Here is a 144,179-nt window from a genome sequence, read left to right on the forward strand (position 1 = left end):
AAAACATCTTTATTAATAATTTGTAGTTTGTTTCCATGTTATAATTTCTTCGGTGTTGGAAGAAACCATTCTTGGGCCTCTGTTAATCATCCCCTTGGTGCAGGCCTTTGCCCCAACTCAACCACTGCATGACATCTCTTTACCACTGCTTCTCTGTTGTCAGCCTGCTTGACTAAAAAAAAACTTGGAAGAGGGTTGACTTTCTCCAGATACCATTTTAAAAGAAACCTAATGCCAATGTCTCCAGTTAACACTCATCATGAACTCTACTCCTTTAATACATATTCAGTCATCCTTGTCTGCTAATGCCTTGTCTTCAACCTTGTGTTTGCAGTCTTAACAAGCAGTTCAATGTGGAGCTATTTCTAGGCATCACAAAACACTTATTTCCATTTCTATAAAATATCTAACTCCAGCTTTGCCTTAACTTATCCACATGGAAATGCTGCCATATATCATGTCACCTCAAGGCTTGATCATTTTAACGCTTTTTTAGTTGTCAACCTTTCCTCCACAATCAATGAACTTCAACAAATAGATAGAATTTTCCTGTTTTCAGCATGCGTTTTCTTGTGAAAGTTTCATTGTCTCTTTGTTGGCTACATAGAACAGTTGATCTTCCGTAATTACACCGGCACCACTCCCCACCTCTTCACCGCTACATTGATGACTGCATTGGCGCCACCTCGTGATCCCGCGAGGAGGTTGAGCTTCACCAACACATTCCACCCTGACCTTAAATTTACCTGGACCATCTCTGACACCTCCCTCCCCTTCTTGGACCTCTCCATCTCCATTAATGACGACCGACTTGACACTGACGTTTTTTACAAACCCACCGACTCCCACAGCTACCTGGATTATACCTCTTCCCATCCTACCTCTTGCAAAAATGCCATCCCGTATTCCCAATTCCTCCACCTCCGCCGTATCTGCTCCCAGGAGGACTAGTTCCACCACAGAACACACCAGATGGCCTCCTTCTTTAGAGACCACAATTTTCCTTCCCACGTGGTTAAACATGCCCTCCAATGCATCTCGTCCACATCCCGCACCTCCACCCTCAGACCCCACCCCTCCAACCGGAACAAGGACAGAACGCCCCTGGTGCTCACCTTCCACCTACCAACCTTCGCATAAACCAAATCATCCGCCGACATTTCCGCCACTTCCAAAAAGACCCCACCACCAGGGATATATTTCCCTCCCCACCCCTCTCCGCAAAGACCGTTCCCTCCGTGTCTACCTGGTCAGGTCCACGCCCCCCCTACAACCCACCCTCCCATCCTGGTATTTTCCCCTGCCACCGCAGGAACTGCAAAACCTGCGCCCACACCTGCTCCCTCACCTCCAGCTAAGGCCCTAAAGGAGTCTTCCACATCCATCAAGGTTTTACCTGCACATCCACTAATATCATTTATTGTATCCGTTGCTCCCGATGCAGTCTCCTCTACATTGGGGAGACTGGACGCCTCCTAGCAGAGCGCTTTAGGGAACATCTCTGGGACACCCGCACCAATCAACCACACCGCCCTGTGGCCCAACATTTCAACTCCCCCTCCCACTCTGCTGAGGACATGGAGGTCCTGGGCCTCCTTCACCGCCACTCCCTCACCACCCGACGCCTGGAGGAAGAACGCCTCATCTTCCGCCTAAGAACACTTCAACCCCAGGGCATCAATGTGGACTTCAACAGTTTCCTCATTCCCCTTCCCCCACCTCACCCTAGTTCCAAACTTCCAGCTCAGCATTGTCCCCATGACTTGTCCTACCTGCCTATCTTCTTTTCCACCTATCCACTCCACCCTCCTCCCTGACCAATCACCTTCATCCCCTCCCCCACTCACCTATTGTACTCTATGCTACTTTCTCCCCACCCCCACCCCCACCCTCCTCTAGCTTATATCTCCACGCTTCAGGCTCTCTGCCTTGATTCCTGATGAAGGGCTTTTGCCTGAAACGTCGATTTTACTGCTCCTCGGATGCTGCCTGAACTGCTGTGCTCTTCCAGCACCACTAATCCAGAATCTGGTTTCCAGCATCTGCAGTCATTGTTTTTACCTTCCTTCATTGTGCCCAGTCCACCATAGTTAGGAGAAGCTTTTCTCATGCTGTCTCGTGTTCTTCACCTCCTTAATTATAGAATGGACTTGGGTGCCGTTTTGAAGCATTGCACAGGTGGAGAAGTGCATATATGCATTCCTGTTACTGGTACCAAAGTTAATGGCCAGCTACACACTATCCAGATACAACAAATCAAGAATGATCATGGCCTTTATGTTCAGGACATGATCCAGATAAACAGAAAGCTTGCAGTCAGGGATCGAGAGGGCTTGGTCGAAGAAAGGAGACCAGTCCATTTTACAGCAGATCACCACTGGACTTATGCTCCCACAGCAAGCCATCCTTGGTACAAATTGCAGCTTGGGTCAGTGCTCTGTCTTGAGTGAAATGCTATACCTAGCAGTGCCAGAAGAATGTCAATGATCTTCTAAACTCAGCAACGTTAAGTGTTGCTGTCTTCTCTCTCTTACTTCACTCACAGTGTCCTCATTTATTTTAACTTTGCCATCACACACAAATCTCACCCAGGGTCATGGACTACAATCTTCAGTATTGCAAAGATCATGTACTCTTAATAGCCCTCACCCAACTCTTCCTTCCAAACTACTAATTCTGCCTACTATCTGTGACACTCCCACTGGAGATACCTCCCCAACTTTCTTGCCTGTGCTTCATCACTAACTGCTCTTCCAATATATTCAGTATTTTCCTTTGCCATTGAAGCAAAAGTCACCCTTGCAGCACACCAAATGACTTACCTGGAAATGGTTGCACTCAATCTGCAAGGCTGACCAATGGCCCAATCCCCAGACTATGAAGATATGAATCCAAGGACTCACACAAGCCTTTGACTGACTGTGGCAGTAATCCCTGACTAACTGCAGACCTCCTTCTCCATCAAAAGGACTATAACAGTTTAACTTTTACCATTGACCATTTACTTGAAGCATTTGCAGTGTGTTTCACATGTTAATTATTGGCATGTGCCATAGCTTGTTGTGATCTCAGCTGATGTTATTAGCAGACAAGTCAGAACCCAGACTGAAACCTGGCTTGTGAGCATATTTTGTTTTTGTTTCATTTAATTAGGTGTGGTCTTTCACTGAAGCATGAGCATGCAAAGTTGAAGATTTGGTTTAACAATAAAATGAAAGTTTATTACACAAAAGTAAATGAAAGAAAAGGACAGATCAAACGATTAGCATATAACACAAGTTAAACATTTTCAAAATTCACAGTAAAAATACAATCTAATCTATCCCAACAGCATTACTTTACAGTACTAAAGGCCAAAAAGTACTTGCTTCACGAGCACAACTATAAATTTAATGTATTTGTTTCTTTCACTCCTGGTCTGAAAAGTTTGATAGCCACTTTCTTGTTTAGTCCCAGAACTGAGCTTAAATATTCTCAGCTTCAAATAACACATTCCAGGTTCTAACCAAATACCTCTATTCTAGACTTTTCACACCAAAGCTCTTAAGATGAGTTAACTCTTTTCCGAACTTGTCTGAACTAATTCTTCTCTAGGAGAAACTATTTCTTGCATTTAGTTTTCCTAAACTATCAGGAAAAACATAGTTCCTGATCCTTCCGAACTGAAAGCAAACTAATGCTCCTCATTAATAAAACACAATGTGCTGGAGAAACTCTGTGGAAATCAGATAATGGTTCTAGTCTGATATGACACTCCTGTAGGTATTTTGAAGATTTGTAGTCAGGCTCAAAACTTTATCTTACTACTGTTAAAATGTCATTATCATAGTCATGTGCTCTCCCACTTGATTATTCAATGCTCCCCATCATCTATTTGATCCCTGTTAGCCATAAGAACTATGGCTAATTCCTTCTTGAAAACATTCAATGTTTTAATCTCAACTGTTTTCTGTGGCAGATAATTCCACAGGCTCAGCAATCTCCGGGTGAAGAAATTTCTCTTCATCTCAGTCCTGAATCTCTCACTCCATATCCTTAAATTCTGAACACTGGTTCCGGACTCCCTTTTTATTGAGAATGCCCCTTCCTGTGCTTCACCCTCATTCTCCAAACTCCAGTAAATATAACCATAATGATCCAATCTCTCTACATACATCTTTCGTGACATCCCAGGAATCCATCTGATACACCTTTATTGTACTCTCTCCATTGGTAGAACATCCTCCGATAAGGAGACCAAAACTACACACAATGCTCCATGTGTGGTCTAACTGAGGCCCTGTACAATTGGATAAGACATCCATATTCCTGTACTCAAATCCTCTCATATCAAAGACAAATGTACCATTTGGCTTCTTAACTGCCTGCTGCACCTGCATGCTTAATTTCAGCGACTGGGATATAAGGACACCCAGGTTTTGTTGCAGTTCCTCCATTCTGATAGCATGCACATGTTTGTTGTAGTTGGACTGCAAGCTATAATAGAGAAGGAATATGTCACTTAACATCTGGTAGTGAGAGCATTATTTGTTAGCCTGCTTCTTACTAGTTGCCATTTCACTCCAGTGGGCAGGCCTATTAGGTATAAAGTGAGTTCTCGGGGTTGTGGAACATATCATGTTCAAAGTGACCTCCACGAGTACTGTCTATACTAGTGGGCTGTGGATGCACTGCAGAATATGAAAAACATGTTGTCCTTCTGCAAAAAGTAATATGGTGTAGAAAGGTAAAAAATTTCAAACAAATGCAGTATCCAAATCTAATTTGGTGACAGTATTCATTTGAATTAAAATGTTCATGGAAGCGAACTTGAAACAATGAAATTCCAGCCAAACTACCGAATCAAGAACAAGTTGTCCTTAAATATCTGCATATTTTGTTTGCTTTCTGGAGGAAAGAATGGGTAGCACAAGATATATGGAATGTCAATGTCATTCCATGTACAGAAATAAAGTCCCTGGAATGTTTGCAACAACCATAAGAAAAGTTCTTTCCACAGGGAAGGCAATTAAAAAATGGCTTCAACATTTATCCAGAGAGTTAATGTGATTTCCAAGCTGCTTGCTCAACAATTAATATTGCCTTTACACTCAGATGGCAGCAGGAGCTGGAGAAACCTGTTTCCTTGGTCTTTGTGGATCTTACAAAAATGATTGATCAGGTCAGCACATGCATCTTTCCAAATGTTGGAGACACTTAATTTTTCTCCATCTAATTTGTTTCCCTCATGATTTTTTTGTTAGGAAACAATGTTTAGAATTACAAATCTAAGTCAAATAAATGGGGTTAAATAGACTTCAATCATGATCAAACTGAATGATGAAACAAGTCTGAAATACTGAATCCAAAAGAGAAAATGCCGCAAAATCTCAGCAGGTCTGGCAGCATCTGTAAGGAGAGAAAAGAGCTGATGTTTCGAGTCTAACTGACCCTTTGACAAAGCTGAAATACTGAATAGTCAACACCTGTCTCTGTGTTTATCTGACAGCTTTGAAATTTCTAATGTTGGCAAAATATATGTTAGCACCAACACGAATTGGAATATTTTTCCTTTGCATTTTCTATGTGCTTTCTCTTTTAGTGCCCAAATGCAATGCTGCATACAAGACCCACTCAGAAAACTTTAATAATGCATGTCTAAGAGCAGAATGTAAAATCAAAATTCTGTCGATAAGAAAGATTATTGCTACCCAACAGTTGGTCACTCACAGTTTAAATGGCCCAGGAATGACTTTGCATTACCTGCCTTGAAGTTTGACTAAGCATCAGTCTAAAGACGGTAATGACCTACACAAGAAATAAAAGTAGAAAATTCTGGAACTCACAAAATGTAATCAAGCTCCATTATTAATTTGTTTTATCTCTCCACAGATTCTGCCCAATCTACAGAATATTTTAAGCATTTTTTTTGCGAAAGGTGACAAAGATGGTGGGGAAAGGTTGTTTTTCGGACTGGAGACGTGTGACCAGCGGTGTGTCGCAAGGCTCGGTGCTGGGTCAACTGCGTTTTGTCATTTATATAAATGATTTGAATATGAATATAGGAGGTATGGTTAGTAAGTTTGTAGATGACATCAAAATTGGTAGTGTAGTGGACAGCGTTATCATGGAGTAAACAGAACTTTGATCAGATGGGCCTGATGGACTGAGGAGTGGCAGATGGAATTTAATTCAGATAAATTTAAGGTGTTGTATTTTGGTAAGGCACATCAGGGTAGGACTTATACACTTAACGGTAGGGTCTTGAGGAGTGTTGTTGAACAAAGAGACTTTGGGGTGCAGGTTCATAGTTCCTTGAAATTGGAATTGCAGTTAGACAGGGCAGTGGAGGCAGTATTTGGTATGCTTGTTTTTAATGGCCTGTGCATTGAACGTAGGAGTTGGGAAGTCATGTTTGGCTGCATAAGACATTGGTTAGTCCACTTTAGGAATACTGTGTTCAATTCTTGTCTTCCTGTGATAGAAAAGATGGTGTAATACTTGAAAAGGTTCATAAAAGATTTACAAGGATATAACCGGATTGGAGGGTTTGAGGCTGAGGTATTTTTCCCTAAAGTGTCAGAGGCTCTGAGGTGACCTTATAGAGGTTTCTAAAATCATGAGGGGCATGGATAGGGTGAATATCCAAGGTTTTCTCCCTGGGGTGGGGGAGTCCAAAACTAGAGGGCATATGTTTAAGGTGAGAGGGGAAAGTTATAAAAGGGACCTAAGCAGCAATTTTTTCACACAGAGTGTGGTCTTGTACAGAATGAGCTGCCAGAGGAAGTGGTGAAGCCTAGTACAATTACAACATTTAAAAGGAATCCAGATGGGTACATGAATAGGAAGGCTTCAGGTGGATATGGGCAAAATGCTGGCAAATGGGACTAAATTAATTTAGGATATCAGCAAGGATGGTCTATTTCTATGCTGTACAACTCTATAACTCTATCTGCAGTATTTTGCAGTTGTATCAAAAGGAATAGAGAACAACATCAGTTATCCGAATTTCGATTATACGAATTTTGGATTACCTCAACAAGATCTCAAGGTCCCGATACGTGGGTAAACTGTGTTATCCAAACATTTGATTATCCGAACAAAATACTTCCCGCCCGTGTCGTTCGGATAATCGAGGTTTCCCTGTATAGGTATTTCTGTTGCATAGTTTCTAGTTTCTAACATCTATTATCTCTCATTAACAGAAGTGGCGAAGTTATCTCTCCATCACAAACACAGAAACATGTCATATAAGAGCAAGAGTAGGCCATTCAGCCTTTGGAGACTGCTCCACCATTCAATATGATCATGGCTGATCATTTACACAGTGCCCTGTTCCCATTTTCCCCCCATATCCTTTGAACTCGTGTCCTAAGAACTGTATCTCCATCCTTCTTGAAATCTTCAATGTTTTGGCATAAACATTTTCAGTTTCAGAAAATTCCACAGGCTTACGGCTTTTTTGGAGAAAAAAATTCTCCTCATCTCTGTCCGAAAAGGCCAACCCCATATCCTTAAACTGTGACCAAACTCTTGCATGAAAAGAAAATAGCCATATTTCACTGATTGATCAAACTTCTGTGGAAATACAGGAAATTAACATTGAACACTAAAGTACAGATCTTTGGAATATACATTCTGAGATTCCTGTTATAAGATGACAAGATGTGACCACCTGCAACAGATAGATGAAGAGAGAAGACTAACTTTATGAATTTTATCTACATCAGCTATCTCCATCATATTCTAAATATCAAATAGGAAGTTAGAAAGTTCCTGATTCCAGGACAAAAGAAGCTAAACTGCCAAGTTTAATAACTTTTCTAAAGGCATTGCTCCATTGGTTTGATTACCCTGAGTGAATTTAGAAGATATGGATATTACAAATGATTTCCTGTATTTGAACTTTTAGAAGCCTGAAGCCCACTGGGTTGACATGGGTTTAAAAGTAACTAAAGATTAGTGGTGCAAGCTGGAAAAATATGGTAAAAATCAGACATTAATGGAGGATAATGTTACCTCAAATGAAAACCTACGCTTATATATTGTCCTTTTCATACTAGTACCTCAACTCTGTGAGAGCCAGTAATGTACTATTGTAAATAAAGGAATTAAAGTAACCAATTTTGCAAACAGTAAACTTCTAAACTCACAGAAACAGCAATTAGATAATGACCAGATCATGTATTCTTTTCTGATACTGATTGAGGATAAATGTTGATCCGGTCCACCATGGATAAACTCCCGATTCTCCTTCAAAATAAATATGTTATGTTCTTTACACCTACCCAAGCAGGCAAATTGGACTAGAACTTCACATCTTCACAACTTACCATCACATCTCAAAGACTGCATTTTTGATAGTGACAGTGTTGACTTCTGTCGTATCAGCCTTGATTTTTGTATTTAATCCTCCAAATGAGATTGAAGCCTGAAACTTTTGACAAGCATGCTATCAGCTGACAGCAAGAGGGAAGAAAAAATGGACCGGATAAAAGAGTCCATTGGACCTCATGAGTTAATACAGATCATGATAAACCTTTATGATTTATGCCTGCAGAATCACTGGCAAGGCTCAGAATTTGTCCCCTTCAGCTGTTTCAAGCAAGTAAAGTAATGGAAATGCTTAGGTGGCTGGACACCTCGTCCTCTGTGGTGAAGGACAGTTGCCCCATGAGGTTCTCAAACTCCTTCAAGCCAGGCCCCAAGCTCCTGTACAGTACAGTGCTCGGACGAAGCGCAGACACACACCACAACGTAAGGCAACAGTTTTGTCCTACAGACGGACACGCACGGCTGGTGATCATGCGGAGAGCAAGTGCGCCGGAATGGGTGGAGGGGCGTGACAGTGGTGCGCGTCCCTGGCTTTCATTGGATGCAAAGGGGAAGGGCAGCCAGGGCACGGGGCGGGGTCGTAGCCAGTGTTGCGGATCGATAATAATAGTCGGGGCATCCCTCCCCTCCCGTCCAGTGGAGAGCGTCCGGCTGAGTGCGATGAGGGGAGTGGGTCGGTAGCTACACAGACAGGCATCAGCGCGTGCAGCACCGGACCGGAGCAGGGACAGAGGCGCGAGCAGCTGCGGTTGGAGGGAGGAAGGGAGAGGCGCGAGCGGGTGGGCAGGCAGGGGCATGAGCTGCTCCCAGGGAGACCGCCACTCGGGCCCTCGCTCGCGGTAATAATGATTCACCATGAATCAGAGAGACCCCTTGGTACATCTGTTTGCTGGCGGGTAAGCTAACGGCCGGGCACGGTCTCTCTCTCTCTCTATTTCTCACATTTACCGAGCGGCGTGTTCGATTTTATTTCTGTACTGAGCCTCTTCTTCCCTCCCTAAACCAACCGCGTTATTTATTTATTTATTTATTTATGTTCCTGTAACTAAAACGTGCGGCCTCACTTTATAAATGTTTTTATTTGCATCGTGGAAGTGGGCGTGTTGCCAACTGCTTCAGTTCGAACCATTTTTTTATATGCGGACATTGCTTTTTTTTCTTGGTTTAAAATTGTCTATGGTTTTTTCCCTGTTTTATATTAAATTAGGGGTTGGTGGTGTTTGGTGATCTAGCAGGGGCTGGGGGGAAATGCAGCTCTGAGAGAGAGAGTAGGCCTCGCCAGTCCCCGGCTCTCTCTTGCCTGCTCTCCCGCCCTAGAAGCACTCAGCCCTGGCTGCCGGAGGCTGGCTGACTGGTGGTGAGCTGTGGACTGAGTAACACTCCCCTGACCCACACCATCATTGGCAAGAGAATAAATAAGCCAGTAGCTTCAATTTTTATAAAATGAGATCGGTTTAATCTCTCCCCTTCCTCTCTATCTTTAAATGTACTTTCACAGTGACAGAAAACCACAGATTTAGGTGAATCTTGGGCTTTCTTTCCTTAAGCCAATTTGCCGCCTCACCTCAGGAGTTGAAAGGGATGGGGGAAGAGGCTTCTAAATTTTAAAGCTTTGTGAGACAAAAATTATACTCTAAGTTTGTAGCAGTAGTTTCTAAATTGCCAATGAAGAGAGTGAAACTTGCAGATTCTGTGTAACTGCAGATTGTCCTGTTTCTGATTTCAGATGTTTCAAGCAAACCTCCTTGTGTGAATGGTTAGAATAGTTTTTACGTTAACCTAGCTCAACTAAGATAGCTTTGAGGCCATGCTGTACATAGTATTCTATATTTTTTTTCCAGTTCCCCATGTGCCTGCACCTAGCTCATCTTATTCATGACACCCACCTCCTGCTCTCTCAAAATCTATTCCAAACAAACTGCTAATCACTCAACTTCTGCTTCTGGTTCCCAAGTTAGCTGATATTGTAAATAGTTCTCTTCTGATACTATCCCTGTTTTAAACCTACTGTCATCAATATTTATTTTTCTAATGTCCTCAATGTCCTTGAAGCTAGGACATTAGTTTGCGATCTCCCTTCCCTTTCAATTCCTTGAACATGTTACCTCCCAAATCCTTGCCATCTATCTTAATTCATAATTGCATCCCCTCAACTATGGTTCTGCCCCATTACAGTACCAAAATAGTTCTTAGCAAAGACTGATCTAACGTCCTGTGTGACTGTGACAAATCTAAACTATTCCTCCTAGTCCTTCTCAACCTGTCTGTAGTCGTTGACACAGTTGAACACCCTCGCTTCCTCCAGTACCTCTCCGTTGTCATCCAGCTGGGTACGACTGTGCTCTTTCCACTCTTATCTGCCTAATTTTTGCTGCATATCATATACGATGGTTTCTCTTCCTGTTATTACTCCTTAACTTATGACTCAAGAATTAGTGCCCGAAGACTGGAGGATAGTAAATGTTGTCCCCTTGTTCAAAAAGGGGACGAGAGACAATCCTGGTAATTATAGACCAGTAAGCCTTATTTTGGTTGTGGGAAAGTGTTGGAATAGGTTGAGAGGATTTGTAATCACCTAGAAAAATTAGGGATAGTCAGTATGATTTTGTGAAGGGTAGGTTGTGGCCCTCAAACCTTGAGTTCTTCGAAAAGGTGACCAAACAGGTGGATGAGGGTAAAGTGGTTGATGTGGTGTAGAGAGATTTCAGTACACTGGTGCGGCAACACTTGGATTGTTGTGTATAGTTCTGGACATCGTATTATAGGAAGGATGTGGGACCTTTGGAAAGGGTTCAGAGGAGATTTACTAGGATGCTCCCTGGTATGGAGGGAAGGTCTTAGGAGGAAAGGCTAAGGGACCTGAGGCTGTTTACATTATAGAGAAGAACGTTTGAAAGATGATTTAATTGAGACATGTAAGATAATCAGAGGGTTAGATAGGGTGGACAGTGAGTTTTCTTTCCTCTGATATTGATGGCTAGCGTGAAGGGACATAGCTTTAAATTGAGGGGTGATAGATATAGGACAGATGTCAGAGGTGGTTTCTTTACTCAGAGTAGTAGGGGCATGGAACACACTGCCTGCAACAGTAGTAGACTCACCAACTTTAAGGGCATTTAAACGGTCACTGGATAGGCATATGGTCGAGAATGGAATAGTGTAGGTTAGATGAGCTTCAGATTAGTTTCCCAGGTTGGTGCAAAATTGTGGGTCAAAGGGCCTGTACTGCGCTGAAATGTTCTGATTATTCTTTGTCCCTGTTTATTTCTCACTTGCATGCTGCTCCTTAGTGACTGAAAGCACCCATTTGCTTTCACATGTATATTAACAACACTCAGCTCTGTCTCACCACTTTTCTCTTGACTCTTGTTAAATTATCAGAATCTTCATCTATATCCTGTACTGGATGAGAGGAGGTCAGCTAGTTCAGTTGACTGGGCGATCAGTTGGCAATGCAGAGTATTGCAAACAGTGTGGATTCAGTTCTTACTCTGGCTGAGATTACCATCGAGGACTATCCTCGACTTCTCCCTTTGCCTGAGGTATGCTGACCTTCAAGTTAAGCCACCAATTATCTTTCTGTAATGAGAGCAACCCTATGGTCTGGTAGGACTATGACAAACTTATCTTACTGGCTGATCCAACTGCCAAATCCCCCTTGGTCCCCTCCCCTCCAAATAAATATTGGAAGACTTTGTTTTTTCGTTGCCACTCTGAATTTCATTCCCCAGCTACTGGTTGTATCCCTCTTCCTTGGTGACTGTCTCAGACCAAACCAGACTTTGTTTGTTTGTTTAGAGTGTGTTGCTGGAAAAGCACAGCAGGTCAGGCAGCATCAGAGGAGCAGAACTACAAATCCTCTGCTTTCCCACATTTCTTCCTCCATAAGTCAATAAAATGTTCTAAAATATCTAGTTATTGACATATTAAACAAAATGTCTTTCACTTCTATTATCCTTAAAAGTTTAACTAAGCGTATTGTTGAGAAAGAGATTGAATAGACAGGGATCAGCTTTACTGCTGCTGAGGTGGCATTGCAACAGGTCTTCTAACTGGCTTGGGGCCCTGTGCAATCCCATGGTCTTAATTCCACCTCTGAACGCAGAAAATTAGAACTAAATTTTGAGTAATAAAACTGCAACAACATATTTACATTGCACAATATTTGGAAGTATATCCAAGGCATTCATCGGAATGGCAAAATACAATATGACACTATGCAGCATAAGATCAGTTGATCAAAAGCTTGGTCAAAGAGGTACAGTTTAAAGGAGTGTCTTAAATCAGCAAAGCAAGGTGGAAACAGGCTGAAAGAAATTTCAAAGCTCTGAGATAAGACAGCTGAAGGCATGGCCAGCAATGATAAAGTGATTAAAACCAAGCAAGTTCAAGAGGGCAGAATTAGCAACTATCTTAAGAGTGCTACATACGAGTGGAAATTAGAGAGATAGGAAAAGGTAAGGCCATGTGGAGATTTGAAAATAAGAACGAGAATTTTAAACCTAAGACATTGCATGTCTGGGAGTCAGTATAAATCAGTAAGCTTCGGAGTGTGATAGGTGAACAGGGTTGAGAGAAAGTTAGAGCTGAAAAATGTGTTGCTGGAAAAGCGCAGCAGGTCAGGCAGCATCCAAGGAGCAGGAAAATCGATGTTTCGGGCATAAGCCCTTCTTCAGGAATGAGGAAGGTGTGCCAAGCAGGCTAAGATATAAGGTAGGGAGGAGGGACTTGGGGGGAGGGGTGTTGGGAATGCAATAAGTGGAAGGTGGTTAAGGTTGAGGGTGATAGTCCGGAGAGGGGGTGGGGGCGGAGAGGTCGGCAAGAAGATGGCAGGTCAAGAAGGCGGTGCTGACTCCGAGGATTGGGACTGCGATAAGGTAGGGGGAGGGGAAATGAGGAAGCTGGAGAAATCTGCATTCATCCCTTGTGGTTGGAGGGTGCTCTTCCTCCAGGCGTCGTGTTGCCATGGTCTGGCGATGGAGACGGCCAAGGACCAGCATGTAGTTGTGGAAGATGGGCTGTTCCACATATCTGACGAAGAGGCAGGCATAGCTGGGGCCCATGCGGGTGCCCATGGCTCCTCCTTTGGTTTGGAGGAAGTGGGAGGATTGGAAAGAGAAGTTGTTCAGAGAAAGTTAGGACTAGTCAGCAGCGCTTTGGATAACTTCAACTTCACAGAAAGTTTAAGTGGAAGACCAGCAAGAAATACATTGAAATAGCCAAGTTTTTAGGTAACAAAGCAATGGATTGAAGATTTGGCAACAAGATAGAGACACAAGACAAAACTGGTTGACATTAGAGGAATGAAAATAGGCCTCCTTAGTGATTAGTACTGTATTAAAATATGGTTGGCAGTTCATGGTAGTCATATAAAACACCAGACTATAAGCAAAAACAGTCTGGGAGAAAGTGTGGACTTCAGATGCTGGAGACCAGAGTCAAGAGTATGTTGCTGGAAAAGCACAGCAGGTCAGGTGGCATCCAAGGAGCAGGAGAGTTGATGTTTTGGGCATGAACCCTTCATCAGGAATGCTGGCTATGTTCGAGGCTCTAAATGGCTTTCTCATTCCTAAGGCTAAGGGAAGGCGAGAAGAAGAAATTCAGTACTTAGAAACTGTGAACAATTCACTACTTGGGCAATATACAAAATTTCACTCAAACTGCATCACACATCAGTTGTTCTATGTCATTGTATAGACTAGTGTTTGAAAAGTGTCATTAACTTTTGTGGTCATTCTGCATTGGTGTTTTATTATACATTGCCAGCGTTGCTCTTCAAGATTTCATGTATTTGCTGATACAGCAATGAAAATAATTAGTAAAATATAGGTTCCCCTAACATTTACAAGCAAATGTTACTTCGTGAATGATCTACAGTTGAGAGAAACTGAAAACAGTACACATGCATTCTATCATTTTAAAGAAGTCAGTGAGGGAGAAAAGAACTATTTACTGTCTGATTCTAACTTGTAGCATGACATTCGTGACATTCTAGATAAAGTACCCTTTTTTTTCCAAAAACTTATGAAGTTGTGTTGTAAAGGTACCAACCATATTTAAGTGTAAATGGTGTGTTAATTATTTTTCCTTCATGCTTGCGTAACCATCTTTGCGATAAGATTATCTTTACTTCCCACTTGAATTGGCATTGTACATTGTCACAGTGCTTTGTAATGATGCTGAATGAAAGGTCATCTTTCTGTTTAGGAGAAATGCACGATCAAGGAACATTAATTATTTATTACAGGTGCAAAATAAGGAAAAGTGGGTAGCCAACCGATTCTTATCAGCAAGCGTTGGTGGAGGACAAAAAAATGTTTCGAGTATATGTCTATGTACAAGATTTGGTCACAGTGTGATCTTGTGTAATTAGAGTCATAGCGATGTACAACATTTAAACAGACCCTTCAGTCCAACTCATCCATGTCGACTGGATATCCTAAATTAATCTCTTCCTATTTGCCAGCATTTAGCCCATATCCCTATAAACCCTTCCTATTTATGTATCTATCCAGATGTCTTTTAAATGTTATAATTGTACTAGCCTCCACCACTTCCACTGGCAGCTCATTCTGGTTGACTTAGTTCCATTTTTTATTCCTGCTTGCTTTCCCCAAGCAAAATTAATTCCCACAAACAGTTGATTCAGCTGGAGCACTCTGCAAGTATGCTTTAATTCTGTTCCTCATAATTAATATCTTGTAATGTTAACGTTCCTTCTTGACCTTTGATAGTCTGAGCACCTATTGTTGAACTATAGTTCAAGAAAACTCATAAGAATAGATGTTAAAAATTAAATGGATTGCAGCTGGGAGGGAGAGTTACTATTTGCTTTCTGTGCTGAAAGTATGAAGTGGGCATCTGCATTACTTCAATGAGCAAAATGGTGAGAAAATGTATGATATCATCTGACAGGATTCCTGCTGGAGAGGAGCTTTTGTAAGGTTGCTGTCATATTTTAAGCAATTAGTGAATTCAATTTTTGGATTGATATGAAAGTTACCTTGTATATGAGGATGATATGGTATTCTGTTTCCAAAGGTCTGCATTCTATTTGAACTTGAAATTGTTACCAATTTATTATGTCTTCGATTGTCTGCCAGTCTCCTGTTCACCTGATGCAATTAGTTGGCATATTAACAACCTTCAAACGTCAAGTATTCAATTTTACGTGATTGATTTCAGCCTAATTTTTTGCCGCATTCAGCAATAAGTCATGCACCACTACCACTCACTCGCTTGTGGAAACCCAAAGCTGCTTGTTGCATGGCAAAATAGACTGAATCAGTAGGTTATTTTAAGTCTTTGATCTTTAATGAAACAATTTGACAAGATGTCTTTTTGATGTATGAGTATACTACGATTTTAATTTACAATTATCCTAAGTATTTTCTGTTGTTGCACTTACCTTTTAAAATATGAGGCGTGTATCCAAAAATAATTTCAGAATTTTTGGAAGAAATTATTTTTCACTTGTGTTCTTTTGTAGTTGTGTGCCAATTTGTTTCTTGGTCTCTCCATACATTCTGACTCCTACTTTTCTCTCTCTGGGTTTTTTTTTAGATCTAAAAATATCCTTAACTGGGGGACTGTCAGAAGGCTACCTAGCCACTTGGAAATTTTGGAATGGCATGGTCCATGCTTGACTTGCATCCTAACTAGTGAATATCCAGAAGGGGTTACTGAATAGTGTTGAAAAGTGGGAACTCTGACCAGCTGCGCTCTTATTTTTCTTCTGAGTTGTACTGAGGCTACTTCTGTTTTTTTGTCTTTAGATTAATTACATTACAGCGTGGAAACAGGCCCTTCAGCCCAACAAGTCCACACCGACCCGCCGAAGCGCAACCCACCCATACCCCTACATTTACCCCTTACCTAACACTACGGGCAATTTAGCATGGCCAATTCACCTGACCTGCACATCTTTTTGGACTGTGGGAGGAAACCGGAGCACCCAGAGGAAACCCACGCAGACATTGGGTGAACGTGCAAACTCCACACAGTCGGTCGCCTGAGGTGGGAATTGAACCCGGGTCTCAGGCACTGTGAGGCAGCAGTGCTAACCACTGTGCCACCGTGCTGTCTTAATCTTGATTGAAATCAGTTTACTTAACAGCCTGCCCTTCAACCCTGAGACATTGCTGACCTAGATTGCTGTGATGCTTGTTTAAAATATTGACTGAGATGCTGTCATGGTACGATTAGAATTAGTGTGTGTGTTGGCCCACTCCATGGAGGTGTTAACTAGTTGCAATAGCAGAGTTTTATTTTGTCTTCCACCCCACCTGCCTATGGTATATCTGAGGCAAATTACAACACCCTTTCAACAAAGCTACTGAGCTCCTTGAATACTTGATGCCAAACCTGGGCTGTCTGATCTGATATTTGTGGTTCAGACTCTGGGTGTGTAGTGTATTTACTCCCTGAGCCCTCTGTCCTGTTTCCAGCAACACGATTTCTTTTCTGAAGTTAATACAGTTAGAATCAGTGCTTCCTGAGGTGAACAATATTGGTAGAAAAAGCATGCTTGCATTGTGATCCAACCTGTAAAACCTAAACCTTTGGAGCAGGAGTAAGCTATTTAGCCCTTTGAGGTTGTCTTGCAATTCTGTTAGATTAGATCCATATTGATCAATGTTCTATGTCTCTTGACACTGACCAAACAAAAATTCACCACTCTGTTTTGAAAGCTTCAACTGGCCTCTAATCAATGGCCTTTTCAGTTTTTCCAGATTTATGCCATCTGTTGTGGAAGAAGAACTTTCCAGTTTTGAAAAAGGGTGGCACAGTAGTTCGGTGGTTAGCACTGCTGCCTCTGTGCCAGGGACCCGGGTTCAATTCCTACCTTGGGCAACTGTCAGTGCAGTGTTTGCACGTTCTCCCTGTGTCTGCATGGGTTTCCTCCGGGTGTTCCAATTTCCTCCCACAATCCAGAGATGTGCAGGTTAGGTGAATTGGCCATGCTAGATTGCCCATAGTGTTTGGTACATTAGTCAGGGGTAAATGGAGGGGAATGGGTCTGGGTGGATTGTTCTTTGGAGGGTCAGTGTGGACTCATTGGGCCAAAGGGTTTGTTTCCATATTGTAGGGAATCAAATCTAATTTAAAATCTTATTTTGACATTTCCTTTCTCCAACAATATTCACATCAAACTCAATTGTATTGTCTTTACTATAAATAAGTAAATCTCTGCTTCAGATAATTCTCATTACAACTTAAACTCCTGTTCTCAGAATCAATAGAAAATTTACAGCAACTATACTGACCATGCTGTTTCTGGTACATGCTTCTTTCTCTATCTGGCTCTTCTGTGTTCTTGTCACTACACCACAACTGTTCAGAGACTCCCATTGGAGTCTGGCACTTTTTTATGGTTTCCTAGTTCTACGAGTAGCGTTTCAACTGTCTTTTATCAAGTTAAAAAAACACACAACACCAGGTTGTAGTCCAGCAGGCTTATTTGGAAGCACTAGCTTTGGTTGTCAACCACCTGATGAAGCAGCAGTGCTTCCAAATAAACCTGTTGGACTATAACCTGGTGTTTGTGTTTTTTAACTTTGTACACTGGCTCCTCCACATCAAGTCTTTTATCTACTTTTCTGTATCTGATTTTCCTGCCCTTGCTTAATACTCAAAGTTCTAGCATGTGTTCATTTTCAGTTTCAGGTAATAGTTATAAAACTTATAAAACTGACCCTTCAGTCCCGCTTCGTCCGTGCTGATGGAGCTTCCCAAACTAAACTAATCCCACTTGCCTGCATTTTGGCCCATATTCCTCTAAACCTTTACTATCCATGGTTAAAAATCACACAACACCAGGTTATAGTCCAACAGGTTTAATTGGAAGCACGCTAGCTTTCGGAGCGACGCTCCTTCATCATGTTTACTATCCATGGACTTGTCAAAGTGTCTTTCTAAATGTTGTAACTGCATCTACATCTACCACTTCCTTTAGCAGTTCTTTCCACTTGTGAACCACTGTGGAAAAAGTTGTCCCTCAGGTCCCTTTTTAAATCTATGTCCTCTTGTTTTGAACACTTCCACCCTAGGGGAAAAAACCTTTTGCTATTCACCTTATCTGTGCCCCTCATGATTTTATGAACATTGATAATATCACCCCACAACCTCCTATGGTCCAGTGAAAAAAATCCCAGCTTATTCATCCTCTCCTTTGTTTTATCTCAAACTCTCCAGTCCCAGCAACATTCTGATAAGTCTTTCTGAACCCTCTATAATTTAATAATATTTTTAATAGCAGGATGATCAGAACTGTACACGCTCCAGTAGTGGCCTAACTAGTGTCTGGTACAATGTCAAAATGACATCCTAGCTGCTATACTCAATGGTTTGAGCAATGAGGAGAAGTGTGGTGAATGCCTCCTAACCACTCAGTCCACTTATGGCACAACTTTCAAAGGACTATGTTTCTGAACCCCCAGGGTCTCTCTCTCAGTTCGACCACACTCTGCCGGGCCCTACTATTCATTGTAAAAGTCCTTACCAAAATGTAATACCTAACATTTATCCAGATTAAACGCCACTCTTCTGCCCCAATTAATCAAGATTCCTTTGTAATCTTAGAACTTTCTTCACTGTGGACTATACCACTAATTTTGGTGTCACTGACAAATGAACCAGGCCTCCTAAATTCTCATCAAATCACTTTTATTTAGAACATTACAGCGCAGTACAGGCCCTTTGGCCTTCAATGTTGCACCGACCTGTGGAATTGATCTTGAAGCCTATCTAACCTACACTATTCCGCTCTCATAATATGCATGTCCAATTACCATTTAAATGTCCTTAAAGTTGGTGGGTCTACTACTGTTGCAGGGAGCATGTTCCACGCCCCTACTACTGAATAAAGATATAAATGACAAACAACAGTGGACACAGCTTCAATCCCTATGGAAAGCTGCTGGTCACAGCCTTCTATCACCACACTCTGTATCCTTCCATCAAGCCAATATATATGCATTTGGCAAACTCACCCTGAATACCATGTGATCTAACTTTACTAATCAGTCTACCAAGTGGAATCTTTGACCGTTTTATGACGCCACAGTGGTGTCCCTGCCTGTAGATCAGGAGGCTCTGGTTGAAGTCCCACCTATTCCAGAGGTATGTAATAGCTGTGGTTCTGTTCGCCGGGCTGGAAGTTTTTGTTGCAAACGTTTCGTCCCCTGGCTAGCGACATCATCAGTGCTTGGGAGCCTCCTGCGAAGCGCTTCTTTGATGTTTCCTCCGGTGTTTATCGTGGTCTGTCCCTGCCGCTTCCTGTTGTCAGTTTCAGCTACCATTGTAGTGGTTGGTATATTGGGTCCAGGTCGATGTGTTTGTTGATGGAGTTTGTGGATGAAGCCCATGCCTCTAGAAATTCCCTGGCTGTTCTCTGTCTGGCTTGCCCTATGATAGTAGTGTTGTCCCAGTCGAATTCATGTTGCTTGTTGTCTGCGTGTGTGGCTACTAAGGATAGCTGGTCGTGTCGTTTCGTGGCTAGTTGATGTTCATGTATGCGGATTGTTAGCTGTCTTCCTGTTTGTCCTATATAGTGTTTTGTGCAGTCCATGCATGGTATTTTGTACACTACATTTGTTTTGCTCATGTTGGGTATCGGGTCCTTTCGTATGTAGTGTACGAAATACCATGCATGGACTGCACAAAACACTATATAGGACAAACAGGAAGACAGCTAACAATCCGCATACATGAACATCAACTAGCCACGAAACGACACGACCAGCTATCCTTAGTAGCCACACACGTAGACAACAAGCAACATGAATTCGACTGGGACAACACTACTATCATAGGGCAAGCCAGACAGAGAACGGCCAGGGAATTCCTCGAGGCATGGCATTCATCCACAGATTCAATCAATAAGCACATCGACCTGGACCCAATATACCGACCACTGCAACGGACAGCTGGAACTGACAACCGGAAGCGGCAGATTCAAACCACCTACAAATGCCGGAGGAAAGATCACAGAAGTGCTTCACAGGAGGCTCCCAAGCACTGATGATGTCGCCTAGCCAGGGGACGAAACGTTTGCAACAAAACTTCCAGCTCGGCGAACAGAACCACAGCAACGAGCACCCGAGCTACAAATCTTCGCACAAACTTTGAGGTATGTAATAGGTTGAGAAAAATAGTTTAACTACAAAAGAAACCATGCAGAACCCTATCAAAAAAGTTTTTGTCGACAATATCTACTATTCTGTCCCCATCGAGCTTTTTTGTTACATCCTATAGTTACTGGTCTATAGTTCCCAGGCTTCTCCTTACAGCCTTTCTTAAATAAAGGCACAACATTAGGCATCCTCCAGTCTTCTGGCATCTCACCCATGACTGTAGATGATAAATCCCTCTGCTAGAGGCACTGTGATTACTTCCCACAGTGCCCTAGGATACACTTGATCAGGTCCTAAAGATTTTCCCATCCTTATTTTTTCCGGCCTCCAACACCACTGGATGTTTTCAAGACATAAATATTTATTTCACTTGAGTTCCCCAGTCTCCATGTCTTTCTCTCTAGCAAAAAATGACATGAAATATGTTTAGTATCTCTACATTTCCTGTGATTGTACCCATACCTGACCTCATTGATCCTTTAAGGAGCCCGATTGTGTCTCTAGTTGCTGTTTTGCTGTTAACATACTTGTACCATTGCTTTGGGAGATATGGTTAAGGATAATCCAATGTTATCTTCTATCCCCTTTGTGCTCTCCTGATTTTCCTCTGAAGAATGCTCCTATATCCCTTATACTTTTGTGATTCTCTTGAGCCTTTACCTATATATGTGCAGCCTCCTTATTTTTGACCAGAGCCTCAATATCTTTATTCATCCATTGTTCTTGTACTCTTACAAGCCGACCTTCACTCTCACAGGAACATAATGTCTCTGAAGTCTTGTTTTCTCACTTGTGAAAGTCAGTCATCCTTTTACCTGTGAATCAACTACTCCAATCAACTTTTGAAAGTTCATGTACTGTACTGTCAAAATTTGCCTTACTCCATTAAAACTTTGACCTTTTATGTAAGGTCTATCCTTTTCCATAACTTTTAAAATTAATAGAATTAACACTTCAGTCACTTGTGCTGCCTTATTTTCCCAAGAGGAGGTCAGGTTTTGTTCCTTCTCTAGAAGATATATCAACATTTTGAGAAAGAAAGTCTTCTTGAACACATTTAATAAATTTTTCACAGTCCAAGCCCTTAACACAATATCGGTGCCAGTCTATGTTTGTCGGTGCCAGTCTATGTTTGAAAAGTTTAAATCCCCTCTGATTAGAATCCTATTATTCTGAGATATATCTGAAATCTCCTATATATTTGCTCATTAGTTTCCTACTGGCTATTCGGGGGTAGGGTGGGAACGTTGGCGGGGGAGGGGGAACTTGTAGTATTCAGGTCATTTTGCTATAACACGTGCTTTGTAAACGAGAATTCGCTATAAACACGATTGATGAATTGAGGACACTTTCTCGTGCAAACTTTTAAAACGTGGCTGTAATGCCAAGTCATCGCCAACACTTTAAGCGCTATTTCTAAAGCATAATTTTTCCATAACAATGGGTTGCAAGAGAACCATCACATTATAGAAGAACTACCTGTATTCCCATAATGGTGGTCAACCCCTTCTTATTTCTGAGTTCCACCCAAATAGCTTCACTGGATAATCCCTCAGAAATATCCCCTCAAATTACAGCAGTGACGTTTTCCAAACCAAATGTAGCACTTTCCCCTCCCCTCTTGTCTCCTTTTTTATCCTTCCTACAGCATTTAAATCCCAGAACATTAAAATGCCAGTCTAGTCCCTCCCTCAGCCATGTTTCTATAATATAAAAGATGTCCCAGACCTTTGTTCTCGTATATGCCCTGAGTTCATCTGTAAGACACCTTTTATTGAAATAAATGCAGGCTAATTCTTCAGTGTTAGCGCACTCTTGCTAGCCTTTTCTAAATAATTTGCTGTCTTTTAACTTCTGAACCATCCTCATCTGTCTTTGTATTCTCACCACTACTTAGGATCCACCCCCACCTCACACCACTGTCCCCAAGTGTCAAGGTGCCCAAATAGAATTAGCAAATCTCCCCTCCAGTTCAGGTGAAACATGCCCCTTTTGGAAAAGGTATTTCTGCCCCGATTGCTGGGACTCTTGCTGAGATATTTGTATCATTGTCACATGTGTGGTGCCGGAAGACTGGAGGTTGGCTCACATGGTGCCACTGTTTAAGAAAGGTGGTAACGACAGGCCAGGTAACTATAGACCAATGAGCCTGATGTCGGTGGTGGACAAGTTGTTGAAGGGAATCCTGAGGGACAGGATGTACATGTAGTTGGAAAGGCAAGGACTGATTAGGGATAGTCAACGTGGCTTTGTGCGCAGGAAATCATGTCTCTCAAACTTGATAGAGTTTTTTGAAGAAGTAACAAAGAGGATTGATGAGGGCAGAGCTGTAGATGTGATCTATATGGACTTCAGAAAGGTGTTCGACAAGGTTCCCCATTGGAGACTGAATAGCAAGGTTAGACCTCATGGAATACAGGGAGAACTAGCCATTTGGATACAGAATTGGATCAAAGAAAGAAGACAGGTGGTGGTGGAGGATTATTGATTAATTTTACAGTATCTCTGATCATTTACTTTTGTCACATGCCAATTAGACAGCCCTGAAACTTTAGATTAAATTAAACTTGAATAGTCTGTTTGAAATGTTTAAAAAATTTTGCACATTTTGGTCGAGGAAAAATATAAATTGAATTAGTCATGGATGCATAGCACGGAAACAGACCCTTTGGTCCAACTCGTCCATGCCGACCAAGTATTGCAACCCAATCTAGTCCCACCTACCTGACCCATATCCCTCCAAACTCTTCCTATTCATATACCCATCCAGGTGCCTTTTTAAATGTTGAAACATTACTAGACTTCACCACTTCCTCTGGCAGCTCATTTCATATACTTACCACCCTCTCTGTGAAAACGTTGTCCCTTACATCTCTCATATCTTTCCCCTCTCACCCTAAACCTATGCCCTCTAGTTCTGGTCACCCCCCCCCCCCCCCCCCCCCAACCCAGGGAATAGACTTTGTCTATTTATCCTATCCATGCCCCTCATAATTTTATAAACCTCCTATAAGGTCACCCCTCAGCCTCCAATGCTCCAGGGTAAACGGCCCTAGCCGATTCAACCTCCTCCTATAGCTCAAATCCTCCAACCCTGACAACATCCTTGTAAATCTTTTCTGAACCCTTTCAAGTTTCACAACATCTTTCCGATAGGAAGGAGACCAGAATTGCACGCAATATTCCAACAGTGACCGAACCAATGTCCTGTACAGCCGTAACATGACCTCCCAACTCCTGTACTCAGTACTCTGACCAATAAAAGCATATCAAACGCCTTCCTCACTATCCTATCTACCTGTGACTCCACTTTCGAGGAGCTATGAACCTGCACTCCAAGGTGTTTGTTCAGCAGCACTCCCTAGGACTTTATCATTAAGTGTATGAATCCTGCTAAGATTTGTTTTCCCAAAATGCAGCGCCTCACATTTATTTAAATTAAACTCCATCTGCCACTTCTCAGCCAATTGGCCAATCTGGTCAAGATACTGTTGTAATCTGAGGTAACCTCCTTCGCTGTCCACTACACCTCCAATTCTGGTGTCATTTGCAAACTTACTATACCTATTATGCTCACATCCAAATCATTCATATAAATGATGAAAAGTAGTTGACCCAGTACCGATCCTTGTGGCACTCCACTGGTCAATCCACTTGCCAGTCTGAAAAACAACCCTCCACCAACACCCTCTGTCTTCTACCTTTGAGCCAGTTCTGTATCCAAATGGCGAGTACTCCCTGTATTCCGAGATCTAACTTTGCTCCCCAGTCTCCCATGGAGAATCTTGTCGAACGCCTTACTGAAGTCCATATAGATCACATCTACCGCTCTGCCCTCATCAATCCTCTTTGTTACTTCACAAAACTCAGTCAAGTTTGAGACATGATTTCCCACTCACAAAGCCATGTTGACTATCCCTAATCAGTCCTTGCCTTTCCAAATGCATGTACATCCTGTCCCTCGGGATTCCCTCCAACAACTTGTCCACCACCGACATCAGGCTCATTTGTCTTTGTTCCCTGGCTTGTCCTCACCACCCTTCTTAAACAGTGACACCACTTAGCCAACATCCAGTCATCCGGCACCTCACATGTGACTATCGATGATACAAATATCTCAGCAAGAGGCCCAGCCATCACTTCCCTAGCTTCCCACAGAATTCTAGGGTACACCTGATCAGGTCCTGGGGATTTATCCACTTTTGTGCATTTCAAGACATCCAGCACATCCTCTGTAATCTGGACACCTTTTATTCAAGAGGTCACCATCTATTTCCCTACATTCTATATCTTCCATGTCCTTTTCCACAGTAAGTACTGATGCAAAACACTGGTTCAGTATCTGCCCCATCTCCTGCAGCTCCATACACAGGCTGTCTTGCTGATCTTTGAGGGGCCCTGTGCTCTCTGTAGTTACCATTTTGTCCTTAATGTGTTTGTAAAAACCCTTTGAATTCTCCTTAACTCTGTTTGCCAAAGTTATCTCATGTCATCTCTTTGCCCTCCTGATTTCCCTCTTAAGTATACTCCTACTACCTTTATACTCTTCTAACGATTCACTCGATCTATCCTATCTGTACCTGACATCTGCTTCCTTTTTCTTAACCAGATCCTCAATTTCCTTAGCCATTCAGCATTCCCTATACCTACCAGACTTTCCTTTCACCCTTACAGGAATATACTGCCTCTGGACTCTCGTTATCTCTTTTCTGAAGGCTTCCCATTTTTCAGCTGTCCCTTTACCTGCAAAAATCTGTGCCAATCAAGCTTTTGAAAGTTCTTGCCTAGTACCGTCAAAATTAGCCTTCCTCCAAGTTAAACTTCAACTTTTCGATCTGGTCTATCCTTTTCCATCACTATTTTGAAACTATTAGAATTATGGTCGCTGGCCCCAAAGTGCTCCCACACTGACATCTCAGTCACCTGCCCTGCCTTATTTCCCAAGAGTAGGTCAAGCTTTGCACCTTCTCTTGTAAGTACATTGACATATTGAATCAGAAAGTTTTCTTGTACACACTTATCAAAGTCTTCTCCATCTAAACCCTTAACACTATGGCAGTCCCAGTCTATAGAGTCATAGAGATGTGCAAGCATGGAAACAGACCCTTCGGTCCAACCTGTCCATGCCGACCAGATATCCCAACCCAATCTAGTCCCACCTGACCCATATCCCTCCAAACCCTTCCTATTCATATACCCATCCAAATGCCTCTTAAATGTTGCAATTGTACCAGCCTCCACCACATCCTCTGGCAGCTCATTCCATATAAGTACCACCCTCTGTGTGAAAAAGCTGCCCCTTGGGTCTCCTTTATATCTTTCCCCTCTCGCCCTAAATCTATGCCCTCTAGTTCTGGACTCCCCGACCCCAGGGAAAAGATTTTGTCTATTTATCCTATCCATGCCCCTCATAATTTTGTAAACCTCTATAAGGTCACCCCTCAGCCCCAGCCTGTTCAGCCTCTCACTGTAGCTCAGATCCTCGATCCCTGGCAACATCCTTGTAAATCTTTTCTGAATTCTTTCAAGTTTCACAACATCTTTCCGATAGGAAGGAGACCAGAATTGCACGCAATATTCCAACAGTGGCCTAACCAATGTCCTGTACAGCCGCAACATCTCCTAACTCCGTACTCTGACCAATTAAGGAAAGCATACCAAACGCCGCCTTCACTATCCTATCTACTTGCAACTCCACTTTCAAGGAGCTATGAACCTGCACTCCAAGGTCTCTTTGTTCAGCAACACTCCCTCGGACCTTACCATTAAGTGTATAAGTCCTGCTAAGATTTGCTTTCCCAAAATGCAGCACCTTGCATTTAACTGAATTAAACTCCATCTACCACTTCTCAGCCCACTGGCCCATCTGGTCCACATCCTGTTGTAATCTGAGGTAACCCTCTTCACTGTCCACTACACCTGTAATTTTGGTGTCATCTCCAAACTTACTAACTGTATCTCTTATGCTCGCATCCAAATCATTTATGTAAATGACAAAAATGTTTGGAAAGTTTAAAATCCCCAACCATAACCACCCTATTTTTCTTACAGATAGCTGAGATCTCCTTACAAATTTGTTTCTCAATTTCCCTCTATTAGGGGGTCTATAATACAATCCCAACAAGGTGATTATCCCTTTCTCATATCTGTTCAACCCAAATAATTTTCCTAGATGTATTTCTGGGAATATCCTCCCTCAGTACAGCTATAATGCTATCCCTTATCAAAAATGCCAGTCTCCCTCCTCTCGTCTCCCTTTCTGTCCTAGCATCTGTGTCCTGGAACATTTAAGCTGCCAGTCCTGTCCATCCCTGAGCCACGTTTCTGTAATTGCTATGATATCCCAGTCCCATGTTCCTAACCATGCTCTGAGTTAATCTGCCTTCCCTGTTGGGCCTCTTGCATTGAAATAAATGCAGTTTAATTAATCAGTCCTACCTTTTTCTCTACTTTGTCCCTGCCTGCCCTGACTTTTTGTTTGTTTTTTTTGACTCGCCTTTGTTCTCACCTATACCAGTCTCGGATTGAAATTTTTCCTCACTATTTCCTTGCCGGTATATTAGTCCCCTTCCAATTTAGGTGCAAACTGTCCTTCTTGTACAAGTCACCTCTATCCTTAAATATGAATCCTTCTCCCATACACCAGCTCCTCAGCCATGCATTCATCTGCTCTATCCCCCTATTCCTGCCCTCACTAGCTCATAGCACCGGGAGTAATCTAGATATTACCACTCTCAGGGGCCTCCTTTTTAAATTCCTGCCTAACTCTCTGTAATCTCTCTCCAGAATCTCAACCTTTTTTCTTACTATATCGTTGGTTCCAATATGTACAATGACCTCCTGCTAGACCCTCTCCACCTTGAGAACACTCTGCATCCTCTCTGAGACATCCTTGATCTTGGCACCAGGGAAGAAACACACCATGCTGGCCACAGAAACATCTGTCTGTACCTTGGACTAGAGTGCCCCCTAACACAATCGATCGCTTGGAACCCGATGTACCTCTCATTTCATTAGCGCCAGTCTCAATACCAGAAACTTGGCTGTGCGTGCTATATTCCTCTGAGAATCCATCGCCCCTTACATTTTCCAAAGCAGCATACTTGTTTGAAATGGGGATAGCCACAGAAGACTCCTGCACTACCTGCTTTCCTCTCTTACCTTTCCTGAAGTTAACCCATCTATGTGACAGTATTTGAGACTTTCCTCACCTTCCTATAACTGCCATCCATCACATCCCCTTGCTCTTGTAAATTCCTAATTAGCTCTCCAACCAATCCATTCGATCTGATATGATTCGCAACCAATGGCATTTATTGCAGATATAATCCTCAGTAACTCGTAAACTCTCCCTAAACTCCCACATCGGACAAGAGCATATCATTCTCGTAAAGGCCATTTTTGCTTCTTTCAATCCAAAGACCTGTACAAAACACTGCTCCTGGTTAAATTAATACTTATGGCTTATATTTTAAGTTTAATCAAGAGACATACCTCAATAAAACATAATCAAGAAAAAACCCACTACTCACTACTGCAGACTTATTTTAAGGTCGTGCTTAAAATCCACTTGCTTCTGTGCTGTGACCTTTCCCAAACAGGTTCCTCCAAGATCAGTTGTGAATTTTATTGTTTTTTAAATTTTCCCAGACGCACTCCAATGTCCAGCAATACATGAATTCAACAGCAAAGGCTGTCAGTTAGCAATGTGGGACTCTGTCCTCACCACGTGCATCCTTTCTCTGTTCTTCTGCCTTTTTTCCAAAAGTTCCAAAACAATGCAACATCATATAAAACAGTTATTGCTGCTCCTGGAATTTGAGGAAATCACCTTCAGCACCTAAAACACCTCAAGTAAAGGAGCAGCTGTTAGAGCTACAGATGTTTCTTGTCCTCCATCTTGGATTACTCAGAATCCTCAATCATTTCAATTTGCATTCAGAAAAGATTGAAATCATAAAGTTTCAGCCAGTTCGCCCATAGAACCTGCTTGTCAATAAGTCAGATCATGATTGAATTGATTATGCTCCAAACTGCACTTGCTTACCTGTCGTCTCCTATTCACCCCTCTACCCTTAACTGCATTCATCAACCAAAATAATTGGTTGATGAATGGTGTAAGAAAACTGCCAAGGCTAACAACCCTCTGAGGAAAGAAATTCCTCCATCTCCATTTGTGTTTAGATGGTCACCCCTTCGCTTTTAAACTGTGCTCCAGAGTTCCAGATTTTCCCACAAAAGGAAACATGCTCTCTGCATCAATCCAAACAAGTTCATTCATCCATCATGTTGTGTTTGATCTATCATTCTTAACTTGAATGAAAGTTAGGAAAGCTTGCTCAACCTTTCCTAACAATACGATCCCTTCACCTTGTAAACCTTCTCGGGACTTGCACTCCAGTGCAAGTATATCCTTTAAGGAGACCAAAGCTGTATATGATATCCAGGTTATGGTTTCACCAATGTCGTGTTTAACTTTTTGTGATTCATGTACCAGTACCTGCATTCTACAGACCCTCTTCATGTATACACTATACATTTTTATTCTTCCTGCCAAATTTCCCATTTTCCTCATTATTATCCATGTACCTTTTTTTTTGCCACCTCTGTCGTCTTATTACTATGCCTTTGGAAACTCACTATCCTTCTCGCAAATTGTTTTCTTATGTGTCTTCAGGCCTCCAGTACCAGGATTTATCAGATGTCTTTTGGAAATTCAAATAGTGCCTAGAGTTCCTGTTTTTATCCACCCTGATTGTTACTTCCTCAAAGAGCATTCAAATACAATTTTCCTTTCACAAAACCTGTTCATTGTATTATGATTTTCTATATGTTCTGCTACTAACTCAATTATTCTCACATTTTCCTATTAAGCATCTGTTCATGAAAATAAACATTGAAACAATAAAGGAAAATAAATAAGTACCAGAACGGATCAAGATTTGTAGGGCTGAGACAAAAAGGTGAGAAAGTGACCCAGAGACCCAGCATTGGCTTGATGGACCAAGTGGTCTCATGTGCTATAACTCTTCTGTGATGCTTTAGTTATTAATTTCTGGCCACAAGGCCTCACCCTGACTGCAGTGTTGTTTTAGGCACTGCAAATTCCATTGTTTCATCCATAACCTCCCTTCCCTCAGCATGTCAGAGGTAGGAATGTTCAATGATGAGTATGTTAAGTATCATTTGTGAGGACTCAATTTTTAAAGTAGGTGGTGTCTGTATGCCTTGAGACACAAACAAAATTCAGACTTGGGCTGACTAATGGCAAGTAAGTTTCATATAATACAAGTAGTAATGATCATCTCCAGCAGGAAGGAATCTAACCATCTTCCTTTGAAATCCTACAGTTTTAGTATTGCTGAATTGCCTACCATCACGTTCTGGAGTCTACCATTGACCAGAAATTGAACTGGACAAGCCATGTTTGCAAGTTAGCAAGGTTAGATCTTGTGGAATGCAAGGAGAACTAGCTATTTGGATACAGGAGAAAGTGAGGTCTGCAGATGCTGGAGATCAAAGTTGAAACTTTATTGCTGGAACAGCACAGCAGGTCAGGCAGCATCCAGGGAACAGGAGATTCGACGTTTCGGGCACAGGCCCTTCTTCAGGAATCCTGAAGAAGGGCCTGTGCCCGAAACGTCGAATCTCCTGTTCCCTGGATGCTGCCTGACCTGCTGTGCTGTTCCAGCAATAAAGTTTCAACTATTTGGATACAGAACTGGCTCAAAGGTAAAAGACAGAGGGTGGTGCTATAGAGTTGTTTTTCGGACTGGAGGCCTGTGACCAGTGGAATCCCACAAGGATCAGTGCTGAGTCCACTACTTTTCTTCATTTATATGAATGATTTGGATGTGAGAAGAGGAATAGTTAGTAAGTTTGCAGATGACATCAAAATTGGAGGCGTAGGGGACAGTGAAGCAGGTTAGCTCAAATTACAACAGGATCTTAATCAGATGGGCCAGTGGGCTGAGAAATGGCAGATGGAGTTTAATTTAGATAAATGCAAGGTGCTGCATTTTGGGAAAGCAAATCTTCGCAGGACTTCTGCGCTTAATGGTTAGGTCCGAGGGAATGTTGCTGAACAAAGAGACCTTGGAGTGCAGGTTCATAGCTCCTTGGAAGTGGAGTCGCAGGTCGATAGGGTAGTGAAGAAGGCATTTGATATGCTTTCTTTTATTAGTCAGGGTATTGAGTACAGGAGTTGGGAGGTCATGGTGCAGCTATACAGGACATTGGTTAGGCTACTGTTGGAATATTGCATGCAGTTCTGGTCTCCTTCCTATCGGAAAGATGTTGTGAAACTTGAAAGGGTTCAGAAAAGATTTACAAGGATGTTGCCAGGGTTGGAAGATTTGAGCTATAGGGAGAGGTTGAATAGGCTAGGGCTGTTTCCCTGGAGTGTCGGAGGCTGAGTGATGACCTTATGGAGGTTTGTAAAATTGAGGGACATGGATAGGATAAATAGATAAAGTCTTTTCCCTGGGGTGGGTGAGTCCAGTACTAGAGGGCATAGGTTTAGGGTGAAAGGGGAAAGATATAAGAGACCTAAGGGGCAACCTTTTCAACCTGTGTGGAATAAGCTGCCAGAGGAAGTGGTGAAGTCTAGTACAGTTTCTACATTTTAAAAGGCATCTGAATGGATATATGAATAGGAAGGGTTTGGCAGGATATGGGCCAGGTGCTGGCAGGTGGGACTACATTGGGTTGGGCTATCTGGTCGGCATGGATGGGTTGGACTGAAAGGGTCTATTTCCATGCTGTATGTCTCTATGACTCTGACAGATTTTGGATTAGCTGTCCTCTGATTTCCTATCGTCCCCATATGAATGATGTCACATTTGTAGCTTTCCAATCTGAAATTCTTTCCAGAATTTTGGTATTTAGCCAATGCATCCCCTACTTCTGTGGCTGTTCCTTTTTAAGATGTGTACTGAGACCATCCGGTCCAGGTTTAGTTTTGTTATTTTTCTCTCCAGTAGATTTTGATTTTTTTTAAAATGTCCACTTTTTTTGTTTGCTTTTGATAATCTTGGATATTTTTGCCTTTTCAATTAGAAGGATACTTGTTCGAAACTGTTTTGCCTTTTTTCATTCTCATTGTTTCCCGCTCTTTAAAGTGACCAAAACATACTGTTAGTACAATTTTTGGTTTTATATACTTGTTGAAACCTTTGCTAGTTTTGCTGATTTTTTTCCTTGTCGTCCAATTTTTCTCTTTGATCATTATTTTCTTGATTTCTAAGATATTCCCAATATACTAGCTTACTAACAAATTTTGCAAGTTTGTCCCTCTTTCCTCGCCAAATTTAATGCTATCCTTGGATTACCTTCTTAGCCATAAATGATGCATTCTTAGCCATTTTTGTCAATGCAATATTTTTACAAATAGTGATGTTATCTCTTTAAATGTCTACTAGTCCTTTTTCTACCATGCTTTAAACCTACTATTACAGTAAATTTTAATCAAGTCTCTCATTTTACTCTCTTATTTCTTCATTTAAACTTTTAAGACATTAGCTTATTTGGGATCAAATTTCTCAGCCTCAAACTGAATGTACTCTTCACCATATTATGCTCACTCTTACCTTTTTTAATGTTAAGTAAGTTTAATAATGTTTCATTGCACATGGTCGGATCTGAAATGGCACAGAATTCATCCCTTGGGCTACCTTTTCCAATTTGATTAATTTTAACTCAGGATAAAAATCTTATCTCCACATACCATTAATACATTGTTATTTCTGAATCTAGGTCCTTCCTCATTACTGTGTACTGATCCTCCTTTAATTAATAGAAATGCCCCATCTTTTTTTTGCTTTCCTCGTGACTTTCTAAAATATCAAATACCCTAGAATATTCAATTCCCAGCTGTGGTTATATTGGAACCATCTCTGTTACAGCAATTCATTTTTCTATTTGTCTACTAAGCTGTCCATCTTTTGATTAAATGTTGTGTGTATGTTGGTAAAGAATATATAAATGTCTTTTGTGTTTAAATCACTTGATGTGTCCATTTGCAGGTGCACTCTTATGTTTGGAAGTTTTTTTCCTACGTGCCATGCTCCAATTATCACTTCCTGCATTACCCTCCTGCTGTACAGCTTATTCCTTTGCCTTTTTTTAATTTGTCAAATCTGCCCTAGCATGAACTCTCCCTACAATTTAGTTCTAAAGCTCTCTTCAAACATGATCAGCATTTAGGGCATCTAATTTATGTTTACTTGAAATGTGTTGTTAAGCTTTATAAATTTATTAATGCACAGTTTTTGAATGGGGAAATTATATCTGTTTAGTACTCTGCATAGTTTACCACATTTTTTAAAGTTTTAGCATGCGAGGATTAAAATGACAAAATTGTGCATGTCTCCAACTATCATTTGCACCTGACCACACAGTTGTGAAATTGACTGACTTAAGCCAATTATTTTTCCATTGAACTTTCACCAGTGACGTCTGACTTCAAACTTGTTCAGGCTCGTGAGCAGGCAATTTGCTCTGACTTTTTTTTTGGGACCTACGTAAAATAACATTGAGCAATCTGTCCACCTCCTAGTGGACTTAGCAACAGTTACTGTTTTGTGGACTTAACCTGAATCAGGTTACAGCATGAAAGATATGGGAAGTGACAAACTATCATTCTACAGGTCATTCTGCTATAATAAGTGTTTCATTAATGCAAATTTGCTGTAATGTAATTGACGAATTAGGGGCACTGTTTCTAAAGTGCAAATGTTTACAATGTGTTCGTTGTAATGCAGCTACATTGCCAACACAAAATGCTGATTCTAAAGCATGATTTTTATATAATGTGGGGTTGCACAAAAATGTAATCATTGCTTTATAGAAGAAATACTTGTATTGTTTTTGGGACAGAGTAACATGAGCTAGATCTTAACCATATGATAACCTGAACCCACAATGAGGCGTATTAATGTTCTTTTTTATGTAGTGTTCCATTTCCTAGCTTAACATTATCAAAGCATAGTTTTAGTTAGAGACCAGAATAATTGACTTTATTGCTTGATATTGCATATGATGTGGAGGTGTCAGTGTTGGACTGAGGTCAGCATAGTTAGAAATTACACAGGTTTTGAGTCATTAATATGTAGGAATTGATAAAATATCATGTGGATTGACTGTCTACAGATTGTGCGCTGTTTGAATATGTGTATTTGCAGATACATTCTATTTTGTTCATAAAGTGCACAATCTGTGAGCAGTCAGTCCATGTGACATTTTATCAATTCCTACTTTGGAAATAGAACTAGTCTGACTCCAGATTGGGATACAGACAGACTCTAACCTCACACCTTTTAATGCATTGTCTGAGCTGGGATGTAACTTTTTTAGTAAAACCTTAAGTTATTTCGGTAATGTGACTTGAAAGAAATTCTGGTGTTTACATATAAATGAATCAACCTGCAACCCATTTTAAAAGGTGAAAGAGTTAACCGGAATCTAGGTTTGTCCAATGTATGGCATCAGTTGACGCTATGATCTTTTGCTATCAATTGTCCTCTGATCCTGCTCCACTAGCTATCTGATAAAGGAGCAGTGCTGTGAAAGCTTGTACTTCCAAATAAACCTGTTGGACTATAACTTGGTATGGTGTGATTTTTAACTTTCCATTGCATATACATTGGTGCAAAATGGTTTTTTTTTCTGTCTGCATTGCAATAATCAAGATAATGTCTTTTTTTGAGTAGCACACGTAAGTTTTTATTTGTCTGTGGCTCTAAGGTATCTGATCTGCATGAATTATAATGTTGGAGGATGGGTGCAGTGTGATACGATGAGAAAGAAGGAAGAAAGGTTCAATTGCACATTCATTTAGGTGTACAATCATGATGCTATAAATACTCTGAAATGAATGGACAATGACAGTAAGATAACTTAATTGTTGACCTCTAACTCGCTATTCAAATTTGAATGGCGAGTTACCACAGCCAGTTTTCATCCTCTTAATTTCCTCTTAACAGCAGACTTTCCTTTAAAATTTTATTTCAAATCAAATGCCTATTTTTAACCTATTAAGTATACACTAATGGCTGCACATGTACATGTAAGTGTATTCCTATTATGTCTAACTGTAAAGAGCCCCATTGTTTGAACATGTCTTGTGAAGAACAGGAGCTGTTTTATTCAACATTTTTAGACAGCATATGCAGAAATTGTGAAAGGTCAGTTTATCATTATAACTGGCAATAACAATTCTAGCTTTGTTTTTTTTTTGATTTCCATTTATTACTCCTCTTCAGAAAATAATAAGGTAAAGCTTCAAACATGTTGGAAGATCTCCACTACTTAGTCAGCTGCTCTTTATATGGGAACTGCAGTGAGTGCTGGTTACTTGTGCCATGAATTAGATCCTAGTAGCATCTAATTCTTTTTATCACATCACCCACAAACATTAACTTTATGCCAGAGGCCCCAAGATAGACAAACAAAAACATCATTTGCTGTCTAAAGAGGGGAGGGGGTACTGAAGCCAACTACAGTGTACCTCCAACTATTCTTGTTATGAGTAGCAAGAATTCAGTCTGAAAGCTTTAAGGGGCAGTAATGTATCAGGCATTCTGACAATCTATTTTCTGAATTCACTTTTTTTTTAAGAAAAGGTCTTGTTGAAATACTTATTTCACTTTGCCAATTAATGAAAATGTTAAGAACATGGGACAATTGCTAATCATCATCTTCATTTGTCCCCATTTCATTTGTCCTCCACCACTTCCTCTGGTAGTACATGCAGGCACCACCCTTTGTGTGAAAAAGTTGCTCTTTAGGTCCCTTTTTAAATCTTTCCTCTCACCCTGAACTTGTGCCCACTAGTCCTGGACTCCCCCTATCCTAGGGAAAAGACCTTCTCTATTTACCCTATTCATGCCCCCTCATGATTTTATAAACCTCTATCAAATCACCCCTCAGCCTCTGCTCCAGGTAAAACATCCCGAGCCTATTCAACCTCTCCCAATAGCATAAACCCACCAACCCTGGCAGCATCCTTGTAAGTCTTTTTCTGAACCCTTGCAAGTGTTACAACATCCTTCTGACAGGAGGGAAACCAGAGTTGCACACAGTACTCCAAAGGTGGCCTAACCAATGCCCTACACAGCCGCAACATGATCTCCCAACTCCAATACTTGATGATCTGAGCAATAAAGGAAAGCATACCAAACGTCGTCTTCACTAAAGGAGACCAAAAGAGAGTGTGCTGGAAAATCTCAGCAGGTCAAGCAGCATCTGCAAGGAGAGGAAAAAGAAAACTGACGTTTCTAGTCTAACTGATCCTTTGGCAAGTCGTCTTCACTATCCTATCTACCTGCAACTCCACTTTCAAGGAGCAATGATCCTGCACTCCAAGGTCTCTTTGTTTAGCAACACTCCCCAGGACCTTACCATTAAATGTATAAGTCCTGCTGAGATTTGCTTTCCCAAAATGCAGCACCTCGCATTTAACTAAATTAAATTCCCTCTACCACTTCTTGGCCCATCTGACCAAGATCCTGTTGTAATCTGAGGTCACATTCACTGTCCACTACACCTCCAATTTTGGTGTAATCTGCAAACTTAGTATACCTCCTATGTTTACATCCATATCATGCATTTCAATGATGAAAAACAGTAGACCCAGAGACAATCCTTGTGGCTGGTCACAGGCCTTCAGTCTGAAAAGCAGTCCTCCATCACCACCCTGTCTTCTACCTTTGAGATTTGTTCTGTATCAAAATGACTAGGTCTCCCTGTATTCCATGTGATCTAACCTTGCTAACCAGTCTGCCACGAGGAACCTTGTCGAGTCCTTGAAGTCCAAATTGATAGCATCCACTACTCTGCCCTCATCAGTCCTCTTTTGTAACTTCAAAAAACTCAATGAAATTTTTGAGACAACGTGCACAAAGCCATGTTGACTATCCCTCCTTTCCAAATACATATAAATCCTGTTCCTCAGGATTCCTTCCAACAATGTGCCATCCACTGATGTCAGACTCATGGGTCTATAGTTCCCTGACTTTTCCTTACCACCTTTGTTAAATAGTGGCACTATGTTAGCCAACCTCCAGTCTTCTGTCACCTCATCTGTGACTATCAGTGATTCTAAATATCTCAGCAAGTGGATCAGCTTCCCACAGAGTTCTAGGGTACACCTGATCAGGTTCTGGGGATTTATCCACCTTTTTGTTTTTAGACATCCAGCACCACCACCTCTTGTATGGACACTTCAACATGTCACCATCTATTTCCCCATGTTCTGTATCTTCCAATTCCTCTCCACAGTAAAGACTGGTGCAAAGACTCGTTCAATATCTCCCCTCCTGCAGTTCCACACATAGGCTGCCTTGCTGATCTTTGAGGTGTCCTGTACTCTCCCTGGTTACCTTTTTTGTCCTTAATGTATTTATAAAATCCCTTTGGCAAATAGGGTGAAAGAGAATCCAATGTTATCTCATGTCCCGTCCCTTTTATGCCTTCCTAATTTTCCTCTTAAGTTTGTTCCAACTGTCTTTATACTCTACTAAGGACTCACTCGATCTCTCCTGTCTATACCTGATGTGTGCTTCCTTCTTTATCTTGACCCAAACCTCAATTTCTCTAGTCGTCCAGCATTCCCTACACCGAGCAACCTTGCCTCTCACCCGAACAGGAACAATCTTTTTGATTTTTTTAATTTGATTGACTTAGGTTTTTGTGGAAGCTTTGATTATTGCATATGTTCTAAATGTTTAAGTATTTCATTTGTAAAATAGTGTATTTTGTCCAATGTAAACCTTCCTGTACAAGAATAAATTGACAGGTGTCCATTTAACTGCAGAAAGATAGTCTCGTCCTCCAGCATTTTGTGCTCTTCAAGGGATTATTTCTTGAATAATTAATTATTTAATAGACACTTTATTTTCTAATTTCTTTATTTCTGCTATTGATTAAATTTGCTGGTTTCCAATTTTGACATGTTTTTATTTTGCAAAAAGGAAACTAGTTTTCCACATAACCATTTTAACCTTGTGAATTACCTTCAGTTTTAATTCTTTGATTTTTGAAGGCATATGAGCTGTACTTGTAATTATTGGTATGGAATTCACTTATCGTCAAATTTTTGTTACAAAATGTTCATTTTTTTAAATTGTGCAATTTGTTTTGTATTTTAGTACATAGTTTTATTACGTCATGGCCATAATTGTTAAATTGTACATTTCATTCTCTAATCTACTTTTGAGGGCTACCAGTGGTGCATCCAGTTGCTTAAACAGAACATGATGAAAGAAAAAGCAATGCTTTTGAACAAGATGTTTATTCAGCACATACGGCGGGGAAAACACTTAGTGTGTAATATTTCATTTGAACTGAACTGCTTTGGCCTTTAAAATTTTCCTATTCACGAGAAATTCTGTTTCTGTTTAGCAAACTTATGGTTTGTTTAGATTTTCAGTTTCTCAAAGCAAATCTTTGTTTTATCTAACAAGATTACACCACCTCCCACCCTGCCCCCTGTGAAAATGCCATCACATATTCCCAATTCCTTCGCCTCTGTCGCATCTCCTCCCAGGAGGACCAATTCCAATACCAAACAACCCAGATGGCCTCTTCCTTCAAAGACTGCAATTTCCCCTCAGACGTGGTTGACGATGCTCTCCACTGCATTTCCTCCACCGCATCTCCTCCACTTCCCGCTCCTTTGCCCTTGAACCCTGCCCCTCCAATCACCACCAGGACAGAACCCCACTGGTCCTCACCAACCACCCCATCAACTCCAGATACATCGTATCATCCACCACTAAGGATATATTTCCCTCCCCTCACCTATCAGCGTTCTGGAAAGACCACTCCCTCCCTCGTCAGGTCCGCTCCACCCCCAGCACCTTCCCCTGCAACCGCAAGAAATGCAAAACTTGCGCCCACACCTCCCCCCTCACTTCCCTCCAAGGCCCCAAGGGATCCTTCCATATCCGTCACAAATTCACCTGCATCTCCACACACATCATTTACTGCACCCGATGTAGCCTCCTCTACATTGGGGAGACAGGCCGCCTACTTGAGGAATGTTTCAGAGAACACCTCTGGGACACCCGCACCAACCAACCCAACCGCCCCATGGCTGAACACTTTAACTCCCTTTCCCACTCCGCCAAGGACATGCAGGTCCTTGGCCTCCTCCATCGCCAGACTATGGCAACACGACGCCTGGAGGAGGAGCACCTCATCTTCCACTTAGGAACCCTCCAACCACAAGGGATGAATGCAGATTTCTCCAGCTTCCTCATTTTCTCCCCCACCCACCCTTATCTCAGTCCCAACCCTCGGACTCAGCACCGCCTTCTTGACCTGCAATCTTCTTCCCGACCTCTCCGCCCGCACCCCCTCTCCGGCCTTTCACACTCACCTTAACCTCCTTCCACCTATTGCATTCCCAACGCCCCTCTCCCAAGTCCCTCCTCCCTACCATTTATCTTAGCCTGCTTGGCACACCCTCCTCATTCCTGAAGAAGAGCTTTTTATGCCCAAAACATGATTCTCCTGCTCCTTGGATGCTGCCTGACCTGCTACACTTTTCCAGCTACACACATTTTTCAGCTTTATGTAACAAGTGTTCTGACCAGAGTCAAGTAAAACTGCAATTTTCCAATTGGTGCAACATATTAAAATGTGAGGAAACTATGACCTCTCTCGCATTTAGACTGAGATTTGCTTTAGATTTTGCTTTTTAATTCATAGTGCCTCCTAGATCAGGACTGTTACCAACTTAAGAATTTTACTATACTTTAGAACATATATTGTCTTCACTAAGAAATTGTTGATCTTAAGCGTTATCTTAATTTATTCCATGCTGTGTCTCTGTCATCAGTGCTTCAAATGAAGTCTGTTTTAAGAGCACATGCAAAACAATTCACTGTTTGGAAAGTTCAGTATTTTAATGCACATCTTTGGATGAACGATACAGTATGAATCACTGGGTTGGAGGTGCTCTATTTAGCCTACCACACTAAAAGGATCCAGAGTTAATTTTGTTACTCTCTGAGGCAACACTTTGCTCAAAATGTCCTTTTGACTGGTCTTTGGCTAAGAAGATATATTATTTTATTAGTAATTCATGGTTTTATTAGTGCAGTGCATTACACTATATCAGAACATGATCACAGAAGTTAAACTTCAGAACTTTAACTGTTCATAGATTGAAAGAAGCAGCAATAACTGTCAAGATAAACATGTACAGGAATTGGAAAGCAATTAGCCATGTCAGGAAGGAGGAGTTGAAGCTACATGAATAAAACTGTTTTAACAATGGCTTGATAAATGTCTGCCTTATGTCACAAGGACAACTAATTGCCTTGCAGAAAAAATTAAGGAGTTAATCACTGGAAAGCTGTTTTGTCAAACATTCAGTCAATGCTGAATTTAACAAGGAAGCTATTTCTGAAAAGGCAAGCTGCAGATTTCCAGTATTTTGGATGAAAGAATCCACAGGATCATCAATAATGTCACACCACAAACTTGAAGGATGGAAAATTTGTGCAACAGTTCAGCTCTCGGATTCTTCAGGAGCAGAATACCGGAGAACAATGCTGCATATAGTTCAAACCCTGGACCGAGGAAAGAGACTTGGTTGGTGTTGAAGTCGATTATGGGATAATGGCCACCTGAGTTGTGAAACTTAAGTTGCTAACTTGAAGGGGTCTTATTTTGGTTGCTCCATGCAATCAAGTTTAAATAATTGTTTCAGTATTGGATTATTTGTGAAGTTTGCTAATAAGTAGAGTTAAATGGAGCTTGTGGTACTTTACACACAACAATAATTGCCTTTCCTGGGTTGGCTTCAACAAGTGACTTTAAGTTGCTGTGAAATTGAACCTACCAGCCTTGTATTTTCAAATCCAACCTGACCCTGGTTTGAGGGTAGCAGCCCCATATGACGGTCAGGGTTCAAGTGCATGGATGAGGATAGAGGCAATTGAAATAATACCTTTTTTCAGGTTCAGTTTGAATCCTTAATTTTTGTATTATTGAATGTGGTATTGAAACTTTGCTTTGAAATTATGGCAGGCAATCAACCTGAGTAGGTCAAATGGGTTGCTTCCTCACTGTAGGGAACCTGTGATGATGAGGATCTCCCATTAAGTCTACACTGACACTCTGAAGAGCATCCGAACCAGACCTACCCTGACCCTGTATTTCCCATGGGAAATACCTCTAGTCTTCACATCCCTGGACATTGTGGGCAATTTAGCATTGCCAATCCACCTAACCTGCACATACTTCGATTGTGGGAGGAAGCTGCAGCATGTGGCAGAAACCCATGCAGACAAAGGGAGAATGTACAAACTCCCAGAGTTTCAAGGGTGGAATCAAACTGTCCCTGGCATTGTGAAGGAGCAGTGCTAGCAACTGAGCCACTGTGCAGCCCTTAATTGAGGAATATTTGAATAAGAAGTTGCCAAATGAGATTGACAAGAATGAAGGGCTTGGCTTATGAAGAGCAGTTTGAGGACTCTGGCCTGTACTTTATGGAGTTTAGAAGGATGGGAGAGGAGAGAAAAGAAATTTCATTGTAACTTGCAGAATACTGAGAGGCCTTGGTTGAATGGATGTGGGGAAGAGGCCTTCACTAGTAGGAGTGACGAGGACCCAAGGGCTCGGGCTCAGACTCAGAATGAAGGGGCAAGCCTTTGGAAATGAGATGATGGAGGAATTTATTCAGCTGGAGTGGTGAGTCCGTGGAATTCCTTGCTGCAGAAGTTATGCAGAGGCCAAATTGTTCTCTATATTTAAGGCAGACAGATGTGAAGAAGGCAAACGTAAGGACTGCAGATGCTGGAAATCTGAGTCTAGATTAGTGGTGTTGGAAAAGCACAGGTCAGGCAGCATCTAAGGAGCAGGAGGTCTTTTGCCTGAAACACTGATTTTCCTGCTCCTCTGATGCTGCCTGACCAGCTGTGCTTTTCCAGCACCACTCTAATCTAGGTATAAAGAAGGGTCTAAACAATGACTGCAGATGCTGGAAACCAGATTCTGGATTAGTGGTGCTGGAAGAGCACAGCAGTTCAGGCAGCATCCGAGGACAGGCAAAATCCAAGGACAGGCAACATCGACGTTTCGGGCAAAAGCCCTTCATCAGGAATAACTTGATGAAGGGCTTTTGCCCGAAACGTCGATGTTGCCTGTCCTCGGATTTTGCCTGTCCTCAGATGCTGCCTGAACTGCTGTGCTCTTCCAGCACCACTAATCCAGAATAAAAAAGGGTCTATCAACCCAAAATATTTATTCTGAATTCTTGCCACAGGTGCTGCCAAACCTACTGGACTTTTCCAACAATTTCTAATTTTTGTTTCTGAATTAAAGCACCCACAATTATTTAGCTATTTGTTTGTTTATTAAGGTTCTTGATTAGTAAGGGAGTCGAAGGTTTTGGAGAGAAGACCGGAGAATTGGATTGAGAAACACATGGAGTGGTGATATTAATTTGCTTCTGCTGACCTGCAGGAAATTGGATGCCCTGAGGCTATGGTGGGATGCCTCTGACATACCAGTAGATTGAAAGGAATTTAGATTCCCATCCCTTGCCATTCAGAGCCAATTACATGGCCATCTCTTTATTCAGAGATAATTTACATTTGCATCATGATCCTATTCAAAATCAATAAGGACATTACAGTTGGAATTTTGACTACTCCCTGTAGTTTTTTAAAAAAAAATTCACAACAGACTTGGCCATTAAGGGACGATTTACATTATATTGTTTCTGGAAATTGATGTGGTCACTGCCTTGTGTCTTTAGGTGCATGTGACTGTTGGAGTGACTGGGGGTTGTCTTGTGGACACTACTGACTGTGATGTGAAGATTTTGTATAAAGGAAGAACTGTTTCCTTTGTTCGGAGAGACCTCTTGACACACTGCGAGCATGGCCAAGAGTGTTAAGAGTTTGTCCAGTTTGTACTGTAATTGCTTAATAAAATTTGGTGGTTGTTCACAGAAGTTGGCGTATTGCAGTTGCATCAAGTGTGCAAGAATCTAAAGAAAAAACTTAGCAAACTTAATGGCTTAATTCTGTTCCTATTTCTTAAGATCTGTGGTTCCATTTCCTCAGGAATGGTGACCCTCCAGTAGAATGCACCACAGTCATGTCTTTCTAATGAGAGAGCAGCCCTATGATCCTCTGGGAATATGACAACTTCATTTTTATTTTTTTAACCTACACAGCTGACTACTTGTGCCATCCCCAAGTAGTACAGCTGGATTTATGGAACATGTTCCCTTCAGCGCTCTGTTCTGCAGAGAGTGACAATAATTGATGACCAACGCATCTACATGTGAAGTCTAGGACAGGTTAAGAAGGCACAACAACACTTTGCTGAGGCAGCTCAGGAAATTTTGCATGTCCATAATGACCCTCACCAACTTCTACAGAAGCATAATTGAAAGCATGCTGTCTGGGTGCATAACTGGCTGGTATGGCAACTGCTCACTCAGGACAGAAAGAAACTACAGAAGGTGGTGTGCACAGCCCAGATCATCACAGAAGCTAACCTTCCATCCATGGACTCTGTTTACACAGCTCGCTACTGCAAAAAGACTGCCAATATCATCAAAGACCCATTGCACCCCAGTACGGATTGCCTCCAACTTCTTCTGTCAACCTGAACATGCACCAGCAGGTTCAAGAACAGCTTCTTGGCTATTTATTAGACTAATGAATGGACTCCCAAGCCTCAGTTGATCTTGCTAACATTGATCTCACCTATTGCAATTAACCGATATGCCTCTGTCTAAATTTTTTTTTAATGTCTATATCCTTGCTTATTTGATCTGCCTAGTACTGCTGTAAGCAAAGCTTTTCTGTATGCCAATGCATGTGTCAATAAATAAAAATCAATCTATCACTCTCCAATTGTAAGTTTCTTCAATTTGTTACATATTTTACTTAAAAAAGCTCAAAATTTATGTTCAAAGTTAATTCAGAAAAATCCAATTTTGTAAACTACCTTTACAACCCCCACAACGCTTTTTTTAATGTTTGTGCATTGTGCTTAGAATGAGACTACAGATAATGTACAATGTAAAAGTTGTTTTTTGTTTTGCACTACAATTTAATCAAATTAGGCATTGATTGTTCATAATTGTATTAGACTTGAGAAAAACTCAAGTTCAGTGGGAAGATATGCGCAGTTGATTTCCTCATTCTAAATTTTAAATAAGATCAAATACTGTATATCTTAAACTGCAAATGGCATTGGAAATTTTATTAGTTTATATGACACATTTGTCTTCTGTCTTTCTGTGGTCACTGTTCTGTGACCTAGTGCAGATTTATTGTGGTGTTTTTTTTTGAATAAGGGATCTAATGTTGAATAAGTCCCCTTTTTGTCCATGCAAGGAAAACAGGGTTCCATCCTGATAAGATCTACTAACAGTTTGGGTGTATTTCTTATTTTGTAAATGCGTAATTGTACAGTATTTTGTTTCGTACGAATGCCGAATACTGCTGTTGTTGAAAATCTGAAATAAAACCGAAACTAAGGCTCAAAAAAATTTGAAACATTAACTAATCTCTCTCCCCTTGTTGCCAGGTTGAGTTTCTCCAGTTTTTTTTCAATGTACTGTGCTGACTGGCTGTTTTCCAAAATTATCTTTAACCTGTCTGTCTCCTTTTTTTTTTATTTTTGGAATTTTTTGGCTTTGTATGCTCTGCTGTTCATTGTACATTGAGTCACTTCTGGAATCTTGAATTGTGTAATTTGATTTTAAGTAAGAAATACTGTCCTATGTTGCATACACATAAAATGGACTTAATACATATGTCAATGTCCAGACAAATAGATAATTTAAATTTGATCTTTATTATACTGTTAGGGCTATTTATGTATTTATGGTATGCATATGAAACTCAGACCATGATTGTATAATTTTAAATGAATTAGGAAATCATTCATTCGCTGTACTAGCTTTAATTTTAATTCTGTTATTAAGCCTCTGCATGCAAATGAAAATTGGTTATCTTCAGGAAATCATCTGAACAGTATTCATTGTAAAGGATTGAAGCTAGTCAATCAGGCAGTCATCTTGTACTGCATGTAAATTCACAGGTTTTTTTTGCTGCAACCTTTTTTTAACTCTTGGATGCTCAGTTCAAAACTCTCATTTGTTTCTCTGTACCCTGGAATATTATTGTAATAAAACAGTTTGTTTATCAGGGAAATTTTGACACTTGAGGTAGATGGTGTGTGAAATATGTAGTGCTTGTTGACCTCAAATTTTAATCACTGGTCATTCCTCAAACAACATGAAAACTGCTAAAAGATCAGTGTGTAGTGAGAGATCTACTACTTAAATGCTTGGTGGCTAAGACCATAATAATCAAAGTGCATTATTGAGCTACAGTTAGTCTTATTCATTATGGTTCAACATTTTTGTTCCTTTTAAGAGAGCAGTTACTTTTCTTGTGATAAATCATGGAATTTGTTTTCCATGTTACATTTATATGTATGAAAATAGCTTGGACGTGGAAAGTGAACTTAGCCTTGGGTTGTGATTTCTATCTTGCAGGAGGTGACTGTTGCCAACAGACAAATTTACTAAACAAAGCATCGCATTGTTCAGAGATTCACTTGAAATTTTGTCCCATGAAAGTGCTGCCAGATAACTGGACATTCCATAGTTGAAGAAGCTGTACAAGATTGAGTCTTTTTGTGTTTTGTATCAAGACTTTTGCCAATTTGATAACTTTGATTTTGTTTGTGCACTTGATAAATCAAGTGAACTTGAATGTTTTATGGCAAAGTTTTTGGTGACGAAAGGGCGATGATAGTTCCTGGCGACTGAGGTTTGTTCCTGGTCTTGTGCTTCTTGTACTAGTCAAGTAGTTACATAATTGTTATTTAAATTGCTATTAATCAGAGCTTTCTTTTCTGCTAACTTTCTTTGTTTGGCTCTTGAGCTGTTTCCATTGCTCAGATATGGTTAGGATGGGCACTATTGATCTACTAATCATATGACATATGTTATCATTGTAAATTGTGGACAGATGTGCAATAAAAATTATTTGGATTTGGAAAGGAAGTTAATTAACTTTGATCGTTTCCTTCCAAAGTCAGCCATTTTAAATTTTGAACTACTTAAATTTCCATTTTCAGTATCCTTGTGTGTTTCATCCATTGAGCTAGTTGAGAACAAAGCAACATAGTGCTCCTGACTCCTGTAGAGACAAGTTTGCTATGTTACGTAGAATGATCATTTTCAGCATTTTTATATTCTGACTAAATATTTATTTTGAACTCCACCTTTTTTATGTTTTGACAGCTGTGGGGGAACAGTTGGAGCTATTTTAACGTGTCCTTTGGAAGTAGTGAAAACCAGATTGCAGTCGTCATCCGTCACTTTGTATATCCCAGAAGTTCACTTCAGTACAATAAATGGGGCACGTGTGAGTCGTGTGGCTCGGTTCTCACCTGGCCCTCTGCATTGCTTGAAGTAAGTTCTGCATTTTCCAAGTTGGAAGCATTGTTCGTGGGCTCTCTGTTTATGTAATTGTAAAACTAATATTTAAATGTGGTATGTTAAATGTAGTAGTCACATTTGTGCATGCGGAATAGGTGCTTAATTTCTTGGTTTTCCCCATGTTTATCTTTTTTTTTCCAAAAATGTGTTTAACTCTTGTTAGAGGATAACTATACCCTTTTGATATGTGAATCATAACTACTTGAGATCAAGATTTGGTTTGATGGGTAGTGACAGTTTCTAGCTAAAAAAGAAACTGTCACTGAATTTAATTATGTTCTTGAACAAAGTCTAGCAGGAGCCATGGGTGGCGAAGAATCAGGAAAGCTTCTTTCTTTTTTCCCATTGGTAATACTATATTTGGATATAGTCCCCTTTTACCAGTTTATGGAGGAATCCATCTTCTCTTTCTGCTACAAAAATACAATTTATAATTTTAGACTATAGTCGCAAAACTTAAGAACATCTTTCAGGATGGGGTTAGTGATAAATCTGAAATAAATTGAATCACCTGTTTAAGAAATTTAGTTTGCATCTCAAGTGAATGCAATTCAAAACAAGGCTACATTTATTACGCTTAAAAATTAACCTGTGTTTATCTTTCAAGGTTAGAATTGATAGTGGGGGAAAAATAAACTTAATATGTGACCTATCTCTAAATCTGTTAATTGAACATTGTAGTTTGGAGAGAGGGAAGTGATACACATCAAAGTATAAGTTTATTAACATAGGTTACATAATCTGAGTTGTGTTCAAGGTAAAATTATCCCAATATGATTCCTTAGAGTGAGATTTGGAGTGAACCCTTGGTACAAAGGTTCAGTTATTTACTTTATCCATGTTTGCCGATGGAAGCAAGTAGTTATGTTTGGGAACAGACTGAGGCAGATGCAACTTTTTTTTTTTAAACATAGACAAATGCTTACTAAATTGGCAGAGTTCAGAAAGAAATGTCATTTTGCCTGCACATCAAACAAGTAAAATACTAATGTTATGGTTCACTACATGGAACATAGGTGGGCTGTATCTCTTTGAATTTCATCAAAAAAAAACGATTTAGATTTGTTCCAATGAGCAGCTGCAGGAAGAATTCTACAGTAGTCCTCAGTACCATAAGGCAGAACGTAGTTAGCAGGGCTACCTTGGGAGGCAATTTGATATCTACCAGCAACCTCAACAAGGGTCTATGGCATTCTAATGATGAAGATGCACATAGCTAAATAAATTTAAGAACTCCTCTGTAGTATCTTCCTTGGGATAGTTGTAACTGTGAAGTGAATTCCAGAGGACTGTGGGATATCCTTTGGGTTGGTCCCAAGAAAAGCGAATGCATCTTCAAGATTTTAAGATAAAGTAACTCTTGAAAGTAAAAAATAGAATTGTGTTTTTAGCATAAGTCCTTACAAAATAATGTAACAGTAAAAGTCTTTGCTTTATTTAATTTAATTTATCTTTTAAAGTTTTTGTTGTAAAATGGTTCAGTCAGTTGATTACTAGGTGTCCAGACTTCTTCTGTTAACATATAATGTGCTGACCTGATGGAATATACAGTAACCTATTAATCTTAGACCTCTTCTATGCAACAAAGATTTACTAACAAACTAGTTTGTCCCCCACAGGATCCATTTCTCAAGCATCATAGGTGTCTCTTAAGTGCAGTTCTTTAACACTTTATTTCCCCTGTTTCTATCTATCTATCTGTCTGTCGCTCTCTTGCTTACACATGAATGTTGTTTCATTCGAGCTGCGTTTCAAATAATATTTACGTTGTTGTTCCTGGAGCGATCTTCTGTTCTGAAATCTTTATTTGTAATGTTTCAGGTAATTTTGTAAATTTCACTCCACCCTTGTACCCCAGCTCCTGTTTCCTCTGGTGTCTGATTATTGCACTCATGTTTCTATGCCTATATCTATCTGTCTGTTCGTGTTTTATATTCTTTGGAGCCAAAATAAGTGGCCGTACTTAATTTAACCACCTGTCACTTTTCTACAATGACCAATCAACGTGCATTGCTGCTGCATGCAAATTCCAGGCCAATGTTCACCTCTCTGACTGACAAGTTCCCTTTTAGAGAGGAGATTGGCACCTTTTGAGCAGGGCACAAAAGACTTCAACCAAAATATCAGGCAGGAAATACAAATTAGATTTAAATGATGAATAACAAACAAAATAAAGATTGGAATGAGCAGATGGGATTAAGGGAGCGAGGTGGACTGAAAAATTAAATTAAAACCTAGTTCTATTTGTATAGATTTTCATCTGAAGGAATGAGACTTGGCCAGTACAGTTAACCTTTCAGGGTCCAATAAGTAGTAATTGCTGATGAACAATTTATCACAAAGTTTAAAGGGTCACTTGATTCTGCATGTACTGCTTATTGTGTCTCTCTCTCTCATTAAGAAGCTCGTGGGCAAGCACAGCATTTTTGGATCATTTGTAATTGTTTTGATGCTGAATCAGTTGGTGAGGACAGACCCCTGTGGTACTTCTGATATCTCTGAGCTGTTTCTAGACTAATGTGTTGTTGGATACAGGTTCCTGTTCAACTTGCTCATAATTCCACTGAGCTTCAACCTTGCTATTGCAGTAATGTCCAGGCCAAATACGATATTACTTAGGAAAATTTGGGAGACAATACAACTTTCTTGAAATGTAGTACTTGCAAGATTTGTCAAGTGTACACTACTTGTTTCAAGAGATTTGTAAAGGATTGTACTCTGCAGTGTGATTAACTGTTTCTTAGGTTGTACCCTATCAAAATCTGATTTCTGCAATAGTAATGTGCTACCTTATAACTCATCAGTTTTTGTCTTGAATTGTATTGTCGTAGACATAGACTAGGTTCTAGAAAGCTAGTTAACACCCAGTCTCAATATCTGCTAGTTAGCTATTGAAGGATAGAAGGGATTACAGCCAAATCCAATGTTGTCCTTGCTGGAAATCCAAATGTAGTCAAGAATAACTAGATAAGGATCAGTAGTGGAAATATTGGTCTTGTATTAAACGAAGCATAGATGTGAAATGAATCGAACTCTTTTTATCAATTTTTGCCTGGCTTTGGGTACTGCTTTTTGGATTTCCAAATCAGTTGACTGAACTTCCTCAACAAAAAAGAAGTTTGGAATTGAGATGACGAAGAAAATATATGCTTATGGCAAGTATCAAGTGAAAAATACAATTAAGAACCAAGCTGAATATAAAATGTTCAGAAGGAAGTTTAAAAAGCAAATGAATAAAAGCAAAGATGGTTTATGCAAAAAAAATCTGGAATCTAACAAAGGAGAATCTCTAAGTCTTTGATAGGCAAATAGTCATATAGCACAGACTTAGACCCTTCAGTCCCACTAGTTCACGCCAAAAATAATCTCAAACTGAATTTCGTCCCACCTGGCCTGTTTAGCCTGTTCCTGGCTCATATCCCTCCAAATGTTTCTTCATGTATCTATCCAAATGTCTTGTAAACATTGTAACTGTGCCCACATGCACCATTTCCTCAGGAAGTTCATTTGCAGACACAAACCACCCTTCGCATAAAAAAGATTGCCCCTCATCTTTTTTTAAAATCTTTCTCCTCTCTCCTTTTAAAAATGTGCACCCTAATCTTGAAATTCTCCATCCTAGGAAAAGACACCCCTACCAATAACTCTATCTATACCTCGCATTATTTTATAAACTTCTTTCAGATGTACACTCAGTCTCCTATATTCCGGTGAAAAAAGTCCCAGTCTATCCAGCCTTTCTTTATAACTGAAACGTCCATATCTGACAACAGCATAAAAATCTTTTCTGAACCCCCCCCCCACCTAGCTTAATAGTCGTCTTCCTATAACTGAGTGACCAGAACTGGACACACTACTCCAGAAGAGGCCTCACCAATGTCCTGTACAACCTCAACGTCAGTTCCCAACTCCAGTATTCAAACGATTGCCTTCATTGCTCAAGCATGCTAAACATCTTAACCACCCTGACGCAAACTTCAAAGAACTATGTACCTTAACCCTCAGTCACTCTGTTCTACAACACTAACCAAGGCTCTATTATTAATTATTTAAAAGGTAAAAACAATGACTGCAGATGCTGGAAACCAGATTCGAGATTAGAGTGGTACTGGAAAAGCACAGCAGTTCAGGCAGCATCCAAGGAGCAGCAAAATCTATGTTTCAGGCAAAAGCCCTTCATCAGGAATACAGGCAGAGAGCCTGAAGGGTGGAGAGATAAATGAGAGGAGGGTGGGGAAAAAGTAGCATCGAGTACTCAAGGTGAGTGGGTGAGGGGATGAAGGTGATAGGTCGGGGGGGGGGGGGGGGGGGTGAAGTGGATAGGTGGAAAAGAAGATAGGCAGGTAGGACAAGTCATGGGAACAGTGCTGAGCTGGAAGTTTGGAACTGGGGTGAGGTGGGGGAAGGGGAAATGAGGAAACTGTTGAAGTAGTTTGTTTCAGGACATGGTTGAAGAGCTTCAGGGCAGAGGAAATTACTTGAGAGTTGCAGTGGGAGAGGGACTCCCTGAGATTCTTGTAGAGGAGGAAACCCTATCCTTATTTGTTGTACCAAAGTGCAGTACCTTGCATTTATCCACATTGAACTCCATCTGCCATTATTTAGTCCATTGATCCATTTGATCAAGATCTTGATGTAATCTTAGAAAACCTTCTCTACTGTCTACTATGCCACCAATGTTGCTAAAAAACTTAGTAACCATATTTTCTATATTCTGATCCAAATCTGTTCTATAAATGACAAACAAATGAGGACCCAGAACCGAAACCTGTGGAACGTTGACAGGTCTCCAGTCCAAAAAGCAACCTTTCACTACAGGTCTGTCTTCTGCCATTAAGCCAATTATGTATCTAATTGGCAAGCTCCCCCGTGAATCCCATGTGACCTAACTTCAATAATTAATCTACCATGTGAAACCTTTGTTGAAGGTTTTTCTGAAGTCCAAATGAACAAGGTCTATTGCTTTGCCCTCCAATGTTTTTGGTAACTTGCTCAAAAAAACTCAATCCAGTTTGTAAGACACTATTTTTCTCGCATAAAACATGTTGACTATCTCTAATCAAATTTTGCCCCTCTAATGTCCATAAATCCATCTTTTAAAATCCCCTCCAAGATTTTACTGGCAATCAAAATCAAACTTAGGTCTGTAGTTCGTTGGTTTGTCCTTACAACTTTTATTAAATAAAAGGTACAACATTAGCCATGTTCCAGTCATCAGGTACTTCACCTGTAGTAATAGATGCTGCAAATATTTCTTTGTTTGTTTATTTGTTTACAATTTCCTCCTTACTTTCCACCATGTTCTGGGATAAATAAAATCAAGTCCTTTTATATTCTCTAAGTCCTCCCAAAATTCCTCTTCGGCAATATGAACTGTTTTTAAAACCACCAAGTTTATTTCTCTACTTCGTGTTTCCGTCCCTTTCTGAAGGGAAGGCTAAGGCTGATTTCTGAACGGAAAGGAGTTTTACACTTGGAGTTGTGATATTACATGTAAAAATATTCATGTGTGCTTAGCAAGGAAGCCGATCTTGCCCCAGCCCATGGTGACAGAGGTTGAAACTCCACCACTAGAATTGTTCAAAATTGATAAGTAGAAACTATTGATGAACTATTTAGTTGTCAAAGTGGTGAGATGCATGTCGGCATTGTATTGAACAACTTATGTAGAAATTAGACACTGGGCATAATCATTGTCTTCCTTGGACTTGGGATGGTGCCAGAGAACTGGAGATCAGACCCTTGTTCAAATAGAAAGTTTGTCTTGATAAGCCCGGCAGTTCTAGTTAACCAGTTTAACCAATTAATAGTCACGTGGACAAATGAGTGTTTGGGAAGCCAGCATGGATTTCTTAAGCAAAACTCTTATTTAACTAACTCGTTGGAATTCTGTAAAGAGGTAACAGAGGATTGATGAGAGTAAAACTGTCAATGTAGTACACATGGACTTCCAAAAGGTGTTCAGTACAGTGAAGCACAACAGACTTGTGAGAAAATCTATGGGTCATGGAACAGTAATGACAAGGATATACAATTAGCTGAGGACTAGGAGTCCAAGAATAAAACTAATGGATATTTTGAGGCTGCAATAAGATTTGTAGCTGAGATTGCTGGGGATCAGTATTAGGATTGCTGCTTTTCCTAATTTATGTTAATGAGCTGGATCTTTGAATAAGAACCATTTCAAAGATTTTGGAAACTTCAAAACTTGAAGCTTTCTAATCCGAGGATGAGAATTTGGTACTCAAATAAATGGCAGGTGAACCTCCGCGCAGAGTAGTATGAAGTGATCCATTTTAGAACGTGGAGAGACGGTGTAAAATAAAGATCACCACTCATAAAAATGGTGCAGTAGCTGAGAGCCTTGGGTAGTTATGTGCATAAGTTGCTGAGGGTGTTTGGACAGCTGAAAAGAATGGCTAATAGACCTGACAATATCAGAAAGTTAATAGTGGCATAGAGTCTAAAAGCAAAATGTTTTGTGCTGAATGTGTGTTCTTCATTAGCTTGAAGTACTGTGTATGAAGAAACTATTCATAAAATGCTCAAGAACGTGAAGGGGTAGATTTTAGTTATTTGCTATTCAAGAAAATGAGATGTGAGAAAAGGTTTTTCTTCACAAATGAGTGGTTTGTGTCTGTAAAAGCGGTGGAGGCAGTTTCAATCTGAGCTTTAAGTTTCTGTTTTGATTTAAATGTGCATGATTACAGAAAGAGCAAGGAAGATGGCACCTAGTCATTAGAGTTTTGGAGAGCCAGTGCAGTCACAATGGACCAAATAGCAGCTTCTACAAAATCAATTCTATAATTCTCTGCCGTTGCGTCAGAAGCTCAGGGTTCAAGTCCTACTTCAGGATTTGGCCCAGAAAATGTACAAGGCCAAACTTGGGGCACTTCAATTGTGTCAAGTTGAACGGTGATGGCTGAGAGATTCTTTTTCAAATTTGAGTTTTGATGGTGAAATGGAAAGAATATCGTCCCCGCCTCCCCCCGTACTCCTCCATTGGTAAAGTAATGAATGGTTGTTCAATTTTTAAAATGGATCATTTAACAGATTTTCCACGCAGCAGTTCGGTGGACCACAAGAGAATTTGTCATATAGTGGCTGAGACAAGAAAACTTGTCTTTTAAGGGGAAAATATCAATAAATATTTGAAGTAAGAAAAGGGTTTTGGACACTTAATTAATCACACATTGTGGCATCAAAGCCATTGCTGACAGGATCATACAACTAGCTGCCGCCTTTTTCGTAAACTGTTCCAGTTCAAGGCTCATTTTCGCATCAGTCCAAGTTTATACAGTACTTGTCCAATTGAAATTTTGAGACTTTACAATAACCTAGTTTCTGAGCTCCACATCATCTAAAAGATGTATTTTAAATACAAAATCCATAAGTACTAGACATTTTCTTTCGTATACTCATTTCTCCTTTTTTATATTTTTTCCCCCAGGATGATTCTAGAAAAAGAGGGTCCGCGTTCTCTCTTTAGGGGATTAGGACCTAATCTGATAGGCGTCGCACCGTCAAGGTAAGCAAACTATATAGCTTATTTGCAGTGCCATGCAAGATCACATTTGATGTTTGAGTATTATTCATTTAAGATGGTTGTTTTAACTTATTGGCTAAAGAAATTGTCTTTCTGACTAGTGTAATGTGGAACGGTGGACTTTTTTTTTTCAAAAGCCTTTATGTTTAGAGAAGTTTCCATTTTGTACAGAATACACACAATGCAATTTATGTACAAGTCACTTTTTGATTTTGTGTAATATGGAATAAAGTTTTTTAATTTTAGTCCTACATAAATTTAAAACCAAGAGTATGCATAATTGTTCATTTTGTCTTCTCATCAAACCTCTGTGGCAACTGTCACGGTACGTTGTCTGCTGGTGCCTTTTGAAGGCTTGGTTATAGTTTGAGACTCCCAATTATGTTCAGTACATCAAATTCGTACTTGAGGCGGCCCAGGTCAGTGCCGTGGTGTGATCCAAAAGTAGTACCTAGCAGCGCCAGAAGAAGTAATGCATCCCCACTAACTAGTTCTTCCCTCCACTTTGATTTCAGTCAATTGCTCCTCTAATTGGAGGAGAAAATATCTCCTAACTGGCAGAAAGAGCCAAGTCTGTCAGCAATGTAGCTGACTTTTGACTCCCCACCCCATATGAGAAGATTCCCTGGTTGTGTGGAAGTGATTGAGACTGCATGTGCGGTCATAGAAACATCCCATAGGCAACCCAGTAAGCTTCATTGTGCTGTATTGCACGACCCTCCTATTTAGCACCAGTGTTAACTTGATGCTCAAGCTTCTACCCCTATTGCACAAAATAATTGCCTCTCTTCTCTTAAGCAGGAATGAGTGGTACCCACAGCACTGCTGGCATAAAAAGCCCATCAGTCCCTCCACTTCTGACTAAGAGGCCACAGATCCCTTTTTTTAAAGTGCTTTCTCCTACACTCTGTCACCTCATAGACTTCCACCTCTGCAGGTTCTCTGTCAAGGCTGCAAATTCAGAAGCATGGTCTGGTTAGTACATGACTGGTAGGTCTCTGTGGCTGATCAAGGAAGAAAGTCTTCAAGTTGCTGCATCTCAGCTGCTGGAGCCAAGGAACCTATCCAGGTCATGGAAGATGATGAGCGAGAAGGTGTCAGCCATTACTAATTTTGAGTGAATGTACAGTTGCAAGACGGCCATTCATCAGAGACACTCAATAAACTGGAGGAGTCCATCCCCCTCAGCAATACTGTGCTGCTTCTGGTATATGTGCATCTGGCTTGTCTCTGTGGGGAGCTTGGCGATTGCAGTGGAAAATCAGGTCTAGTAGAATGCCCATTAGCTGTCGAATGCGCACAGAGCTGCATTCCATTGCTTTTGCCATTTGACAGTGGGAGGGGTCAAATGATCCAATTTCATTTCAGGTATTAGTCTAGCAAACCTTCTCTGGAACAAAACAGAAATTACTAGATATTCCTGTTAGGGCGAAAGGAAAGGCTAGTCGGTATAGGGAATGCTGGCTGACGAAAGAAATTGGGTGTTTGATTAAGAAAAGGAAGGAAGCATCTATCAGATATAGACAGGATATATCAAGTGAATCCTTAGAGTATAAAGGCAGTAGGAATATTCTTCAGAGGAAAATCAGGAGGGCAAAAAGGGGGCGTGAGCTCACTTTGGCAAATAGAGTTAAAGACAATCCAATACAAATACATTAAGGAAAAAAGGATAACTAGGGCGAGAATAGGACCCGTCAAAGATCAGTAAGATGGCCTTTGTGTGGAGCAGCAGGAGATGCGGGAAATACTAAACGAGTATTTTGCATTAGTATTTACTGTGGAAAAGGACATGGAAAATATAGAATGTGGAGAAGCAGATAGTGATATCATGAAAAATGTCCATATTGTAGGACCTGATCAGGTGTACCCTACAATTCTGTGGAAAGTGATTACTGGGCCTCTTGCTAAGATATTTGTAACGTCAATAGTCACAGGTAAGGTGCTGGAAAACTGGAGGTTGACTAATGTGGTGCCACTGTTTAAGAAATGTGTTAAGTTCAAGTCAGGGAACTATAGACCAGTGAGCCAGTGGGCAAGTTGTTGGAGGGATGTATATGTATTTGGAAAGGCAAGGACTGATTTAGGGATAGTCAACATGGTTTTGTGTATGGGAAATCATGTTTCACAAACTTGTTTGAGTTTTTTGAAGATGGTTGAGGGCAGAGCGGTAGATGTAACCTATATGGACTTCAGTAAGGTCTTCAAGGTTCCCCATGGGAGATTGATTAGCAAGGTTGGATTTCATTGAATATAGAATTGGCTCAAAGATAGAAGGCAGAGGGTGGTGTGGAGGGTTGTTTTTCAGACTGGAAGTTTGTGACCAGTGGAGTGCCACAAGGATCGGTGCTGCATCCACTACTTTTTGTCATTTATATAAATGATTTGGATATGAACATAAGGTATAGTTAGTAAGTTTGCAGATGATACCAAAATTGGAGGTGTGGTGCACGGCGAATGTGGTTAGTTCAGATTACAACGGAATCTTGATCAGATGGGCTGAGTAGTGGCAGATGGAGTTTAATTTAGATAAATGTGAGGTGCTGCATTTTGGGAAAGCAAATCTCAGCAGGACTTATACACTAATGGTAAGGTCCGAGGGAGTGTTGCTGAACAAAGCGACCGTGGAGTGCAGGTTCATAGCTCCTTGAAAGTGGAGTAGATAGGGTAGTGAGGAAGGCATTTGGTATGCTTTCTATTTTTGGTCAGAGTATTGAGTATAGGAATTGGGAGGTCATGTTGCAGCTGTACAGGACATTGTTTACGCCATTATTGGAATATTGCATGCCATTCTGGTCCTTCCTATCGGAAGTATGTTGTGAAACCTGAAAGGGTTCAGAAAAGATTTACAAGGATGTTGCCAGAGTTGGAGGATTTGAGCAATAGGGAGAGGTTCAGTAGGCTAAAGCTGTTTTCCCTGGAGCATCTGAGGCTGAGGGGTGACCTTATGGAGGTTTCTAAAATCATGAGGGACATGGATAGGATAAACAGACAAAGTCTCTTCCCCAGGGTGGGTGAGTCCAGAACTAGAGGGCATAGGTTTAGGGTGACAGGGGAAAGATATAAAAGAGACCTAAATGGCAACGTTTTCACTCAGAGCGTGGCGCATGTATGGATTGAGCTGTCAGAGGAAGTGGTGAAGCTGGTACAATTGCAACATTTAAAAGGCATCTGGATAGGTTTATGAATAGGAAGGATTTGGAAGGGTATGGTTCGGGTGCTGGCAGGTGGGACTAGATTGGGTTGGGATATCTGGTCAGCATGGACAAGTTGGACCGAAGGTTCTGTTTCCGTGCTGTATATCTCTATGACCCTGACTCAGCAGGTCTGGCAGCATCTACAGAGAAATCTGTTAATTTTTCGAATCAAGTGACCCTTCCTCAGAACCTTTTCTAAACTGCTTTCAACACTAGCATCCTTCCGTAAGAATGTATGAAGAAACGTCAGGTAATTGGTGCTCAGTAATAGAACTGGTGCAGGCACAGTGGGCTGAATGGCCCCTCTCTGTGCCATAACAATTGATTGTGAACTAAAATGACCAGTACTGTACTCCAGATTTAGACTCCACAACAGCCTGTGTACCTGAAGCATAACTACGCTGCTCTTATTCAATTTGTTTCAAAATAAAACATTAATATTCTGTTAGCTCTGGTATTTTCTGTATTTGCATACAAACTTTTGTAATTCATGCACTAGGACACCCAGATCTCTCTGCAATCTCTCGCCATTTAGCGAAGATGCTCTTTCTTGCCAAAATGGACAATTTCGCACTTTCCCACATCATACTCCATTTCTTGCTTAACCTATCTATGAACTTTTTGTAGGGTCCTTGTACTCCTATCTGTGCGTTTAACAAGAGAGTATGCACTCCTTCGGGGATGGGAGATGCCATCTAAGCTGTGTCAGACCAAGATAGCCAGATCGCTGGACATTCACAGCAGGTGGACTGAGTTTATGCTAGTCAGTGTTTACCAGCTCTGGCCGTTTTAAATTGAGGAAAGTCTGGAATTTTTTTGTTGACATTGAAAAATCAGATTTTTAAAAATTCTCATTGTATTTGCCTAAATTTCTCACCACCATTGTCCACACTCTTCAATTCTACCTGTGCTTCTGTTTAGAAAGTCTAAGGTCTGATTATATTTTGCATGTGCTGTCAATACGCCCTGCCACTTTCAAAGATTAATACATGTGGACACCGAGGTGCCCTCTGTCCTTGCGCACCCTTGACTGGTTCATTTAAATCTAAGATTTCCTATCCCTTCCGACAAGTACCTCACCTAATTTCTCTATTCAGTTCCATCTAGGCGAAAGTGGGTACTGCAGATGCAAGAGATTAAAGATTAGAGTGGTGCTGGAAAAGGAGCATTCAAGGAGCAGGAAAACCAATGTCTCTGGCAAAAGCCCTTCATCATTAAGTTCCATGTTCCCATTCAACTAACCAATTGATGTCCTCTTGCAGTTGATGATTGGTATCATCTCACTGTTTGCCACATCCACAAGTTTACCATTGGCAACTTTGAAATTTGACTTGGATAAAAACAGTGCCTCTGAGCATTGGATCTTCACAGTCTGTCATCTGTATTCTTTAAAATAGCTGTTTACCAGACCTTGATGTTTTCTGTCCTTAAGCCACTTTGTTATCCAAGCAAACACCCTTCTATGAACTTCAATTTCATGTTTTGTCGAATGTTTTCTTAATATTCTATCTGGTCAACATCAATTGTAGTCCTTGTTACTCAACAAAAGCTTTCAATTATTTGAGTCAAGCATGATCTGCCTTTTACAAATCTGAGCTGGCTCATGTTAAGTCAAATCTTTCCAAGTACCTTTTTTTTTTCTGATTTAATGTCTCTAAAAGTCGTCTTCTGTGATAAATTTTCTAGCTTGAATTCACTAGGACCATCCTTGGACCTTTTTTGCACATTTGCCACTTCCCAATTCCATAACATCACCCTGCATTTATGAAATTGTGGATCATTTTGGCACATCCTTCCAACACTTTCAGCTCCACTTTCCTTAGCAGCCCAAGAAACAAACCATCCAAACAAGGCAACTTGTTCACTCTTCAAACACATCCAGGTTCCTCATGCCTAATCCAGGACTTTTAATCTTGCTTATTAATGTTCACCCCATCCATTATCAATATCCTATCCACTTTGAAAAAGTGTCATTTAATGCAATGAAAAATAAGTTAAAATCTTTGTATTTCAACAGTAATCTGGTATAGCACTTGAAGTAAATGTCTTGCCTCCACCTCTGTGTAACCTGATTTTAACACTCAAAATTAATTTTCTTATAAAACTGCACTGAACCATATACAAGGTTTTTATCTAATTTTTAATTCTTACTTCCTGCAGTCTTTAAAAAATGGCTGTGCATATAAGAAAACAAGGTCAACTTCTAAATGTTCATTCATTGGGTGCAGTAAGTGGAAAATCATGGCCTCAGTTTAGCAATTATAAATAGCTTTGAGCAGGGACAAAATAATTTGAGAACTTTTATTTTTGAATTAACATTGAAGATAATTGGTACATTGTCTGTAGTTCTGCTGGTTTGGCTTATTTCAGGTACTGATTTAAAAATAACAAGAACCCAATGCCTACCTGTTATATGAATGAAAACAGAATTAACGCAGTCGAGGGTTCCTTTTGACGTAGTTTAAATGGAGGATGTAATTTAAGAAACAAATTGCTTTCACTAATTTATTAAATAGTATAAAGTATACCTGTTTTCTTTATATCCAGTGCACAGTCAGCAGACTGATCTTTTTTTCCCTAATAGTGAAGTATCACAAGTAGCACTTAAACCTGTTGTAAAAGGAATATATGTGCACTTAATGGTATTTTCCAAAGTGATGTTCAAAAATTTTAGTAATAGTAATAGCAAACATATGGCTTGTTGAGTTTGCCTTCTGTGACTAAGAGCAGTACCAAAGGTTAATTGAGTCACTCAGTTATGGCCTATCAGTTTAACAGACCATTAGTAAGTATGGCCTCAAGTATTGTAAATGACTCAGTTCAGCAGTCCTTTTATTACCATGGATGTGAGTACAGAACATCTGCTAACATTCCAAGTGCCACCTTTCTAATGCTTGATACCTGTGATGTTCTTATTCAGCAGGATTTTTATGAAGTAATTAATTTCATTAATGATTGTAGGAAGAAAATTGCTGGAGCCTTTTGCGTTGTCTAGTAGCTCTGATTTAGAATAAAGACATTGTGCACCTGTGTATGCAAAATAAATAGCTAAAGAGCTTTATCGTTACTTAACAAGTGCTTTATCAGGAGGATTTTTGTGCTAACTTCTGGAAATGTGTGCTCAGTAAGTTACTAATTTGGTTGGAATGCAAAATACATCAGTTTTGATTTTCTCATTCTGAACAGGAAAGTGGACAAAATGTACTGCATTGTAAGTTGCAGAACAGTACAAACCAGCCAGTTCCTAGGCTTTGGTATCTGGCCAGTCAGTTTGGCTTAGATGGCAAATTATATACTTTGGATCTCTACCACATGTAAGATGACAATCTGCTGAAAGTATTACATTGTCCTTTTGCTACACTACAGTACACACACGTTGCACAATCACATTGATCATTCCAACTCCAATGGAAAAATTGTTCGCATGCAAAATGTTAACTTGTCTATTCTGTCTTCAGATGCTGAAAGAGTGACCTTTGCGGTTGCAGCATTAGCTGTTTTGAATACTGATCTTTTAGCAATGCAATTTTTGAGAGGCTATTTTCCAAAGCTGTGGGCTTAATTTGGTTAGCCTTGAGTGTGTAGCACATTTCTCTCTCCGAAAGGTTAGCAGCCTGGGTAAATACTTTGAAAACAATTTTTTTTAAAACCCTTGGAATTTCCCAAGTATTCCCAATTGGATCTGTAAATTGATTCCAATTCCTGTTAGCATTTATTTAAATCTGAGGATGCTGCTGGTCACAAACATTATCCTTAAACTCTGTTTGTTTATTCTGTCCAATTGCACTGTGCAATCATCAATTGAAGATCAGTTAATGAAACTGGCCCGTTTTTGAGTTGTTAGAAAGTTCTACAAAGTGTAGAGAATGTGAGGAGGAGAATCAATTGTTAGTTTTTGAAAGGGCTCCTGGTATAGATATTTATAATGGCCCAATCTTTAACGATGGCCAAAAGTCCTAATGCCTACATACAACTTGACAAATCCTGTTTGAACAAATGCAATCAGTGTTCCTTCTAAGCTGCGCAGCAACCTGGAAGTTCTATGCAAGTCACTTAAGTTGCAGCTTTAAAGTACCATGTGTAAGTTTGCAAGTGATGCACACTTGCATGCAGAAAAGAAAACTGAAAATATTGAATGTAACATTAAATCTAGTCTATTTCCCCATAGATTCACTGTCTTTAGACCTTGTGAATCCAAGGTGGTTGTTTACAATAAATTTTTGTATCTTTTCATCTCTTGTTTATGGGACATAGTTCTGAATGAAAATATTAAATTTGAACGTATGTACACCATTTTCAAGAGAGTAATGCCAAGGAGAGTTTTTTTTTTAAATCATTGGCAAGTTGCTGCATTTAAGATATGACTAACATTTCACTTGTGCAATTTTTTTTCCCCCTATCCAGAGCAATATACTTCGCTGCTTACTCCAGTTCAAAGGAGAAGTTGAACGCAGTCCTTGATCCAGATTCTAGTCAGGTCCATATGGTCTCGGCTGGAGTAGCAGGTCAGAGTAAAGACTGTTGCTTTCCTTTTGAGGAACAGTATTTGGAGAACATAGCCTTATTACTTAAATTTACTTGCAAGTTTCCAAATTTGTAAAATGAGGTGAATTTTCAACCTGAGTTGAGTGTTGCTGTATCTAAATGGGTATGTTAATTCTCAATGCAGTTATAATAACTGTTGTTTTATTTCAGCATTTTCTACGAAATTGGAGAGTGGTTTCTTCACTTAGATGTCACAGAAAATGTATGATTGCTTAGTGTTTCATGTTTAAAAGTCACTTCATATAATTATTTATGGAGATGATTTAAGCATAATCTAGACAAATTTAGTTTTTAAAGAAATGCCTTATCTGAAGAATGAAATTATTAATCTCAGACTAACTTCAAATACAACTTCTAATTTGGTTTTTAGACAATAAAATCTTTTTTAAAAGCAGTTCCATAGATTTGCATTAACGGTCAACTTTAAGTGAGGTTACAAGAAAGAAAAAATAGACTGTTCCAATATGCTGTACAAGTCTGAAACATTCTGTTTACCCTGGTACTTAAATGTGGCCCATGTCCATTGCCTCTTATTTGCAATTTTCAGTGATCTAAACTTTTTTTAGTTGTATCATCCTAGTTTATTTAATTAAGTTATTCAGCAGGGCTAACTTATGTTTAGAAAAAGCCAGTATATTATAAGCCCCATGATTTATTAAATTTAATTTCAAAGTTACCGTTGAGATCTTTTGGAGAAAACGCTGAGAAAGTGGGTATGGAATGATATTTTGATTACTGGTGATTAATATTCCCATTTAATTTAAAATAAACACACTTTATGAAAGGTTTTTGATAATTTTATACAGGAAGAACAAATTTGAAATTACACCACCATTCTATTAGGTCAAGCACAAGAGGAATAACTGCAGGTGTATTGGGTGAATGTATAGCATGTTAGCGCAAGGCATAACTGGGCTATTTCACAAAAGGGTTGAAAATTTTCAACATGATTTTACTAAAAAAAATACCGTAGTTAACAAACTAGCATTTTGTATACTGCTTGATTTTCTATGGTGACAAGAATGTTCAAGCTGCTTACTTGATTCATGACTTCATCCTTAATTGGTATTTTTGATTCCATAGATTATTAGCTTTTTCAATAGCTTTCAAAATGAATAGTAAAAAGTTAACATTGAGATTTTCCTGATCTGCTTAATGGCTGTATTTTATATAGCACTGAACCACGTAGGTTACAAATTTGATCCCTGGCCTGTGCTGAATTAATTGCTCACTGTCAGGGAAACTCTTGCCATGATTGGATTAGGATGAAAAATTCAATCATGTTCCTTCTAATAATGACCTGTTGTTTTTAAAAAAAACTTTCAACAATGCTGCAAAGCTCTTAGTAAAATCCAGGGTATTATTTCTGAAAATATTATATCAGCTGAATTTAAGAATCATTTTTCACCAAGTTAAATATTTTTCTTGTGAAATAAAATGATAATGCATCTGGTGTTAGTTCTTGTTTGTTAACCACGTTAAAGAAATACATTGAAACCAAAAATTATGCTTAAACTTTGGAGATCAGTCACAGTAGATTCCTGTGTTGAGGATTTGCCTTCAGGTCGTACAGTTATTACCCCCCTCCGCTTCCAGAAACCATAAACATGGGTTCGTTGATATATTCACATGGGGTTCACATTGCTATTTATGTTTTAACAAAATTATGAGGAAGACAGAAGCAAATGTGGGGAAAAAAAACTGTTTTCAGCTTGTTCATTGATTGTGAAATAATAGTCCAGAAACATTAGGGATCATGTATGAAAATCGACAAGAGTAGGTGGTTTATTTGAGTTTTATTTGGGTTTGGAAAAACTGAAAAAGGAAGGTCAAGAGATGTTTCTGCAATTTCAGATTAAGTTTCAGAAGGAAAATGCTAACCTTGTCACTTGTTGGGATGTTAAGTATCATCTTTATTGTTGCTGGTTTCTTTCTCTATTTGTGTATGCAGATTATTGTATTCTGATTCATTTTATAACTTGGAAGGAAGTACTTCAGTGGTATTTCTGTTTGAATGATTAGGATGTGGCTACTGTACATGCTTGAGGTAGTAGCTATTAAATTTTGACATGAATGAATACATTACTGGTTTAATTAACTGATTTTCAAGCATAAGTGTTTTGATTTAGCATGTCACAACAAGTCAGAAATCCAAGGTAAAGGGCTCTGAACTTTATATTGTCCTGGGGGGCAAAGTAATCTAAAATGAAAGATAGAAAACATGATTGAAATACATGACAGTAGATAAAGCATGATCGTTACTGGATGTTACTGCAATGCACAAAAGCACCTTATTTCAGTCAAGTGCACATCATTAATAAATAACTGGAGTGAGATCCCATTTGCAAAATTTCTCAAATACAATTCTCATATATAATGAGACTTTTGAAAACTAGAATTGCAAACCTGCCTGAATAAATAGCTTACTTTTGTTGACTTTTCCTCTCCTAAGATGTTTGTGTCAATCTAGGCCTGATAAAAGGCCGAGGTAAAAGAATCAGAAAGAGAACATACAAGTTCAAAGTTAAATGTTTTTCTCCCAAGATTTTCAAACTGTATATTTATTTAAATATATAATATAGAATATAATCAGATTTTGCACAAGGGAAGATAGAGAAAGAATATTTTATCATAAATGGTGAGTTTGACAACTCAAGAATTGCAAGTGAATATTATGTACGTTTTGAGTGTATCTTTACCTTTGGGTTTTTTTTCCACTACTTGGGTTTTATTTTTGTCTGCCACTCTCCAACCCAATTTCAACTTGATTTTTCTCTCTGCAAAAGATGCTGACTTGAATAATGAGACAGTTCCAGTCCATTGGTGCTGTATCTAAACTCTTTAGATTGAGAATGACTTTCTTTTTCAATCAAATGTTGAATGCAGCAGTGACTAAACAGTACACAATTGAAGAACCTGCAATATGTGGGGCAGGTGAAATTTGATTATATCCTTTGAATGTCAGAAGGCCATTCATTTGCATGAACGTTCTGTCGGCCTGACATCACAAACATCCCTCTGAACACCTTTCGATCAGCGACCACCACTAGACAATACTGAAATGGGACACTGTTCTGCATTCCATTCACCCATCACCACTCCCTGTCTAGGAGCAGTAAGGACATTGATATTTAATAATCTAGCACATAATTAAGGAAATCCAACTCTGATTAAATCGGTAACTTCTTGTGTTTATTTGGCTCACTACCAAATTATTTTTCTTTTAAGTTTTTTTATGGGAAGTGGTTGTCTGGCAAGACTGACTTTTTTTTGTCATGAAGTAGTATGAGCTACTGTCTTAAACCACTGCAGTCCATGTAGAGGTGGGGAGTTATAGGATCTTGCACCAGCAATGATGAAAGAATGATAAATGTACTTGCAAGTTAGTATGGTGTGTAAGTTCAAAGGCATCTTTGGAGTTTTCTATCTGACTGCTTCCCTTCATCTTCAAATGGTTATGAGTTTGGGAGGTGCTGTCAATGACATCTTAAAGTACTGCTGTGCGCCTTCTCGATGGTGTGCACTGCAGCCAAACTATGAAATGACTCAATAGTTAAGTTGGTGAGTCAATTGCTTGTCCTTGGTGTTGCAGGAATTGCACTTATCCAAGTAAAAGCGAAGTATTCCATTGCACCCTTTGCTATTTACGGAGCACAAGTTGAAGGCTTCAGGGAGTCAAGACAATCACAGCAGCCTTTGCCCTTGTTCTCATAGCTACAATATATGTGACTGTTACTGTTAAGTTTCTGGTTAGTCGTGAACCCTGGGATGTGATAGTTGTAATGCTGTTGAATGTCTCAAGATGTTTTGTTAAGCTTTCTTGCTAGAAATGGTCTTTGCCTGTCATCTCTATCATGCAAATGTTATTGTGACATAATAGTCAAAGACTGACTCTTGTTCTGGTGAGTGTGGCCTGCTTGTTACAGCATCACACCTTATCAGGTCCTTTCAAGGACTTGTGGGTCTTAATACGAACACCTCTTAAACTCCAATGGACACAGGCCCAGCTTGTCCAAACATTCCTTTATAAGAATGGAAAGCTGTTTGCAATGCCTTTCCACAGGATGCATTCTTTGCTTATTGTATATGTTACTGAGTCTCACTTAAACATGGAGACGTGATTTGGAAATCTGCAGATGACAAAAGGCAACCAGGAAGTTGAAGTGATATCAGTGGTTGGGCAAAAGAGTGACAAATGGAATTCCATCTGGAGAAGCAAGGTGGCAATTTGGACAGGGCAAATAATGCTCGGGAACAGGCTGTAAATGGAGGTTATTGGGAGTGATTGAGGAGATTTTGAAGTACTGCTCCTTGAAGATGACAAAACTGATAAATAAGGTGGTAAAGAAAGTTTATGGAATGCTTTCATTCATTGGATAAGGTTTAGAACACCAAAGTGGAGATGTAAGGTTGGACCTATATAAATGTTGTTACACCAAAGCTGGAATTTTGTGTAGCTCTGATCACTGCTTCACAGGGAGCTAGAGAAGATTGACCAGAATCTCGCCAAGGTTTGACATTTGCAGTGATGAAAGATTTGGTAGATTTTAATTGCTTTGCTTGGAACAGAGAACGCTGAGGAGTGACTTAACGGAGATGTGCAAAAATACGAGGACCCGAGATTGAATAGCTAAGAAAGACCTGTATCCAGTGGAGAAGTCCATATCCTGGGACTGCAAATTTCAAGTGATTGGTAGAAAGATTAGACGGGACACCGAGAGATTGGTGAATATCTGGAATTTGCTTGGTTTAGTGATGGAAGCAGAAACCCTGCAGCTGCAGATTTAGGAGCCCTCAAAATGAGTGAAGGTAACAGCAATTCAATGTTAGAGACCAGCTGCTGGAAGGTGGGATTAGAGAAGATGGCTAGTTTACACATTTTTTTTTTCTTTTGGCTTGTGCAAACGCAATAGGCTGAAAAGTCTCATTCTGTGTGGTACCTTTTTCTAAGGATCTTGTGAAAATACTCACCATCCTAGATATCAATTGTGTGAAACTTTGCAACTGTTTTTAATGCATTTACATCCTTCTTTTCACAAGAGACCAAAACTCTAAATTTCCAAATGTTGTCTCCTCAGTGCCCTGCACAACTTAAGTAAAACTTATTTACTTGGACCACTATAGTGGTATTACAACATGGAAAGAGGCCATTTAGCTCAGTACTTAGTCTATAGCCTTGTAAGCTATGTCTTTTCGTCTGAATGTTGTAATATTTCCTGTTTCCATCATCCTTTTCGGGCGGGAAGTTCCAAAATACCACCACCCTCTGAGTGTAAAAATTTCTACTCCAATCCTCTCTAACCTTGTATTCCTTACCTATAAATCTGTGTTTTTTTTTATAATTTACCCCTCTACTTGTAGGCAGAGTTTATTATCATCAACCCTATCTATGCCTCTTCATATTCCTTGTAGACTTTAATCAGGTATTCTTCTCTCTCCCCACCCACCCCCACTTCTGTGTTCCAAGAAATAAACATAGTCTTCCTTCATAGTTGAAATATTCCAAACCGCATAACCTCCTGATGAATCTCCTCTGCATGCTCTTCTTGACTATCACAACCTTCCTATAACTTAGTGACCATGTCTGCATATGTACTTTAGCTTCTAAAGTGAGAATGTGCCTTGATTTATGATCTCAGGAAATGCATGAAAATGCTTGATTTGTGGACTGAAAGTTTACTGTGTCCTGAAGTTTTTGATCATTTAATGCATTTCACTTCTCTAGTCTTAAAAAGTCAATGAAAAACTGCAGCATAAACTTTCCAAAAAGAGAGAATCATGAGATCTAATTACATGTGGTCAGCGTAACAGGATCGAACTCTTTTTTTCATAAATTGTATCCATTTGAACTTGGAATGCACATGTCAGAAATATAGGTGTATTCTTTGAGTAGCATGCAGAAGCTCACTGAATAACTACTTTTGCTGCTAATGCTCACGATGAACCATAGCTGACTTAAGATATGAATGAAAAGTGTTTCTTACAGTCAGCATACAATTCTCATTTTAGATTTTGTACTATCTCGGAATAGCATTTCCTAGTACAAAATTATGTAAGATGTAATTGAGTTGCCCAAAGTGGACCAATTGTTAGTAATCCATTCTTTTGACCATGTGAAAGATTAGAAGCTGGAACTGACACTGCAGTGAGTAGTTTGAATCTTTTGAACATGCTGCAGGTAATTAAATTTTTGAGGTATATTATTTGTCTTCGAACCAATTAATTCACTAAAATTGGCAAACTTAAAACATTTCTTCAAGTGATTGCATGAAATTTAATAAATAGTAATTCTTACTGACCAACAGCTGAGCCAAGGTTACTCAGCACAAACCATGCAAGACGACATTTCATCCTCATTGATTTTATCCCATCGTATTTACAATAGTCAGAACGTAGTCATTTGTGTTCGAGAGAATTATCTAATGTGGCTTATAATCTGAGCATTGTGGTATTTGTTCTCCTTCTAATGGTTGCTTTGTTTTAGTGAATGCATTTCATTTTTGCTGGGAATGGACAGATTCACCCACAAAATATTTTTTTTGAAAAAAAACCAATTTTGATCATTACAATATTAGGAGATTGAGAGAACAAATGTTGAGTTTTTTTTAATAAAGAAATGAAAATGTTCGAGTAGTTAACCAAATTGTTATATGTTCATATGACCATATCCAAATAAATTGGTTGTATTTTTGCAAATATATTTTACAGTAAAACAATCTGTCTTGTAGAGATTTATTCATATAGCAGTATTGATCACTTGGTTTGGAAAGTCTTAATTTGCTTGGCAATGTCTTGCACAAGCAAGAAAGATATTCCAAGTTTATAGGTTTTTGCAGAAAATCCTAGTTTTTCAAATGGCTGCTTGGTAAACTCTTCTAGAAATTAAAAATGTAAGACTTAAGGCTCCTGATGTACACTATTTATTGATTTCTGTGCATATTTGCTACACTTAAGACAAGGTTAGCATTTTTATTTGTTCATAAGTGATGTTCCATCATTCTGTATAACAGTGTTTTACTGACAGTAAATTTTGTAAGTGTTCCATTAATAGTATTTTGTGGTCTAAGCCATGCTGCAAATAGCAAAACTTCAGTACACCAATGTTTAAGGATAAACTTTTTCACTATCACCTTTCTTGGCCCTGTTTTTAATTCACAGTTGTTCAAGAGGGGGGAAAATATCTCAACTTGAGTGAGACTTGCAATTAATTATTTGAGTTCTACCAAAAGGTACAGTATTGCAAGTTCATCTGATAAGGTCACCTTCTTGTTGTGATACAGAAAGCCTGTGTCTATTTTAGACATATAGTGTACATTTCTCCCAAGCAAAGTGTGAAATCCTGTCATCCCATGCTACACACCAGGTCACTTCCTATCATCAGTGTAAGCAGAAATAACTGCTAGCTTTAACTGAGTGTTGAATTGAGCACTGATTGGAGCCTATTATGTAATGTGTATCAGTACTATTTAACAGTTTGTTATTCCAGATTAGAGATACAATTTTGGAAAAAAAAAGCACAATGCATTTTTTAAATTTCATGTCTAGTCTGTATGTAAGCACTTGCTGTGTTTATTTTAGTGACATGCAATAGAACATGCAATATGTTAACCTTCCGATTCGGAGATAAATTCTGGAGGTCATATCTCAATGTCTGCTTGTCTTGGGAAATTCAGAAGAAATAATTCTCGGAATTTCATAAACCCAATTAGACTAATGCTATTTTTGGTGAGGAGACCCATCACTTTACCTTGGATGTAACCATGGTCCATCACCAATAGGAGTAAATTTCTTAACTAGCTTTTCACTCTGAAATCAGTAACTCTCCAAGGTTCTTAACCATGTTCTCAAACACACCCACTTGCTCTGTCTCTCACTTTGCATTCTTTTCGAATCATTACATACTAATGCTCCATAATGAGCAGCTAAGAATGGGTAACAAATGCTGACCTTCACCCGTAACACCTACATCACCAGTTCATCTCTCTCTCTGTTTAACCTCCGTGCCAAACACCTGGCTATGACTATAATCGCATTTAAAATGCACCACACTATAGATAGTGACAGAGTGACAAGGTTCTTACCCAACTGAAAAAATGTTACTTCTAGCCATGTTGGTGGCAGGGGTCCAGCATGGTCATTGGGATGTAAAATTAAAACTACTGCTACTTGTTGCCCAAATAATATCAGGAATTTAAAAGTGGAATTAACAGCCTGACAATAATTTGCTGTATGATTAATTTAGGAGGAATTAGTTAGTTGGGTTGTCTTTCTTGCAAAATTGAAAATGAACACCAAAGACTTCCACGTCATTCAGATTACAATTGGAACTTTTGTATGTTAATGCAAAGAAACACTTTTTTTCTCTAATGTAACTTAAATGTAGATGTCTTGAGATTTTGAGCTAATTTCTACATTGTAATGTATGATTAGCTTATACACATTTATACATCATTTTCCTTTGAAGTTAAGAATTGTTTGTGAATTTAATTAGCACAAATCTATCACTTCCTGTGTATTTCATCCTCATTTGAGTTGCTTTTTATTCTTAATTTTCCCATGAGTGACTAACAGTTGTGTGTCTGGTGCCACCAAATGGTTCATGTGTCTTCTAATTTTTCCTCCCTATCGAGGGATGTTAATTTGAGCTGGTTCAGTTGTCTGCCCTTCGAACAGCGATGAGCAAGTATGCATAAACTTGGATACAGTGCTCAGTTCTTAATTCAGTATCTTTGCAGAGTGTTTTTGCCTGGTGAGCTGTTAGAGCTCTCAAACTTTAAAAGTAAAATTTATGAAATGAAATTCAGTTTTCCAAGTTCTTGAAAATAGAATTTACATTGAGCTAGTTTTTTTCTGACTTTTATTTCTGTTACATCCAACCATATTCAGTTATTCAATGCACAAAGTAAATGATGGACTTCAGTGGCGTCTGCAATTGATAAAATGTCTCTTTCTAGTTAAGCTTTACTCTAAAGCTTATTTTCTATCTATGGGAAAATTCTTCTAAAAAGGCTCTTTCAGTCCCCCTGTTATTCCTATCACAGTCAAAATTGTGGCGCTGGAAAAGCATAGCAGGTCAGGCAGCATCCGAGGAGCAGGAGAGTTTGTTTCGAGCATAAGCTCTTCATCAGGAATGTGGTCAGGGCCCCGGGGTGCTGAGAGATAAATGGGAGAAGGTGGAGCTGGGGGGGAGGTAGTTAGGAATGTGATAAATAGATGAAGGTGGGGGTTAGCAGACAAGGGGGGGGAAGAGGCGTAGTGGTAGTTTGGCAGACTGACCTGTATGCCGCTAAATCCAGGTGCCAACTCAAAGACACCACCTCCTGCCTCCCTACTCTCTCACCTCGCATCACCAAACTATCATTTCCCAGATCATCCACAACCGTATCACATAAAAGAATCTCCTTCCACAGCCTCCAACCTCAGTCCAGGGACCCCGCACTGTCCGGTTCTTCCTCTTCCCCAAAAGTCACAAACCTGACTGTCCCCATCAATCTATCATCTCTACCTGCTGTTGCCCCACTGAACTCCTCTCCTCATACCTTCATCCTGACCTGTTCCCTTTGGTCCAGGATCTGCCCACATATGTTTGGGATTCTGCCCATGCCCTCTATAATCTCTGATTTTCGGTTCCCCGGCTCCCAATGCCTCATCTTTACTATGGACATCCAGTTCCTATACACTTCCATCAGCCACGACAAAGGCCTCCAAGCCCTTTGTTTCTTCCTCTCCCATTTGACCCAACCAGTACCCTTCCCCTGTCACGCTCATTCAATTGGCTGGACTGGTCCTCACCCTCAACAATTTCTCCTTTGAATCCTCCCACTTCCTTCAGGCTAGAGGGGTAGCCCTGCATGGGCCCCAGCTATGCCTGCCTCTTTGTCGAGTCTATGGAACAGTTCATCTTCCGTAGCTGCACTGGCACCATTCCCCACCTTTTCTTCTGCTACATCGATGACTGACTGTATCGGTGCCACCTCGTGCTCCCATGAGGAGGTTGAACAGTTCATCAACTTCACAAACATCTTCCACCCTGATCAAGTTCACCTGGACCATCTCAGACACCTCTTTCCCCTTCCTGGACCTCTGCATCTCCATTTCTGGTGACTGACTCAGCATGGACATCTACTTCAAACCCACCTGCACCCACAGTTACCTGAACTACACTTTCTCCCACTACCCTCTTCTGTAACAATGCTATCCCTTATTCCCAATTGCTCTGCATCTGTCCCCAGGAGGAGCAATTCTACTCAAGAACATCCCAGGTGGTCTCCTACTTCAAGGACTGCAATTTCCCCTCCCATGTGGTCAACAGTGGCCTCCAGCACATCATCTCCACTTCCTGCACCTCCACCATTAAACCCCACCCCTCCAACTGCAACAAGGATAGAACCCCTGGTCCTCACCTTCCACCCTACCAACCTCCAGTTATAACGCATCATCCTCCACCATTTCTGCCACCTAGAGTCAGACGCCACCACCTAAGATATATTTCTCTCCCCAGCCCTATCGAGCATTCTGCAGGGACCATTCCTTTCACGACTCCCTCGTTAAGTCCATGTCCCCTACCACCCACCCTCCACTCCCAGCACCTTCTCTTGATACCGCAAGTAATGTAAAATCTGAGCCCACATCTCCTCTTCTCTCCTCTTCTCTTTCCTTCCCCTCCGCCTTCCATCCAAAGCCCCAAAGGACACTTCCACATCCAATAGAGTTTCCTGCACATCCAAACCCTTCATCTGTATCTGTTGCTCTCAATGTGGTCTCCTCTACATTTGGGGAGTCAGGGCGCCAACATGCGGAACGTTTCAAACATGCCTGGGACGCATACAGCAAACAACCCCACCGCCCTGTGCCCGACCACTTCAACTCCCCCTCCCAATCTGCCAAGGACATGCAAGTCCTGGGTTGCCTCTACTGCCAAATCCTAGCTACTCAACAACCGGAGGAAGAACACTTCATCTTCTGTCTTGGAACCCTCCACTCTCGCACACAATTTTTCCAGTTTCCTCATCTCCCCTCCCCTCACTTAGCCCAGATCCAACCGTCCAACTTGACACTGTTCTATCTGTCCATCTTCCTTCCCACTTATCACCATCACCACTCACCTTCATTTGCCTGTCACATTCCTGACAACCTTCCACCAAGGTAAAAACAATGACTGCAGATGCTGGAAACCAGATTCTGGATCAGTGGTGCTGGAAGAGCACAGCAATTCAGGCAGCATCCAAGGAGCTTCTTAACCTTCCACCAACTCCATTCCCCCTTCTATTTATCTCCCAGCTGCCTTGGCCCCTCCCAAATTCCTGATGACCTTATGCTTGAAACGCTGACTCTCATGCTCCTTGGACGCTGCCTGACCTGTGCTTTTCCAGTGCCACACAGCATCTGGAGTCTTCACTTTTTCTCTCCAATTCCCATCATGGGTATCCATTTAGACCACCACTACACTGTGCCTGTCCAACCTCCACCCCCACCCCACCCCTGAATGAGTCACTCTCTAGCTCTTGGGGCTATTCCTTCTAATTTGGGAGAAGAATAGAATTTATCTAAAAGAGAACTTCTACCTATGTATGCATATCTTTGTTGAACCATAATTTAAAAACAAAATGTGATCATTAACTGGGACTGGGGAGGGGGGGGAGAAGAGAATTGACTTTTTGAAAAGAAAACAACACCAATTTCCTAAATTGACGACGTGTATTCTACATACAATGTTTAAATGTTACTTGAGCAGATTTTTATAACGTTGTTGAGTTCAGTGTTCATAGTCCTGGTGTTAGTGTTTGTTATTTCTTCCTAGGCTTTACCGCTATTACAGCCACCAATCCAATCTGGCTAATAAAAACACGCTTGCAACTGGAAGCACGGTAAATAAGACTTTACTTTGGTTAACAATGTTCTTTTTATCTTTATTGGACAAAGGAAGAGTGAGAGATTGGGAAAGGCCAACTGTAGCAAAATTCAAATGGAGCTGGGGAATGTGAATTGGGAGCAGCTGTTCAAGGGTAAATCCACATTTTATATGTGGGATGCTTTGAAAAAGAGGTTGATTAGAATGCAGGACAGACATGTACCTGTGAAACGAGGGACAGAAATGATAAGATTAGGGAACTGTGGATGTCATGTGAAATTGAGACGAGCTAAGAGGAAAAAGGAAGCATACATTAGGTCTAGGTGACTGAAACCGAAGCTTTGGAAGAATATCTGGAAAGTACGGCCAATCTGAAACGAGAAATTAAGAGGGCTAATAGTTGTCATGAAATATCTTTAGCAAACATGGATAAGGAAAATCCCAAAGCCTTTTATTCATCTATAAGGAGCAAGAGGGAACTAGAGAAAGGGTTGGTTCACTCAAGGACAAAGGAGGGACGTTATGCGTGGAGTCAGAAAATGGGTGAGATTCTTAACGAGTACTTTGTGTCAGTATTCACTGAGGAGAGGAACATGATGGATGTTGAGGATACGGATAGATGTCTGATTACTCGAGGTCAAGTCGGCATAATAAGGAGGATGTGTTGGGTATTCTAAAAGGCATTAAGGTGGGCAAATCCCTAGGTCCAGATGGAATCTATTCCAGGTTACTGAGGGAAGGGAGAGAGGAAATAGCTAGGGCCTTAAATATGTTTGTAGCATCCTTGAACACAGGTGAGATCCTGGAGGACTGGATGATTGCGAATGTTGGCCCCTTGTTTAAGAAGGGTAACAAGAATAATCCAGGTAATTATAGACCGGTGAGCCTGACATCAGTAGTATGGAAGTTGCTGGAGAAGCTCAAGGGATAGGGTCTATTTATACTTGGAAGAAAATGGGCTTATTAGTAATAGGCATCATGGTTTTGTACAGGGAAGGTCATGACCTACCAACTTAGTAGAATTCTTTGAGGAATTGAAAAAGTTGATTGAGAGAAGGGCTGCAGATGTCATATACATGGACTTCTGTATTTCATAAGGTTCCCCATGGTAGGCTGATGGAGAAAGTGAAGTCAAGTGGTGTCCAGGGTGTACTCACTAGATGAATAGAGAACTGCCTGGGCAACAGAAGACAGTAGTAGTGGAAGGGAATTTCTCAAAATGGAGAACTCTGACCAGTGGTGTTCCACAGGGATCCGTGCTAGGACTGCTGCTGTTTGTGATAAACATAAATGATCTGGAGGAAGGTTTAGGTGGTCTGATTAGCAAGTTTGCAGATGACACTAAGGTTGGCAGAGTAGCAGATAGTGAAGGGGACTGTCAGAATGCAGCAGAATCTAGATAAGTTGGAGAGTTGGGTGGAGAAATGGCAGATGGAGTTCAATCTGGAAAAATGCAAGGTGATGCATTTTGGACGATCCAAATCAAGAGCAAACTATCCAGTAAATCGAAAAGCCCTGGGGAAAATTTATGTACAGAGAGATCTGGGTGTTCAGGTCCATCGTACCCTGAAGGTAGTAACGCAGGTTAGTAATGTGGTCAGGAAGGCATACAAGCATGCTTTCCTTCTCTGACTGGGTATTGAGTACAAGAGTTGGCAGGTCATGTTACAGTTGTATAGGGCTTTGGTTTTGCCACATTTGGAATACAGTGTACAGTTCTGGTCGCCACATTACCAAAAGGATGTGGTTGCTTTGGAGAGGGTGCAGTGGAGTTTTACCAGGATGTTGTCTGGTATGGAGGGCACTAGCTATGAAGAAAGGTCACATGGATTAGGATTATTTTCATTCAAAAGACAGGTTGAGAGAGGGCCTGATTTGAGGCTGACAAAATCATGATGGGTATGGACAAGGGGGATAGCAAGAAGCTTTTTTCCCCCAGAGTGGGGTCTTGATTACTCGGGGTCGTGTGTTCAAGATGAGAGGGGAGATAGGTGTGGAAAGTTCTTTATGCAGACGGTGGTGGGTGCCTGGAACGTGTTATCAGTGGAGATGGTCGAGGCAGGGACGATAGTGTCATTTGAGATGTATCTAGATGGATAAATGAATGGGCAGGGAATAGAGGGATACAGATCCTTGGAAAATAGGTGACAGGTTTCGATAGAGGATCTGGATCAGCACAGGCTTGGAGGGTCAAAGGGCCTGATCCTGTTCTGTAATCTTTGTTCCACGACATACATTTTCATTCAAATTAACATTTTAACTCTCTGAAAAGGAATACAAATGTCTGAAGTGACATTAAAAAGCACTTTGGCATGCAAAAATTGGTAGAAGCCTTCAACACTCATCCATAAATTACAATTCATTCTCGATGAATTGCTATATTTTTAAGTGAGATTGATGTGCCTTTGGTAACAAAAGCTAGTTTTTTTTTGAGATGGGGGAAAGAGTGGAATATGTCAGTGTCACAGGTCAGCAATGATTTTGTTACATGGTGAAACAGGTTTGAAGAGCGAAATAGCCTGTTTTTATTCCTATAACCTTATCTATCCAATTTATATAGTACTGGAACTTGTTCTTTTATTTTTGTAGTAATTTTGAATTTGCATATTTTGGTACAGACTCTCAACATATTACTTAGAGTATTATTGTTCTTTGGCCTTTTTTCCACTGTCTTGTTTTTGAGTATTTTGCCATCCTGCCTCACCACCGCACCAACCCTTGATTGTTCTTAACTTCCTCCTGCCTTGACACTATCCCAGGTTTGCTACCCTTTGTTCCCTCTTTCAGCAAAAGTGTTTTTTTTTCTTTAATACGGGGGCAATCCTCTTGAAGCATTTATCTTAATTGAAAAGCAGCTTGAGCTGTATGCTTTCACTGTTAAACAGATGGTAACTATTATGACATTTGGAAAGGATTGATCACTTTGCCAAGAACTATAATTCTGTAGTCCTATAATTCTATTTCTGTTGGACAGTTCAGAAGATATTGAGGAAAAAGATGTTTAAATTGACTTGTTATTTTGTCTATTTCCTTTGTAGGAACAGAGGTGAAAGGCGAATGAATGCTTTTGAATGTGTGCGAAGAGTATATCAGTCTGATGGTATCAGAGGCTTCTACAGAGGAATGTCTGCTTCCTATGCTGGCATCTCTGAGACTGTGATTCATTTTGTAATTTATGAAAGTATAAAGCAAAAACTGTTGCAATCAAAGGCTTCTTCAAACATGGATCCTGAAGAAGATTCTGTAAAATACGCTTCGGACTTTATTGCTCTCATGCTGGCTGCTGCGACATCTAAATCATGTGCCACCAGTATAGCATATCCTCACGGTTAGTATGTTTTTTGTGCATCTGTTTTTTTTTGTTTTATTTAATATAGGGTAAACCTAGAGTAGGTTTTCAATCAACAAGTTGATCAGTGATTCCTCACTGCTTCTTTATCCTTCCCATTGTCTTACTAACCCCTCGTTCCTCCTTTTGTCTAATTTGTGGGCATATCTTAGATTTGTGAAAATAATTTCTGCCTGGGTATGAAGCCATACCTTTGCTCTTACTGGGAAAACCAGTTTTTCCAGTTGAATGTATGGAGAAAAAATTACAGGTCCACAAGTTATACAATACTGTAAGTTGTGTAGTATTAAATGAAGTACTAAATATTAACTATGATAAACCACATCAGCCCTAAACTGTGGACCACTGGGAGATCCCCTCAGATGGTTCTGTTGAGAAAGTAAGAAATAATATTCTTAAGAGTCAGTAACCTGGATATAAAGTTAGTCATTGGCTTTATTTTTGTCGTGAATCAGATCACCCACCTTTCTTTCTTTTTCTGTCTTCCTTTCTGTCTTTCTTTTTCTGTCTGTCTTATGCTTTTCAACACTGCTTGGACCCATTATTCAGAACTAATGCAATATTCTGTAAATTGCATCTACAGATGTGTAGCCAAACAGGGATTAGAAATGTGTTGCGGGAAAGTGGGGACATATGGTCTTAGCAAATGAAATGAATTGAGTGAATTTCTAGCAGACTGAAATTAAAGCTGCAAACATCCCAGAGGAAATGAGACTGAATAATGGCACAATTAGGATTCTTGTGTTTTTAACCATGAATTGATTATTTTAAATTTCTTCTTTTTACACAGAGGTCATAAGAACTAGGCTACGAGAAGAAGGAACAAAATACAGATCATTTTTTCAAACATTCTCATTAGTAATAACTGAAGAAGGTTACAGATCCCTCTATCGAGGTCTTATCACTCATCTGGTCAGACAGATTCCAAACACTGCTATAATGATGGCCACCTATGAGCTTGTAGTTTACCTGCTTGAAGGATAATGGAAATGCTCTTTCAATGTAATAACATGGAAGACCAAAGGATTTGACTGGACCAGAAAGCCCCAAATAGATTTTTAACACTGAGAAGTACGAGTCAGTTATGAAGATTAAATTTGGTGTGAAATCTCAATATCTGGTTGCTGAAGAAAATCTGCTCCCATTCAGAGGCTGGCATTCATCACCATGGCAATGATTTAGAAAGACAGAATTACTTCACTTGGCAGGGAACAGTTGAACGATCTAAATTTCACATTATCTTAGGATACCATATTTCATTATTCCATCAATGTTATTTTTTCCATAAATCTTTAAAGTTTAATGGTTTGACTGAATAACATTTTAAGTGTACGAAAACAATTCTTTACAACTCCCCCCCCCCCCCCCAAAAAACTTACCTGACACAATGGTGGTGTGGGGGAATGGAATCTTCCCTTGTTACCATGCACTTGTTTGCTGTTTTATTGGAACCAGTTGAGATCCTAACTCATAATGTTTACAGCAACCATTTTGATGATGAGAAAAATGAAAACAAATTTTTGGTTCAAAGTTGAGATTATGGTGCGAGGGTTTATGTTATAATTCTTGAATGAAATTTAAAATGCGTCACTTCCAATCAGATTCCAAGCATGCAAACCCCTCTCAGCAGAAAGATTGTGGTCTTGTAATTTCACTGATGAAAACAGATTGCCATATTACATTGCCATGAAGCAGTTATTTCAATACCGGACTGTACAGACATCTGATGATTAAACACTTTTAGACATGGTTTATTCGGCTTCAAAAATCTGGTAATGAATGTAAAGCAAGATAATGTAAAATTGATTTTGTTTAGTGTTCCCTTTAAAATGTTGTACCAACTTTTTGTGGCATAAATGTAGGCTGCATTGCTTGAAAAACCAAAATTTACTGTAAAAATGAATGCATTATAAAGTAATCAGTCCACAGTTACCTGCAAAACAAACTGATGCTACAGATGGGCCAGTTTGGCGAAAAACATTTATAATGCTCCAGTTTATGTTACAAATATGACAAAAATTCTTTGAGCACTTTGTGGCCTTTTCTGCCTTGTGAATCTTTTGTTCTGATGGTTTCAGTTCATAAATCATTGAAATGGTTTTAACAGAAAATCTTACACAAGTCATCTGCTTAGACTAGCATAGCATCTATTAAGTGCTGTACATTGTGCAGTATAAACAGCTTCTTGACCTGTACTGTCGATAATATGTATCTTTGGATTTTTAGTACAGCAAACAATTTTCTGCAAACTACATTTTTCCATTTATTGAAACTTCTTTTAACAAGATGTTTCTTGTTTAATTTTACAATCTCATTTTGCCTTCATTCATATCATGGATGTGAACCCTAAGAGACCTTAAGATCTCCATATTTTGACAGAGTACAGATTTCTTTATCTAAACCTTTTATGGATAAACTGGTTCTGTTGAGCTGCAGAAAGAAACTAAGTAAAGCATTAAGAACTGATAATTCATGCACTGTGTACAGATAAAAATGAAGTACCTGAAGGAGGTGTCACGCAACTTACAACTAAATGAAATTATTTTTCAATACAGCTAATGGAATTGTGGGTGCATTTGGCAAGTTATACTGAATCAGAATAGCTTTGTGAAAGAAGTTACAGCAAAGTATGGTATGATTTTTATAGTTTAGTCATCTGCACCAATTTACAAGTGTGAATCTATTTTAATATTAACCATCCCAAATCTCAAACGCACAAGACTTGTTCAGCTGTAATACCTAGGACGTTTTAATTTTTTAAAAATTTAATGGTTAATTCTCATTACCGAGTATGTGGTATCCTGGAAGAATCTAGTTGTGCATTTGGTCTGGGATTGTGCAGCTTCCACTTTGTTTCTTGTTATTATTAATTTTGCAACAGTAACATTTTCACATCCTACTATACATTTAAGGTAAACATGCCAAATTGGCATAAACTGTTACCTTGCAACGATATTGCTGTTCAATTCCAGTCCAAAAGTGTGCTTGATCGTTTTGCATCCTGCATCCTTGGATGTAAGTAATGTATGTACATACTCTGTACAAGATCATTAATTCTAAGTTCTTTATGTGCTTTGGATGCTTTGACATTGCAAAGGATTAAAACAATATTAGCAAAAGCTTTTGCAAATTCATTAGTATGCATTAAATATGGTAGTTCCGCATGCTTCTAAATACAGTGTTGTGCCACAATATCATTTGACCAGCTAGAGAGAATCTGTTGATGAATTTCCACTCACCTGCTTCTCATTCAGTGCTATTTCAGATGTACCAATATTTGTACATTGACTTTAAGGAAGTGATATAGCTTATATATGCCTACTTGACTGAGACTTGCTCATGCGTTTTAATGTCTGTGATTATACCCATTTTTTGTATAGAATCTGAATACCTCTCTGTTTTAATAGAGCTCAGACTGAGTAAAAAATGTTGTTTGTTGGTCCAAAACCTATTTGGGTTTCAGTTCATTGGATTTTAAAAATACATTTGCTTTTTTTGAAATAATTAACATATTCAAGATCCTCTTGAATGATATGGCAATACCAAATGAGTTCTGGTAGAGTAAGGAATAAGCAATCCTATTTCCTCAATTAATTTGAGGAAGATAAAACTATATTTTAAAGGTCCACTGATTTTAAATGTAATGTTCAGATGCAGTTCTTTGTCTAAAAGTTTATCTGGCCTCACAGATTATGAAAGAAATGGTGCTGTTTTGTGTTCATATCAACAACTGATAATGAACATAACCTGGTGAGAGAAAGCTGCTCTAGTAAAGTGACTAAAAGAGATGGGATAGAAGCAAGTTGATAATTAGTTCTTTTGCCCATATCGTTTGGGGTTATTCTGACAGGTTTTTTTTTCTTCCTGGGGATAAAAAACAGTTAATAGACCTGACCAATATTACATCAGACTGAACCTATCCTTCCTTCCACCAAAAACTCCTTAGTTGAAGTGGGTTAATCATTGATGCTTTCTGCACCTTACCCAAGCGACCATTCTGAATATTTTATGTATGGTCAGTGAGTAAATGTATTGATGGTTCATGGAACTATGCCATTGCAGCTAAATTCTGTCTTATCCAATATCTTAATAGGTTTGAAGGGGATTAATAGTAAGGATTCTGCATGATTTTGTAATTCTGTCACAGGATAGATCTAATCACTGAGCTGAGTTAACAGGAGAATTCAAAATGAGATCATACTGTCTGTTCTATGTCGTAGCACACACTATTGTCTATTTACTCTGTTGATCACCCAATAATAAGTGATTCAGAAATTATATTCTTATTAAATTACTGACAGTTTCTTCCCTTTTTTCATATAGGCATACAAGAATAGGTATAACACTAACTAAATTCATAAGTCCTCAGTAAATAGTTGAGGGTTTTAAAAGAAAAGTATCCTTCAATTTAATCTGATTTTTCTGTTCTCAACTTCAATATTGGATTTTTTTTACTACCCTTTATCAACTTGAGGGTATTGTCATATTGTTTTTCTTCCTGTTTTGAAATGTAATCACTATTTTATGATCATCTCATTATACTTCCCAAACTGCTGTTTCCAGGCATCTGAATTTCTAACACTGAATGCTTTTAAATATTTTGTGTACAGTATTAATAGTCCACCTATTTTCAGCTCCTCGTACTTGCAACTTGTAAATGTTGATTTGTAGCTTATTTACTCAAAAACTCTCATTGGTAGACATACTGGCAAAGCATAGGACACTTCAGTGCACATACTGATCAAAAATTGTAAAAGGTTGATTTTATTTAAATATTATCAATCTGCTAATCATATTATGGCCTTTTGTGCAAAGTAAGTTATGATTGAGAAACAACCAATTGTTGTAGTGACTAATAAATTTATAAAGATTATTAACCTTCAAGAAAACATTGTCATAAAACATGACTTAGTCTCAGTGCTCTTTTCAGTAAACTAATGCTGAAACTAGCCAAATATTTTATCTTTAGTACCACTATGTTCAAATAACTAATGAAAATGAGAGAATATAGGTGGTGTTACAAACCTCTATAGCTTTACCATTAGAGAACTGGTTTATTCAGTTAAATGGTGATCATCATTTGAATTTGTCTTGCTAATCGCATTTCAATGCTTTTCCCTTGCAAGCTCTTTGCAAGACAATTAAAACTGAAACCCGGGCAGAAGTTAATTGTTCCGTTACAGGAGAAGTAAGAATTATTTTACGCTGCTGCACTCAACTATGTTTCTTGTAAGCTACTCAAGGCAGAGCAATGACACTGGATAAATACAAAATATTGGTCATGCTTCAGTGACACTGAAGTGAAAGATGTGAAAGCTTGGGTCGATTTGAAGGGAGGATTATCATTCTTGTGCATGTTTGGCAAGGAAGGAGGAAGCTCAGAAGCTTGTGGGTCCTGTATTTCACTGTCAAACACATAATGTGTATAAGCAAGTGCATGTATAATTTGCTTCACGTTTTTTTTATCTTTGAAAGCTCAGGCTTTACATGTTTTTTTTATTTTCAGTAGAATAGCATAACTTAATCAAGATTTTGACTGTGAATTTTATTTAGGAAACGATTGGCTTGTTTACAGTTACATTTTCCCACCAAGGTTTCTATGCTTGACATACTTCTGGATGGTTGTATAGTTACTTAAACTGCATTAAACAAATGATATTTGATCATGTGGTTGTGCTGTTAATTTTAAGGTTAAATACTTTTGGCTCTATTGCAGGAAAAGATTATTTAGCGCTTGCTTACCTTATGTGGAACAAATGCAGTTTTCATTTAAAGCAGCCGACTCTAAGGTGACAATTCTGTGATATGGATCTTCATGTTTGTGTCCAGTAGCTGGGAAGTGTGGTAAATTGTTTTTTTTTGTTTTAAACACATTAAATGTTGCACATTAGAAGACTTCAGAACCCTTAACTCAAGCCAGTTGAAGGTACACCTACAGGGTGCCCTTAATTTAGTTGTATTTCACCATTTGACACTTACCAACTCTCCATTCAATGTCTAATCCTTCTGTTTTTTTCCCCCCTTTTATTACTTAAAATGATGAAACTAAATATTTGGAGCAGTTTCCACCAATGGATAGAATTTTCTCATGACTGATGTATATGTAAATCCTAAAATGTTAAAATATCAGTGTCAATCAGACTTCCTCCCCTTTCCTACCACGCTACCCCACTACAACCATTACATATTTCTCACGTAAAAGAGGTACAATGTGAGTACTTAGATATAATCTGCTTTTCTGAAGTAACAGTATTTTATAATGGAAAAGGTGAATTTTATGTCTCAATATTTCTAGCTTTTTACAATTAAAATGAATTATCTCAGCCTGAAATTCTTTGATTCTGAAGCAAATGAATAATCTATAACTATATGCAAGTATTGCATATAGTTATCTGTCAAGCAGTAACTCATATTTGGCACATCACCTGTGAAATGTAGGAATTCATGAACACAATGTAACATGAAGAGTTTATTACTAATTTTAGATCATGGATTTGGCACACTAATTGACTCTCTCAACTTTTTATTTGCCTATATAGTCTTAGCAGTTACTATTTTGTGCATATTTGTGTATGTTGTGAAATGTCAATAAAGTTGAGAATCAATGCTTCAACTGATTTGTTTAATTTGTGAGGGGTGTAATTTTAGCATCCAAGCTAAGGACTTTCACAAGTGTTCCCAGTTTTACAGATTCACAAAAACAAGTATGTGTGGCCAAAGAAGGGTGAATAATGCTAAGTGAATTACAAATTAAATGTCAGCTATGACATGCAAAATCTGAATATTAAATGTGAACAAATTGCCAAAACTAGACATTCTTTGGTGTTCTTGGGTTTCAAAACTCAAACAAGCCCTTTGAAAGATATTGTCAAATGTCAGTATAAATGCTGTATGCGATTTTGGTTCTTTTCAAGATGCACCTTCATAGAGAGCATTTCACTGTGACATCAGGGGGAGACAAGTTTAGATTGTTAAAGAGATTGCTCTCCGTGGAACATTTTGTTTTAGGATTACTCTGTTCACCTTTTGAGATCTCAAATTACTAACAATATCTTTATTCTCTGTTTTTCCACACCCACCCCTAGGTCCTGGCAGCAGTATGGAAAAGAAGCACTGGCTGTGTACTCCCAAGTCCAATACACTTTAAGGAGAAAGTGAGGACTGCAGATGCTGGAGACCAGAGTTGAAAAGTGTGGTGCTGGAAAAACACAGCAGGCCAGGCAGCATCCAAGGAGCAGGAGAATCAACATTTCGGGCATAAGCTCTTCTTGCATATGCCCGAAATGTCGATTCTCCTGCTTCTCAGATGCTGTCTGGCCTGCTGTGTTTTTTCAGCACCAGTACACTTTAACCCAAAGCTACAGTTTGATCCTGGATTCACCCAAAATTTCATTTGCTTTAAATATTTATGGAAGCAGTTGCTTTAATTTGAGATTTTTAAAAGTTAGTAGACACCGATATTTTCTCAACAGAATAATTGCCATTCCCAAATCTAAGTGCTTGTATCTTTGGACATGGAAATCTTCCAGGGCAGCAAAGAGGTAGGAATTAATCAGTTTGGGATTACTGATTTTGCTATGTCTTCACTGGCCCTTGCTACTCATTGCTTAGCATGTTTCAAAACCATACAAATCAACAGGACTCAACTGAATCTTGAGAGCCAGATGAATACACATGAGATACTGAGGAGAGCTGTTAGCTTTGAAAACAGATCAGTTACTGATGACTTCACTCAAGGTGGGAAAATAACTATCTTATAAAATATCATACCTTTCTGTTGACAGTATTTCCTCTAATTTTGTAATATAAAAGCTCCAATCGCACTAATGAGTGGTAAATTTGGTCAACAGATGTGACAAAACATGCAAATATTTGTTAAATATGTGAAATTGATGTATTTTGCCTAAATTATACCAAATGAGATTGATTTATATCGTAAAATCATAGCAAAATTTGTTTCAAAGATAACTGGTTACTCTCTCATTGTAATTTTGGATAGTGTAAAATTAGTCCTTATTATTGGAGTCATTGGGTGGCGCCTTCCTCAAAGCACACTCCCACATCACTTCGTGTGACACTTGCAAACTTGGAATCGTTGCATTAGATTAAAATAATTGTTAAATATTGCAGCCAGCCAGCCAAACCCACCAAGTGTTGGACATTGTACTACCCTTGTAACAGTTTCCTGATGAAAGGCTTGTGCCCAAAACATCTTCACCTCAGATGCTGCCTCACCTTTTGTGCTTTTCCAGTGCCACACTTTTCACCTCTGATCTCCAGCATCTGCAGTCCTCACTTTCTCCTAACAGTCTACCTTGCCAATGTCAGGTGAGAATGAGTTGTACTGTGTACAACTGTCACCATTTATCCTTTTAAAACTGAACATTGCTTCTATTTACTTTTCAACTTACTAGCTATATCCAGATGAAGAATAAACAAAACAATTATGTTCTTAAAGAACCAATTGAATATTGACAAAATAAGTTTGTAATAACAATGTCTCCATAGTGTTACTATAACATTGGGGTGCTGTCTGACTGGAAAGAGGTGCAGTGATGATCTAGTCTAAGGGGTCACCACACATTTGGTGAGGGGAGAGGTTGAGAAGGCGAATCCCTCAGCTGTTGCAGGAATTGAACCCATGCTGTTGGTGCTACTTTGCATTGTAAACCATCCATCCCAAATGAACTAATCTGATAACCAAGTTATGCTGAAATGTTAACTGTCATTTCATTAATACTTCAGTTCTTAGGAACATTTCAATTCTATTTTGAATGAAAGCTCGGAAAAGTTTGTTTTGATCATATGTTCATTTTTTTTACTATGCACCCTGTCATGGATTTCTTAGGTTAAATGCCATTGTTAATGTTATTGTCTGATTGCTGCCCTGTATATTAGCTCATGTAACATTTACCTCAAAGAATCAGATGTGTTTCTTGAAGTTTACTAACAATACTGGCTAGTTACATCACTATCATAGGCTTAAACATGGTCCGATCTCTGTCTGTTGATTGTACTGGATATTAGATACTATAATGACTTCAGTTCATAGCCCAGATCTGGCTTGATAGATCATATTTTGTTTTGGTTTTAACTAATTGGTCTTTTACTATATATATTTCACAAGTGTACAGATCTGGAAATGTTATTGTAATAATGGAAATGTTTCTTAATAAAAGAAGTAACTATAAAATGGAATAAACCAAACCCAAGTATGTTTTGAAGATTTTAAACATTAAAGGTCTGTTCCAATTAGTATTGAAACACTCCTTTATAAATTATAGTACCCAAAAAAAATTACTGATTGCAGTATGCACTCTGGAATCCCTGTCTCAAACACTTCAATAGATTTAAGTCACTTCTAACTTTAAATTATAGACTGAAACTGCAAGTAGCATCTTACTGGAGCTATTATACAGGTAACCATAAGTATTCTCAACTTTACATAATCTCTTCAGAGCTTTTTTATCCCAACATTTTCTGGTCTAGTACTCCCACTAACACTTTTTATTCTGAACTAAGTTAGTTTCAATGTATCTTCGTTTCAGGAGTGCTGGTCAATGCACGTATCTTCTTTGAAGAACGACAAGACTGCACAAAGCTCAGATTTTATTTAGCTTTACTTTTTGACTTTTTTTTTAAAGAGTCTCCTGACCTTTATAAGGTAGAGCTTATTTAACTTGTTTAATTATGAAACCACCCTACTAATGTACACAAAAACAGATTAATGCTAGGCCTCAAAAATCTAAACACCATGGCTACAAAAACACCTTGTTAACTTCAGGTGTAAAGAAAACCCACATTACTAACAAAAACCAAAACCCACACTTGCAACATATTAAAAAAAATCATTGTCCTCTGATATAAATAGAAACTAAGAGCAGCAGTGGGCCAATCAGCACTTCGGGTCAGCTCAGCATTCTGCTCCTCTGTCTCAGTGCCATATTCTGACTTTCTCTCCTTTCCCTTAGATACATTTTTAGATCTGAAAAGTACTAATCTTTGAATATATTCAATGACTTGGCCTCCACAGCCTTCTGAAGTAGAAAATTCTATAGGTTGATGACCTTTTTGGTGGTGGGGATGGGTGGGGGTTTCTTTACCTCTGTCCTCATTAGCTTACCCCATATATTGAGTCTGTGACCACAGTTCAGGACTCCCCAACCATGGAAAACATCCCCAGTGCATTTAGTCTATCTGTCACTCTTAGAACTTTATTAATTTCATCAGGTCTAATGGTTCAAAGTTGAATGAATCTGTTGTCAGGGCACAGTCCCGCCATCCCAGGTGTTGGCTTAATGAACTTCCACTGCATTCACTCTATGGCAAATATAGCCTTTCTTAGGCAGGGAAGGCAGAAATCTATAATATTCTCACCAAGGCCCTGTGTAACTGAAGTAAGACATCTCCAGTCTTCGTATATCACATAGTTGACTTAACAACACTATGCTGATTCCATTCTATCAAAAGGGGAAGTGAAGAGGAAGAGTGTACCTTTTCATATGAAAAGACATCACAACATGTGACCATGACTTAGATAAACACTGTTCTACCTGTTCTGGAGTGTGTGCAATAACGTCACCTAATTTTCCATGGTATTTTAAAAGCCAAATGTACCAGAATAGGGATAAAGTGCCCAGTATTACACAGATGTGTAAAGTTTCTTGTTTTCAGTTGTCATGGAAGGCTGGAGTGAGAAGTAAAAGTGTATGTGGTTTTTGTGTTTGGCAGTTTAGGATCGGAGGGCCTTAATAGTGATTTAAAATTCCTAAAGCTCAAAAGAACTGACAAATTGGAACTGGGTTTTGCAACCATGAGGAGCCAAGATCTGGCACTTGATGCAAGCAATTAGTCTTAACTGTTGCAGAAAAGTGGATAATAGGAATGCTCTGGATGTAATTTATCTGGACTTCTGGAAGGTGTTTGATAAGGTGCTGCACAAAAGATAAATTCACAAGATTGGATGATATGGGATTGCGGGTAGTTTATTAGCCTGGATAGATGACTGACTAATAGGATAAATGTTTTTTTTCTAGAGGGCAAGGTGTAACTAGTGAGGTGCCACAGGGTTTGGTTCGTGGACCCCAGCTATTTACAATCTACATTAACGATTTGGATACAGGGATAGAAGGCTCGATAGCCAGATTTTCAGACAACACAAAAATAGGCAGGATGGTAAATTGCAACAAGGAGAAAAGAGCCTTACAAATGGATACAGATAGGTTAGGACAGGGGGTCAAAATGTGGCAGATGGAGTTTAATGTGGTTAAGTGTGAGGTTGTAAAAATAGGAAGAGACTTCCGCGTGCTCTGGTACCTGTTCGAGTCACAGAAAACTGGCATGCAGGTGCTATACATCTCCATGACTCGAGGTGCAGCAGATAATACAGTGAATGGAATGTTGGCTTTTATAGCTAATGGAATAGAACATAAAGGTAGGGAAGTATTTCAACGATACAGGGCATTGGTGAGACGGCATCTGGTGTATTGTGCACAGTTTTGTTCCCCTTTATTGGAGGAAAGGTGGTGTGGCACTGGAGGCAGTTCAGAGGAGTTTCATTTAGATTGATCTTCGATGAGAGGTTTGTCATGAAAAGAGATTACAGTTTAGGCCTAAACTCTAGAATTTAGAATGAGGGGCAATCAAATTGAGGTGTTGACAGTGATAAAAGGTGTGGATAAAATAGACTTGAAGTGGGAACGACCTCTTGTGGGGCATTCTAGGCCCTTGTCTTCGGATAAGGGGTAGCAAATTTAAAACAGTTGAGGAGAAACTACTTCTCCCAAACGGTTGTGAATCTGTGGAATTCACTACCTCCAATGTGTGATGATAGTGAGTAAATTTGAAGAGTTAGATTTTTTAAACTGGTAATGGGTTGAAGTGATATGCTGAGAAAGCAGAAAAATTGGGGGTGAGGAGCATCTCAGCCATGATTGAATGGCAGAGCAGAGTTGATGGGCTGAATGGCCTAATTCTGCTATATTGTATGAACTACAAAGAGTTGTTAACTGTTTGGCAGTAGTTTACAGAAATTCTGTCTTTATATTAATACATGAATGAACTGTGTAATAGAATACTTGTGACTTTAAGATATTACCTGCTATGTCACTCTTTTAGGAAATGTCCAGTGAATTAAGTGCCCCTCGGCCTCTTGACTAAACAATAGGAGACGTTACCTTGGACCAAGAACCTTGGGGCTGATAGCCATTGGCAGCTGGGACATGTGGCCAAATATAGCTCTGTTGAACAGAGCTGCACCAGGAGTTGGTAGCTGCTGCTGATAATTGTAATCAACTGAAGCCTGAAATTGTTGCCTGGATCTCTAGCCACAGGTGAATGATGCAAAAGAGGAGTTAAGTGGAAAAGGGATTGGCAGCATGGCTCTTAACAGGCTATGCCTTCCTGATATTGGCTACCTCAGTCAAACACAGTGGACCATCCCAGAAATCAGCAGCAAGCCCCATTAAGTTTGCTTTTACGTGGCTGCTGTCTGTAGTTGGGTTAATATCAGAGACCAGTAGAATACAGCTGTTTAGGCAGTGATTACCCACCTAATGGTCTCAGGGAGGATGGGATGGACTTCCTGCCATCAACTAATCTGGGTACAGGTGGGAAGGCATTAGGCTCACCAACCATCATCCCGCCCAACTGAATAGTAAAGGAGTCATAGAGATGTACAGCATGGAAACAGACTCTTCCTGTCCAACTCGTCCATGCCAACCAGATATCCCAACCCAATCTAGTCCCATCTGCTAGCACCTGGCACATATCCCTCCAAACCCTTCTTATTCATATACCATTCGAGATGTCTTTTAAATGTTGCAATTCTACTAGCCTCCACCACTTCCTGTGGCAGCTCATTCAATACACATACCACCCTCTGAGTGAAAACGTTGCCCCTTAGGTGTCTTTTATATCTTTCCCCTCTCATTTATGCCCTCTAGTTCTGGACTCCCCGACCCCAAGGAAAAGACTTTATCTATTTATCCTATCCATGCCTCTCATGATTTTATAAACATCTATACGGTTCACCCCTCAGCCTCTGACGCTCCAGGGAAAACAGCCCTTGTCTACTCAACCTCTCCCTATAACTCAAATCCTCCAATCCTGGCAGCATCCTTGTAAATCTTTTCTGAACCCTTTCAAGTTTCACAACATCTTTCTGATAGGAAGATCAGAATTGCATGCAACATTCCAACAGTGGCCTAACCAATGTCCTGTACAGCTGCAACATGACCTCCCAACTCCTGTACTCAATACTCTGACTAATAAAGGAAAACATACCAAATGTCACCTTCACTATCCTATCTACCTGCACTCCAAGGTCTTTGTTCAGCAACACTCCCTAGGACTTTCCCATTAAGTGTATGCATGCTAAGATTTGCTTTCCCAAAATGCAGCACCTCTCATTTATCTGAATTTAAACTCCATCTGCCATTTCTCAGCCCATTGACCCATCTGTTCATGATCCTCTTGTAATCTAAGGGATCCACTTTGCTGTCCACTACAACTCCAATTTTGGTGTCATCTGCAAATTTACTAACTATACCTCTTATGCTCACATCCAAATCATTTATATAAATGATGAAAAGTAGCAGACTCAGCACTGATCCTTGTGGCACTCCACTGGCCTCCAGTCTGAAAAACAACCCTCCCACCACCACCCTTTGTCTTCTACCTTTTGAGCCAGTTCTGTATCCAAATGGCAAGTTCTCCCTGTATTCAATGAGATCTAACCTTGCTAATCAGTCTCCCATGGGGAACCTTGTTGAATGCCTTACTGAAGTCCATATAGTTCACATCTACCGCTCTGCCTTCATCAATCAATCCTCTGTTATTTCTTCAAAAAACTCAATCAAGTTTGTGAGACATGATTTCCCATGCACAAAGCAATATTGATTATCCCTAATCAGTCCTTGCCTTTCCAAATACATGTACATCCTGTCCTTCCAGATTCCCTTCAATAAGTTGCCCGCCAGCGATGTCAGGCTCATTGGTATATAGTTCCCTGGCACCACCCTTCTTAAACATTGGCACCATGTTAACCAACCTCCAGTCTTCCAGCACCTCACCTGTGACTATCGATGACACAAATATCTCAGTAAGAGGCCCAGCAATCACTTCCCTAGCTTCCCACAGAGTTCTAGGGTACACCTGATCAGGTCCTGGGGATTTATTCACTTTTATGCATTTCAAGACATCCAGCACTTTCTCCTATGTAATATGGGCATTTTTGAAGATGTCACCATCTCTTTCCCTACATTCTATATCTTCCATGTCCTTTTCTACAGTAAATACTGATGCAAAATACTGGTTTAGTATCTGCCCCATCTCCTGTGGCTCCACACAAAGGGTGCCTTGCTGATCTTTGTGGGGCTCTATTCTCTCCCTGGTTACCCTTTTGTCCTTAATGTATTTGGAAAAACCCTTTGGATTCTCCTTAACTCTATTTGCCAAAGCTATCTCATGCCTGCTGTTTACCCTCCTGATTTCTCTCAAATATAAGTTGCCAACATAATGAACAGAGTGTATTGAATCAGTCTGATTTTTAATTATGCTGGTATGACTGAAGTGTGTCATGGAGAAAATATACAGAATCACCAGGAGACGCAGAGTTCTTCAAGTTCTTTTATTTGCAAACAAAAAACCGTGACACTGAGAAAACAGATTCTCGAATGCCCACAAACCTCAGGGTCCGTGGTTTCTAAATTTTTTTTAATCATGTTTCTGTTAGCTTATCAGCATGTCCAACTACATTAATCAAAATACCTCATTCTAGCTCCACAAAAAAAAGTAATATTAGTTCCCATCATCTCTTTAGTTGTACATTCTACTTATTCTAATGTCACTGTTAGATATTTAGTGTCAACTTTTGCGACAATGGTCTTTTGTTCCAGACCCTAATTACTATTTTCCTAATGTCATGATTTGATATTTATTGTCAATAGTCTCAAGCAGGCTGACTCTACTAACTATTAATTAGATATTTACTGTCATGCCCCAAATATTTATGGTCCCAATCTTGTCATAATGATACTTAACAGGGAGGTTAACTTTACTAAACTGTGTTATCTCATCTCACCATAGTGACCTTTCGGCCTCAACCTTACTCTGCTAATTGATATAAGAGCATTCCACTATTCTTATCCCATTCTGCATTCCACACACCCCTTGCAACAGATCGGAAGTGGTCTCCATGCTTTAATCCTTCCCTTGCTTTCATGCTCTTTATTTTTCATAAGTGGTGAAGTTTTAGCAATATGGTATGGTCCTACTATTTAACAGCACAGACATAGGAAACCTAAAACGTGACTGGATTATGATGGTGAAACTTCCTGACAGTGTGGACGTGAAACAGAGTAGCATTTGAGAATTTTCTAATATTTGAAATCATTGAATTGGTGCTCCTATAGTTTCTGGATCAGTGGTGCTGGAAGAGCACAGCAATTCAGGCACCATCCGACGAGCAGCAAAATCGACGTTTTGGGCAAAAGCCCTTCCTCAGGAATAAAGGCAGAGAGTCTGCTCCTATAGTTTAATCATTCATTCATGTTGAGTAATCTTTTTCAAGGGTTCATAAATGTAAAAGATTGTCATCATGCAAAGAGAGGTTTAGGCAAAATTTCTTATCGCTAAGCAGGAAATGGTTTGTGGAAGAGAGCAATTGAGGTGTTGATTGTTAGGTCTTTTTCCAGAGAAGAGGATAAATATATGTAGTGAGGGTGAATGCAAGACCATGTAGAGTGTGTGATATCAGTGCATGAATACAGAATAATGGGACTCTAAAGATTGGAGCCCTATCTTTTTTCACAAACTAGCATATTGGAAATCTCGTTCTTTACTGAAGGACTCAGAATGCTGGAAAAATTGGAACTTCTATGTCTGGGAGCAATGTTTTTTTCCAGCTGTTGTTCCAAAGATCAGATTAGGTTGGTATTTCGTTACAGTACTGAGGGAATTCTTCACTTTTTAGTTAGACGGCAAGGTTCCATGGTACCATTTGCAGAAGAGCAAAGGAATTCTCTCTAGTGATGAAACCAATATTTATTCCTCGATTGTAATAATTTTACAATCTGGCCATTATCTCATTACTGTTTGTGAAACATTGCTATGCATAAATTGGCTGTCACCTTCATGTTACCAAAATAATTGTACTTCAAAATGGCTGCAAAGCACTTTGTGACATACTGACAGCAAAATAAAATGCTATAACATGTAAGTAAATTTTCTTTTTTCTCTCTCATTCTTCCTTCAAATTTATCTTGCTTCTCCTGCTAGCACTTGTCTTGAAAAAATTCAAACATTACTATCATACCACCAGCTTTTACAGGACTTCTCACTAATGTTACAACATCTTGTAATTTTTTTAATATCATAAGATGGGAATGTAATAAAACAGAATTTGGTACCATAGCTAAAAGTTTTAGGTCAACATGCATGCACACCCATAACTGAACCATGTCTAACAGTCAGGCAACAGCAAATAGCCTTCAATAACTCTTGTGCCCTCGCCAATCCTACAAAAATAATTGCAGTCCAATGAGTAGGTTTAAAGTAGTATCAACTGTGTCTCAGTTAGGCTTTTCATGCCTCTGAAATACTAGTTTCTGGGTTCAAGTTCTGCTACAGGGCTGGAGCACATAAAAATCAAGGTTGCTCCACTACAGCACAGAAAGAACACCTTTTGGAGGAGCACCTTTCAGTTGAGACATTAAACGGAGGTCCCACCTACTTATTCAGATGGATACAAAATATCCTATGGCACTATGTCCAAGAAGAGCAGGGGAGTTATCCCTGGTGTCCTGACCAATAACTAATCTTCAATCAACACATTATCTGATCATTACGTTTGTGAAAAGAATATGGCTATTAATCTGTGATACAGATATTGCAGAAGAGAATCATTCTTTTGTTGCCCACAAGAGGGAGCTGGTAATCAAATAGTTGAATAAAAAGAGGTAAGAGGTTATCATTTGCGGTTGCATTTGTATTAATTGGCTACTTATAGCATTTATTTCATGGCAAGTTGCCAAAGTATCACAGCCACTTCAGCCAATCAGACTGAATGATTGATTGTGAAATTAATGGTACAAGGACTGAGAAAGAATGGTAAATTGAAATTCAAGGTGAGAAAGAAAAAATGGAATGAAGAAAAGGAGAAAAAAGACAGAAATAAAAACCTCTTAAATTTTAACATTTATAAAATTTCCAACCAAAATAAAAGGCTGAGAAATGTTGCCCCTTTAATTGTTGGTGAAAAGTAATTGGTTGGCACTAACCAACATTTAATGTTATATGCATGTCTAAGTTGAACTAAACAAGACTTTCTCTGGCAAGTTTATTTCATATCCATGTCAAAAATGCAACAACTTCAGTCCATTTAACTCATTTCAAAAATGATAAGACAGCAAGATGCCATTTTGGCACAATTAATGACAGGTGTTCATGTTGGCAACTTTTAGATTTTGTATTGAACAGCACAGCTGACTTATTTAGACATTTTGCTATCGTTTGCCTAAATAATGACATGCTCCCATTATGCTTCCCATTGTTTTGATAGCAAAGCATGGACTCCTGAGTTGCCAAATTGGCATTAGCTGTTCTTGGTTAATTTTTGTACAGCTTCTGAGTTCCTTTTTGATCCTAAAAGACAAACGTAAGCTTTCAAAGTCTTAAGGGAGCAATTCTCCGACCTGAACCTCAACAAAAAATGTCAAATGCCTTTGCAATACTAAGAACATTCTCGAATGCACCTGCCAAGTGATGTAATCACAATGACAGACTCTTTATGGGAGGAGAACTTTGCCAGTGCCTGTGAAGGTGACTTTGACTAAGCTGAAGCAGGTGATGTGATATTTATATCATCTCCATGCCAATGCCATCCATCGTCGCACACCAGAGTTGAATTAGTTTCATTTGTGTCTTGCTGAAAAGCAGCAGCAGAGCAAGTGCCCAACCTGACTAGAGTTTCTGATTTCTCCTTGGTGCAGGGCAGTCATTGTCTGTACTAAATGTTCTTTGCTGATGTTGCATGTCATTTCTGAGATATACTCAACCAAAAGTGATTCTGTTCTCCTTGTAATGGATTTGTGGGTGACTGTAGACCGCAAAATGTGCATTGATGTCTGGAGTATTGCCAGCAGCAGATATTCATCGGTCACTGTTAACTGTGTAATTTGCATTTGAACCACTACAAAGACAGAGTGCCTTCTAAACAATGAAGACATCCTGTGATGACAAGGCACATGAGACCAGTGCATGACTTCACACTTGTGGGAAATGCTATGCAATGAAAGCCATGCTGCATTATGATAAGTGATTGAGTGCATCATTGTCCTGCTAAGATATTTCATCCAATGCCTGTACTTTGCAGAATGTAACCTGTTGTGTTCTAAGACTCAAGATGGTCAGTTGTATGTTGCACAGCTTCACCAGCTTGAGGGCACAGCACCTGACACTTGATATGTGGTGACCAGCTGAATAAAATAAGACCGAGTCAGGGAGAAAGATCATAGGCCCTGGTACTTCGCTTGTTTCCAGACCCATTCCTTCACATTTGTCCACCCCAATTTAAATCTCCCACTCGTGTCCTTTGGTTCTCTTGAATTGGCAACTATAATCACGGGGCTGAAATGTTTTGTCTCGGTTTAGCAAAGGTTTTTGGCTTTTGTACTCTGCCTTGATTTATAAGGCTCATCAGAAACTCAGATTTTAGTTTAACACACTTTATAACCACTTCTTTGTCAGGCAGTTACACAAAACCTAATTGTTCATATTATGCAACTATCTCCAGTTCGCTGAATCTAGTTATGTGCAAAATCAGGACAAGAAAGCAAAGAAAAAGTTTGCTTTGCATTTGTTGCAGTCCCAGCTGATAGTACCTGAAATGGCAGATCTCAGTATAAAACCTAGCTAGATAGACCTTAAGATTTACTTTGTTATTTGCTTACCATGGTTGGTGATTGAACATATTCACAAGAGACTGTCAAGGTACTGTAAACAATAGAATGTAAAAAAAAACACACGTGAGAAGAAATTAACTGTTACACTATACAGGAATTATATGTGACAGTCTTGTTTTAAAAAAAAATCAGAAATAATGATTAAACCCTTTTACCCTCCATAGTTTACAATGTTATCGTGCAGAGACACCACGTTTCCTTGTTCAGTTGCTACAACTATAATTTGGTTTCTAGAGCTTTTGTCTTGCTGGCTTCTAAACATTTTCAGAGCAAGTACACACTCAGCTTCCACTGACTTTCTGTCCAATCTTCTTACAAGCTTCACAGTTCAGTTTCAACTGTTCAGTATCCACAAATGCAGGCTCTGTGACCACCTGTTTGTTTTATCTAGAGCTACTGCAAACCATTTCCTCACTCTGACTTCTTTGGAGAATGCTATGAACACCATTTCTGCTTCTACAGACTTGTCTCTGATGGAATGTGTGCACTCGTTGGCTGCTTCTGCAAGTTCTGACTTTGTGATTTAGGACTCCTGTAACTAGACCACAGCAGTTATTTCCTTCTGTCTTTCTGTAATAGTCTAAATTGTTCTGTGTTTTCTCCACCCAAGTCCTTTTGATGTCAGATTGAGCAGAGCTTAATGTCGTATCCAACATTAACCCTCTTAGAACCATGATTAAATGAGAAAGGGAATAAGGATGGATGCTTGTAAATCAGAAGAAAATATTGGAAGTGGGGTGTGCCTAGAAAAATTGGTACATCGATACAGTCATCTTTCATGATTTTGGACCTGTAGCTGATCTTGGTACCTGCAATGTCCACTTCAATTTTAATGAGAACTGTTTTACCCAATGCGATCATGGCATGCAGCTGCTTCTGTTCCTCTCCATTTCGGAACAGATTATGCAAGACTTGCAGCACTTAAAGCTAGCCCACACTACACTAGCTGAATTGCAACTCTTAAAGTGAGCCGTGTTAGCCGAAGCAGCCATTGGAACTTTTTATGCGGAGAGTTTGTGTTGGTAAAGAGTAGATTATGGCACATAAGTGAGAAGGTATGGCTCAAGTCTCTTGAACTTCTGTACATGTAACTTTGGTGGCAAAACACGAGGGAAGAGACATCTATCAACAGGACACCTGATGTCTGATTCTGCCCCATCTTAACCTCTAAGTCCATGTGATACCTTAGCAATCCCTACTTTGGAAATAGAACCAGTCTGACTCAAGATTGGGATACAGACAGACTCTAACCTCACACCTTTTAATGCATTGTCTGAGCTGAGATGTCATTTTTTTTAAATAAAACCTTCAGTTATCTCAGAAATGTGACTTGAAAGAAGTTCGTTAATATGTAAATCCCAGAATCGAAACCTGCATCCCCATTCTAAAAGATGAAAGACTAAGCAGCAATCTAGGTTTGTTCAATACATCGCATCAGTTGCATGATTTTTTGATCATTTACTATAAATTCTGGGTCCGATGATCCTGCCCCACTAACTATCTGATGAAAGAGAACTAGTACTTCTAAATAAACCTGTTGGACTATAACCTGGTGTTGTGATTTTTTAACTTTAACCTGTAAAGCACATGGAAGTATATAATGAGTCTGATTACAATTTATTTGGATGATGGGCTGTCATAGTTGAGGAGTTGTGGATGTGAGGCTTTAAGCAGTGTCCAGTGGATGAATATGTGGGTAAGATAAAGCAAGCACAGAGATAGGAGTCATGATGAATGGAGATTGATTTTCATTGAACAACGTGTGAGGCTAATTGTGGTATATGACATGCAAAGATATATATACTGTCTATAACCATGACCATGAAGTTATCAAGATTTTTGAGATATTGTATCAAAGTCCTTGGCATCTGACTCCTAGCATTGACTGTTGGCTCACTGCCTCCACAAATTTTGTACAGAGGGCAACCTGGTGTACACAAATGATCAAATTTTATCCTTTAATATTCTAAAATAACTTGCAAAAACTGATAACATAAATAAATCAAATAGCTGTCAGTGAAGTAAAGGCAGTTATTCATTTGAGCATTCCTGTGTATATATTTGTAAATCACCTGAGGTTTGCTCTTTTGATTGATGATATCCCCAGAACAGCAAAATTGAATTGTTGTCATGTAATTCTTTGCCAGCTATCCATTACTTATTAGATACACATGTCTACAAGTTTAATTCATTCTTCACCCTCAGGAAATCTGAAATACTGTGAAGCCAAGCTTTTAACATTTGATGAAAATACAATTCTGGACAAGTACCTCAAAACTAGTTAGGTTTTACTTGAAGTATAAGCAAACTATTGTGTCAAATTACATTGAAGAGAAAAAAAAAGTACTTGATTTTACTGCTTTTATTTTATGATGATTGTCAGGAATTTCCTCATGGATTTATGCCATAACTTCAGTGGAAGATTGGTGAATAGACTATCCACCAATGTATCAGTTTACATATTCATCAATCTCCTTTTGAAGTCAATGGTCAAATGCAAGAATTCCTGAGGAAAATCTCTGATTCCTAACTAGCCGAAATGTATATATTTATTTTATGTTGTTTGTCCCTTTTAATCTCTCCTGTCCTTTGTCAAAGGCATTGACACTTGCTGAAACACAGCTTCGCTTGTAGTTTTGACCTTCTAATACACTGCCTGAGTGAGTTATTTAAGTGCGAGCCTTGACCGGTTTGGACGACAGGGGGCATCCTGGTTAAGCAGAGTCCTCTCCTTACCTGACATCCATATCCACATGCACATTTCCAGCATAGCACAAACTGGTTGTAATTAGGAATGAGAACTGAGGCCTATTATTAAAGTCTTATTTTCCTCAACTCCGATTTGCACAAAGGGAGATTAAAATTTTGGATTTTCCTGGCTTAAAAGCTAATTTCACCTTCAAAGTTTGAGAAGATTTGTAGCTCTGGTTCTCGTTGTTGTGGTTCTGTTCGCCGAGCTGGGAATTTGTGTTGCAGACGTTTCGTCCCCTGTCTAGGTGACATCCTCAGTGCTTGGGAGCCTCCTGTGAAGCGCTTCTGTGACCTTTCCTCCAGCATTTCTAGTGATTTGAATCTGCCGCTTCCGGTTGTCAGTTCCAGCTGTCCGTTGCAGTGGTCGGTATGTTGGATCCAGTTCGATGTGCTTATTGATTGAATCTGTGGATGAGTGCCATGCCTCCAGGAATTCACTGGCTGTTCTCAGTTTGGCTTGTCCTATAATAATAGTGTTGTCCCAGTCGAATTCATGTTGCTTGTCATCTGCGTGTGTGGCTACTGAGGATAGTTGGTCGTGTCGTTTCATGACACCGGAAGCGGCAGATTCAAACCACTACAAATGCCGGAGGAAAGACCACAGAAGCGCTTCACAGGAGGCTCCCAAGCACTGAGGATGTCACCTAGACAGGAGACTAAACGTTTGCAACACAAATTCCCAGCTCGGCGAACAGAACCACAACAGCTAATTTCACCATTGATTTCAGAACGTTTTGTAACATTAATAGAACACCAATTACACTTAACCTTTTAGGATTACTTTGTGGCTCAACTTGACAAGTGATAATGCAGATTGTAAAATCATGATAACGAATGAACCTAGTTTCATTTTATATCTTTAGAAGGAGACTTAGAGAAGCGAGCTTTTTTTTTAACAAATACTTGCTGGAGTCTTTAAGGCAGTCAGGTTGACAACTCCATCAACTTCACTGTGTAAATACACTAACATCAGTGGGTCACCTTTCAGGCTACTAAAACTATAATTCTGAATACACTTTCTTTGTAAATATACTAGCATGAAAATGCTCGCGTGGTGTCATATGGATTATGGACAGATAATTAGTGAATAATTTTCCAGTTCAGTAATTGAGTAGCTCTGTTTTGTTTTCGAAATAAGGCTCAATTTAAATAGAAGTATACAAAATAAAAGCCCTATGGCCAAACACTAACTCCCCCTCCCACTCACCCTAGGATATGCAGGTCCTGGCCTCCTCCATCACCACCCCCCTCCCATTTATATCTGCTCCCAGGAGGACCAATTGCACCTCAGAACATAACAGGTGGCCTCCTTCTGCAAGTTCCCCTCCAACGCATCTCATCCACTTCTAGCACCTCCGCCCTCGAACCCCATTCCTTCAACTTCAATAAGGTCACAACCCCCTGGTCCTCTCCTTCCACCCCACCAACCTCCAGATACGTCGCTTTGTCCTCTGCCACCTACAAACAGACTCCACCACCAGTGATATATTCTCTTTCCCACCCCAATCTGCGTTCTGTAAAGACTATTCCCTTGTGACTCTCTTGTCAGGCCCCCCAACCCACTCTCCCCTCCTGGCACGTTCTCCTGCTACCGCAAGGTTTGCACAACCTCCGTCCAAGGACCCCAGAGGAGCCTTCCACATCTGTCAGATTTACCTGCACTTCCACACATTATTGACTGTATCCAATCCTCCCGATGCGGTCTCCTCTACATTGGGGAGACAATGCGGAACGCTTCATAGTATATCTCCGGGACATATGCACCAAGCAACCCCACCACCCTGTGGCCGATCACTTTAACTCCCCCTCCCATTCCCACAAGGGCATGCAGGTCCTCGGCTGCCTTCATCACCAAACCCTCATCACCCATCGCCTGGAGGAAGAATGGCTCATCTTCCGTCTTGGGCCCCCCAACCACATGGGATCAATGAGGATTTCATCAGTTTCCTCAATTCCCCTCTCCCCACCTTATCCCATATCCAACCTTCCAACTCAGCACCGCTCTCTTGACATCTCCCACCTGTCCACCTTCCTTTCCACCTATCTGCTCCACCTTCCTATCTGACTTATCACCTTCACCCCCATCTTCATTTACCTATTGCATTCCCAGCTACCTTCCCCACAGCCCCAACCCCCCCCCCCCCCCCCCTCCAATTTATCTCTCAGCCCCGTGGCCCACAAGCCTCATTCCTCATGAACGGCTTTTGCCCAAAATGTCGATTCTCCTGCTTCTCAGATGCTGCCTGATTGGCTGTGCTTTTCCAGCACCACACTCTCAACTCTGTACTCCTCACTTTCTCCAAAATAAAAGCTTAGTCTGAAGTAAAATTGTTCTGTAGTGAATTCAGTAAATGGGTTAGTCCACTTGTGTTTCAAATAAGCTTGAACAATTTTAATAAATGTTTACACCTTTTTTTACTAAAATGCATACAATTTAATTTCAATATTCTAATTAAGTCAATTTTTTTGCATTTAGGTTTCCTTTCAGAACAGTGATTTCAAATTGACAAGTTTTTAAATAATATTGGCCAGAATCATTATTTGAAATATCGTCCAGTCATGGAAAGTTCATGTGAGTTATCAAAGAAAATCAAAATTTGAGCTAAACAGTCACCTTGTGAATTCACGATTTTAATCAGAGTGACTGAATTATACAGAAGACAGAATTCAAGGAAACAGAATTCCTCGTTCATGCCTCAATTTTGAAGTTGATTAGTAATGATCTCCATGTAACAATACCAAATGGTCATACCGCAGGTTCCAGTTGATGACTCATTACATCTTCTTTTGTGAAGGTCGATCTTTGGGGTGGTCCAAAGCCTACAATGGGGATTGCCTCCAGTCTCTTTTCACAGAATTCCTTCTTCTACTTTCTTTACACAAGAAAGCTTAACCCAATCATAGACCAATTTATTATTTGAATAGCCCAAGCAAAATGAAGTGATGAAAGGACCAGGAAGGTTGATGAGGGCAGGGCAGTAGACGTAGTCAATATGGATTTCAGTAAGGTCTTTGATAAGGTTCCACATGGTGGACTGCTCAAAGATTGGATCGCATGTAATCCATGTGAGCTGGCAAATTGGATACAAAATTGGCTTCATGGTAGGAAGCAGAGGCTAATAGTGGAAGGATGCTTGTTGGACTGGAGGCCTATAACTAGTGGAGTGCCTTGGGTCAGTGCTGGGCCCATTACTGTTTGTTATCTATATCAATGATTTGGATGAGAATGTACAAGGCATGATTAGTAAGTTTGCTGATGACACTAAACTAGGTGGAATCTGTACGAAACCATTTGACCCTACTTGACTGTGATTAGCAAATCTGGGTAAGATATTAAACTTTTGTAGGTGGTTCAGAAGAGATTTACTGGAATGTCTCCAGAGAAAATAGATTATAGAGAGGCTGAGATTACTCTCCTAAAAGCCAAGAAGGATGAGAGTAATTAATGAAAATATATAAAGTCATGAAAGGTTTAGAAAGAATAAATTGAAACCATTTCCAATGGCTGAAGGATCAACTACAAATTGCCCAGATTTAAATTGGTTGTCAAAAGAACCAAAGTGACACAAGGAAAAATTTTCACATAAATGATGATTAGGTTTTGCAATATACTCTTTCCCCCCCCCCCCCCCCCCCCCCCCCGATTCAGATTAGTGATCAAAAGGAAATTTGATAAATACTTGAGGAAAATCAAGGAGTAGCCCAAGACAGGGGCAGTAGGGTTGACTGGATTTCTATTTTAAAGTACCATTGCGTAGACTCAGTGGGGTGAGAGGCCCCCTTCTATGCTGCCCTACTCTGTTTTATAGGATCCAAGGCATATTGTGAAGGACCTCTTACAAAAGGTTAATGGTGTGAATCTTAAAAGTGAATGGGAAAAAGAGGAGGGATCTGGGAAATGTCCCATAATTCCTCTTTGGCCCTGTTCCCACCTAACCATATAGGCCAGGTCAGAGAGTTTGGTCATTGAAGTTTTGGTTAAAAAAAAAAGGAGGCAGTACAAGGCAGGTATAGACAGGTGGAATCAAATGAATCCCTCAAGGAGTACAAAGGCAGTAGGAGTATATTCAAGAGAGGCATCAGGAGGGCAAAAAGGGAACATGAGATAGCTTTGGCAAATAAAGTTAAGGAGGATCCAAAGGGTTTCTACAAATACACTAAAGGCAAAAGAGTAACTAGGGAGAGAATAGGACACCTTAAAATCAGACAGGTATTCAGACCCCTTAAAGATCAATAAGGCCACCAATGTGTGGAACCACTGGTGCTGGATGAGATTCTGAATGAGTATTTCACGTCAGTATTAACTGTGGAGAAGGATACAGAAGCTAGAGAACTTGGAGAAATAGTGATATTATAGAGGGGGAGGAACTGGTCGACTGAAAAAGCATAAAGATGGATAAATTCCTGGAACCTGATCAGGTGTATTCCAGAACTTTGAGAAGCTAGGGAAATGATTGCTGGGCCCCTTGCTGAGATATTTGTAATATCGATAGCCACAGGTGAGGTGATGGAAAACTGGAGGGTTGCTAATGTGGCGCCTCTATTTTAAAAAGGTGGTAAGGAAGAGCTAGGAAACTATAGACCAGTGAGCCTGTCATCGGTGGTGGACAAGTCGTTGGAGGGAATCCTGAGGGACAGGATTTATTATGCATTTGGAAAGGCAAGGACAGATTACAGATAGTCAACATGGCTTTGTGCTAGGGAAATCGTGTCTCACTGACTCGATTGAGTTTTTTGAAGAAGTGACAAAGAAGATTGATTAAGGCAAAGCAGTGTCTATTTGGACTTCAGCAATTCATTCGACAGGTTCCTCATGGCAGACTGTATGAAGGTTAGATGTGGGGAATCCAGGGACAGCTCGCCATTTGGATACAAAATTGGCTTGAAGATAGGAGACGGAGGGTGGTGGTGGAGGATTTTTTTTTTGGACTGGAGACTTGTGACCAATGGTGTGCCACTCGGATCAGTGCTGGATCCACTGCTTTAATCATTTTATATAAATGATTTGGATGTAAACATAGGTATGGTTAGTAAGTTTGCAGATGATACCAAAATTGGTGCTGTAGTGCACAGTGAAGATGGCTGTCTTAGAGTACAATGGGACCTTGATCAGATGGTAAAAACTATGACTGCAGATGCTGGAAACCAGATTCTGGATTAGTGGTGCTGGAAGAGCACAGCCGTTCAGGCAGCATCCAATGAGCTTCGAAATTGACATTTCGGGCAAAGGCCCTTCATCAGGAATAAAGGCAGTGAGCCTGGAGCGTGGAGAGATAAGCTAGAGGAGGGTGGGGGTGGGGAGAAAGTAGCATAGAGTACAATGGGTGAGTGGGGAGGGGATGAAGGTGATAGGTCGGAGGAGAGGGTGGAGTGGATAGGTCGAAAAGGAGATAGGCAGGTAGGACAAGTCCAGACAAGTCATGGGGACAGTGCTGAGCGAAAAGTTTAGAACTAGGGTGAGGTGGGGGAAGGGGAAATTAAGAAACTGTTGAAGTCCATATTGATGCCCTAGGGTTGAAGTGTTCCGAAGCGGAAGATGAAGCGTTCTTCCTCCAGGCGTCTGGTGGTGAGGGAGCGGTGGTGAAGGAGGCCCAGGACCTCCATGTCCTCGGCAGAGTGGGAGGGGGAATTGAAATGTTGGGCCACGGGGCGGTGTGGTTGATTGGTGCGGGGGCGCTCTGCTCGGAGGCGCCCAGTCTCCCTAATGCAGAGGAGACCACATCGGGAGCAACGGATACAATAAATGATATTAGTGTATATGCAAGTAAAACTTTGGATGTGGAAGGCTCCTTTAGGGCTTTGGATAGAGGTGAGGGAGGAGGTGTGGGCGCAGTTTTACAGTTCCTGCGGTGGCAGGGGAAAGTGCCAGGATGGGAGGGTGGGTTGTAGGGGGGCGTGGACCTGACCAGGTAGTCACAGAGGGAATGGTCTTTGCGGAAGGCGGAAAGGAGTGGGGAGGGAAATATATCCCTGGTGGTGGGGTCTGATTGGAGGTGGTGGAAATGTCGGCGGATGATTTGGTTTATGCGAAGGTTGGTAGGGTGGAAGATGAGCACCAGGGGCGTTGTGTCCTTGTTACGTTTGGAGGGGTGGGGTCTGAGGGCGAAGGTGCGGGATGTGGACGAGATGCGTTGGAGGGCATATTTAACCATGTGGGAAGGGAAATTGCGGTCTCTAAACAAGGAGGCCATCTGGTGTGTTCTGTGGTGGAACTGGTCCTCCTGGGAGCAGTTCCGGTGGAGGAATTGGGAATACAGGATGGCATTTTTGCAAGAGGTAGAATGGGAAGAGGTGTAATCCAGGTAGCTGTGGGAGTCGGTGGGTTTGTAAAAAATGTCAGTGTCAAGTCGGTCGTCATTAATGGAGATGGAGAGGTCCAGGAAGGGGAGGGAGGTGTCAGAGATGGTCCAGGTAAATTTAAGGTCACGGTGGAATGTGTTGGTGAAGTTGATGAATTGCTCAACCTCCTCGCGGGAGCACGAGGTGGCGCCAATACAGTCATCAATGTAGCGGAAGAAGAGGTGGGGAGTGGTGCCGGTGTAATTACGGAAGATCAACTGTTCTACGTAGCCAACAAAGAGACAGGCATAGCTGGGGCCCATACATGTGCCCATGGCTATCCCTTTGGTCTGGAGGAAGTGGGAGGATTCAAAGGAGAAATTGTTAAGGGTGAGGACCAGTTCAGCCAAACAAATGAGAGTGTCGGTGGAAGGGTACTGTTGGGGACGTCTGGAGAGAGACAAACGGAGGGCTTGGAGGCCCTGGTCATGGCGGATGGAGGTGTAGAGGGATTGGATATCCATGGTGAAGATGAGACATTGGGGGCCGAGGAAATGGGCCAATGGGCAGAAGTGCCAGATCAAATTTAGTTTAGATAAATGTGAAATGTTGCATTTTGTAGGACAAATCAGGGCAGGACTTAATGGTAAGGTCCTGGGGAGTGTTGCTGAACAGAGACCTTGAGGTGCAGGTTCATATTTCTTTGACAGTGGAGTTGCAGATAGATAGGATAGGAAAGAAGGTGTGCTTTTGTTTGTTGGTCAGTGCACTGAAAGTTGAAGTTGGGATGTCATGTTGTGGCTATACATTGGTTAGGCCACTTTTGGAATACTGTGTCAATTCTGGTCTCCCTGCTGTGGTATGGATGTTGATAAAAGATGCAGAAAAGATTTACAAGGATGTTTCCAGTGTTGGAGGATTTGAGCTATAGGGAGAGGCTGAATAGCCTGGGGCCTGTTTCTCTGAAGCGTCGGAGGTTGAGGGGTGATCTTAGAGGTTTATAAAAGCCTTTTTCCTAGGATAAGAGAATCCAAAATTAGAGAGCATAGGTTTAAGTTGAAAGGGGAAAGATTTAAAAGGGACCTAAGGGGCAACTGTTTCATACCGAGGGTGTTGGGTATATGAAATGGACTGCCAGAGGAAGTAGTGGAGGCTAGTACAACTACAATATTTAAAAGGCATCTGGATGGGTATATGAATAGGAAGGATTTAGAGGGATATGGGCCAATTGTTGGCAAATGGGATTAGATTAATTTAGGATACCTATTCAGAATGGAAGAGTTGGACTGAGAGGTCTGTTTCTGTACTTCACAACTCTATAACTTGAGCAGCAATTTGTAGACAACCTGAGCTCTCAAACAAGCATGTGATAAAGACTAGATAATCTGATTTACTGATATTGATTGAGGGATAAACATGTATTAGTCAGTACACCAGGAATAACCCTCATGCTCTCCACTACAATACAGCCGTGAGCAAATCTACATCTACCCAAGAAGACTTTGATTTCACATCTGACCCAAAAGATAGCATCTCTGGCAGTGCTGCACTGCCCCTGTGCCACATTGGAGCATAATGAAGAGCAATTCCACTTATCCTTTCTCAAAACCCGCACTGGTATAGGCTAAATCAGCTCAACAAAAATCATTTGATTAGATATGACAGGGAATGAGGAAAAATAAAAGGCAATTCCTATTTCTGTGACAGAATTTATAAAACATCCACGAGGTTCCATTTCTATAAATACACTGGATTTATTACACATTTACTATGGAAATATGACTGAGTTCTCCCAAATGATATACCAGAAAGATAATTAAGTGCCTAGTGTTTTTTAATATAGCAGCACACCAGTGAATTCAAATGTCTGTACTGTATCTTCAATAAGCCAAGTAAAGAGTGTTTTATACACAGTGTGTTGGTCTGTAAAAATTACAGTGCAGCAAGTGAAGATATTTCAACAATGTTCATTTTTAAATTTAGGAATAAAAATCATGTAATGTTGATTATGTTATTTTAATATCTAGCCACTTATTTAATCCATTAAGCTGGCACAATGGAGTGTGAACCCATAGTATTTATGATGTTGTATTTCAGTCTGAGTCTGCATTGAGTAACATCTACCTATATTATGTTTTGAGAGTTCTAGCCCAAGGCCTCAGTAAAAATGTACTTTGAAATCCTAAGTTGTGTTTAGGTTGCAAAATCTCTATAAATAAAAGATAAAATATGGAAAAATAAACATGGATTCTACTATTTCCTGCACACATAAATAAAAATCTTATACTAAATTATTTCTCACACACAGTGGTGCTTTGGATTAACTTTAATTTTTTTCCTTTGTGCAAAGCAAGAGAACAAAATGAGAAAATTTGTTAAAAATTTGTTGTGGCTGCACATGTGGGACCATTGAAGTCTTTATAAATTAAATGAATTGGTTCTGTACACAAAATGCACAGAGGAAATCTTCCCTATGTGGAAATAAAAAGGAAACATATCCACTGTAAAGACCTTGAATTGTGTCTTTGAAACCAGTCCCAGTTCTGTCACTCATCTGGGACACAACTATAACATATTACACCATTAATACCTGAGACATGTTTCTGACAGAAAGATGAATTGAAAGACAACTGCGTACACAGTGAAATGCTGTAAACTCGGTGAGTTTTGTTTGGAGAGTTTGATGATTGGATCTTTCACTCTAGCTCTGCATATTTAATGTAATTATCTTAGTTTACAACCTGAAACTACTGCATCTGTTCAAAATGGTTCAAACTTTATAAGTGCAGTTTCAACTTTTCATCCTACATGTTGATCATTATGCACCATTTTTTAATCTCAATTAATTTCTTAAGTTTGCATATAAGAGGCAAAATTTACAGAGGGTACAATACTTAGTATTGTGAACCATCTAGATGACAGTGATGACCTTTGCAAAAAGACTGAGGAATGTGCACATAGTAAGATACATTTAATCCAGATAAGATTGATATGACACATTTTGGTGGGAAGAGTAAGGAGAGACCATGTAAAAGGACGATTATATAAAGGGATGATGTGGATGGACTGGGATGGACAAGGTTAGAGTGACAGCAGGTTATGGTGCAGCAGGTGTATTTGAAATCACAAGCTTTCGGAGCATGGCTCCTTCATCAGTGACACTTCACCTGACAAAGGGGCAGCACTCCGAAAGCCCGTGATTTCAAATAAACCTGCTGGACTATAACCTGGTGTCATGCAACTTCTGACATTATAAAGGGAGTGCAAGAAACAATAGACCTGGGTGGCACATGTGCACAAAAGCTGAAAGTGGCAGAGCATGTTCGGAAAACTGCTATTAAAAAAGTGCACAGAAATTTCGAAATGGGGCAGAAAGTACAAAAGCAGGGAAGTTGCAAAGAACCTTTAGAAAATATGGTTTCAGCCTCAATTGGAGTATTTTAGAAAGAGGTAAAAGTTTTAAAGAGGATGCAAAAAAGATTTATAAGTATGTTTTTGGGGTGAAAGGTTCAGTTAAGTGGATTGACTGGAAAAGCTGCAGTTACTTTCCGTCAGAAGTTCAGAGACGATCTAAAATCACAAGTGTTCTGGGCACAGACGATAAAGAGAAACTGTTCCCATTCGTGGCAAGTTGGGAACCCAGTGATTTAAAAGTGGTTGATAAAAGAACCAACTGCAATATATGCAGAACCTGTTTTTACATTGCAAATGATTATAATGGGTATGTACTGTCTAAGTGTGTAGTGTTTGCTGATCTAATCATAACATGCAAAAGTGAATTGGATAAGCACCTGAAAAATTATCGGACTTTTGTGGAAAGAACAGGGAAATACACAAGCTGAATTACTCTCTCTGAGAGACAGCAGTGATATGATGTGTTTAATGGTCTTTTGTGAGGTAACATTCTATTAATTTCTGATTTTATGATTCTATCTTTTATTCCCATGCTCAGACAATTATATGTAAAAAATATTCATATAGCATTTAACACGAAGAAATGAGATGCAGCCTGCTGTCCTTATACGGAAACAGTAGTGAAAAAGTTTGCTGTAATGTCATAGTAAAGTGAACAACAGGTCAGAGAAGAGTTGCAAGGTGGTGTATGAGTTAGTAGAGGCACTATTGGTGCAGATAGGCAAGAGGAGAAAAGCCATGATTGCCTTGGGGGCAACATAATACACCCAAAAGGCCCATACTCAGAAGAAAATGGAAGCTTGGGGTCAAGGTAATCAACTTCTCAAGTCTCAACTTGAGTACTTGACAGCATTGTCACAAAAAATCTAATGACCTTGTGTGGGGTGAACATCATTGAATGTTTCATACGCATTAGGCAATCACTAGCTCACACTGCTCAATACATCTCTCACCCAGCAGAATGTTTAGTGATCTCAAATTTTCAAATTTATCTCAGCCATCAATAGCAAAGTCATGTGCTATTAGTGTGTTCTTCCAGCCTTAGTTGTAACAGCTATCTGGCCAAAGTAGGTATTGCAGATGCTGAGATTAGAATCAAGATTAGAATGGTGCTGGAAAAGCACAATAGGTCAGGCAGCATCTGAGGAGCAGGAAAATCGATGTTTCAAGCAAAAGCTCTTAATCAGGAAGGGCTTTTGCCTGAAACATTGATTTTCTTGCTCCTCGGATGCTGCCTGACCTGCTGTGCTTTTCCAGCACCACTCTAATCTTGCAATAGCTATCGCTTCAGTCCTCCTACCCCTTGGTCACAAGTTAAAATAAAAATCCTTTCTCCACTTCCAAGTTGACTAATTAAATAACTTATCAATATCAGTTTTAAACATCAAGATCTATTTACAGGTTTCTTAATAAACACATAGTTTTGGTTTATTATCAAAACAATTTTTTTCAGTAATGGAACAATAATTGGTCAACATATGAAGTTAGTTAAATAGGAGCACAAAAGCTTATCCCTCTAAAAATATATACAAACAAACATACACTTCAGGAAAATAGCTGAAAATACATATTTCACCACAAAGACTGGATATCTGTAAAAACGACAACACTTCACACAATGGGCTATACTTGAAGGAAAAGGATAAAGTGTGGGATGTTCCAGATTCTGTTGCTCTGATATTTAACAGGTGGTCACATCACTAATCATGTATGATTGCCTCGAAGTCTTGCAGTCACACTTATCAGGAAATAGAAACTTGAGATGCCTTTTCAATTATTCTTTCAAATGAAGAAATAGTTTTCACACTGAACACAAAAAGAGCGTTATCTTTTCAGAAATGGGAGAGATCAGCTAAGCAGCTTGTTCTCAGCATACTTTCCTCCCATTCAACTTGTTAATTAGGCTGCCCTCCAACTGAACCAAATAAAATAGGAACTCCATCAAGTTGGTCACTGTTCAAAACACATGCAGGGGTTTAATCAAAGAAAGCGGTTGTCATCATAATTCATGTGATTTATAAACATCCTTGTTTAAAAGAATTTCACTGTCTACAGTGAGCTTCAAATTACCTCTTTTAAAGAAAGAGGTAATTTGATGGGTGCACTTCCTGTTGATTACACTTGCAGGAAGTGCACCCATCTCCAGCTCCTCCAAGACCGTGTGAGGGAACTGGAGCTGGAGTTGGATGAACTTAGAATCATTCGGGAGGCAGAGGGGGTCATAGATCGGAGCTTTAGGGAAATAGTAACTCCAAAGATGGCAGATAGATGGGTGACAGTGAGGGGGACTGGGAGGAAGCAGCCAGTGCAGGGACCCCCTGCGGCCGTTCCTCTCAAGAACAAGTATACCGTTTTGGATACTTGTGGAGGGGACGACTTACCAGGGGTAAGTAACGGGGCTCAGGCCTCTGGCACGGAGCCTGTCCCCGTTACTCAGAAGGGAAGGGTGGAGAAGAGCAGAGCAATAGTAATAGGGGACTCGATAGTTCGGGGCACAGATAGGCGTTTGGTATGTTGCCTCACGTTTGGTATGTTGCCTCCCAGGTGCAAGGGTACATGATGTCTCTGATCGTGTTTTCCGGGTCCTTAAGGGGGAGGGGGAGCAGCCCGAAGTCGTGGTCCACATTGGCACCAATGACATAGGTAGGAGGAGCGCTGAGGATGTTAGGCAGGCTTTCAGAGAGCTCGGTTGGAAGCTCAGAGTTAGAACGAACAGAGTTGTTGTCTCTGGTTTGTTACCCATGCCACATGATAGAGAGTCAAGGAATAGGGAGAGAGAACAGTTAAATGCGTGGCTACAGGGATGGTGCAGGAGGGAGGGATTTGGATAACTGGGGTTCTTTCTGGGGAAGGTGGGACCTCTATAAACAGGATGGTCTGCACCTGAACCTGAGGGGCACCAGTATCCTTGGTGGGAGGTTTGCTAGTGCTCTTGTGGGGGGTTTAAACTAACTCTGCAGGGGCATGGGAACCCAGACTGTAGCTTTAGGGTGCAGGACCTGGAGTGTAGGGAGGTTAGGAACATGGCATCAATTTCAAAGGAGGGTGCCTGTAAACAGGAAAGTGGTTTGAAGTGTGTATACTTCAATGCAAGAAGTATACGAAATAAGGTAGGTGAACTTGCAGCGTGGGTTGGTACCTGGGACTTCAATGTTGTGGCTATTACAGAGATATGGGTAGAACAGGGACAGGATTGGCTGTTGCAGGTTCCAGGGTTTAAATGTTTTAGTAGGGTCAGAGGTGGGGGCAAAAGAGGGGGAGGTGTGGCATTGCTTGTCAAAGATAGTATTACAGCTGTGGAAAGGACGATGGATGAAGACTCGCCATCTGAGGTAATTTGGGCTGAGGTTAGGAATAGAAAAGGTGAGCTCACCCTGTTAGGAGTTTTTTACAGGCCTCCTAATAATCCTAGAAACGTAGAAGAAAGGATTGCGAGGATGATTCAAGAGAAGAGTGAAAGTAATAGGGTGGTTGTTATGGGGGACTTTAACTTTCCTGATATTGATTGGGAAAGCTATAGCTCAAGTTCATTAGATGGGTCAGTGTTTGTCCAATGTGTGCAGGAGGGTTTCCTGACACAATATGTAGATAGGCCAACAAGAGGTGAGGCCATACTGGATTTGGTTCTGGGTAATGAACCAGGCCAGGTGTTAGAATTAGAGGTAGGTGAGCACTTTGGGGACAGTGACCACAATTCGGTGACTTTTACTCTAGTGATGGAGAGGGATAAGTGTGCACTACAGGGCAAGAGTTATAGCTGGGGACAGGGAAATTATGATGCTGTGAGGCATGACTTAGGATGTGTGGCTTGGAAAAGTAAGCTTCAAGGCAAGGGTGTAATTGATATGGGGAGCTTGTTCAAGGAGCAACTATTGAGTGTCCTTGGTAAGTATGTACCCGTCAGGCAGGGAGGAAAGGATCGTGTGAGGGAGCCGTGGTTTAATAAGGAATTGGAATCCCTTGTTAAATGGAAGAGGGCGGCCTATGTAAATATGAGGCGTGAAGGTTTAATTGGGGCAATTGAGAGTTATAAGGTAGCCAGGAAGGACCTGAAGAGAGAGCTAAGAGCAGCAAGGAGGGGACATGAAAGGTCCTTAGTTGGTAGGATTAGGGAAAACCCTAAGGCTTTCTATAGGTATGTCAGGAATAAAAGAATGACTAGGGTAGGAATAGGTCCAGTCAAGGATAGTAGTGGGAAGTTGCGTGTGGAGGCTGAAGAGATTGGGGAGACACTGAATGAATACTTTTCGTCAGTATTCAATCAGGAACAGGACATTGTTGTCAATGTGAGTATTAAGTCACAATTAAGTAGAATGGATGGCTTTGAGGTATGTAGAGAAGAGGTGTTGGAGATTCTGGAAAGGGTGAAAATAGATAAGTCCCCTGGGCCTGATGGCATTTAACCTAGGATTCTCTGGGAAGCAAGGGAGGAGGTTGCAGAGCCATTGGCCTTGATTTTTATGTCCTCGTTGTCTACAGGAGTAGTGCCAGAAGATTGGAGGCTAGCAAATGTGGTTCCCTTCTTCAAGAAGGGGAGTAGGGATAACCCTAGTAACTATAGGCCGGTGAGTCTCACTTCTGTTGTGGGCAAAATCTTAGAGAGAATTGTAAGGGATAGGATTTATGAACATCTGGATAGGAATAATGTGATCAAGGATAGTCAGCATGGTTTTGTGAAGGGCAGGTCGTGCCTCACAAACCTTATTGAATTCTTTGAGAAGGTGACTAAGGAGGTGGACGAGGGGAAAGCAGTAGATGTGGTGTATATGGATTTTAGTAAGGGGTTTGATAAGGTTCCCCATGGTAGACTACTGCAAAAAATACGGAGGTATGGCATTGAGGGTGAGTTGGAGGTTTGGATTAAGAGTTAGCTGGCTGGAAGAAGACAGAGGGTAGTAGTTGATGGCAAAGGTTCATCTTGGAGTGCCGTCACTAGCGGTGTTCCGCAAGGATCTGTTTTGGGACCATTGCTGTTTGTCATTTTTATAAATGACCTGGAGGAGGGGTTAGAAGGTTGGGTGAGCAAGTTTGCGGATGATACAAAAGTCGGAGGAGTTGTACACAGTGAGGAAGGATGTGGCAGGTTACAGCGGGATATAGATAAGCTGCAGAACTGGGCAGAAAGGTGGCAAATGGAGTTCAATGTAGCTAAGTGTGAGGTGATTCACTTTGGTAAGAGTAATAAAAAGATGGGGTACTGGGCTAACGGTCGGATACTTGGTAGTGTGGATGAGCAGAGGGATCTTGGTGTCCATGTACACAAATCTTTGAAAGTTGCCACCCAGGTAAATAGTGCGGTGAAGAAGGCATATGGCGTACTGCCTTTTATTGGTAGAGGAATTGAATTCCGGAGTACTGAGGTCATGTTGCAGTTGTATAAGACTCTGGTGCGGCCACATCTGGAGTATTGTGTGCAGTTTTGGTCGCCATACTATAGGAAGGATGTGGAGGCACTGGAACGGGTGCAGAGGAGGCTTACCAGGATGTTGCCTGGTATGGTAGAAAGATCGTATGAGGAAAGGCTGAGGCACTTGGGGTTGTTTTCATTGGAGAAAAGAAGGTTTAGGGGTGACGTGATAGAGGTGTACAAGATGATTAGGGGTTTAGATAGGGTTGACAGTGAGAATCTTTTTCCACGTATGGAGTCAGCTATTACAAGGGGGCATAGCTTTAAATTAAGGGGGGGTAGGTATAGGACAGATGTTAGGGGTAGGTTCTTTACTCAGCGAGTCGTGAGTTCATGGAATGCCCTGCCAGTAGCAGTGGTGGACTCTCCCTCATTATGGGCATTTAAGCGGGCATTGGATAGGCATATGGAGGATAGTGGGCTAGTGTAGGTGAGGTGGGCTTGGATCGGCGCAACATTGAGGGCCGAAGGGCCTGTACTGCACTGTATTCTTCTATGTTCTAAATCTCACCAAGAATTTCCACAAAACCTGCAATACATCCATCTTCCAATTAGAACAGCAAAGGCACTGTAAAATTGGACCCACAAACTCTATTGAAATTTTAAATCAACATCTTTAATTCACAAACTCGTTGCTTCTGCATTGTAACAATTCTGTGATTCTGTGTGGTCATAGCTAGTTCTGAATTAGATGAGAACTGTGAAAGATCAGCATTACATCATAAACTATGCAGAGAAATAAATTTCAATCATGTTTCTGATAGAATTATACGAGATAGTAGAATGAGGTCTGCAGGATATTCCGGCCCTATATCTCCAAGGGAAGTGGGGAAAACCATTAAAGTATAATACAAATAAAGAACTTGCATTTACATGGTGTTTTTCACATCTCAGCTCCCATAATCATCGCATCTAATTAAGTCATGGTGTCATTGAGATGTTTAGCATGGAAACAGACCCTTCAGTCCAACCTATCCAGGCTGACGAGATATCCTAAATTAATCTAATTCCATTTGCCAATATTTGACTCATATGCCTCTAAATCATTCCTGTTCGGTCTGAAGGCTGATATGTCCCCGGGACCTGATGGTCTACATCCCAGGGTACTGAAGGAAGTGGCTCTAGAAATCATGGATGCATTGGTGATCATTTTCCAATGTTCTATAGATTCAGGATCAGTTCCTGTGGATTGGAGGGTGGCTAATGTTGTCCCACTTTTTAAGAAAGGAGGGAGAGAGAAAGCAGGGAATTATAGACCAGTTAGTCTGACCTCAGTGGTGGGAAAGATGCTGGAGTCAATTATAAAGGATGAAATTACGACACATCTGGATAGCATTAACAGGATAGGTCAGAGTCAGCATGGATTTATGAAGGGGAAATCATGCTTCACTAATCTTCTAGAATTTTTTGAGGATATAACTCTGAAGATGGACAAGGGAGATCCAGTGGATGTAGTGTACCTGGACTTTCAGAAAGCCTTTGATAAAGTCCCATATAGGAGGTTAGTGAGCAAAATTAGGGTGCATGGTATTGGGGGCAAAATACTGACTTGGATTGAAAATTGGTTGGCTGAGAGGAAACAAAGAGTAGTGATAAATGGCTCCCTTTCGGAATGGCAGGCAGTGACCGCAGGGATCAGTGCTGGGACCACAGCTTTTTACAATATACATTAATAATATAGATGATGGTATTAAAAGTAATATTAGCAGATTTGCTGATGGTACAAAGCTGGGTGGCAGGGTGAAATGTGAGGAGGATGTTAGGCGATTACAGGGTGACCTGGACAGGCTAGGTGAGTGGACAGATGCATAGTAGATGCAGTTTAATGTGGATAAATGTGTGGTTATCCACTTTGGCGGCAAGAACGGGAAGGCAGATTACTACCTAAATGGAGTCAAGTTCGGTAAAGGGGCAGTACAGAGAGATCTGGGTGTTCTTGTACATCAGTCAATGAAAGCAAGCATGCAGGTACAGCAGGCAGTGAAGAAAGCTAATAGCATGCTAGCCTTCATAACAAGAGGAATTGAATATAGAAGCAAAGATGTTCTTCTGCAGCTGTACAGGGCCCTGGTGAGACCGTACCTGGAATATTGTGTGCAGTTCTGGTCTCCAAATTTGAGGAAAGACCTTCTGGCTATTGAGGGAGTGCAGCTTAGGTTCACGAGGTCAATTCCCGGAATGGCGGGACTATCTTACGTTGAAAGACTGGAGCGACTGGGCTTGTATACCCTTGAGTTTAGAAGGCTGAGAGGGGATCTGATTGAGACATATAAGAATATTAAAGGATTGGACACTCTGGAGGTAGGAAACCTGTTTCCGCTGATGGGTGAGTCCCGAACCAGAGGACACAGCTTAAAAATAAGGTGTAGGCCATTGAGAACAGAGTTGAGGAGAAACTTCTTCACACAGAGAGTGGTGAGTGTGTGGAATGCTCTGCCCCAGAAGGCTGTGAGGTCAAGTCTCTGGATACTTTCAAGAAAGAGTTGGATAGAGTTCTTAAGGATAGTGGAATCAAGGGTTATGGGGATAAGGCAGGAACAGGATACTGATTGAGGATGATCAGCCATGATCATAATGAATGGTGGTGCTGGCTTGAAGGGCAGAACGGTCTACTCCTGCACCTATTGTCTATTATTCATACACATCCAGATGCCTATTAAATGTTGTAACTGTACTAGCCTCCATCACTTCCTGTAGCAGCTCATTCAATACACATACCACCCTCTGCGTGAAAAGGTTGCCCCCAGGTCCTCTTTCTATCTTTTCCCTCTCACCTTAAACCTATGCCCTCTAGGTCTAGACTCCCCCACCCCTGGGAAAAGACCTTGTCTATTTACCCTATCCATGCCCCTCATGATTTTATAAACCTCTATAAGGTCATCCTTCAACCTTCGACGCTCCAGGGAAAATAGCTCCAGCCTATTCAGCCTCTCCCTATAGCTCAAACGCTCCTTGCAATTCTTTTCTGAATCCTTTCAAGTTTCTCAACATACTTCCTGTAGCAGGGAGACATGAACTGAACAGAGTGTTCCAATTGTGGCCTAACCAATCTCCTGTACAGCCTCAACATGACCTCCCAACTCCGATACTCGATGCTCTGACCAATAAAGGAAAGCATACCAAACACCTTTTTCATTATCCTATCTACCTACAACTCCACTTCCAAGGAAATATGAACCTGTGCTTCAAAGTTTCTTTGTTCAGCAACACTCCCCAGTACCCTTCTATTAAGTATATGTCCTGCCCTGATTTGCCTTTTTTTAAATTTTTTTTTATAGATATTTTTATTAGAAATTTAACATTTTTACAAGTTTACAAAAATAAACAAAACTCTCAGATATAAACATTGATATACAATTAGCTCAAATATACAATAGCCAAAATTTAACAAAAACAAACAAAACAAAAAAAAAACAAAAAAAGAAAAAAAAACTCAACTATCTACTAATCTAACCTACAACTAACCAGAGTGTATATTTAAATCTCTTACATGCTCGGAATGTGTTAACATCAGATGTAATAAAACCCGTATTCGTGCGGGATTCCTCTCGCGAGGGGCCCCGGACCAGCCAGGTTTGTAATGTCAATTAAATAAAAGCCCTTGTTAGGATAGCCGAAATATCTGTATTTATGTAATTCAAGAAGGGATGCCATATTTTATAAAATAATTCGGTCTTTCGGTGCACCATATTTGTAAGGAAGTCAAGGGGAATACATTCCATAATTAATCTGTGCCAATTTGAAAGTCCAGGGGGGCCCTCAGCCACCCAGTTCACCAAAATATTTTTCCTTGCACAGAAAGAAAGAATAGAAAATAGTCTCTTCCCGTACGTGTCCAGGGAGGGAAAGTTCGAAAAGCCCAAGAGGAGAGATACAGGGTCCACTTTAATTTCTGTTCCTAAAATTTCTGTCAGGGTACTTGCTACTTTAGTCCAATATCTACGGATCTTATGACAGGTCCATAAGCAATGTACAAGAGTGCCCACCTCTGTTTTGCATTTAGGACACATTGGAGATGCTCCTGCCTTAAATTTTGCCAATTGAACCGGTGCTATATGGGCCCTATGAAGTATCTTCAGCTGGATAGCCTGGGTTCTGTTACAGATAGTAATTCTTCTAGCATTTTCCCAAATATCATTCCACGTTTCTATAGAGATTTCTAGTCCCAAATCCTGATCCCATGTTTTAAGCAGATTATCCATATCTCCCGATACTTCATCATGTAGCAAATGATAAATAGTACTGACGGAAGATACCCCCACTGGTCGTAGGACACTACATTCTCTATCGGATTTATAAAGACTATCTAATAACGTGGTCTTCTTCTGTATATAATCTCGAATTTGGAAGTATCGAAAGAGGTCTCCATTGGGTAATCCAAATTTCTGACGCAGCTATTCAAAAGACATCAGGACCCCGTCTTTAAATAGATCCCCTAAACATGAGATACCCCTGGATCTCCAGAGTTTAAAAGTGGCATCTGTTAACCCCGGTTGGAATCCCCATGCTCCCACTATCGGTGCATAGGGGGATGTTTTATGTGAATTGCCCTCATTTTGCCGCATTATATTCCAAGCCTTGATTGTATTTAGTATTATAGGGTTTTTACAGTGATCTGTAATGATTTTCCTCTTGTCTGAGAATAAAAGGTTAATAAGTGGGTATTTTACTTGAGAGGCCTCGATGTCCAACCAGATTGATTGTGGATCAGACAAGACCCAATCAGCTATGTAACTTAATAGGGAACTTAACTGATATTTCCTAAAATCTGGGAAGTCCAATCCACCCCTTGCCTGTGGAAGCTGTAGCTTCTTCAGCTTAATGACGGGCCGCCTATGATTCCAGATAAAGGAACCCAGCCAGCCATATAATTTACATAAAGCCGTCCTCGGCAGCATCACCGGAAGCATTCTCATAGGATATAGGAGACGGGGCAGGACATTCATTTTGATTAGTGCTATTCTACCCAACCAGGAAATTGGTAGGTCTCCCCATCGCTGGAGGTCCTGCCTTATCCTTTCCAGTAAATACACAAAATTAGCCTTATACAACTGACCAAATACTGGAGTAATAAAAATGCCTAAATATAAGAAGCCCTCCAGGGACCAGCGAAAAGGAAAAAGGGATCCGTCCGCTAAGCAGGGTATCATAGCAAGGCCACTCATTGGCATAGCCTCCAATTTTGAAAAATTAATTTTATAGCCTGAAAATGCACTAAATGTATTGATAACTTGGATTAGGCGAGGTATGGACATCAGAGGGTTACTGAGGAATAGAAGAACATCATCTGCATAAAGGGTAATTTTATGTTTACCTGTACCAATCCTTGGGGCCACTATATTAGGATCAGCTCGTATAGCTTCTGCTAGTGGTTCAATTATTAGCGTAAATAACAATGGTGAGAGGGGACATCCCTGACGGCAGCCCCTACCCACACTAAAGCTATCCGAACCTAATCCATTGGTAACCACAACTGCTTTGGGATCACGATACAATGTTGAGACCCATTTGGTAAACACCTGTCCAACGCCAAACCTCTCCCATGTGTAAAACAAATATGACCATTCGACCCTATCAAATGCCTTTTCCGTGTCTAATGAAACCACTACTCCTGGTATCTTTCCCTGATGACAGGCTTGAATCATATTCAGAGCCCTTTTAATATTATTGGATGATCTATGGCCCTTAATAAACCCCATCTGATCCTCCTTTATAATACGTGGCAGTATCCTTTCTAGTCTCAGTGCTAACGTTTTAGAGAGGATTTTAAAATCTACATTTAGCAAGGATATTGGTCTGTATGATGTACAATCTTCTGGGTCCTTTCCTTTTTTAAGGATAAGAGAGATATTTGCCTCTTTCAGTGAAGGCGGGAGACAGCCCTGACTATATGCATAGTTATACATGTCCATAAGTTGACCAGCCAGTATTTCTGTAAATTCTTTATAGAATTCAGCTTGAAAACCATCTGGGCCCGGCGCCTTATCGTTCTGAAGTTGCCTAATTGCATCAAGTATTTCTTGGAGTGTAAGAGGAGCATTTAGGACCGATACTTGTTCTGGAGTTAGGCCTGGAAAAGTCAAATTTTTAAAAAATGACTGCATCCTCTTCGTCCTATCTTCACAATCCTGTGATTTATATAACTCAGAATAAAAGTCTCTAAAGATCGCATTAATCTTTTTGTGATCATGAGTCAAAATACCCATACTTTCTTTGATAGATGTAATAGTCTGAGGGGCCTTTTTTTTCTTTGCAAGAAATGCTAAGTATCTACCCGGTTTGTCGCCATATTCATATAACCTTTGCTTTGCAAATAATATTTCCCTCTTAGCCGTTTGAGTAAGCGTAGTGTTTAGAGCTGTCCTAAGAGCTGTAATCCTTTGCAATTTAATAATAGAAGGTCTATCAGTGTATGCTGTTTCAGCCGCTTTTAAGCGGGCTTCAAGCAGACGCTGTTGTTCTCCCTTTAATTTCTTCTGGGTCGCTGAGTAGGAGATGATGAAGCCTCGCGTGTAAGCTTTGATGGTCTCCCACATCATTGACGGGTTGCTAGCTGTACCTGAATTAATTTCTAAAAAAGTTTTAAATTCTTGAGAGAAGTACTTTACAAATTTACTATCTTTCATTAGGAAGGGGTCCATACGCCAATGCCGAGGGATGTCCCATTGTTCCTCGCCTTAGTTTTCATATATACAGCAGCGTGGTCGGAAATTGCTATACTACCTATTTTACAGGATGATATGGAATTTTAAAAAATCGAGGGGGCAAAAAACATATCAATTCTGGTATGACATTTATGTGGATTAGAGTAGAAAGAAAAATCTCTGCCCTGTGGATGAAGACATCTCCATACATCTACTAATCCTAATTCTTTGTTCAGATCCATCAATTGTCTAGATCTGGGAGATACTCCTGCAGTACTCTTGGGAATCCTATCTATTTCCGGATCCATAATACAATTAAAGTCTCCCCCTATAATTATATGACGGGCATCAAAAGCCATCAATTTTGAAAAGGCTTCCGTTATAAATTTAAAGGGGTGTGCCGGGGGGCAGTACAAATTTAAAATCCCATATTCCTCTCCATTTATGAGGGCTTTAATCAAGATATATCGTCCAGATTCGTCTTTTATCTGCTTTAGGATTTTGAAAGGGAAATTCTTCCGAACAAGAATAACAACTCCCCTGCTTTTTGAGCTAAAAGAAGAAAAAAAGGCCTGATCAAATCCGCCCTGTCGTAATTTCAAGTGTTCTTTATCTGACAGGTGTGTCTCCTGTAGGAGAGCTATATCAACTCTTTCCTTCTTAAGATTTGATAATATTTTCTTCCTTTTGACTGGCGAATTACTCCCCTTGACATTCTAGGTGCACCACTTAACCGACTGATCAACCATAATCCTCTGGGCCAATCCGAGACCCCTCGGGAGGGGGAACCCTATCCAGAACTTCCCGAGCGTAGAACATATAAAATTTACAAAAATAAAACCTCTTTAATACACCCACAACAATACAGTAAAAAACTATTTCTAAATAAAAAAATATAAAACGTATCTAAGTGGAGACTTTCCCCCTTGTTCCCAGGGGGTGTCACTTCCTCTCCAAAAGTCCATCCTATCCTCTCCCAACCAATGCCCCACCCTTGACCCAGGCACTCCTCAATAAAATGAGGAGAATTCAAATATAATACAAAGCTAGAGTTAACAGTGAGCACCCCACCCCCACCCCTACCAACACCTGGGTATATTTGGTAATGTTAATACCATATATAAACATATAACTATAAAATTACCACCTCAACAAATAATAATTAAATATAATAATACAAAATAACAAGGGGAAAACAACCCCGCTCCTAGAGACAGAGGTAAAATAGAATAAGGTAACCACTTCCCCCCATCAACATTAACCAAACCCCCCAGCTTTTATATATATATATATACACACACACACATATATACATACATCCCTCATATATACATAAAATAATAACAGAAAACAACCCCAAGGGGGGGGAGAAAATCAAATCCCTCTCCCCACCCCTCATGATAATATTAAACAGTAAGGTAAGAGAAAAAAGGGGGGATATAAACCAAAGCGGGGGGAAAGGCAGACCAACATCCATTATGTCTTACAGTTTATCTAAGAGAGTCCAAGAATTCCTTAGCCTTTTCTGGCGATCCAAAGTTATACACGGATCCTTCAAGGTTAAAGCGTAACGTCGCTGGGTAGCGTAAGGAGAACTGAATATTTAAGTCCCTTAAACGCTTCTTCGCCTCGTCGAATGCCTTCCTCTTTCGAACCAGAGCCGGGGAAAAGTCCTGAAATAGCATGATCTTGGATCCTTTATAGATCATAGCTTGGGGGTCTTTTCCGAGATTTCTAGAGGCTTCTCGGAGTATCTGCCTCTCCCTGTAGCTCTGCAGCCTGAACAGGACCGGGCGTGGGCGCTGGTTCGAGCCGGGCCCGCGTATTGCGACCTGGTTGGCCCATTCTACCCTTACCTGGCCTGATCCAGCTTCCAGATTTAAAAGCTGTGGCAGCCACTGCTCCAGGAATGCTGTAAGCTGGCCTTCCTCTTCCCGTTCGGGAAGGCCCAGCAAACAAATATTTTTTCGACAACCTCGATTATCGAGGTCGTCAATATGATTTTCCAAGGTCCGGACTCGCTGCTCGAGAGTCCGGACCTGATCCATGGGCGATTGAGCGGTAGTCTCGGAGGTCGCGGCCTTTAGCTCCGCCCCTCCGACTCGGCGTTGAATTTCTTGGATTTCTCGGTCGTGCTTCTGCAGCGCGGCCGAGAGCGAGTCCCAACGATTTCTGGATTCTGCAATAAAGGCATCGATCTTCGAATCCAGCTTGGAAATCATTTCTGCAAGGCTTGTTACTGTAGGTAAGTCCCCCGGGACGGCTGTGGACGCCTCTGCTACAGCTGGAGAGGGTAGGGGAGGGGTTCCTGCTTGCTGAGAGCTGCGGGCTCCCTTCCCTTTAGTCATTTTTACTTAGGATTAAATTGTTTAAATGTAATATTACACAACTAATTAAATTACACAACTATTATAAATGATTTGGTGAGCGTGGTAGGGGGTGGGTGACCCACTGTACCCAAGTCTTGGAAGGAGCACTATAGACTCAGTCTTGCTGGGTCGCCGCCATCTTGGATCTCCCCCTGATTTGCCTTTCTATAGTGCAGCACCTCACATTTATATAAATTAAACTCCATCTGCCACTCCTTGGCCCATCTGATCAAGGTCCCGTTGTACTCAGAGGTACACTACTCACTACATCACCAATTTTGCTGTCATCTGTAAACTTATTAACCATACCTCCTATATTCACATCCAAATCATTTATATAAATGAGGAAAAGCAGTGGACCCAGCACCAATCCTTGTGTCGCATTACTGGTCACACGCCTCCAGTCTGAAATGCAGCCTTCCATTACTACCTTGTGTCTTCTACCTTCAAACCAGTTCTGTATCCAAATGGCTAGTTCTCCTTATATTCCATGTGATCTAACCTTGCTATTGTGGGGAACTTTGTACATGTGTTTGAAGTTAAGTCACTGCTGTAAGAAAACACAGCAATTATTTGTGCACCAGAATACCTGAAACCTACAAACAGCAATGATATTTGAACAAATAATTTGTTTTAAAGGTACTTTCCTGCTCTTTAAACAGCACAGTGGAATCTTTTGCTACCTAGAGTGGTAACCTCAGTTAATCTCATTTAAAATCTCATCTGAAAAAATATGGAACCTCCAACAATGTACCTTTCTCTTATTGTTGTACAGAAGATACATCCTAGATTATGTAGTCAAATTACTGGGCACATACCCATCTGAGAAAAATGTTTGAGATAAGAGTTGTGCCATTAGGCTGACACTGCAGTATGTTGACACTGAAAATTGCTACTTTTACTTCCTGTGCCATTATATTGTAGAGTATGGGCCTCAGTCCATGTTTCTCATAGGATGAACTTTTATGTCAATTGTGCTATTTGGTCGAAGGATGAGGCCCAAGCATTATTCCACAATGAAAGAAAATGAGGCATTAAAGTTTCATCTGTAGAATTAGCATTAATTAACACAATTTTTAATTTTGCAGAGAAAAGAGACATGATGTTGATGTTTTTTTTCTTGCACTCATCAGGGCAGAATCTGCAAAAACACCAAATCTCAATGGGAACATCAGTTTATACTGCATGATGTGAGTTTGCAGATTTATTGTGAAGACAAGTCAGCTTTAGCTTGCCACTGCTAACAGTCAAGATTGGCAAATAGAGGATGAGCATTTGGGCTTGTGTACTATTAAATCCATACTTGTGGGAGAAAAAAATTGTGTAAATAAAAATGATTGCACAAAGATGTATTTTGGAGTAAAAACTGAAAGGATTGTGGATGCTGTCAATCAGAAACAAAAAGAGAAGTTGCTGGAAAAGCTCAGCAGGTCTGGCAGCATCTGTGAAGAGAAAACAGAGTTAATGTTTTGGGTCCGGTGACTCTTTCTCAGAACCGTTCTGAAGAAGGGTCACCGGACCGAAAACGTTAACTCTGATTTTTTTTCACAGATCCTGCCAGACCCGCTGAGCTTTTCCAGCAACTTCTATTTTTGTTTCTGACATATTTTGGAGCTTCACTTGTCTCAAGCTGCTGACTGATTTGGATCCATAGTTTTTCACACAATAAATTCCTGAATGTATTAATAATATCTTCAGATGCAAAGATCAGGCAGAATCCAGGTATTTTTTCAAATGGGATGTTACAATGACAACGAAAATGTTGTTAATAAAATCCAAGTTGAACAGGATAGGATGCACTGCTATGTTGATTTTAATTTAATCATTTTCAATGACTAGGTAAACATTTATGAAATTTATATGGAAGTTATATCAATGTGGGCAAAAGTTTTCTCTGATTGCTATTATTCTTCTTAAAAAAACAAATAATTTACCAGTTCTCTAGAAGTAATAATTAGTGGCAAATCTTTCTTTTCGAGAGGAAATCTCCCATCTCCCTCTCAGATTAATTCACATAAAGCTTAATTATTAGTCGAGAGTGCTTTTTAAAGAAAAACTACATAATGGTGTATCCATCAGGATCCATCAGCTAAAGCTCTGGGGAAAGTGAGCCTAAAATATCACTTTCTTTTATCTGCAACTTCCAATTTTGAATACAGAAACTCAAAAGAGAAGCAAATAAGCGATATCAAAAAATATCACGATTGAAAGTGAAATTGAATAGCTAGCAGTGATTTTGAGTCACGAGAATATTTTTTACATTCAATCTGCCAATACATTCTGATATGCATTTATCTTCATATTCCATTAGAACAGTTTTCAAACTGCTTAATAACTATTATAGGAACAGCATATTACATTAATGTTAAACCTAAATTGCATATTTAATATTTAAAACATGACTCTACTTGAAATAAAAATACTGAAACTTTTTTGCATGCTTACTGTATTTCTTTCATCTTTTTGTTAAACATCATATTTATCCTGCTTTAACATATTCAAGCTATTTCATCTTACTGTTTAAAGTTTAAAATGATCTGGGGAATTTGAATAAATAGGTTGAGAAATATTAATCTATTTTGTAAATTTTCCTAATATACAGATAAATTAAATATCCTGTACAAACATAAGGGGTGTATGATGTATGTTGTTAACAATCAGAATGCTGCTTGTGGAGAATCACCTGGAATACTTGAAGGTAGATGAGCAATGAAGCATTCATGTTTTTATTGATGAAGTGTGACTTTGCATTGAATTGTTTTTGATTCCACAATATTCTCAGAAAGAGGAAGTTTGTTATTCCATATACTTGAGTTTTACAAGTGAAATGTACATATACCTCAATACCAGCATCACTGATCCAGAATCTGGTTTCCAGCATCTGCAGTCATTGTATATATCTCAATAGCAAGAGGGAAAATGACAGCAAAAGGTGACTGTAAATATTCGTGTTTTTTTGCTTCTCTTCTGAAGTGACACCTCAAAAGGACAAAAAATATTTTTAAAGCATGCGTCTATCTTTCTTCTCAACATTTCTGCAGTGTTCGCCCTGTTCCAAATCAGTGTTCCATGCTTGCTAGTAACCTGTCTGTGTTAATTCTAATAGTTATTTAGTCAACCTGTTCAGACATGTTATAACACACCATCAGGTTCTGTGGCACATGGGACTTGAACCTATACCTCGTGGCCCAGAGGTAGAGGCACTCCCATTCTGCCACAATAGCCCACAGTGCTCAGTGTTAATTTGATATATTTTTCCTGATCAATCTGTTCAGACGTTATTATGCAACTCTGGAGCATGTAAGACTTGAAACCAGGCTTCCTGGCACAGAGATAAGGACACTAACACGACACCACATAAATTCACTTGTGTTAATTTGATATCAATTGGACTTTAGTTGTTTTCAGGTGGTGGGTGTTAATAGGGACTCACCTGCACTTTTATAGATGCAAAGGCCCAGATTCAAGTCCCATCTTACCTGGAGGTATAACAGAACATATTGGAACATCTAGAGTTTTTAAAATATATGTAGGACCAGCCATTTGAGGGACTTGTGGTGCAGTGGTAGTATTTTTATCTCTGGGCTGGAAGGTCTGGGTTAAAGCACTATCCGGCCCAGAGATGTGTCATAATGTGCCTGATTAGGTTGATGAAAAAACACTTTACCTTACACCATCCATTGGGCTTGTAGCTGTGGCCAAAAGCTTAAGGTGAACATTTGGAGGTTGATGAGGGTTCCTTCACAGGGTCTTCTAACGCAGTGGTAGAGTCCCTCTGGGATAGAAGGTCTGACTTCGAGTCTGTCATGAAGGTGCATTAAAATGTAATGAAATTTGGACACATGGATGGCCTAAAGATCATGAAGCAGGGCTATTTGTCATGTCACTGGCATCAGGTCATAAACACTAAATAAAGGAAGATGAAACAAGGAAGAACAGTATTTATATCAAATTAAGCCTATGGTTTACATATGGTTGAGAAAATCCTTTGTCTGTCTGATCCATCTCTCCATCAGGCCTGTTCCCCGAAAGCAACCAGAAAGCATCTGTTTGAATTTTCCAGCTCCCTTTTCAGCATCCTCCTGAACTGTTGTTACCTGTTGTTGAAGGTTTCAGTATAACTGCAGTAAGCTGCCCTGCGTAGTCCTGCTCCTTCCTCTCCCCATTGCCACTTACTATTTGAAGTTTCATTACAGCTGAAAAATGTGTTGCTGGAAAAGCGCAGCAGGTCAGGCAGCATCCAAGGAGCAGAAGAATCAACGTTTCGGGCATAAGCACTTCTTCAGGAATTACAAATTTCCACCTTGAGATTAGGTAACTACACACAGGAGACAATGACTCTTTCCAAAATAATTGCATGATTAATAAGTTTAACTGTGCCATGTTGGCTGGAATGTTCAAGTCTACATCACTGACAGCATTCTCTTCTTGCATTGGGGTCAGACTGCCAATTGGAGGAACAACATCTCATCTTCCACCCGGGCAGCCTATAGCCCAGAGGACTTAACATTGAATTGTTGAATTTCAAAAAACCTTCCCACCCATCCTCCATTTCCCTTCTATTCCACCTACCGACCCTTCCTTACAGCTTCCATTCCTCCCATTGACCAATCGGTTTGTACTCTCTCCCTGTGTTCACCTATCCCTACCTCACTGCTACTCTCCCCATTTACCTCCCCCCCCCCCACCATCCGAAGTTTCCCCTATCCCCATATGTAGTCCTGAATAAGAGTTACACCAAAAATGTTGACTTCTCCATCTCCTGATGCTGCCTGGCTTGCTCAGTTCTTCTAGCCTCTTGTTTGTCTAATTCCTCTTCTTGCATCACTGGTTTGGGCAAATGCTAAGGATTGGGATGATATCCAAGAGGATCTTCTCAGCTCCTGTCTGTACTTGTAACCTCCAAGGGATCCAGAGCCTTTAGCAGATCCACCAACATGGGGGGCACCATTCCTTCAATTTCTGCCTCCCAGCAGGATCTCTATGTATTGTTTTCCACAGTAAGGGTAGGCCTCTCTGCACTGGGTATACCCCCCTGATTCACAACACACCAGTCACCTCAGGATTCCTTGTCGCTATCTGATCCATTCACTCAAGCTATCATGCACTGATGCAACAGATTTGGCACTATAGTTGAGTGATCAACTTTCCTACACATCATCCACCAGGATTCTGGCTTCAGACCTCCCCTCTGTGAACTATTTTCTGAGGCTGCTACCCAGCTGTCAGATCAACAACATGGATGTGCCTTGCTGCCTGAGGACTATGTGGAGTTCCAGTGACCACATATCCTGCATTTTATTCTGCCATTTGATATTTCGATTTTAGAGAAATATCTTTAAGTCAGTTAGAAGGTCATCCTGTTAGCTTTAAAGTCACTCAATGTTTTCCTACTCTCCCAGTCTTCTTCGACACCATCTCAAATCCCAGACTTAACCTTATATGATGTTCTACAGTTTATCTCCATCAAAAGATTTGGTATACTCGAGGAGATGACACACAAGTCGGATTGATTCTCAACCAAAAATGGGATAATATGGAGAATAGGCTGTGAATGAGTGTGGAGTCATACTATAAGCATAAACCAACTCTGGAAGATAATTGAGCCACTTTTGTTTCTTCTCTGGAGAGAAGGTTCACATACATCATACAGTGTGCGGTTGAATTGTACACAATGTTCCATTACCTTCTGGGTGATAAAGAGTATTGCGGCTCTTGGAAGTACCATAGGCAAGATCATATAAGATCTTGCTGTCAAAGGTGCACTCCTGCTCACTATGAATCTGACATGAAACAAAGAAATGAACAAATCAGTCAGTTGAGGCTATAGTTGAGGTCTTTGGATCATTGGTGACTATATATTAGGACATTCTAAGGAATGAGAGAGTTGCTGTATGGAATAAATTGTTTCCTGTTATTATCTAACCTTAACAACTCTACATTATAATGAATTGTAAATCCTTTCCCATGATTCTTTACCGGGGTGTCCAATAATCTTGTTCCAAGTAATTATTTTGTTTTGATTAATTTATTTTGAGCTAATTTGCAGATTGATTACTTCCAATTGTCTTGCAAAATAACATTATTATTCTGTTTCAAATCAGTTCTTCAGTTAAGTTTAATTACTATCTGCTTTGTTTCATGTTATATTTACTTAGGTGTCTGAATTTTCTAATTAATTGTCTCCCTTTAAGGCAAGTAAGAGGGAACAGGTGCAACGCAACACACTGGAAGATTCCATGAGGTAATATATTATGAAGTTAACCATTTGACAGATCCCCAACACAGGCAAAGGAATAATGAAAGGAAGATGTGCATTTATGTAGCACTTTTCATAACCACCAACATCTTAAAGTACTTTACAGCCAACAAAGTAGCATAGAAGTGTAGAGCTGAAAATGTGTTGCTGGAAAAGCACAGCAGGTCAGGCAGCATCCAAGGAACAGGAGAATCGACGTTTCGGGCATAAGCCCTTCTTCAGGAATGAGGAAAGTGTGTCCAGCAGGCTAAGATAAAAGGTAGGGAGGAGGGAGTTGGGGGAGGGGGCGTTGGAATTGCGATAGGTGGAGGGAGGTCAAGGTGAGGGTGATAGGCCGGAGTGGGGTGGGGGCGGAGAGGTCAGGAAGAAAATTGCAGGTTAGGAAGGCGGTGCTGAGTTTGAGGGATTTGACTGAGACAAGGTGGGGGGAGGGGAAATGAGGAAACTGGAGAAATCTGAGTTCATCCCATGTGGTTGGAGGGTTCCCAGGCAGAAGATGAGGCACTCTTCCTCCAACCGTCATGTTGCCATGGTCTGGCGATGGAGGAGTCCAAGGACCTGCATGTCCTTGGTGGAGTGGGAGGGGGAGTTAAAGTGTTGGGCTACGGGATGGTTGGGTTGGTTGGTCCGGGTGTCCCAGAGGTGTTCTCTGAAACGTTCCGCAAGTAGGCCGCCTGTCTCCCCAGTATAGAGGAGGCCACATCGGGTGCAGCGGATGCAATAGATGATGTGTGTGGAGGTGCAGATGAATTTGTGGTGGATATGGAAGTGTCCCTTGGCCCACCTTGTCTCAGTCAAATCCCTCGAACTCAGCACCGCCTTCCTAACCTGCAATCTTTTTCCTGACCTCTCCGCCCCCACCCCACTCCGGCCTATCACCCTCACCTTGACCTCCCTCCACCTATTGCAATTCCAATGCCCCTCCCCCAACTCCCTCCTCCCTACCTTTTATCTTAGCCTGCTGGAGACACTTTCCTCATTCCTGAAGAAGGGCTTATGCCCGAAACGTCGATTCTCCTGTTCCTTGGATGCTGCCTGACCTGCTGCGCTTTTCCAGCAACACATTTTCAGCTCTGATCTCCAGCATCTGCAGTCCTCACTTTCTCCCCATAGAAGTGTAGTCACTGTTGAAAACCAATTTGTGCAGAGCTATCTCCCACAAACATCAGTGTAATAATTGTCATATGAGCATGTCAGAACCACTGTTATATGAGCTGCTGCTGCTGATGAAGATTGCTGCCGCCACCCTCCACTACAATCAATCCCTATTTGGTCTGGTAGGTTGAAGAATATCATTTTCTGGTCCAACTGGAAGAGTCCCCTTAGTTAAGAAAATACTGTATATTTTCTTCCATGTTAACAACTAATTAAAGGTTACACTGATATGGTAGGTATCATTCCAGAGATTTTGAAGAAAATCAGATGTTAAGAATGTCCTTCAATATCCTAAACTGTTCTGCCCATCATAGTGGGTGGTGCTTTGTTTATCCTTTCAGACCCATGTAATAATAATGACCAATTAATCTGTTTTTTGTAATGTTGATTGAGGGATTAATATTGATTAGAAGGTAAGCAGAGTAATTAATCTACTGTTCAGTGAATGGGATCTTTTTGCTGCATGACTAAGCAGACAGGGCCTTCGGTTAACAACCTATTTCAAGAGAGGACTTCTGATAATGCAGCAGTCCTTCGCTACTGCACCAGAGTTAGAACTTTACATGGTTTTACTCTTGGTACAAACGTTTTTTTAAAGAATGGAAGCATCATGACTACTGCCAAAATAATAGTTATTCACCAGCACGGTAAATTGATATGGTATGACAGATTGAGTATAGTCACACACGAAGCTACAATTGACTGTTGTAAAAACACATTTGGTTTGCTAACGTCCTTTCGGGAAAAATTTCTGCATCCATGACCGATATATGACTTTAGATGACTCTTAAATGGCCTCACAATTTCAAGGACATTAAGGAATTGGCAATAAATTATGTCCATCCCAGTGATGCTCACATCCCATGAAAAATGTTTGGTTTTTTTCAAAAATCCTCAGCATTGAGATGTAATGCTGACAAAACCATATGTGTGCAGTCAATTGTACTGTACAGCAATGGTTCGTGATCTTTTTCATATCAAGGCACACTTTAATGAGACAAACAACTCCACTTCTCACACACTATTTTCATTTGAATTAATTGCTCATAAATGTCACCGCTCTGGAGGATTGTGTATACGCAGTTGACGGCAGTTTCTGGTGTCAGCAGATACTGCCTTCAATAGTAAGCACTGAGCACTGGGGAGATTGGAAGCATGAACATGGCCTCAGCACTCAGGTAAAGCAGCGCTGTTTCTGAAAATTTCATGCCAGTTTTCTCACTTTCCCTTGACACACCATTTTTAACCAGAGCCCAATAGCTCTGCAAAGCCAGAAAGTATGCTCTCCCAGCTTCTCTTTGCTCAGAGAGAAATCGATAAAATTCCCTCACTTGACATATATAAGGATATATTAGATATTGGAAACATTGGATATGTTGCCTGCTCCAACCTGGAAGGATTCTAAGACAAGAAAATTCATGGTCACGATCATTTCATTGCCAGTGACTGAGCCATCCTTGCTCTTTTCTGAGGCTGCAAATCTGGTTTTAAGAGCTGGATGAGTTCTGCAAGCACTTAATTTCTAAAGTAAAGATGAAACATGTACACTGCTCTTGATCCAGGTAGAGGTAAGATCCTGGGCAGAAGAGGTTTTCTGCAGAGACCCATTTTCCCTCTTCTTTCCTCTGAGACTAGTAATATTTTTTTCAGTTGGAAATCTGAAAACTCAGGTATTTATGAAAAGGATGAAGATACAAACCTGGGCTATGCAGGAAACATGTGCAAATGGTGGGATGGCATTTTGGCATCCATTGCGCCAAAACTATGGGGCTATTGATCCAAATTTTACAGCCAATACATTTACCATATTATACAGTCATAGAGTCATAGAGATGTACAGCACAGAAACAGACCCTTTGGTCCATCTTGTCCATGCCGACCAGGTATCCCAACCCAATCTAGTCCCACATGCCAGCACCCAACCATATCCTTGCAAACCCTTCCTATTCATATGGTAAAAACAATGACTGCAGATGCTGGAAACCAGATTCTGGATTAGTGGTGCTGGAAGAGCACAGCATTTCAGGCAGCATCCAATGAGCAGCGAAATTGACGTTTCGGGCAAAAGCCCTTCATCAGGAATAAAGGCAGTGAGCCTGAAGCGTGGAGAGATAAGCTAGGGGAGGGTGGAGGTGGGGAGAGAGTAGCATAGAGTACAATGGGTGAGTGGGGGAGGGGATGAAGGTGATAGGTCAGGGAGGAGAGGGTGGAGTGGTTAGGTGGAAAAGGAGCTAGGCAGGTAGGACAAGTCCGGACAAGTCATGGGGACAGTGCTGAGCTGGAAGTTTGAAACTAGGATGAGGTGGGGGAAGGGGAAATGAGGAAGCTGTTGAAGTCCACATTGATGCCCTGGGGTTGAAGTGTTCCGAGGCGGAAGATGAGGTGTTCTTTCTCCAGGCGTCTGGTGGTGAGGGAGCGGCGGTGAAGGAGGCCGAGGACCTCCATGTCCTCGGCAGAGTGGGAGGGGGAGTTGAAATGTTGGGCCACGGGGCGGTGTAGTTGATTGGTGCGGGGTCTTGGAGATGTTTCCTAAAGCGCTCTGCTAGGAGGTGTCCAGTCTCCCCAATGTAGAGGAGACCACATTGGGAGCAACTGATGCAATAAATGATATTAGTGGATGTGCAGGTAAAACTTTGAAGGATGTGGAAGGCTCCTTTAGGGCCTTGGATGGAGGTGAGGGAGGAGGTGTGGGCACAGGTTTTACAGTTCCTGCGGTGGCAGGGGAAAGTGCCAGGATGGGAGGGTGGGTTGTAGGGGGGGGGCGTGGACCTGACCAGGTAGTCACGGAGGGAATGGTCTTTGCGGAAGGCGGAAAGGGGTGGGGAGGGAAATATATCCCTGGTGGTGTGGTCTTTTTGGAGGTGGCGGAAATGTCGGCGGATGATTTGGTTTATGCGAAAGTTTGTAGGGTGGAAGGTGAGCACCAGGGGTGTTTTGTCCTTGTTACGGATGGAGGGGTGGGGTCTGAGGGCGGAGGTGCGGGATGTGGACGAGATGCGTTGGAGGGCATCTTTAACCACGTGGGAAGGGAAATTGCGGTCTCTAAAGAATGAGGCCATCTGGTGTGTTCTGTGGTGGAACTGGTCCTCCTGGGAGCAGATACAGCGGAGGCGGAGGATAACAATTTCTGATTGGGCTGATCTGTTTTTTACTGGTCTTATTCACTTACTTTGCTAACTATTCTGGTTCTCCAGTTTTTCTATCAGCAGCTACTCACAGGATTTGATCTCCTTTTTAGGACCAAATCAATTTTTGTAACTCACCAACACAATATAACGGCAACAGAGAAGCTTTTCAAGGTGAGAGTGAAGCTTCTGGGAAAGGTACTTTCTTACACCAATGGAACTTTTATGTGCATTTGGCAGTACCGCTTCATTTTAAACTGTATGAAGTCGATATGTTATACTGATCTCTGCCTTGTAAAGAATAAAATTACTCTTTTAATAAAAATTAGTGTCAAAAAGGTTTATAAAATCATGAAGGGCGTGGATAGGATAAATAGACAAGGTATTTCCCCGGGGTGGGGGAATCCAGAACTAGAGGGCTTAGGTTTAGGGTAAGTGGGGAAAGATAGAAAAGGGACCTAAGGGGCAATGTTTTCACACAGAGGGTGGTAAATGTATGAAATAAGTTGCCAGAGGAAGTGGTGGAGGCTGGTACAATTACAGCGTTTATAAGGCATCTGGATAAGTTTATGAATAGGAAGGGTTTAGAGGGATATGGGCCAAGTGCTGGCAGTATGGGAGTAGATTAGGTTAGGGTATCTGGTTGACATGGACAAGTTGGACCGAAGGGTCTGTTTCCATTCTGTACCTCTCTATGACTCTAATTATTGTAAATCTGATTTAAAGAGGTATAATGCAATCATCTAATAATAAGCTTTTTCTTTCTTAGCAAATGAAAATAGGAGAATTCATCTTTTTCTCTAACTAATCCCCAAATAAAATGAGAAACCATATACTTAAAAGCAAAATATTTTGATACACTGATTTACTGCTTTTCTTGAAGAGGAATTTCACCTTGCAGCATATCTGGAAACAAGAGAGAACTAGGTCATCTAGAAACTCAATTCCCGTAGACAAACTCTGTTTCCTGATGTTGTCTAGTGCCTCCTTAAACAAATTAGATAACTCCGATCAGAATATTGTGAATGAATTTGCCCAGGTGTCCCACAATGCAGAAGCAGTCAAAGCACAATGACTCTCTCTCTCTCGATAGTCAGCTGCTCTCCTCAGATTGTTCCAAGTGTACTTCCAAGAGAGAGGTCCTGCAAGGAAACCCTATTTTTAAACCTTTTAGATGGTTTTCTGCAACTTTCTATACTTCTGACCAATCAGCGAGGTACACTTAATGGTTTCAAACAGAGTCAGTCATTTGTAAGGCATGCTACTGTTACTTTCTTCGTGTAGTGGGACCCGGTGCCAGGTCTGCAGACACATATTCCCCACCCCTTCCTTGTCTGCCTTCCACAGGGACTTTGGGGTGGAGAAGTCCAGAACCAGAGGGCATAGGTTCAGGATGAGAGGGGAAACATTTCAAAGGGACCTAAGGGGCAACTTTTTCACACAGAGGCTGGTGCATGTACAGAATGAGGTGCCAGAGGAAGTGGTGGAGGCTGGTACAATTACAACTGGTCAGCATGGACAAGTTGGACTGAAGAATCTGTCTCTGTGCTGTTTATCTCTATGATTCTATGACACCCCCTCCCCATTCTGACTGGGACACCCTGGACCATTTTTCCTTCACTCCCAACACCCCCCCCCCCCCCCCAACAGCCCACAGTACCTTTTCCTGGCAACCACTGAAGGTGTAACACTTTCCCATTTACCTCCTCCCTCCTCAGTATCCAAGGGCCAAAATACCTTCCAGGTGAAGCAGCACTTTACCTGCACTTCATGTAATCTGGTCTACTGCATTTGCTGCTCACAATGTGATCGCCTCTACATTGGGAAAACAAAGTGAAAACTCGGTGACCACTTCAAAGAACATCAACAATCTGACGGTAAAAAAAGACCCTGAGCTTTCAGTTGCCTGCCACTTTAACACACCAAATTATTCCCAGTACCTTTGCCTCTGCCGCATCTGCTTCCAGGAGGACCAGTTCCAGCACAGAACACACCAGATGACCTCCTTCTTCAAAGACCACAATTTCCCCTCCCACGTAGTCGATGATGCCCTCCAGTGCATGTCATCCACTTCACGCACAACCACAACAAGGGCAGAACCCCTCCGGTCCTCACCTTCTGCTCCACCAGCCTCCAGATACATCGTATCATTCTTTGCCATTTCTGCCACCTACAAACAGACCCCACCACCAGAGATATCTTTCCCTCCACTCCTATCTGCATTCCATAAAGACCATTCCCTCTGCAATCCTCATCAGGTCCACGTCCCCCTCCAACATACCCTCCCACTGCAAGAATTGCAAATCCTGCGCCCACACCTCCCCCCTCACCTCCATCCATCATAGATTTGCCTGCAATTCTACACATGACATTTCCTGTAGCCATTGTTCCCAACATGGTCTCCTCTACATTGGGAAGACAGGATGCCTACTTGCAGAACGCTTCACAGAACATCTCCGGGACACACGCACGAAGCAACCCCACTGCACTGTGGCCGAACACTTTAACTCCCCTTCCCACTCCTCCAAGGACATACAGATGCTGGGCCTCCTCCATCTCCATTGGGGTGGCACGGTGACTCAGTGGTTAGCACTGCAGTCTCACAGGCCAGGGACTCGGGTTCAATTCTAACCTAAGCGACTGTTTTTGGAGTTTTCTCTTATTGACCTTAAACCAATCAGAACGGATTCATGTCCTAGCCTGACAAGTCTGGAGACTAGTAAATTGCCTTGAAGCTATTATAGGCTTTTACTTCCTAAATGATTTGCTTCACCCTGAGAGGAATTATATCCTTCCTGCACCACTGGATATTTCTATCTTATAAAATTTGAGTTCACACCTGCCTCCCGTGACATAGAACATCTCATTGCTAAACAGTAGCATTTTTTGTCTCTTCTGTTCTTTATTTTAAAGCCACCTCAAGAATTGTTTAAAGGCCTCACTTAAATGCATGTAATCAAATTCCCAGACATCTGTTACCACTTGCAGAATCCAAAAATGAAATTAAATCCGTCACATAATATAGAACCACAATTCAGATTTAAAACTAACATGGATCTGTCAACTTTAGAACTCAAATTTTCTCAAATCATGGAACATTTGTAATAGTAGATATATTTAAGAATCATGGAGAACAATGAGAGTTAAATTGTTCAACAATACACTCAAAATTATTGAAATAGACAAATCATGATGTTACCAAATCATTATAATGAAGAATGGGATAGAACCTCAAATTGTGACAAGATATTTCTTTTTTTTTAACTACATACTAGTCCAGGAATTTAGCTCTGTCTCTTGCAAATGAACTTTCATTTGCGAACAGTAGGTTGATGCCAGCTTCTTGAATGAATGTGGAAAAAACTTATCTCAGATTCTGTAAGCACCAACATGTCAAATGTCCCTGGTAGCAAATACATCTCTTCTAGCTGACTCACAGAGAAATGTATTACATAGCTATTTATAATATATACTGTTATATAATCTTGCTTAGCCTCAAAGGTTATCTTTCAATTTAAAATAAACAATTTTAAAAACAATCTAAGTGAAGGTTTTGCTATGTGCTGTACTACCCAGGTAATTATTTCTACATGAGAGAGGAGTCGAAGTTGATTGCCAACACATTTACCTGATTTTTTGTTGTGATCCAATTAAATAATTATAGCAGGAGAAAGTGAGGACTGCAGATGCTGGAGATCAGAGTCAAGAGTGTGGTGTTGGAAAAGCACAACAGATCAGCCAGCATCACAGGAGCAGCAGAATCAACATTTCGGGCATAAGCCCTTCATAAACAATAATTCTAGCAGTAAGCTTTAAAACATAAAAAGAGGTTATTTATTCTCACATATTTACCCCTAATTAAATGTGACATTACATCCACACATTCTCACATACAAAAAGATTAGGGATATAAATGTAATTCTATTATAGCTTATAATTATTTCAGTCTCTGGGTTTGGAGTCTCCAGTCTCCCTTGTAGCAGGGTTGTAGTTGCTTAGATAGTTTTGATATTTTTAGTTTGAAATAATGATCCTGTAAAGCAAAGTGTTCTCAGCAATCAGTGAGGTTTCTTGTAATTCAGTTTCCAGGACATTGATGCTCAGCTGAACTTGAAGTACAAACACATTGGGAGAGTCCTTCTCTGTGCTTGGATTTACTGCTGTTAAGGAATTGACTTTAGTTACCTTATGAGCTGGAATCACATGAAGCGATGGTAGCTTTGGTCGAAATGGCTGCAAACGGTATGCTTTTCTTTATTGGTCAGAGCATTGAGTACAGGAATTCGGAGGTCATGCTGCGGCTGTACAGGACATTGGTTAGGCTACAGTTGGGATATTGCATGCAATTCTGGTCTCCTTCCTATCGGAAAGATGTTGTGAAACTTGAAAGGGTTAAGGAAAGAATTACGTGGATGTTGCCAGAGGAAGTGATGGAGGCTGATACAATTGTAACATTTAAGAGGCATTTGGATGGGTACATGAATAGGAAGGGTTTGGAGGGATATGGGCTGGGTGCTGGCATGTGAGATTAGGTTGGGTTGGGATATCTGGTCGGACGAGTTGAGCCGAAGGGTCTGTTTCCATGCTATATATCTCTATGATTCTATGACTCTATCTGATTATAAAAGTAGGCAGCACCATAGCTCCTTCATCAAGCTGTTTCTTACAAATTCAAACTTCTTTTACAAATGAAAGGTTATTTGTATAATGAGTCAACATATTGTGTTGTCTTTTAATACCTTGAGAGTTTAAAATAAAATAATTAAAATAATGTTTTTGCTTTTGAATTAATTCTTCAATTTGGTTTCAGGAAGGACACTGGTTCAGTTCAGTCTATAATATTTCTTTCATTCTCTCTTGAGACAAGGTATTGGGTTCAATCCACAAAGGTTAGTTGATTCTCATCAGCCAACTTTTCAGCCTTTTGTGTCCAATTGTAATATACAAAATTTGTGTGAAGTTCAGAATAGGAGATACCGGTTATGGCACTATTCAAAGAGGAACCATTTCAAAGGTCAATGCAATTAGCTTCAGTGCTCTCCATTATACCCATAGTGAGTATTGATCTTTGTTGTAAATGCTTTATCTTCTGAGTTATTCACACATTCATTCACACACAGGCATACATTACAGCAGGACATGTGATTGCCCAGAATTTATGCTCTGCAGGAGTCAAAGAAATTAGGTTTGAACCTTTTTTCTAGCATTTATTCCAGAAAACAATTCCAGTTAAAGGAAAATGCACCCATTTCTTCCTTCTCTATCTTGATACAACTTTTAAAATGTATCTGGGAAGATATTGGGCTACTTCAGGATTTCCATTATTAAACAAAGAAAAGGTGCACCTTGGGTTTGTATAGCAACTTGCATACCATACAATGTCCTAAATGCTTCAAAAGCATGTTAAAATAAAATTTGATACTGAGTCACATAAGGAAATATTACTTGAGAGAAAAATCTAGGTTTTAAGGAGCTCTTTTAGAGAAGTAATAGAGGAAAGGAGGTTTAAAGGAGAATTCCAGAGTTAACAGCCATGTCAACTGAATGCATTGTTGATATTTTGATTAAACTGGAGAGATGCCAGAGACCAGAATCTAAAGAATACAGATATCATGGAGAGTTGTGGGGTATGGGAAGATAATATATGGTGGGGATGGGTGGCAGGTAGGGATGGTGAGTGAGGCAATGGAAAGGAATTGGAAGCAAGGGAAAGAACTTCACAATCAATGCATTGCTCAACAAGGAGCTAGAGGAGGTCAGCAAGATCAGGGATATGATGTGAATTGGATTGGTGAGAGTTAGAATACAAAGTTTGCATCAAGGTTTGTAGCTCACAATTGTGGGTATGTTCATCGAGCTGGGAAGTTGATTTGCAGATGTTTCATCCCCTGTCTAGGTGACACCTTCAGAGGCTTTTGAGCCTCCTGTGAAGTGCTGCCATACTGGGTCTTCTGGAATTTATTTGGTTCCATTCCTGCTGCTTCCGGTTGTTCATTGTGGTGGCTGGAATATTGGATCTAGATCTATGTGTTTGTTGAGGGAGGCCATGGAGGAGTTCCATGCTTCTTTTTGGATGACCTCCTGTTTTTGAAGCTTGAAAGGTAGGAGATTGTCGAGGAGTGCATTAGAATAGAAGCACAGATGAGGTTTTCAACAGCACATAAGCTCAAGCAGAGGCAGAGAGAGATAATCTTTTGAGGATGGGCATTGCTGCACCTTGGTGATGACACATTTATGTAGCCATAAGCAGATCTCAGGGTCAAATATGACACCAATGTTATGAAAAGGCTAGCTCATTCTTAAACAGTTATCAGGATGGAATTAGCGACTAGGAATTGGACTTTGGTTGTAACAATTATAAATAATGGTCATGTTCTCCAAATATTAAGTTGAAGGAAATTGAGTACTGAATGCTGGTCCAACAGTTTGAAGATAGTGCAGAGAGCAAGAGGTAGAATTGGGTCTCATCAAGGTACATACAGAAACAGACGCAGAATTTGGATGAGGTCACCAATGAGCAGTATGCAGATAATAAAAAGCAGAAGTTAAGAATAAATAAAAATAAATATACTTTGCCAGGGCAGTGAAAAAACAGCCATTGGATGTGACTTTCTGGTTATGGTAAATAGATAAGAATGGGGCTAGATGATTATAATCCCACCCATGTGAACTGGTGTGAAAAATCATTGACATGATCAACCATTTCAAAGGTACAAACAGATTAAGGAGGTAAAGGGCGAATTTCCCTTTGTTACAGTCACTTGTTATTTGTAACTTTTATCTGGCTCTTTTCAGTTTTATGCTCTCAGTTATGTGCATTGAGTGAAAAAAACTATAATCATGTGATTACTTCTTTGTGCAGTTATAGCTTCTGGTTGTATATCATTGGACATGGAGAAAGTGAGGACTGCAGATCAGAGTCAAAAAGCAGGGTGCTGGAAAAACATAGCCAGTCAGGTAGCATCTGAGCAGCAGGAGAGTTGATGTTTCGAGCAAATATATGCTCAAACAACAGCAGCACCACCCTTGTTGGCAGGCTTGATTACAAAGTCAGGGTTGGATCTGAGAGCATGAAGCTCAGTCTGTTCTGAGGGAGATGGGTTCAAATGGATGAGGGAGGCAGAGAAATTAATGCAACAGATATTACATCGACAGTTCTTGAAGGACAGGTAGAATGTAGATAAAAGGCCAAAGGGAGGGGTCCAGGTTGAGGGAGAGTATTGGAGGTGGTTAAAGGAGTCTGTGGGATGGAAATAGGACTCCTGTTTCAAAATGGGCACGGAGGCAGCGATGTCAGATTTTGCACTGACTGGCATAGACCAATTACATCCACTTAATCTAGAATATGCCCTCCTCCCCCTTCACAGCCAAAGAACACAAAGGGATGTCCAGGGAAAAATCTCTTGTTACTGTGTAGAAATTACTTCATAACTTACCCCAGTGGAAATGGGTACAGCTGGTGCACGCCTGGCTTTAAGAAGTTCCCAATCTATTTATGGTAAAATAGCATAAAACTGGGTAAATGGTAAAACAATAAAGAACGAAAATATGTACAATTGCACTCACTGCCAGTTAGTTTGGTTCCTTTAACAAAGCAAGGGTTCAGCATATGGGAAGGGTTTCCAATCTAGCACCTGTTTCAAACAGGTGCTGAGCATTTGAAATGTTCTTCCGGCAATTCAAGTATATTGTTGAGCCATTCCCAAATTTAAATAAAATTCAGGCTCGGAATGAGTCGAGCGCACAGCAGATGTTCAAGCAGTCAATGCCACAAGCACTTCAGGATTGTATCATTACTTAACAGGCTTCAGGGCTTGACAATGCACTTCACTGGCCCCAAAGTCTTATTTTTTTCAAAACGAAATTAAAAATCAAGACTTTAAATATCACTTGGGATAGTATTTTATATGGGATACAGAATCTGCAGGCTGATATCAAATCTTCAGCATGCCCATCTACACAGTATTACCTCGTACAATTCAAAAAACATATTGCAGTATAAACGAGATATGCCTGTGATAGACGTTATTGCTTTGGTAAAATAGGAAGTTAATTTTTTTCAGTCATCATTGAATCCTCAACCTTTCCATTTTTCAGCTTGTCGGTTTAATTTTCTTGCTGTTCAAATTAACTTGACTGTCATAACAGAAACACAAAAAAATGATGGCTATACTATGCAAAAACGATTTTGCACCGCAAATGATATTAATTCCTTTTTTTTATTTGCTAATTTTGCTACCGACCTTCTCCCAACCCCCGAAGATGTTATTTCCTGCTGAGCTGAGCTCTCACGGATACTGTTGTACTGTGAATCTTCGTCCGCATGACCATGTGTACAATCTTACGCGCCCTGAGTGACTCGGGAACTGGGGAGAAACTTGGGAAAATCAGGTAAGAGAAGCAGAAACTAGATTCTCAACATCGAGAGAAAACAATCTGATTCTCTAAGCAAGTTACGAGTGGCGAGATAAGAATCTCACTCGTGAACAGCAACAGATCTAGCTGCATGTATGAGCATGTCATTATTAGCTCATCTCATTTTATTGATATGCATTTTCCTATTCTCCCACTCACTAGATAGAAACTAGTCAGAGATAGTTCCTGACGTTGGAAGTGAAAGCGGGTACCTGGTGACTCCTGCTCAGCACTTTGTCCTCTGGACATCACCTCTGACAGCAGTCCCCAACATCACAGAGTATATTTCGTGGACAGTGACTGCCTGTGCACCCCATTCATAGACATTGGCATTAAACAAGTACAATGCTCACTGCACCCTCATGGCACTTCTCTGACCAACTTAGAGATTGTTCTGCATGTCAGTGATGCACTTTGCAGTAACCAGCATTTCCTATTGCAGTGTTACTACCAGGACACTTGTGTGTGGGCTCCAGATACCTTAAGTATGGATACAACCCACCTGCATTCCAAGGATCCTTGCTGTCTTATTACTCACTCACTTTGTATCTACTTAGATGCACACAGCATTGACTTAGATTGCCTTTTATGCTTTGCCCCCTCAGCCAAAGCTTAAAGGCTGACAGTACTTATGTCTTGTCTTGCTGTTTAATGCAGATACTGAGCCAGGCAGCTTGACAAGGCTGTCAACAGTGATCAGTAAAGGGGGGGAGAACATGTTACTGGATGGCACTGTGCCACATAATCTTATAGCTGCATCATGTGCCTGCTGCCTTTGTAGCAAGCACACTGTGTAAGCTTCAAACAAATGGTCATGTCTCAAAATCTAAAGGGAGTAGTCCTCAGCCAAATTAAGGGAGACGGTCTTCAGTCAGAGGTGCTGTTGTAGTATGTCAAGGTATCAAAGTCTGTCAGGAGAAAGTGAGGACTGCAGATGCTAGAGATCAGAGTCGAGAATGTGGTGCTGGAAAAGCACAGCAGCTCAGGCAGTATCTGAGGAGCAGGAGAATTAACATTTCGGGCATAAACCCTTCATCAGGAATGAGGCTTTTGAGGCAAGGAGATGGAGAGATAAATGGGAGGGGTGGGGGGCGATTGGGGCTGGGGAGAAGGTAGCTGAGAGTGTAAAAGGTAGTTGGAGGAGGAAGTAATGGTGATAGGTTGGAGAGGAGGGTGGAGCGGATAGGTGGGAAGAAAGATGGACAGGTAGGATTAGTCATGAGGGCGGTGCTGAGCTGGAAGGTTGGAACTGGGATAAAGTGTGGGAGGGGAAATGTGGAAACTGGTGAAGTCCACATTTATGCCATTGGGTTGGAGGGCCCTAAGGCAGAAGATGTGGCATTCTTCCTGCAGGCTTCAGGTGGTTAGTGTGTAGAGATGGAGGAGGCCCAGGACCTTCATGTACTTCAAAGTCTGCTATCAGTCCAGGGACTTGGATACAATTAGTGTGTTGCTTGTTTCAATAAGGTCAGTGGTCCCTTTCATAATAGTACGGGCAGTGGGCCATGGTCAGTCCTGTAGCTCCAATGCAACCAGTGGAATGGTGAAGATGAAAATGGCTACCTCCACATCTGTTTCATTCTGTGATGAAGGGAGGTTCCACTTTTGTGCAACTGGGGCCTTTCAAATATCACCAGCATTAAACTAACATGCATAGAGTGCAGGTGAAAGACACCTGAGATTGTAAAATGTTGTATGAGAACCTTTTGCTTTGACTGACTATGTGGATTCCAAATCCAAGCCCCAAGCATTCTTGATCACTTTATACAAATCAAACCTATTAGTGACTGTGATGCACAAGGAACATTTTTGCACCTGGAAAGATTCATTCTAATTAGCAAAATTGCAACCATTGTGCAAGTTGTCATAGCTTGCATATGGTGCAGGAACTCCTCACTTCACACCTTAGACCATAAAACGTTTTGGAGCACTGAGCATGGCCACACCCTGTAGCTTCATTCTTTAGATACAGCTAAAATTAAATATTTTGCACAAAGTTCGTAATGAAAAAAGAACACACATTTACGAATGTATCCATTAAAGTGGTGCCCAGGTCACATATGTGCCCTCAGAAGGCTCCTTCCTTCCTTTCCCTCCCAATACATTTGGGGACATTCCTGGGCTTTGCAACTGGACTAGACAGATTCTGTCCTACAGAGGAGCCTGCTGGCCTGAGAGATATGCTCAGTCAACCTGGGGACATTTGTGGTTAGAGAATTCAGATCTGCTGAGTGTGTCCTGCCCAGAGGCAGGTTCACCCTCCTTGATTTGAACTCCTACAGGATTGAGAGTGGAGAGGGAGGATGCAGGCACTCTGGAGTGTCCTGAGAGGAGATTTCTGGAGGGCCTAAACATGGTTCCTCTTCTGGCTATAAGACCATCAGCACCACCCTGAGTGCTGGTATGTATGTATATTCAGCAGATACCAAGGCCACTCCATAACAGCTGACAACGTGTCTGTGGAAGGTACCATGATAATCACGTGCCAGAGGCAGCATGCAGCATTGGTTGAGTTTTGAGTCAGCTTACCCAATGCCTCCAACAGACCTGCCTGCTGCTCGTATATCTGATGGTGCACCCATACCCAGTTGTTAATAACCAACACCATGAGGTCTTCTGCCTGGGGCTGGGTAAGTGTCTGGTCTCTGGCAATGCTCTGAGTGCCAGCAAACTGAGGTGTTTCTTCCTTGACCAGCTGCGGAGATGTTAGCAGTGATGTGCTCACCAGCAAATGCTCCTGATTCTATTTTAGCTTAAATACCCACAAGATGGCAGTATCTTGGCTGCCAGAGGTGCCGGAGGTAGCCTTGCTGGTACACCCTATAAGGGATCCGTGGCGTCTTCTTTATAGTTAGAGCAGGAGATGTCATAAAGGGCTCGCTCTTGACAGCACAATCTGTACAGATGTCACTGGTGCTTAAAGAGATGGAAGAGACAATGAGTTATGAAATGGAGGTAGAAGGTTGAGTGTGTTAAGGGTA

The 144,179-nt window shown here is 40.5% G+C and overlaps 1 protein-coding gene across 1 annotated transcript; it reads left to right on the top strand.

The window, feature by feature from the left end:
* Nucleotides 1–8,923: 8,923 nt before the first annotated feature.
* Nucleotides 8,924–83,031, top strand: LOC122555843 (solute carrier family 25 member 36-A). Its single transcript, XM_043702039.2, has 7 exons — nt 8,924–9,209; nt 45,736–45,906; nt 53,384–53,461; nt 61,078–61,178; nt 73,019–73,085; nt 76,108–76,397; nt 77,209–83,031. Exons 1-7 carry the CDS (start codon nt 9,169–9,171, stop codon nt 77,400–77,402), a joined length of 942 nt encoding a protein of 313 aa, XP_043557974.1. The 5' UTR covers nt 8,924–9,168; the 3' UTR covers nt 77,403–83,031.
* The last annotated feature ends 61,148 nt before the right edge of the window (nt 83,032–144,179 follow it).

This window comes from Chiloscyllium plagiosum, unplaced genomic scaffold (genome assembly GCF_037043375.1).
Source record: "Chiloscyllium plagiosum isolate Xiang-an unplaced genomic scaffold, Cpla_swu_hap1 HiC_scaffold_13, whole genome shotgun sequence".
Classification (NCBI taxonomy): Eukaryota; Metazoa; Chordata; class Chondrichthyes; order Orectolobiformes; family Hemiscylliidae; genus Chiloscyllium; species Chiloscyllium plagiosum.

Excerpts from the sequence above, each read along its gene's own strand:
- LOC122555843 (XM_043702039.2), top strand. The coding sequence starts at position 9,169 with ATGAATCAGAGAGACCCCTTGGTACATCTGTTTGCTGGCGG. Across the intron at positions 45,907-53,383 it reads GGCCCTCTGCATTGCTTGAA|GATGATTCTAGAAAAAGAGG; the intron begins GTAAGTTCTGCA and ends TTTTTCCCCCAG. Across the intron at positions 53,462-61,077 it reads ATAGGCGTCGCACCGTCAAG|AGCAATATACTTCGCTGCTT; the intron begins GTAAGCAAACTA and ends CCCCCTATCCAG.